The 113,319-nt window shown below is 48.9% G+C and overlaps 1 protein-coding gene across 1 annotated transcript; it reads left to right on the forward strand.

Moving 5' to 3' along the window:
- Positions 1-21,415: 21,415 nt before the first annotated feature.
- Positions 21,416-105,725, forward strand: FAT2 (FAT atypical cadherin 2). The gene is made up of 24 exons (XM_043599381.1): positions 21,416-21,586; positions 43,263-46,545; positions 48,837-49,151; positions 54,152-54,210; positions 55,584-55,895; positions 56,903-57,113; positions 58,912-59,051; positions 59,650-59,931; positions 61,256-61,466; positions 65,500-69,558; positions 70,783-70,979; positions 73,339-73,492; positions 75,770-76,003; positions 78,468-78,851; positions 80,678-80,892; positions 81,887-82,024; positions 82,629-82,772; positions 84,943-85,140; positions 88,655-89,465; positions 93,803-93,948; positions 97,909-98,350; positions 100,233-100,386; positions 102,051-102,508; positions 103,835-105,725. Exons 2-24 carry the CDS (start codon positions 43,284-43,286, stop codon positions 104,365-104,367), a joined length of 13,059 nt encoding a protein of 4,352 aa, XP_043455316.1. The 5' UTR covers positions 21,416-21,586; positions 43,263-43,283; the 3' UTR covers positions 104,368-105,725.
- Positions 105,726-113,319: the final 7,594 nt, after the last annotated feature.

A 113,319-nucleotide genomic window follows, 5' to 3' on the forward strand; every position in this document is an offset into this window, starting at 1 on the left:
ATTTCCTGTGCCCAGAGCTCTGCCCTTGTGTGTGGTGCAGCCGGCTGTCACCATGTTCATGGCGTCACCTGCCCCTTGCCAGCCTTTCATCCTCTGGGCTCCCGGAGCATCCCTAGAGCTTGGCCGGGACAAAGGCGGCACAGCAGGTTGGGGAGGGTGGGTGGATGACAGGGGGTCTATGGCAGGTTGGCAGGGCACTAAGGACACCCTGATGATCCTTGGCTCAATGGCCTAGGCTTCCGCTTTCCTTTCCTATGTCCGCATATGTTTCTTGCGGCCAATAGATTTTGGAATGAGTCAGACCTGGCTGTGAATTCCCTCCTTGCCACTTACTTGTGGCAGGGCATTTGGCCTAGTTTGCTTGGTTTTTACTCGTTATTTCATTTGCTCACTAGCTCAATTTGCTTACTGATCCATCTGCTTATGTATTATTTGATAAATGTTTAAGAATGCCTACTGTGTGCCCACACAATGCAAGGGACCCGGTGTTCCACAAGCTGACTTTGTCACTGCCTTCATGATCCACAACACTGCTAGCCTGTGGGTTCAATGGCAGAGCCACCAACACTCGGCTATGGAGCATTTGAAATCTGGCTGGTGTGACCAAGGAAAAATTTCAATTTTATTTACTTTTTATTAATTTAAATTTAAAAACAGATACTTGAGAGCACCAGGGTGGCTCAGTCGGTTGAGCATCCGACTTTGGCTCAGGTCATGATCTCGGCAGCTTGTGAGTTCAAGCCCCACATCGGGTTCTGTGCCGACAGCTCAGAGCCCGGAGCCTGCTTCGGATTCCATGTCTCCCTCTCTCTCTGCCCCTCCCCTGCTCACGCTCTGTCTCTCCTTCAAAAATAAATAAACATTAAAAAAATTAAAAATAAATAAATAAAAGCAGATACCCGGTTCTCTTGTAAGTATGCTTGAAATAACGGGAATGTGAAGCCGCTTTTCAACTGTAAATTTTGTGAAAACTAAATACAGATCAAATATTTCGCATCTAAGTCATGATGCGCTGGACATGTATAAAAACACATTGGATTTCAGAGTGTTAGTAAGAAGTAGGAATGAAAAAGATTCCTCTAATAAATGTTTCAATATTGATGACCTGTTGGAAATAACCATTTTGGATATACATAGAGTTCAATAAAAATAATGACCAAAATGAATTTCATCTATTTATTTTTCCTTTTTTTTTAAATTTTTTTTTATTAACGTTTATTTATTTTTGAGACAGAGAGAGACAGAGCATGAATGGGGGAGGGTCAGAGAGAGGGAGACACAGAATCCGAAACAGGCTCCGGCCTCTGAGCTGTCAGCACAGAGCCCAACGCGGGGCTCGAACTCACAGACTGTGGGATCATGACCTGAGCCAAAGTCGGACACCCAACCGACTGAGCCACCCAGGCGCCCCTCTTTCTCCTTTCTAAATGTGGCCCCTGGAAACTTAAAATCACATATGTGCTTCACATGGTCTCTCTGTTCGACAGGGCTGTGTCAGGCAATTAAATGAGCAACTACGATGTAAACTCACAGGATTGTGGCCAGCGTTAAATGAGATGCTGCGTATAAAGTGTGTAGTTCAGAGGCAGCACGCAGTCTGTGTTAGCCATGCCTGAACTTCGGACATCAGGCGGTACGCCATATCACTGCGTTCCCTCACCTGGACAAGCGGTGCCGGTCTTAGGGCCAACTTCGGGTTCCCTTTGCTGACAGTGACTTTTTCCCCAGGAGTCTCGTGGGACTTTTATTTATTTTTTTTTAATTTTTTTTTTTTCAACATTTATTTATTTATTTTGGGACAGAGAGAGACAGAGCATGAACGGGGGAGGGGCAGAGAGAGAGGGAGACACAGAATCGGAAACAGGCTCCAGGCTCTGAGCCATCAGCCCAGAGCCCGATGCGGGGCTCGAACTCACGGACCGCGAGATCATGACCTGGCTGAAGTCGGACGCTTAACCGACTGCGCCACCCAGGCGCCCCTCGTGGGACTTTTATGCAAACAGGGCCTTCCATGTCCCATCTCTTGTCCTTAGGACACTGCCAGATCTATGTTACAACAGGGGCCCAGGGACCCCTCTGGGCCCCGCTGGGTGTCATCTCTGTTTTCCTTCTTCTTCCTCCTCCTCCTCATCAGTACACACTCTGCCCTACTTCAAACTCTGACCCGTACTCTAGGACTTTCTAAGTCACTTTTGGATTCCACAGATTGGTAAAATTCCCCCGCAATTTTGAGGACCCAACACAGGATTGTTTTCTCTATTTGTTTGCTTGTTTTTGCAAATAATAGGGTCACTAAATTTTTTTAAACATTTTTTTAAGTTTATTTATTTTATTTTGAGAGAAAGAGCACAAGCAGGGGAGGAGAAGAGTGCGGGGTGGGGGTGGGGCAGAGATAATCGTAAACAGGCTCCACACCACCAGCACAGAGCCCGATGCGGGGCTTGAACTCACAAACTGTTGAGATCATGACCTGAGCCAGAACCAAGATTCAGATGCCCAACCAACTGAGCCACCCAGGGGTCCCTAAAATTGAAAAAAAAAAAATTACTATCTCCTATTACCGTATTTCATAAGAGAAAGAACACTTTTTATTTATTTATTTATTTTTATTTATTTATTTATTTTTTTAACGTTTATTTATTTTTGAGACAGAGAGAGACAGAGCATGAACGGGGGAGAGGCGGAGAGAGAGGGAGACACAGAATCGGAAGCAGGCTCCAGGCTCTGAGCCATCAGCCCAGAGCCCGACGCGGGGTTCGAAATCACGGACTGTGAGATCGTGACCTGAGCTGAAGTCGGACACTTAACCAACTGAGCCACCCAGGCACCCCGAGAAAGAACACTTTTCTTTTTTTTTTTTTGGACTATTTTTTTGGACTATTTTTTTTTTTTTTTGGCAGGGTTTGATAAGCTAATTCTAAAATTCATATAGAAATGCAAGGAGCCCAGAAAACAATCTTAAAAAAGGAGAGCAAAGGTAAAGGACTCACACTTTCCGATTTTAAAACTTACTACAAAGCTATAGTAATCAAGGCAGTGTGGTATTGGCTAAGAACAGGCATCTGGGTCAATGGAAGAAAATCGAGGGTTGAGAAATAAACCCTTATGTCTATCATCAATTGATTCAGACAAGGATATCAAGACAATTCCATGTGGAAAGAATAGACTTTTCAACACATGGTGCCGGGGAAATTGGATTTGCAAATATAAAAGAATGAATTTGGATGCCTATATCTTATAAACACAAACCGTAGTTCAATATGAACAGTTGACCTAAATTAAGGAGCCAAAAGCTCTTAGAAAATATAGTGGTAAATCTTTGCAATTGTAATGAATTCCTAGATATGACCCCTAAAGCATAAGCAATAAAAGGAAAAAAATGGATAAAATGAGCATCATCAAAATGAAAACTTTTGTGTTGTAAACGACACAGTTGAGAAGAGAGAAAGACAAGCCACAGGATGGGGAAAATATTCGCAAATTGTATATCTGATGAGGGACTTGCATCCAGAATAAAGAACTCTTACAGCTCAACGACATCATGATAAAAAAAACCTAACTAAAAAATGGGCAAAGGATTTGAATAGACATATCTCCAGGGAAGATACACCAAAGGTCAATGAGCGTATGAAAAGATGCTCAATGTCTTTAGTCGCTGGGGAAATGCAGATCCAAACCGCAGTGAGATCCCATTTGACATGTACTAGCATGGCAATGACCAAGAAGGCTGGTATTAACAAGTGTTGACATGGACGTAGAGGAATTGGACCCTTATATCCTGCTGGCCGGAGTGAAAATGGCTGCTTTGAGAAACAGTGTGGCAGTTCTTAAAAATGCTAAGGATAGCATTACCATATGACCTAGCCATTCTATTCTTACATATCTACCCAAGAGAAATGAAAACACCTGTCCACGAAAAAAAACCATTAACAACCCCTCCACCCCCGCAAAAACAAACAAAAAAAAACACACAAAAAAACACCTCATACACAAATGTTCATGGCAGCATGGCTTCTAACAGCTAAAAAGCAGAAAAAGTCCCGCTGTCCATCAACTGATGAGTGGATGAACAAAGTGGGCTATACCCACGCAAAGGAGTTTTATTATGCCATAGAAGGAAATGAGGTAATGATACATGGTACCACGTGGATGAGCCACAGGGGTGCATCAAAAACGTGCTCAGTGAAATAAGCCAGGAACAAAAGAACACCTACAGTATGATTCCATTTATTCGCAACGTCCATCTGTAGGCAAATCTACAGAGACAGAAAGTAGATTAGTGGTTGGCAGGGGCTGGAGATGAGATTTCCTTTTGGGGTGATGAAAATGTGCAAACATTAGATGGTGGTGATCGTTGCATAACTCGATAAATAATTGAGAGCCTTTGACTTGCACCCTCCTAACCAGGTGAATCTGATGGCATATAAATTGTATCTCAGGACAGCTGTTCAACATGAAAGCAGGCCCCAGGGTGGACAGCATATTAGGGAAGAGAACAGAGCTGTGCTGTTCCAAGGGCTTCAGTGTGAGTCTCCACTCTGCTGCTTTTCGGCTGTGGGACCTCGGGCAAATTAGTGACTTTGCTAAACCTCCATTTCCTCAACAACGTGGGGGATCTTGGGAGTATCAAGCAAGAGCCTCTGTGGAAGGCGACACAGTGAGTGCTCAAAAAGCACCAGACATGGGCACCCAAGTGGCTCAGCGGGTTAAGTGTCCAACTTCAGCTCAGGTCATGATCTCACGGTTCGTGAGTTCGAGCCTCACATTGGGGCTCTGCACTGACAGCATGGAACCTGCTTGGGATTCTCTGTCTCCCTCTCACCCTGTGCCTCCCCCAGTCTCTCTCTCTCTCAAAATAAATATGTAAACTTAAAAAGAATTCCTTAAAAAAAAATCACCAGATATTTTTGTTGTTAGATGGGCCTTCGCCTCTGATTCAAAGATAGTCCTTTCCATAAAACAAAGTGAACTTTATGAAAATCTCACTGGCTCGTCCTTTGTTTTTCTCATTTTGTAAAAACCAGTGAAAGCTTCTTTACTGGCCAGCACCTTCCCCCCCCCCCGCCACCCCTCAGGGCAGTGGGGCACTGCCCACCCACGGCATCATCCCCCCCTCTGAGAAGGAGACTGCCAGGACTGGAAGAGCTTTAGGGATCATTTACTCCAGGCCTTTCCAAGCACACTTTAGGAATGGAATCAGTCTTCACATGAAATTAAAATACTAATAATCATAATAACAGCTAATGATTCCTGAGCCTTCCCCATAAGCCAAGTGTGATGTTAAGCATCTCACACGTATCATCTCCTTCAGGAACCTTCCAGGTACTCAAGGCCACAGCGTTAGTAACTGGCAGAACCCTCAAGAGCTTATCAGTCTTATACAAAACATCTGTACTCTTGATCAAGGGGCAGTTGAAAGGGGCCTGATTCCAAGTGTTTGCATCCTAGCTGAGCTCCTGGACAGTAGGATATTGAATGGCCTCAGTTTCCTGGAAATGTGCATCCTCGTGATACAAATGCTGTGCAGGATTACTGCGCTAAGCACTTTGCACACATTATTGCATGACATGCAGCCGACAAGGTGTGAGGGCTCAATGTTTGCTTTCTTTTTAAACATTTTTTAATTTCTTAGTATTTTTTTTAGAGAGAGAGAGAGCGTGATGGTGGGTGGGGGGAGGGAGGGACAGAGGGAGAGAGAAAGAGAGGAAGAGTGTTAAGGAGGCTCCACACTCAGCATGGAGCCTGATGAGGGGCTTGATCCCATGGCCCTGGGATCATGACCTGAGCCAAAATCAAGAGTCAGACACTCACCCAACGGGGCCACCCAGGAACCCCAATGTTTGCTTTCATTACCACTGCATATATCACCTCCTTATGAAGAAACCCAGAATGAGAAACAGATTACAGTAGGGTTGTTCCGGTTGAAAAGAGTGGGGTGGGGGGGTCCCACTTCTATGTGTCCTATCTTCTGCTTCTCCCTGCAAGGCAACCCCTAGGAGCCCTTCTTTGGGACTCTAGGACTTCTTGAAGCATAGTTTGAAGCCACTCTTCTCACCCCAACCTTATTCATTGCGTAGATGAGAGAACTGAGGCCCAGAAAGGGGAGGATACCCGCCCAAGGTCACACAGTCACTCAGGGGCAGAGCTAGGATTAGACCCAGGGCTCCCTGATCCCAACCCAGTTGTTTGCTGCCCCCGTTGGGGGCCCCCAGGCCTTAGAGAGGTTGTGCTGCTGCCAGAACTCCCAGGTTGCCCCCCCCCCCACCCAGTCTCAGGGATAATCCTTTAATGAACTAAGTGGGGCAATTATGGGAGGGGAGAAGGAGGCTTTGTTACTTTTTGGTAACCAACTGGCACCCTACAGAGCCTCACTTACCATCAGTGGAGGAGCATTTAGACATATACCTGCTGACTTTCCACCTCAACACCCCCCATTGGGCCCTGGGGACAAAGTGGTGATCGAGCAGCTCCTTCTGTGTGGCTTCCATCTAGTACGAGCAGTCAGACCCCAAACAAGCAAAAAACTGGAGCCAAACCCCAAAAAGATCAATCACCTCAAGACATCTTCCAGTGTTCGGTTCTTTGTTCAAAGCAGAGTAAGGGGTTGGATCCTGCAGGTCGCACACGACAGGGCCTGGCTGGTGCTGCTCCTTCTGCCGGGACTGGCACCTGTCTTGTCTGTGCGGCTGGCTCCTGGTGGCCCCGGGGCCCCTCCCAGGTCATCTGGCCAGAGCGGCCTTCCCTGGCCATGGTACCGGAGCAGCCCTGAGCTGCTCTAGCCCTGCCTCTGCTTATTCTCTTCAGAGTGCACAGTTCGAGACAATCTTCCGACTGATCTATTTGCTGATGTGCTTGTTTTCTGTCTCCAGCTCCCTATGGAAGCGCTGGCAGGCAGGAAGTGTGTCTGTCTTGCTCACTACTGCATGCCCAGCACCCAGCATGGCGCTTGGCATTTGGGAGGGACTGTGCAATATTTGTTGCCTGAGTGAGCGAAAGAAGAAGTGAAGAAGTCAGGTGCCAACAAGCGGACGTGGGGAAAGGACTCTCATCCCAGGTCTGTCACTAACTTGCAGTGAGACATTGGTCAAGCTTCTTGTCTTCTCTGGTTAAGCTCACGTTCTTCAATTGCAGAGGTAAAGAGTTAGAGTTAGCATCTCTTTTGGCTGTGTGCTCACATCTCCCTTGAAGGATTTTCACGCAGAAATATGACTGACTTGGCCTTGAGACATCCGTCTCACTCACGAAGCTCTATGTTCCTTGGAGGCAGAAACCAAGTTTTAGCCTACAGTCTAAGCCACCACAATACCGGACATACAGGAGTAACTAATAGTGTTGGGTGAGTGAATGAATGAATGAACAACTGGATGGATGGATGGATGGATGGGTGGATGGATACATGGAAGGCACTCTGAAGTTCCTTCCAGGGCTAGCAACTTGGAGTTGCAGGGTTCCTGTAAGCAGTGACAATGAAAGAGGAAGTACGTATTCAAGTGTGTGTCTCCTTTGGCATTTTAGGTTGGACATCGTCCTCAGACTCATTCCAAATCCACTTCAGGGGTTCAGGCTGTTCCGGCTCTCCCAAGCCCTAAGGCAGAGAACAATCTGCTCCACCACAGTTAAGACCATGGAGGGAGTGGTACAAAGGAGGCATGTGACACAACCTCATTAAAGAATATAAGACAGAAAATTATCTCATCATCCGCACAGCAAAGTGTGTTAAGGTGATAGAGCAACAATCCCGTGGAAGGCTAGAGCCGCAGCAGAGGTCGGCACACCTTTTCTGTAAAAAGCCAGATGGCAAGTATTTTACGCTTTTTGGGCCACACTGTCTCTGTTGCAGCTACTTACCTCTGCCAGTGTGCCATGAAAGCAGTCACAGGCAACACGTAATGAACAATCGTGCTTGGTTTCCAATAAAACTATGGACCCAGAGAGTTCAACTTCACGCGTTACAAAATATTACACTGGATTTGATGTTTTCAATCGTTTAAAAATGTGGCACCATTCTCAGGTCATAGGCGGTGCAAAAGCAGGTGGTGGGGGACTGGCCCTCTGGCTGTAGTTTACGGGCCCCTCAACTAGAAGGGAGAGCACGGCGTTGGGTGGCCTATCTGGGAAGCTTCCTGAAGGAGGGACATGGAACCCGGGGAAGGACTTGGATGGGGGAGCAGTGGAGGTTTGAGACAGAGGTGAGAAACGCTAGCAGAGGCCAGGGAAACCACGAGAATGAGCGAGGCAGGCCTGGTGGGGCCGGGGTCAATGCACTCGTGTCCCATCCATAACCCGCAGCATCTGAGCTCCAGCACTTTGCGGCCAACAAGCCCCCCTTTTTAAATCATCCGGAATTTCAAGACAAGCCTGCCTTTTTCTGTAAAAATTCCCAATTTTTAGAAGTTGGCAAGGAAGTAAAGCTGGGGTTTTTTGTTTTGTTTTGTTTTGTTTTGTTTTTGAAATTAAGAATTAAAAAAACAAAGTGTGAGTCAAATAGAACGTGAGGAGGGGTGACTGTGGCTCACAGCCGCTACTTTGTGACTCTTGGCTCTGGAGGTTTATGGAGATGATGCAAATTGGAGTGGGGGTGGGGCGGGGGGGTGGAGGGGAGCTTCTTAACTTGGGAGTGTGCCTGCAAGGGCAGGTGGGCCCTGGGAAGGGGCGACTGAAATACACCCAAAACACAAGGCCTATGTTCCAGGAGACGTTTCAGGGGAAATCGCTGTTAAAGTAAGTACAAACATATTTGGGTAGATTGCAAAAATCACATAGTTTTCCTTTTTTTAAATTAAAAAAATTGTTTTAAATGTTTATTTATTTTGAGGGAAAGAGAGACAGAGTGAGAGCAGGGGAGGGGCAGAGAGAGAAGGAGCCACAGAATCCAAAGCAGGCTCCAGGCTCCAACAGGTCAGCACAGAGCCGGACGCGGGGCTCGAACCCAAGGACCATGAGATCATGACCTGAGCCAAAGTCCGGATGCTCAACCGACTGAGCCACCCAGGTGCCCCTAAATTTAAAAAAAAATTTTTTTTTAGTCGGCATTACATACAACGAAGCTCACTGATTTTTGTAGTATAGCTCAGAGAATTAGTTTTGCCTGTTCCTGAGCTCCGCATGTTATAGAGCCTGTGCTGTTTGGGCTCTGGCTTCCTTCCCTTCACATGCGGTCTGAGATTCATCTATGTCATTTGCGCACACCGGTTCCCTGTTTTCCACGGTCGTGCGTACTGCTCTGTTTACCTATTTTGCGACCAACATTTGGCTTGTATCCAGTTTTTGGATCTTCTGAGTGACATCGCCATGACCGTTCCTGCATGCGTCTCTTTTGTGGACACAGACCCTGGCTTCCTGGGGTACAGGCCCCCAGTGGACCTGCCGGTGGCGTGGCTGATGTGTGTCTCAGAGAAGGTAGTACTTGCTGTGAGTGGTTTCAGACTCTATCCCCAGGCCACCAGGGACCCAAGACCACTCTCCCTTGCAGTTAGGTGACCTCACTGGAAAATTTGAGAACATTGTTGGTACAGGGGTAAGGACATGAAGAGGCAGAAGACGGAGGTCACCCAATGGTACCATTGCTAGCATCATTGTGCAGATAACCACATCGAAACTCTGAGAGCAAGCCGATTTGACTGATACGGGTAAATATTAAGGGGAGGCTCTGGATTTAAATCCAGCATCCGCCAACTCCAGAGTCATGTTTTTGACTGCTCTACTCCAAAGCCTGGGCACGAGCACAGGTATTTTCACCTGCCCAGCATCTATTTCCCTCCTCTCACTAACAGTATCCACATGTCCTTTGGGGAGGCATCCAGTACGCATTTGATGTGGTCTCAGTGGGCACTCCGAGTGCCCTCTAAGTACAGGCCTGGCCTAGAGCTAGGGTGACGGGCACCAAAGGTCTAAGGCACCTAGGGGGCAAAATTTAAGGATGCACTCACTCTCAGGGTCAGACAAGCACAGGGTCAGCCTCCCCTCATCCCAGCCCTGCAAGGGACCCAAGTTCAGCCAACCCCACCCCCGTAAGCAATCTGGATCTTGAGAGGAGGGGCGTCCTTCCGGGGGGAGGGGGAGACAGCCTGAGTGGACTGTCCCCTCATTCCTGGTTCTTCTCTCTGGGGGCGGTCTGACAGTCACCCCTGCCTTCTGGGTCTCTGGGCTCGTACCCGCGCATTAAATTCCCCTTCTGCACCAGGTAGGCGGGGTTGGTTTCCCCACCTTTTAAGGAGCCCACTATGTGCTCTGGGACATGTTGCCCAAGGTTCCTGAGTCTCCTTTTCCCCATCTGGAAAATGCGGATTCAATGCTTAGCACTCCAGCTGGAAAGCACAGCAAATCCCTGGAGAGGGGATGCCTCTGAGCCCTGCTTCCTAATCCTGGCTCCACACTGGCACCACCTAGGGAGTCTGAAGAGTCCGATGCCCAGGCTTGCACCTCATCCCAATGAATTCAGAATCTCTGGGGTGGGCCCAGGGAGCAATATTTTGTAAAGCTGCACCCCCCCCCCCCCCCGGGTGATTGCAATGAACAGCTAGGGCCAAGAACAACTGTGGGAAACAACCTTGGTGTTTCTACAAGTACTTCTCCTGCAAGGCCCCATGGCTCCATGCCTGGGACTTTACTAGAAGCATCAGAGTGGCCTTCATCTGGGTGGCAGCCAAATGGGAGGAGGAACAAGAACCACTTATCTCCCTTAGGCCTCCCTTATCCCTGGGTTTTCAAGGATCCCAGCAGCAGCCTGGAGAAAGCCAGTGGGCTTAGCTTGAAATCCGCAGCCTGGGTCAGGCAGTTGTTGAGGGGTCTGAAATCTTAGAGCCGAGGGCCATCGAGAGGCCATTTGGGCCATTTCCTTGCCTCGGGTGGTGGGGGCGGGGGGGGGGGAGGGAGGCACTGGCAGGGGCCCCGGAATAGGCAGCGGGAGAGCTGTGTTCAAGCCTCAACCCCACCACACTCGAACCAATGAATCTGGACGAGCAAAGCAGCTGCAAAATGAAGAGGTTATTTATCGACCAGTCGCTGTGTGCAAGGCGCCCAGCCGGCTCTCCTTAACCTGGGCACATCAAAGTCCTCTGATTCAGGGGACAGGGGAGGGGACCCACAAGCCACGCTTGTCAGTAGGCCCCCAGGTGATTCTGCTCTTGCTGGGCTCTGGACGCTGCCCTGGAGGCTGGATTATCAGGGTGATTCTGAAGAGGGAAGCAGAGCTGAGCATCACAGTAGAGGGGCTGTGTCAGGGAGGATGGCATGCTTTGGATGGTGCAGCAGAAGCGTGTGGCCCAGACACAGGCCTCAGGCTGCCCCGACACACCAGGCCCTCGGTTTACTCAACTCACTCGGAGGAGTAGGATCTACAGTATGTCATATAAATTCCGGGTCCTACATCGATTCCTCTATCAGTCACTCTTTTTTTTTTTTTTTTTTTAATTTTTAAAATCTGAGTATGGCTGACACACAATCTTACATTAGTTCCAAGGGGTACAACATAGTGATTCAACTTCTCTACGCATTATTCCATGCTTACCGCTGGTATAGCCACCATCTGCCACTGTCAGACAATGTTACGGTATCGTTGGCTCTATTCCCTATGCTGAAGGCAGTCCTTGCCTGCACAGGGAGGAACAGAGAGAGAGGGAGACACAGGACCCGAAGCAGGCTCCAGGCTGCGAGCTGGTAGCACAGAGCCCGACTCGGGGCTCAAACTCCCGGACAGCAAGATTATGACCTAAGCCGAAGTCGGACGCTTAACCGGCTGAGCCACCCAGGCGCCCCTGCATGCGGTTTTAGGCAAGGCTTTGTCTCAGCTAGTCTTTCAGGCAGTTCTCATAATTTCCTGGGGAAGGTGGCACACTGGACTGATGATCTCTGTTTTTAGTACAACCCCCTCATTGGTTACATGGCCAGTAGGAGTCAATAAACAGAGGGGCCCAAATCTAAACATAGACATGTGATTCAAAATCCAATAATCCTGGACCAAGATTATCTACCTCTCTTCTTGCCCATCCATTCATCCATCATCCAACCACTCATCCATCCATCCATCTACCCATCCATCTCTGTGTCCGTCCATCCATGCTTCGCTAACTTACTTTCATCTGCTTATTTCCCTTATCTATTTAATAAACTCATCTATTTCTATGTATCCATTTATCATGAGTTGGTCTCTGTAACAATCTCTCTATTCAGTTTAGCAAACATTTATTCAGAGTCTGTTACACTCTCCATATTGTACGTATTGTATCTGTTGCTTCCACTCTCAGTAGACTTCATCTTCCCACTGAATGCTTTTCTCCTCTGACCTTTCTGCAGGATCCATACTCTGTGTGAACGCAATCTCCACTTGCCTCTCTCCTGACCCCCATGCTTGTGAGTGGACCCCTTGTCCTTTCTTCTTTTTTTTTTTAAGTTTATTTATTTATTTTGAGAGAGAGAGAGAGAGAGAGAGAGAGAGCACGAGCAGGGGAGAGGCAGAGAGAGAGGGAGAGAGAGGATCCCAAGCAGGCTCTGCGCGGCAAGCATGGAACCCGACATGGGGCTCAAACTCATGAACCGTGAGATCATGAGCCGAAACCAAGAGTTGGATGCTTAACCAGCTGAGCCACCCAGGTACCCCCCTTCTTGACCTTTCTTGACTGCTTTCACCTGGTTCTTCCATTCCTGTCCTATGCTAGACTCTAGGCAAATATTGATTGACTGGATGACTGGACTCCTAGCTGAGATGTTTGCATCAATTCTTTTCCAGGGTTCCATATCCATTCCCAGTCTAGAGCTATGCACGCGGTAAGAATTTTATTCATAATGGTGGCCCTAAATTCATAGTCCTTGGGAGTTGGAAAGGACTTTTCAACTTGTATTCATTCAACAAAACTCGCATAGCTTTGCTTGAAAGATGTGCTTGTCAGGCATAGAGATTACTGATTATTTTACAGTTGGGGAGGGGGAAGCTTTGAGGACAGGGGCTTGCTCAAGGTCCCACAGCTATGGCAGAGCCTTGAGGACAGTGAAGAGATTGCCACTACTCTAGACCTAGACAGCTCCTGAATTCCCCACAGAGCCACATGGTGTGTGCTTGAAGTTCCCCAGAGCGGAGGTACTGGGAAAGCACGATCTACCTTACCGGGTCAAACCAGTCTGGCTTCATCACGAGCCACAGGGAGCTGCCTTCTGGGGGGTAGAAGAGCCTGAGTCAGTCCCTGCCTGCACAGATGACATCAGGGTGACCGGGGGCTGGCAAGGGAAGGGGGGGCGTGGCCTGAAAGTACAGGCCCTGGAAGGGAAGTGGAGGGGACCTAGGAGGAAGGGAAGGGAAAGTGGGGGGCCCTACCTGAGCAGTGGACTCTCCAGTCCCCTGACTCTCCAGTCAGGCTACACTTCCCCTCATCCCTGGGAAATATCCTGCTAACTCTGCCCCTTCTCTACGTCACAATCAGACTCATAAGGTATGATGTCAGTGTTTATCTAGCTCAGTGGTTCTCAAACTCGAGTGAGCCCCAGAATGACCTGGAGAGCTCCAAGCGTGGGTGGATCTGTGTGAACTCCACGAAAAGACCCCACGACAAACTGCTGAGTAAGTCGTGGAATGACACACAAGATGCGATTTTCACAACCACTCTCCTTCCCCAGACAAATAAAAGGCCCCAAATGCTATATATTTCCTTCTGGAATATCTATGTATGGATATAAATATCTACAAAGGTCACACACCTAGATGATTATACTGGTCGCCTTTGCAGTAGGTATTTGTGGTAGTGACAAAGAGGGCTTTAACCTTCCATGTAATGTTTTATTATTTCACAAGGAAAATTACCATGTATTACTTATGTAAATGCAAAATTTAAATAAGATGTCTCCAAATTCGTTTGCCCATTTTATCTGGTTGGAAGTGCGAGGATCTGCATTTCAGCAAAGTTTCTGGGGGCTTCTGTGGAGCTGATCCATGAATTACATTTTGAGGAAAGCTAGTCTAGCCCACCATTGTACAAATGAGTCACATGGGAGTCAGAGAGGGTAAGGAACTTGCCTAACTCCACACAGCACGGCAGCGACTGAGTTGATATCTGACCCTGGGATGTTTTACTCCAAGGCAGTGCTCTCTCTTATACACAGTGACCAGAAAAGGAAACCACTGGGGAACTGGATATGGAGGCAGCGTGAATGTATTTCCAGAGCAAAGTGGAAGGGGCTGGGGATCTGTGCACCTCTGAGTTAGGCCAGTTGGCAGCCTCTGTGGGGGAGGGGACACAAAGGACAGTGGTGGGGCCAGAAGGGCAAACATTGCCCATCTTTCTAACTTTTCTTTGAGATTCACTGTTCCAGCCTTTCACCCCTCTGCATTCCCTTGTCCCCGTGTGGTTTGGATTTGCATCTGAGCCCTGCCTATTTCCAGAAGGAGCAGTGGCTCCTGTGAGGACAGCCTTGGTGCTGGTAAGTGTAGGCAATCCCTTCTGTCTCCTGACCTCAGCTTCTTCATCTATCACCTATGTAGTGGACTGAATCAGTGGCTCTTAAACCTGGCTGTGCACCCTCCTGGAGGCTCATTTAAGAAGCAGAATCCTGGGCCCCTCCGTAATGGGGGGTGGGGCCTGGGATGTGCTTTTTTTTTTTTTTTTTTTTTAAGTTTACTTATTTATTTTTGAGAGAGAGAGAAAGAGAGAGAGAGGCTGAGAGAGAGGGAGAGAGAATACAAGCAGGCTCTGCACCATCAGCACAGAGCCCAATGTGGGGCTTGAACTCACAAACTGTGGGATCATGACCTGAGCTCAAGTTGGCTTAACCACTTAACTGATTAACCAACTGAGCCACCCAGGTGCCCCCTGGAATGTGCATTTTTAACACCCCACCCCCACTCAGGCCAGATGATTCCGACAAATCTGAAGTTAGAAAACCACTGTGTTACTAGTCTCTTTTCCCTGAGCAAACTTCTCTGCATCTTGAGCCTCAGGCGGGCCTAAGGCCTGGCCTGTGAGAAGGGCCTGGGGTGCTGAGGAACCCAGAGTGGCCAGCAATCCCCACTCCCAGGAGACCCTGGCCTCTCTCCCTGCCGCCTGTCTAGGCCCCTCGGCCTCTGGGCCTCTGTTCCGGGGTTCCCTCCCTTGGGCCGGCCTCTTCCTTACCTGGGTGGAATGTCTGGAATGTGGCTGGCGGGGGAGGGGGGAGACAGGGCTGGTCGGCTGCCAGCCCTGCCTCTGGAATTCAGGAGGGCCTCTGCCCTGCTGGCCTTGAAGTGACCTGGCAGGACGCATACACTGTGAGGGAGGGCTGTGAGGCCCAGAGCCGGCCAGCAAGTCTCATCAGGCCTCAGTTTCTTCATCTGTAAAACCACACCCTACTTCTCTACGTGCAGGGCTTCGCGGCCCTTCCAAAGGAGTTGGCATCTATTCATCCTCCGCACCTATCACGTTTCATTAGCGCGGTGCGAAGAGCTATGGGAAACTCACAGATGAATTAGACACCAAACCGATCTAGAAAACTACCATTTTTTTGCCTCCGGCACGCTGCATAGTGTTTTACCGATTCATCCCTAATTGAGTCCCGACAACCCTTACAAGATAAGAACCATTACCACCTCCAGATGACAGATGAGGAGATTGCTACCCAGAGAGGTGAAGTAACTTGTCCAGGGCCACACAGCTGCACACATGCGATGGCAGAGCTGGGTTGGAATCTATCTGTCTAATTTCAAATCCAAACCTCACCGTGTGCTCCACTCCCCCCGACAAATACAGCAGAGGTGGGGGCGGGGTGGGGTGAGGACCACACGATATCCTGCCCTGACCTCATGGTGAGACCAGAACAGGACAGCCTGCTCCACAAGGGCCCGGAAACCCTTTAGCAGTTTGTGGGGAGGCCCGCTGGGGGAGATTAAGAGATGTCCCTGAGCAGGCAGCCTTGTGATGGACCAGTAGATGCGTGATGGATGGCAGTCTGGACAGAGGCCAGGCAAGAGCAAACAGAGGGTGCGGGGCTGGGGCTGAGGAAGAGTGGGCTGGCTGACGCATTCCCTACAGGGCCTAGGGCAAAAGGATGCTGAGCAGAACCTCATTCCAAGCTATTGAGGTTTCCAAGACAGAGACAGCCGGAGCACTGAATCGAGTCCTTCCTAAATGCGGGTGGCAAGCCCAGGGATGCAAATCCCGTGATTTGGTTGGAGCATAACCTCAGGGTGGAGGCTAGAAGCACTAGATTAACTTAGTTCAAATCCCCCCTCTGCCCTTTAAGGGCAGGACGACCGTGGACAAGTCACTTTAAACTCTCTGAGTCTCAGTTCCTTCCTCTGCAAAATGAGAATGGAAATAATAGTATCGCATCAGGAAGATTTATTTGAGGAGCAAAGGAGATGATGCTTGGCCGAGCACTTAATAAATTATAACACACGCCAGTTATTATTATTGCAGTTATGATTATTGCTGTTGTCACTACACAAGAGGGAGAAATGGGGGATGAGGCTGGAAATGTGGTTCATGGTTGTGGAAAGGGGGACATGGGAGCTGTACTGGTACCCTGGTCAGGGCCACATCCGGGCCCCAAGTCTGGGGGCAGGTGAGGTTGGGGATAACATCAGAGGTTGTGTTTCAAGACCTCAGAGTGACTACCCCCGCCCCATCCCAGCTTCCTGTTGGGGTGACCTAAACAAGGCCACAGAACCAGCCAGCCTGGCTCCAGTAGCTCTCAGCGTCAGAGACCCACCTGCCCGCGCCAGCCTGGGGCGGGCCGACCGCGGGCTGGATGAGCAGCAGGTGAGCTGCTCATGCTCACCGGCCTGGCCAACAAGGCCGGACGCTTCTCCTGGCAGGAGCCTGTCAGAACTGCCAGCTGGGGGTCAGGATGAGCTGGAGAACCCGGTGGTGCCCAGATGCCCGTGGCCAGCAGGTCTGCTGAGTGTTTGATTACATTCCCGAGCACCCCAGGCAACGCCAGGGCTGGCTGTTCCAACTCCTGCTGGGTCCCGTCTGTCCGCTACAGAGCTGACATCCCAGGCTCAGCCCCCACGGCCCACCTGCCTTCCACCTTCTGCTTCTCCCTCTCGGCGGCAGGCTGCAGCCCTCACAGAGCCAGGTGGCCTGGGCCCCCGATGACTTCATCCTCCTTAAAGGCATCGTGTCCCTTTGATAGCCAGGCCTCTGGAGCCTTTCCTGTCCACAGGTCCATAGGCCAGACTTCACGATCTCCATTCTGTACTTGTCTCCCTGCCTCATTCCCATCCTGCTGTGCGACCCTCTCCAGAGAGAAGGCAGTGTGATGGAAGGGCCCCCAGCCGTGGAAATGCCAGTTTGCATTTCAAGTTCATCGACGTGTTGTCTTAAAGGAGCCAGTCCGTCAGCCAACTGTCCCCCGTGAGCTGAATCTTCTCTCAAGAAGACTGGTCTTCCAAGGTGGACCCCACTCACTAGGGACCTGCTCTGGGTATGCGACACCTGTGGGTGACGTGGTGACGCCACGGTTCCCTCCACTGGGTGACCGCCATTCCTGTTTCCCCAGGACTGTCCTGGTCATAGCACCGAAAGTCCTAGTCCCTGGGAACCCCTCAGCCCTGGGCCAACCCACATGTTGGTCAGCTGACCCTGCACACACATCTGTGATGTGCTGTCTGTCTCAGATGATTTGCGTCTATGGTTTGTGCTGAAGAAACCTGAGACTTTAGGACACCCCAAAAGGAACCAAAAGGGTTCGTTCCATCTGTTAAACATGAAGATAATATGATCTGTGCTCTCAGACTTTATAGGTGCCCTGGAGTTTGCCACCTAGTCAGAGATTTTATTACTGCTCAGGTACCCCACTTATACTCTCTGCCCCACAGCGAATGTGGATGGATTGTTCCAGAAAGGAAAACCTAGGAGGGAGGAGAAAGAGCTCACCCAGTCCACAAAGGCAATACAGCTTTCCTCGGGCAGGTAAAGGCAGTGGACAGAGACTATTTGCTAGGTGTCTCTTTGGAAGCCTACAGTATCCTTGTAAAGAATATTAGAAATTTAGGGGCGCCTGAGTGGCTCAGTCGGTTAAGCGTCAGACTTCAGCTCAGGTCATGATCTTGCAGTTCGTGAGTTCAAGCCCCGCATCGGGCTCTGTGCTGACAGCTCAGAGCCTGGAGCCTGCTTCAGATTCTGTGTTTCCCTCTCTCTCTGCCCCTCCTCCACTCACACTCTGTTTGTCAAAAACGAACAAAAACGTTTAAAAACATTAAAAAAAAAAAGAACATTAGAATTTTAGAACGTCAGAGGTAGAAGTTAAAGATCAGAGTTCAACACCTGCTTTGTTGAGGTAGAGAAACTGAGGTCCCTAAAGAGGGTTCAGAATCAGATGTGATTCCTTTCGTTTATTTTTTTAAGGATTTTTTTAAAAGCTTTTTTATTTTATTTATTTTGAGAGAGACAAAGACAGCGCAAGTGGGGAAGGGGCAGAGAGAGAGAGAGGAAGAGAGAGAATCCCAAGCAGGCTCCCGGTTGCCAGAGCAGAGCCGGATGTGGAACTCAAACTCACGAAACCGTGAGATCATGACTTGAACCGAAACCAAGAGTCGGGTGCATAACCGACTGAGCCACCCAAGTGCCCCAGACATAATTCCTTTTAATTCTACAACATGCCTGGTACCGTGTAGGAAACATGGGTGCCCTGGGTCCAGCCCCAGAGAGTAGAATGTGCTTGCTCTGGGATGGGGCCTGGGCATCAGGATTGGCAAAAGCTTCCCAGGTGATGCCAATGTGCAGCCTTGGCTGAGAACCATCGAGTCAGACAGAGATCTGTCCCCGAGGAGATTTAAAATGGAGTAGGCCAGGGGCTGAAGTGAAGAGAGGTACACACGGAGGCAGGACACAAAGCAGAGGGTCACACGGGAGTTTCAGCCAGAGGACTACAGGGAGGAGGGACAGACGCGGGGCAGTGCAGCCCAGTGGTTAAGGAGTTCAGACAGATGGGAGCTTGAAACTTAGCTTAGTCTAGGCCTGTGACCTTGGGCAAGTAATTAAGGCTTTTCTGAGCTTCAGTTTCTTCATCTGAAAAATAGAGTATGATAAAAGTGCCTAATCCACCAGGGTGGTGTACAGAGAAATGAGATAATCCCTGCTGAGCTGAGTGCTGACATAAAGATTAGCCATTGTTGTTATTATTATTACTTCTTGCTCAGGTCAGGGGCATGGTCGGGGAGTTCACGGAGGGAAGGTGCCATATGGGCTGTACCAAGATGGATGGGAACAGTCTTTGATGTCCAGGAAGCTGTAAGCAGGAGCTCAGGAACGAGAAGTTTCCAAGCATGCTTGGGGGGGACACTGAGGAGTCCGGTTTCCATGGTGCATGGGGCAGTGGAGGCCAGCAGGTCCCCTGGTCGGGTCCTGGGGCCAGAAGGAAGAAGGACCCGAGCCCGGGTCGGGAGTGGCGGGGGAAGTGCGGAGGGGAAGAACGGCAGCGATCATGATGCGGTTCAGCAGTCCATCCCAATCCCCGTCCCTTCCTCCCTTCCCCCCACCCCGGGGCTGCAGGCTGTCGCTGCGGTGGACACGCTGGAGGCCAGCCTTGGCCCAGAGAGGGGCCCGAGGGAAGACAGCCGCCTGCCGCTCCACACATGACTAGTCAAAGGGCTCAGGGGCCACCCCACCACCCTCCTTCTGGTTAATGCCTCATCAGCCCAGACTCCGAGACCTGGGCAGCAATCAGTCAAGTGGATAACCGCCCAGGTTAGTCTGCCCACTGGAGCTTCCCTCACGCTGCACACCCCCAGGCGTCTCCTCCAGGGCTGAGGCAGCTGGTAGGAGAGAGAGGCCTGGGAGACTCCCCTCCCCGGCCGGGGAGCTCCTCTGGAGGTCTTGGGCAACATACCACAGCAGCCTGCTTGGCACTGTGGTCATCCATAATGCTGGTGACAGGTCCCCAAGGGTGTGGCTCACAGTGGCTGCAGCAGCTCCATGAATGAATACCTTCCGAGAGCTGGGAAAGGAGCCAAGAGCCTCATTACTCCCTCATAAGCACCAAGACCAGAACCTTAATGATTCCACTTATCCTTAGGGTCCAGCCAGAACTTCTAAGAAAAGCACGTCCTAGCCACAGAACTAGGCCTCGGTTGTGGTCACATGGCAGAGAAAATAGCTCTGTTCTGAGCAGCCCCAGGAGTTGAGGAAACAGACTTAGCGCATTTAAGTCGTCTGCCTTGGGTCACAGAGCTTAGAACAATAGCAGTAACAATACGTAGCATTCTTGCTTATTAACCAGGTTCAAGGGTCGAGGCTCAGCGGAGCATCAGGCAGAGACACTAAGGGTCAGAACTGACTGTGGAGGGAGGTAATGAGCTCCCTGTAATTAGAGGTGTGCAAGCAAAGACTCACTTCTTCGCCAGGGAAGCTGCAGAGGGGATGCACATCCCTGGGTGGGGAGGGTTGGGTTAGACGGTTGCAGAGCCGTTTTGAGCTCTGGGGGCGGGGGCAGGAACTATTTCATTTACCCCTCTGTCCTCGGCACCAGGTGCAGCCCCCGGAAACGTGTTAAGTATGGGGCCTCACACAAAACAAGCAAATGATTACATTCTGTAACTAAAAAGCACAGCGGCGAGAGAGGGTGGAGGGAGAGCTGATTCCTGTCTGGCTTTTCTTCCCTTCCCTTAAAACACTGGTTCTCAACCCAGGGAGCACATTCGAGACACCTGGGGAGCCAGGGCAGAGACACCTGGGGAGCCAGGGCAGAGAGGCGCCCCATAAATCGTACAGAGGCTAAGCTGTCTTGCCTCCTAGCGAGAGGCAGACACTGGGCTTGGCACTTTCCATGCATGATCCGTCCCGTGAATCTGCACGACCTTATGAAGCCGGTGTTTATTCTTACCCCCATTTCACAGATGGAGCAACCGGAGCTTGGGGAGGTTAAGTCGCTTCTGGAAAAACTCACAGCTAATCACAGTGAGAAGAAGAATTACCTTTTATGGGAGACTTTCCTGCTAAGTGACATCCATTTAACCTTTATCTTTTTTTTTGATCCTCATAACAAGCCCGTGAGGTAGGAGTTATTATTATCCCCATCTTTTCAAAAAAGGAAACTGAGGCTCAGACTCAGTAACTCACCCAAGGTTACTGAGCTCGTGGGTGGCAGTGCTAGCGTTTTGAACCAGGCCTGGGAGGCTGGGGGGATCTCAGGGCTGCGTGTCAGGGAGGACTGTGGGGAACACTGGCTGAGAGCTTCCCCAGGCCCCTCATGGTCTCTGTGTTTCCTTGCGTGACTACTACCTGCCTAGGGCCTCAGTTTATCCTTCTGGAAGCCGGAGGAGGGAGGTGGAAATGGGCCTGATTTCTCAGCAACTTTCCAGCCCTCATTTTCCATGACTCGATTCCCCACTGTGAGTTCTGGGCCACAAACCAGTTGGCTTCCTCCCTCCCTCTCCGTGAGACAGGGAGCTGGCAGGAGGGGATGATCCGCCTCAATTCTCCCACCTCCTTTTTCCTCCTCCTCCTCCTGGGCTGGGACACACCTACTCCAACTTTCTCAGCAGCCTCTTTGGGAGTGCGTGCGGGCTTTCCTGCTCGGAGTCTCTGCACCTCCCTCCGAAGCCTGTCAGCTTGGTGCTTGGGGAAAGGGCTCCAGCCCAGCAGCCCAGCCCGGGGCACCCTCCCCTGCCTGAAGGGTATAGGTAAGGCCTGCTGGAGGGTGGGAGGCTGGGGGAGGGGGTTGCAAAGTGAATCCATTCTTGTGCCCTGTCCCAGAGCAGGGGGCGGGGGGGGGCACGGTTGGGGGCTCTTTGAAGGTGAGACGGGACCAGGAGATGGCTGGGGCAGGCACGGTGGGGGTAGGACAGGGGCACCTAGGTACACTGAATGAATCCAAGCCAGAGATGTAGCCAGCCCGAGCCTTGGGGCTGGGGATTGGGGCCGGGGAACGGGCAAGGCTAGGACTTTGATCTCATGGAGGAGCAAGGTCACATTTGCAGGCTTAGGAAGTTGGACTCATGTCCTTGGAAGAATGGGAAGTCTGTGCTTGGGCTTTCAGGGGATGAGCCTTCAGGGGGCATGTGGGGACATTTTCCTCTGTGGTTTTAGGGGGAAGTGCTGGGGTCAGGGGGCCAAGAGGTGCTGGCTTCTTGTGTGTGTCCAGGGAGGCAGAGGGGTCCCATTATGGACAAAGCCACCTGGTGTGGAGGAGGGAGGGAGGATCTAAGGGACGGTCAGATAACCTGGCCAGCCGTGGCCTTTGTGTGACTCTTGAGGCACTCTGACGAGACCTCAGCTCTCCTGGCTGTAAAATGAGGGCGCTCCCCATCTCCAGGGGCTGCGAAAGGCTGTGGGTCTAAGAGGCACCAGAGGCAGCACGGGGGTGGGGTGGGGTGAGTGGGGGCAGCTCTGTTCCCCTGTCTGGGGGGAAGCAGGAATCCGACGCCTATCTTTGGAGGCAGGACAGCTCGAGTGGAACGCTGAACAGAGATGCCAGGCCAGGGTTCAGCCCTCCACTGGAGAGAGGGTGTGCTGTGCCCGGATGCAGGGAACAGCAGAGTATTCTGGGGTTTGCCGAGGGCTCAGGAGGGCTGCCTCTGTCGCCAGCCACGCTCTGGAGCTGGTCGCCTGGGCTCAGGAGACAGGCGGGGGGTCGAGAAGCAGGCACAGGGCTCCTTTTACAGATGGGGAGCTGAGCCTGGGCAGAATAGCAGTGCCCTGCACGCGGAACACTACTCTCAGTCATTGTTACTGTTGATGTTTGCTGGGTGCTTCCTGTGTTCAGGGACTGGGCTGAGTGTGCAGGGTCATTTGAAAATTGTGGGTGTTTGAAGCAGGGAAGATGGAAAGAGAATTTCACTATTCGAATTTCTGTAACTCAGCAGGCTGTGTGGCCTGAGGCAGTTCCACACCTCTCTGGGCCCATTTCCCTCCACATAAAATAAAGGTGGCTAGATTAGTGTATGACCCATTCTTAACTGATTCACCCCAGGAAGCGTGTTGGTCATGCAGAGCAGGAAGGACTGGCTATTTTGCAGGTGGGGAAGCGGGGGCAAGCTCAGGTTTCCCCCAGGGCTCTCCACGGAGCACGGGTTACACTGTGGCAGGGACATGCTATGTGCATGACGCTGGCTAGCCTGATAGAGTGCAACAGTGACACCCCCCCCTCTGCCAGGGGCTCCCCAGGCTTCAGTTTTCTCATCTGTAAAATAGAAGAGGAGCTAGAGAGAGTCAAGTTCTCCCTGGAACCCCCCTCTGATTCTATGACGCTTGGTGGTCTCCTTAAGGACTCAGGGGACCAGACCCAGAAGGACACGGACATTCTCCAACCCCTACATGTCAGCTGTGGCTGTACTTTCTCTGGGGAGGGGTTGGCGGGCTCCCTCTACACCGGTCTCTGGGAGTTGGGCCGCTGTACTCTGCTCCCTGCACCTTCTTCCCTGGGTACAAATGAACTCACCCGGGTCTACAAGTTCTCCTTCCAGCTGCCCCATGATAGGCTGTGGTGCTGGCATTGCTGGTGGCCAGGTGAGGCCAGGTAGGTAGGAGAGAATGCGGGGCAAGGGCCTCATCTTAAAGGAAACTGGGCAGGGGCACCTGGGTGGCTCGGTCGGATGCGCGGCCGACTTCGGCTCAGTTCACGATCTCGCGGTCTGTGAGTTCGAGCCCCACATGGGGGTCTGTGCTGACAGCTTAGAGCCTGGAGCCTGCTTCACATTCTGTGTCTCCCTCTCTCTGTCTCTGCTCCTCTCCCACTCATGCTCTGTCTCTGTCTCAGAAATAAATAAACATTAAAAAATTTTTAAAAAGAAAGAAAGAAAGAAAACCAGGCAATGGTGTTGGCACAATTAGGGACCTTTGTACCCCCTGGATGGGCCCTGCCCTTTGGGCTTCTTCCAAATTGGATGGGACAGAGCCTCTGGAAGTTTCCCATGCTTCCTGGGTCCCCAGCACCTGCTGAGCTGGCCCACAATCTCAATGCTACTGTTTCTATGGCTAATGGTCCTAATGCTTGTGTTTATAATGGGGGTCTCTAGACAGGCTTACAAAGAAAAGCCTGGGTCCAAATCCTGGGTATTTTTAGTTGTGTGACCTGGGGCCTCAACTCCTCTAAACCTCAGTCTCCTTATTTGAAAAATAGGGCAAATGATAGTCCTTTCCTCAGCGATTGAGGTGACATTTGAATGAGGTCACGCGTGTAGTGCACAGGGCCTTATTGGTTACGTTCGTGGTCATCAATTACTCAGCTCCCTGTGCTTCCCTTGGGCGGAAGCCATCTCACAGGACCCTGAAGTATTCCTTCGTAAGACAAGTCACTGTTGCGGTTATTAGTTATTTGTGTTTTTGTCTCCTGCTCCTGGCTCCTACTAAGGGTTGCTCACTGCTCTGGCATCCGCGTCTAGCACGGTGCCTGGCCAATCTGAGAAGCTCATCACATATCTGCTGAGAGAGCTAATGAATCTTCATTTCTAATTCATAGAGGAGAACGGTCAGTTAGAGGGACAGAGGATTAGCCGGACCCAGCCACAGATAACTAAGAGTAAGGAGCGGAAAGATCCCTAGAGAGGATCGAATCAGACAGATGGAGCCCCTGCAGCCTCACCAGAGAAGGCTGAGAACTTGGCTGACGTCACACAGCAAGCGAGCAGGGAAGGCAGGACTACGACACAGGCCTTTTCACTCTCCTCTGCCTCTCTGCCGAGTCCGGTTCAGAAGGTATTGCTTCCCATGCGGGTCATCAGTCTAGGAGGCCGGTGAAACATCCCCACGTCCCCAGAAGGCAATTTGGGGTCAACAACCAGGTTGGCCGCTAGACTGCGAGTTGCCTTTCAGGGGACAGGGGACATAAACCTCATCAGTCAGACCCCTTTCCCATCACCCACCAGCACACACACCCCCACACGCACATGCGCACGTTCCTGCCCGCACACCGCTCTGTCACTATCGCCAACGAGCTGGCAGGTGCCTGTGACTGTACAACTAGAAGGGTCCTGAGGAGTTCCCTGAAGTCTCCAAGAATCGGTGGTCCCATTTTACAGAGGGAACCATTGATTCTGAATATTCACCTAAAGTCACCAGTCTGTAATGGTGTCCTGGGTCATTGGGCAGCTGAAACGGATCCCTTTCTTTCTTTCTTTCTTTCTTTCTTTCTTTCTTTCTTTCTTTCTTTCTTTCTTTCTTATGTTTTATTTTTGAGGCGGGGAGGGGCAGAGAGAGAGGGGAGACAGAGGATACAAAGTGGGCTCCACGCTGACAGCAGAGAACCTGATGAGGGGCTCGAACTCATGACCTGAACCGAAGTCGGAGGCTCAACTGACTGAGCCGCCCAGGCGCCCCAACGGGGAGTCATTTCTGAGCATGGGATTTAAGCACGGAGAAGAGAGCTCTCATTGACCGACCCCTCCACGCGCCTGTCTCCAGGTTGTCACGTGCACCCTCTAGTCTGCTGTGCTTCCCTTGTTGCTAGTGTTGTGTTCTGGGTGTGGAGACAAGAGACACTCAGGAAAGCTAAGCCACTTCCTTTCAGTCACACGGCTCCTTTTCCCTCCCCACCTAGTTCAGTACACTTAATGGGCACTTACGATGTGCTAGGTCCCCAGAGATTCACCATTGGTGGCAGCAGGCCCATAAATGGACAGTTTAATAGTTTGAGGTGGGTAGCAAAATAGAGGCAAACTCAGACTGGAATGAGGGCTCAGAGGAGCGGTAGTCAGCCTAGTTACAGAGCCAATGAAGGAAGCCTTCTTGGAGGAGGTGGCACTGCACATCAGTCTGAATAAGGCTTAAATAAGGAACCAAAAGTAGGAAAGGCAATACAGAAAGAGAAAGCAGCATGTGTCAAGGTGTGGCCGGGGTGTGCAGCTGGGTGGAGAACATTTGGAGACCTGCAGTGAGAGGTAGGATGGGGCCAGGTCATCAAAGGCCTTATGTGACAGGCCAAGGAGTATGGCTTTTTTTTTCTTTTTCTTTTTCTTTTTTTTTTTTTTTTAATTTTTTTTTTAACATTTATTTATTTTTGAGACAGAGAGAGACAGAGCATGAACAGGGGAGGGGCAGAGAGAGAGGGAGACACAGAATCTGAAACAGGCTCTAGGCTCTGAGCTGTCAGCACAGAGCCTGACGCGGGGCTCGAACTCACGGACCGTGAGATCATGACCTAAGCCGAAGTCGGACGCCCAACCGACCGAGCCACCCAGGCGCCCCTGGCTTTTTTTTTCAATGTAGTTTATACATGATTTTTAAAACATTTTTTTCAACGTTTATATTTGAGACAGAGAGTGAGTGGGGGAGGGGCAGAGAGAGAGGGAGACAGAAGCCGAAGCAGGCTCCAGGCTCTGAGCTGTCAGCACAGAGCCCAATGTGGGACTCAAACCCACGGACTGTGAGATCATGACCTGAGCCGAAATCAGCCGCTTAACTGACTGAGCCACCCAGGTGCCCCTATACATGATTTTTTTTTTAATGAGGAACTAGAAACATACAAAAGAAGATTAAAAAAAAAAACTGGGATGACTGGGTGGCTCAGGCGGTTGGGCGTCTGACTCCGGCTCAGGTCATGATCTCATAGTCCGTGAGTTCGAGCCCCACATCAGGCTCTGTGCTGACAGCCTGCTTTGGATTCTGTGTCTCCCTCTGTCTCTGCCCCTCCCCCACTTGTTCTCTCTCTCTCTCTCTCTCTCTCTCTCTCTCAATCTCTCTCTCTCTCAAAAATAAACATTTTAAAAAATTAAAAAAAAAAACCATCACCCAGCTTCAAGAATTGTGTTTCCTCCAACTCTTCCCCCATCAGATTATTTACAGGCAGATCCCAGATATATAATTGCATCTGAAAATATTTTCGTATGTTTGTTTAAAACAGAAGGACTTCAGAAAATCATCAGAGCAGCATGGCTTTTATTTTGTAAATATTGGAGGACTGTGTTGAGGGAGGTTAAGTTGAAGGGTGCCTTGGCTGTGGGGAAAAGCAGGAATTTGAGGAAGGGGATTGGAGTATTTTGTTGTCTCCCCCTCGGGCAAGCACATGCCCGATATTCCCGCTGATTAACAAAGCATCTCCTAAAACTCATCTCCTTCTGGAAGAGGTGATGCCTTAAACCTGTTCCAGTTTAGAGCCTGGGGAAGAGAGAAATCCCTCCCCTTCTCCCACTCCTGAGTCTTGTTCCATCCCAGAGACTGGAGTGGCCCCTGTGAGGCACCTGCCCGTCCCCTGGCTGGGAAAATTGGGAGCCCACAATGGAGAACTCTCCATTTGCCAGATCCGGCGCCCACAGCAGTTGGTCTGGGTGCAAGCTGAGCAGGACTGTGCATGCCAGCAATGGGGCAACGTTCGTGTGCGTGTGCTCACGTGTCCCAGGTCAGAGCTGCTGTCTGTACCTGCGGCACCCTTCTCTCTCTGGGTCCTCTCAGCAAACGCAAGACTACATGGCACAAAATGCATCGTTTTAGATGCCCAGGAGCTTAGCCTGGGGAAGAGGCAGAGCTTGGTATCAGCACTGCACCATGGTTGGGTGCATGAGCTCTGGAGCCAGGGTGCTCTCGCTCCAGTTCAGCCTGTACCGCTGTCTATGCCTCTGATCTTGGGCACGTAACGTCACCTCTCTGAGGGTGCAGGGGTGTATAATGCCATCTACCTCGTAGGGCTGCTGCCTCTTCTTAGCATAGTAGCCAGGACATATGAAAAGCTCACTAAACATTAGCTACTATTACAGATTTGGAGTCTCCTGAAGTCTGGAGAATCGATTCAGCAGCATCATAGCATTTTGGAAAATTCAAATCCTAGAATCTCAAACTCTTGGAAGCATATAATTAGAAGAGCCCTATTAGATCCCTAGCATAAGTCTCTACTCTGTGAAGATTCTCTACACAGTGTCTCTGTACTCTTTTTTTTTTCTTTTCGTAAACATTCAAGAGCAAGGTGCATCAACCATTGTAAGTTACAACTTGACGAATTTTACAAAGTGCTCACACCAGTGATAACCAGCAACCAGAGCAAAAGCAGACACGACCCGTGCACCCCTCCCCCGCCGTCCCCCAGAGCCCTCCTGATGCTCCTCACCAGTCCCTACACCCACCCTCTCACACACACAAACATAGTGATTATCCAGCCAGCTGGGCTATTGTCAAATACCTTCTTGTGGAGTGTGTATCATCATTAGGAGAGCCCTAATTATTAGAGAGGCTCGGTGAGTTAATTTGGAAGTTGTCGATTAAACTTTACCTTTAAGTTGTTCTGTTTCTACTGTCATACTTCAGTGGCAGCCTCGTTTAGGGCTGAGCTCCCAAAATGCCTAGGCCTGCTTTTAAAAACACAGATTCTGCAGCCCCATCCTGAGTCTAGCACCAGAATGTGGGATCTGGTGTGGGACCAGGGAATCTGTGTTTTTACAAGCTCTCGGTGAGGTCCAGCTGGCTTTGGGAACCACTCAACTAGTGTTTCAGAGCTCGGACTCAACTTGGAGAGGCTATTTTTCCAATCCATGTTCCATCTTATTGGACATTGACCTTGGACAAGGCTCTCAGACTTTCTGACCCTCAGGTTTTTCACTTATCAGATGGAGACGCAATGATAGGACTTATACTGTTGGGTTGTTGACGGGCTCTGACAGGCGCATGTTCACTAAGTGAAGACATAGTCAGCAGGGCTATTACTGGGAAGAGCCCCTCTGTGGTGTAGCCAAAGGAATATTGGATTTGGCATCTGAAGCCGTGTGTTTGCGTCCTGACTGGGCCACTTGCTGGCAGTATGACCTTGGCCAAATCTTTTGACCCCCCCTCTCTGGGTCTCAACTTCCCTCATAGGGTCTTTGAGGGGATCAAACAAGAGAAGGGATCGGAAAACTGCGTTGAGGACAGAAAAATGCTGAGTGAAGTAAACTCCAATGAATGGGGACTCAGCTGAGCCTGGGAACCCAGTGGAAAGCGGTCTTGCCTTGCCCTTGCGGTTAGCGGAGGGCGGGCCAGGTGGGGGTGGGAGAGGGAGCTGCTGAGACCTTGGTGTTCCACAGTCCTGGTATGCCCTGGCACAGCTCCCGTGCTTCTTGGTTTCTGACAACTGTCTCCTTCCTGGCTTCTGGGGCAGGAAGAACCCAAGATCCCATAGCGATGAAATCCCGTGCAATGTGCCATAGCCAGAATGCTTTTATTATTTCAATGTCTTCCCTTTTATTAAAAGCTCTTTGAAGCCCTTTACTGGCATTTTTAGAACACTGTTTAATGAAGTGTCATAGGCATACGAGAAATGCACAAATCCTAAGCGTATGGCCCAATGAATTTTCCAGAAACTAACCGGTTCCCAGATGAAGAAACAGAACATTACCACCATTCCAGAAACCTCTTTTGTTCCCCTTCCAGTCACTAACCCCCTCACAGGGGAAACTTTATCTTACTCTAATCCACAGATAAGTTTGCCTGTTTTTAAACGTTATATAGTTGGAAGAGTACAGTATGGACTCTTTTGCATATGGCTGCTTTCGGTCCACAGTATGTGAGTGGGATTCATCTGTATTGTTGCCCAGAACAATACTTCATTTCCCCTGATACATAGTATTCCCTTATATGACTGTTCTACAGTTTACTTATCCATTCTGCTCTTGATGGACATTCAGGTTATTTCTAATGTAGGGCTATTATAATGGTGCTTCTCGGAGCCATCTGCCTGAGCCTTTTGGTGAATATACTTCCGTTGTGTCCCCTAAGAAGATTGCTGGGTCATGAGGTATATGTATGTGGATCGAACCCTGTTATTTATTTTTTAGTTTTTTTTAATGTTTATTTATTTTTGAGAGAGAGAGACAGAGCACAAATGGGGGGGGGGACAGAGAGAGGGAGACACAGAATCCGAAGCAGGCTCTAGGCTCTGAGATGTCAGCACAGAGCCCGATATGGGACTCGAACCCACGAACCGTGAGATCATGACCTGAGCCGAAGTCAGTGGCTTAACCGACTGAGCCACCCAGGGGCCCCTCGAACCCTTTTATTTTGAAGCTTAGCTCAATTTACTGCAAGTAGAACATGGTTCATGGGGTTGAGGGATTGATTCTCTACTCAAGAGATGGATAGACCTGACCACAGGATGATAAACATTTGCCTCCAGGGTCTGAGGTGCTGGGGGCACAGACAGGTTTGCAGATTCAGAGGCTCTCAGGTGAAAGTCTGACACGGGAATCAGACCTGTTGCTTTCCCTCCCCGGTCTGCTCTTGTATTTGACTCTAGAGTTGGCTTTGTGTCTGCTTTGCCTGAGGGCCAGTCTTCCCCCCAGTGTGGTCAGCAGACCACCTACAGGGGAAAGCGTGTACCCCCAGCCCACCTCAGCCCTACTAAATCAGACTCCTTGAGATGTGGCTGTGATTTTTCACACACTGGCAGTTGCAAAGCACTTCTTATGAGCTTGCAGTCTTTTCCTCTCTTCCCCACCCCTCTCCACTGGGGCCTAGGAGAGGGCCACCTATGGGCTATCCACTTTGAAAGGAGGCGTGGTAAAACATAAGATCCTAAAAGAAGAGGTGACCTTGTTCAGCAGATCTCAAACACCAGTCTCACCAAAATCACCCCGGGAACTCGTTAAACATCTATTCCTGGGCCCCACCCCTAATGATTTTGTTTAGTAGATCTGGGGTGGGGCTGGGAATACGTAACCCCCACCTCCACCCCCTTAGGGAATTTCCAATGGTGGGAACCACTGGTTCAATTCAATAGCCAGTCCTGTCCTGTGAGAAGACAGTGGGCCCGGTGACTCTGTTCCGTGTCTGCCATGGCTGAGTGGAGCACGAGTCACAGGGAAGAGGGGAAAGTGGAATCGGTGTGGACGGAGCCCAGGGGGCTGGAGTGGGGAACTCCAACGCTTGGCCAGGAGCCTGCCAGCAGAGGCTGCTTAGCATCTCAGCACGCACCTTGATGCTCACACATATCCCTAACCCTTTGGTGCCCCTACCCCCCCACCGCCACAGTCAGGTTCAGCCAGCTCCACTGCACTGACAGGGGCGGGGGTGGGGGGGGCCTCGGACAGCGGAACTGCCTGTCGTGTCCCACTGCTAGAGTGCCGCTCCCTGCCTGCTGAGGCCTGCCTGCCTGCCGGCTTTGTTCTAGTGGGATTTGGACTGGGCTGAACAGACAGCATGGCTAGGCGAGGCCAGGCCCGAGGGAATGGGATGGAGAGAGAAGGCTGGAGACAGAGCCTTTGCCGAGAATCTGTGTTGGCTAGGCTGAGAGGATCCGTGGTTATATGATCCCTCCCTTCTCGCAAGTGCTATTTCCAACCCCCCCCCCCAACCCCGGGGAATGGGGAGGCAGGCCAGGGAACTGTTAGACACACAGGTGATCTGAGTTTTAATCCTGCCTCGGCCACAGTCTCGCTGTGTGAATTGAGTAACCTCTCTGAGTCTCATTTACCTCGTGTACAAAATGAGGATAATTCTAGGGCTACTGTGAGCGAGTTTAAAAGTGATAACGCATGCCAAGTGCTTAGGGCGGGGCCTCACCACAGAGTAAATGTTCAGTAAACATCAGCTGGGACCGGTGTCTTTGCCTCTGTAAACATTTCCTACTCCCCACACGTCACCACCCAAGGGGGATTGTTTGACAGTGGCTCAGTGGAGGGTTAGCTGCTAAGGCAGGAGAGCAGGGACCAGTCCCCATTCCCAGATGGATGAGTGGAGGTCCCATAAATGAGGGCATTTTCTCAGGGGCTCCACTGGGACCCATGCTTGGGCCTCTGACAGGTTACCAAAGACTTCTGACACCAAGGCGTGGGGACTCATCTTCCCCACAGGGTCTGCAGGTGGGGGCCCATGAGCGGGGTGCCCTGTGGGTTGTCTCAGGCACCAAAGGCACTTCTTCTTAACTGAGCCTCCTCTACAGCCTGCTGATCACCTTCTCCAATTTCTAAGTGAAGACACTGAAACTCAGTCAGGTTCAGTAGTTTACTCTAGGTCACACAGCCAGCAATGGGCCCAGGCAGGACTCAAAAGCGGGCTGCCTCAGGCCAGAGCCTGAGCCCGTGACCGCCAGGTTATGTGGCCCTGACAACAGCCTCCCCACCCCTGGGGTCCTGAGTTAGAGGTAGACCTGGCTGGGAGCGGCCACAGGTGGCTGAGAGTAACACGCACAAGGCACCACAAGAAGCTTCTATCCCAGCAGCATCTCAGAACCAGCTAAGGGGAACGGGACTCACGTCGCCGGTGGCTACAGGGCCTGCTATTTCCTGGGAAGGTAGCTCATTGTGTCCTGGACAGAGAGGGGGGCAATGTCGCATGGCCTCCCTACCCAGATCACATAGGATGGGGCCCAGAGAGGCCACCCCCGCATGTCAGCGGCAGAACGAAAAAGGTCGAAGTTCACGTTGTTGTGGTGTGTCCACCGCATTCTCTACCTCCTGTCTTCACTGCCACCTCACACCCACCCTACTGCCCCCCTCCGCCTCTGAATGACATCGCATCTATTAGCTCTCTGCACCTGTTACGGGGAAAAAGGGTGACAGGAATAGAAGTTATTCTTACTATTTTGAGGCTGTTTAAGCTGCTGTTGGAGCTTTGCGACGAACCATTGTGAGGAGAGAAGGGATGTCACAAAAACCCACAGGTGTGTGTGTGTGTGTGTGTGTGTGTGTGTGTGTGTGTTTCCGTGTGAAGTGTGCTTTGGCAAGGAGCTCCCAAGACACAGGTAGGGATCAGTACACATACAGAGAATAACTGCTTCGTTCCGCACGTGCTTTTTGAACACCTAATGTAATGGTAAAAGCATTAGTGTACTTTTACAATGGTAATAATTAGTAATAGTAATAACATTAGCTATTTTCCGGGTGCCTGGCACTGTGCTATATGTTTTCCATGCGGAAGCCCATTAAATCCTCCATGAGGTTAGCACTGCTATATCTCCATGTCACAAGTGGGGAAACTGAGGCTCAGACGGACAAAGCCACGCCCCTCGATGCAAGCCAAGGCAGGATTGAGGCCAGGTCTGACCCCAAGGCCTGGCTCCTTCCCCCTGTGGCCTCCTCCTGGCTGGTGAGTAGGAGGACGGTGACTTTGTGGGTTCCCAAGGAGCCTCCAAGCTGGGAGGAAAGCTGGGTTGAGGGGAGCAACTTGGGCAGGGACGCTGGGTTCTAGTTCCAGGTGCACCACCACCGTCACACATGGTTTAATACAATGCGTTCCCCGCTCTGGTCATAGTTGTCCCATCTTTATAAATAGATGAGACTCCTCATAGGTTTCAGGCGGTGCCCTGAGGCGGCTTGGGAATTTCACAGACATGCCTGAGAAGGTAGAGGCGGCAACAAATGGGAGACGGGGCCCTATACCCCCAACTCACAGATATCACAGCGCCAGCTCTGTTTAATCCATTTCACATAATAATAATGATGGTTTTAAAATAACAACAGCTAGGGGCCCCTGGGTGGCTCAGTCGGTTAAGTGTCTGACTTTGGCTCAGGTCATGATCTCACAGTTCGTGGGTTCAAGCCCCGTGTCAGGCTGGGTGCCGACAGCTCGGAGCCCGGAGCCTGCTTCAGATTCTGTGTCTCCCTCTCTCTCTGCCCCTCCCCTGCTCGTGCCCTGTCTCTCAAAAATGAATAAACATTAAAGAAAATGTTTTTTAAATAAAAAACATAAAATAACGACAGCTAAGCATTTATTTAGTGATTGCCGGGTGCCATGCACTGTGTTAAATGTTTAATAGGAACGATGTAGTTAGTCAAACCTTCAGAACAACCATCTGCGGTAGGTTCACTTAGTATCTGTCTTTTGAAGATGAGGAAAAACAGAGTCTCACAGAGGTTAAGTTAGTTCTCCAAAGGTCACCCAATTTGGAACTTGGTGTCTCTACGTCTGAAAACTCACCCTTTTGCAAAGGATCCCTTTGGATCAGAGTTGCAGGAAGCACCCGCTAGACAAGGCTACGTAGCAGGGATGTTCTGGTCTCTGCAATTTGTTCTACTCTCTGAAAGAAGTTTTTCAGTCCTCTAGGAGAGTATCTCCTGACTTCAGAATACAACCTTCCTCGCTCCCAGAGAGCCACCCTGAACCCAGACCTTCAGGACAGCCCTTCTCCCCTGCTTCTCCCATACAGGGACCTCCTAGTACCTTCCCGCCCAGGAGGAAGAATCAAAGGTTCCCAGTGGCCTTCCCACAAGGCTGAGTTCACACTTGTGTCCTGATCTGTCCCAAGGCACAGATGTAGAACCCAGAGGGGATGCTCTGTTCCCCTGCTTGTCTCCCAAGCTTCTAATTGATAAATATCATTCCATGCCCTACTGAACTGGAGCGGGTTTTCACCTTACAAACCACTCTGGCCAGAGGGCCCCGCAAGAAGTGGGGCAGGGCGCCTTCCCTCCTTTCTCTACCCCCGAGCCCACTGATCCTGGGGACGCTTCTGGCTTAAGGAGATTTCAGCCTCACATGGAAAGCCTACAGATCCATGTAAGACGAAGAGGCCTCTCGCGCCCTCTGGGCCTCACCGAGTGTCGGGGTCTGCAAGCTAGAATGCCTGCAGCCAGCAGGGAACAGCACCGAGGGGTGAAGCAGGGCCCTCCTGGACTCCCTTGTCCTCACAGTTTGGATGGAGATGTGGGCATGAATGGGTTTCTCTTCCATTAGGAAGCTGACCTTGGTGATGAACTGTGGCTGAAACAGCCTCCGTGTCTGGGAGGCTGGGGGTGGTGGGGGTGGGGCGATGACTCTGGAGAAGGCTTGTGCCCTCTAGTCAGCCTGCATGACTGCCTTGCTCCTGCCTTGGGGCCTTTGCACTGCCTGTGTTTTCTGCCTGAAGCTCCTTCTCAAGAAGGCTTTGTGGCCCTCCCCCTGCTCAAATGTCACCTTGTCATGGACAGCTCCCCTGACCACCCGAACCTGTCATCTCTTTCTCTCTGCTACTAGAATAGAACCCCCACAAGAGCAAGGACCTCCTCTGTCTTGTCTTGAATGCCGTCATAGGGCAGGACCTCTGTAAATAAGCACTGAATGAGTGGCTTGGGCAGAAGAGACCCAATAACAAAACACTTTCTCATCCTTCCCCACTCTGTCCCTTTTCCTCCTTAGAACCCAGGTGCCTGGAAGCCCTTTGTTTCCTTCAAATATCCATCTCCCCTGGGTCACCTTATGACTTTCAAGGGTCTTAGGCATTAAATTAGAAATTGTATCTTATGGCAATATTTGTATAAAGATAAATATGTTTTTAGAAATGGTAACATTTTCTTCAGCCTAAAAGTTTGCTTGCTTTCTTCTGGATTTAATAGAAATTAAAACATTTTCATGGGTCCCTAAAAGTACCGCGGGCCCTGGGTGTGCCCACTGTGCCTACCAGATAGGGGGGCCCTGCCTCCTCCTCTGAGCCCCACGCACCCTTGGTTCCTGGCTCCCGCACCATGCTCTCTGGAGCCAAGCTGGCCAATACGGGAGCCCCTGGGCAAATGTGGCTATTTAAATTTAAACTAAATAAAATTACAAACTCAGTTCCTCAGTTGTACCAGCCACATGTCAAAGGCTTGATAGCCACATGGGCCTAGTGGCTCCCATACTGGACATCTCAGATACAGAACATTCCCATCCTTGTAGAAAGTTCCGCTGGAGAGTGTTGCTCTAGAGAATTAGCTGCAGCTACATCAGCCCTCTCCGAGTCTCTCTTTTTAGAATGTGGATTCCAATCCTTGGCTGACACTAAAGTCCACCACCTATTAGGTGGATGAACTTGGGCGGAGCTTTCCCATTATCTAGCCCTCAGTTTCTCATTTAGAAAAAAAGGGTCATAATAACTGTCAGAAGAGTGGTGATCTCCGTACAATGATTAACTCGTACTGAGTGGATTCCAGAGCTGGGCATCTGCCATATGTTGAGTCATTCAGCCTTCTCAACAACTCCACAAGATAGGTACTTATCCCATATCCCTTGTACTGGGACCAGAGAGGTGATGTAACTGCCCAAGGCCACACAGCTGGTGAGTAGTAGAGCTGGGATTTGAAACCTGGTCTATCTGACTCCAGAGCCCACTTTCTTAACGATTAATTCTATCCAGTACTGCACCCCTTCCCTCAAAACCATGTGAGATAACGCATGCAGGTTTTTTTTTAAACTTATGGATTACACATAGACATGAGTATTTGTCATCAATAATAATATCAGAATAGTAAGAAGGGGCACCCCCGTCCCAGCTCCCTTCCATCCATGTCGTAGGTGAGGACTTCCTTTTTCCGTCCTCTTTGCCTTCTAATTTCAGGCTTGGGCAGGCCTGGCCTTTTACAGCTCTCCTAAAAGCCGCTTGGTCCACTGGTGGTGTGGGCTGCCCTTTACCAAGCCATTATGGGTCCTAATAAGGTGTTACTCTGCATCCTTCCTCCCTGTGCTTTCACCTCTCATATTATCTGTCTCCCCTGCAGCCCTGGGAAGTAGGTAGGAGTAGCTATTATTATCTGCATTTTACAGACAGATAAATTGAGGCTCAGAAGAGGTTCTGTGGCCTTCCCAAGGTCACACAACCCGTCAAGGGCCCAAGACACCGGCTCCTTTCCTGCTGGCGTCCAGTTCTTTGACTTGTTCTGTTACACGAGAACCCGGCAGTGGCTGACTACAAACTAGCAAATGACTCAAGGGTTCATCCAAGTTTCTGAGAAATAAATCAAGCTTCTCTACCCACAGGGAGTTCCAGTTGGCTCACCGGAACGGAGCCAGTGTTCAAGCCCAGTCCACACCAGAGTGGGAGTCTTGAACGGAAAAATCTCCCTTTTGATCTGATATGAGATTACTCTTCTCAGCATGTAGTTCTCTTCTGGTCCTGCCTCTTCTCAAAAGCCTTCGATGGCTCCCTCCTACTAAGAGAAAAAATAACTTCAGCAGCTAAAGACTTCATGACTAGCAGGCATCTGTAATATCCATATTCTTTCACTTATGATTTTAATTCTGATTCAAAGGCACAATCCCTCTGTCCCTCCCCACATTTAAGCTATTGTCACAAATAGAACGTACTTGGAGAGTTCTTTCTTAAGAGCCACAAGGGCCAGTCCTAACACTGATGCCTGAGGCAGACACAGTGGAGGGGAGGGGAATGGGGTCAGAAAATACTTCCCAAGGGCACCCAAATCCACGGTAATTTTATATTTGGATTCTGGAGGGAGTGTGGACATTCTCCAATCCAGAGGAATGAATCCAGTGACTCTTTCTTTCAAGAAAGGCTCTCCGGGGCGCCTGGGTGGCTCAGTCGGTTGAGCGACCGACTTCGGCTCAGGGCATGATCTCACAGTCTGTGAGTTCGAGCCCCGCGTCAGGCTCTGGGCTGATGGCTCAGAGCCTGGAGCCTGTTTCGGATTCTGTGTCTCCCTCTCTCTCTGCCCCTCCCCTGCTCATGTTCTGTCTCTCTCTGTCTCAGAAATAAATAAACATTTAAAATATATATATGTATATTAAAAAAAATATATATATGTGTGTGTGTATATATATATATATATGAAAGGCTCTCCAAACTTTAAACATCTTATCTCCTTGCTTCTTCCTGGAGCCTAGGAAATTCTGAGTAGTCAGGTTTGGGAAGTCTGGCTGTCTATTTTCAGTTCAGCCACCACCTTTCTGGGTGGCCTTGGGTGTGCTGTGCAAATCTGTTTCCTGTATCTGAGAAGCGGGAGTGAAAGGGTAGATGTGTTTCTTAGGAGTGTTATGTGGGCCACTGGTGAACATCTGGATCATGTCTAAGAGAAGAGAAGGTGTTGGGCCATGAGGGAGGATGTCATCACTGGTCCATTGTCAGAAACAAAGCCTGACAGTTTGAAGAAATTTGGTAAAAGCTTCTTTAGTGAGTGGTTTGGCTATGAATTCCTCCGAGTACATCTGCTTCCCCAAAGAGGGGACAGAATTAGTCACAGTCATAGGCTTCTAGAACTAAAGACTAGAGTCACTGCACATCGACCATTACAAATATTGATCATAGTGCATCAGAGTCAGCACAACCAGGGGTGCCTGGGTGGCTCAGTCGGTGAAGCATCTGACTTCAGCTCGGGTCATCATCTCACGGTTCGCGGGTTCGAGCCCCGCATCGGGCTCTGTGTTGACAGCTCAGATCCTGGAGCCTGCTTCAGATTCTGTGTCTCCCTCTCTCTCTGCCCCTTCCCCCATTTGCACTTCTGTCTCTCTCTCAAAAATAAGTGAACATTAAAAAAACTTTTAAAAAAACAATTAAAAAAAGAATCATAGCACCTCCAGCTATGTGTCTTAGGACATTTTATGACAGGACAATAGCAGAGTCCAGCTTGTCAGATCTGGAGGGGCTCCTAGAGGCCATCTATCCAGTTTTTCAAGCCTGTGCTCCCCAGGGGGGTGAGGGACAAACCTGTGGGCAGCTTCTAGCCCTCCATCCCCACTCTTAACAGTGAAGCTCTGCTTTTCTCTGTTTACAGGTAGGTTTCCAGGTACAATTTCATTAGGAAAAAGGAGATTCCACCCCTGAAAGCCATAGAGGGGGTTGAAATCATGGATCCATTCCAGCCCTTCACCCAACACACAGCACATCATTTACAGAGGAAGAAAGAGGTCCACAGGGCTCAGGTGACTGACTTGACCAAGGACACACAGGGAAGAAATGACTTTAGATCCAGGTCTCCCAAGAACCAGGTTGACTTGCTACACGGACCACTGAGCAAGCATCGGCGAGGGTGCAAGCCTCAGCCACAGCCAGAGGAAATCCCTTCACTGCCTTCGCGGGCTCATTTAGGGTCTAATAGAGACCACAGGCCTGTCCAGGCCAAAGAATCATACCTGTAAGAGTTGGAAGGGACTTTCGAGCTTTTCTCGTCTCCCCTGAGGGCACATATTCCTCTAGCATAGCACATCTTTCACACGTGGCCACCCAGACTCTGCCTGGACTCCCCAGTGACAGGGAGCTCTGTATTCTGAGACGACTCCTTCCGGAATTGCACTCGAGGTCACTAACCAAAAAATTGAGGAAAGATCTCAGAGCACCGTTCCTCCCATTTGTGCTTAGACTTTCACCAGTGATTTGGATAAAGACGCGGATGTCACAACCACCAAGTTTCTGAATGTTAGAATCCAGATTCTCAGAAGCCGGAGCAGTGAGCTAAAGCACAGGGTGAAATGCACCGTAGTCTCATTAAAGCCCTACAGCATTTAGTTGGAGAAAGTCAGCCTGTGCAAGAACAGATTGGGGATGGTGTGATAATGCATCTGAGAGTTTTCATTACCTATAAACTCAGCCGTCAATAGTATGAGCTGGCTGCTAAAAGTCATAGTACTGGGTAATATTTGTTGAAACTGCCACATACTGTATTCAGTATTTATGCACATTAACTAAGTCCATTCTCAACATGATATTACGAAGTAGAGAAATGAAAATCAGAGAAGGTAAGCCACTTGCCCAAGGTCACACAGCCAGAAACTGTGTGTTGGAAACCACTTTCTGCCGCTTTCCCCACCTATGAAATGGGGCTGGGAGTTACAAGGAGGAAGATTTGATTCAGACACATATCCTAAAAGGGTCCATTCGTGAACCTCACACCTGCACTTGTTCACACCTGTGCACACACAAGCCCCTAGCTACCAATTTATTTGCTCCTATCATATTCATTCTGTCAAGCAGGCACATACAATCAATGCACCCATACAGCTATTCAAAAAGTGCCTCCTAAGTATGTATGCGTGTTCTCTTGCAAATGTGCACATTCACCCACATGCAGATTTTTTTCTGAGTCTGGGGAGCCAAGAACAAGAGGCCCCACCCCAGACAAGCGCCTGCTCGCAGCTTACCAGAATAGCCTGTGGCTGGGCCAGCAAGCTTAGACTCGACCAGAGACCCGTGGCTTCCTGCTCCGTTGGGGCACAGGCTGGACCTTCTCCAGAGGATTCAGTGGACCCCACCCTCACCCCAACCTCAGGCTTTGATTCTGCCTTGGCTTTGAAAACTAGTAATAACTAATATTTATTGAGTGCTTTTCTATGGGCCAGGCACTGTGCTAAGTACAACAACGTGCATGGTCTTATTTCTTTAGTCTTTATAAAAACCCCAGGAAAGCAGTTCTCTTAACAGCCCCATCTTCTAGATGAGAAAACAGAGGTTTGGGGGAGGTTAGCTTAGCCAGGGTTATATAGTTAGCATGCAGTGGAGCTTGAACTTGAACCCAAACCGTCAGATTCACAGGTAGCCATTGTTCCTCTTTCTGGCAAGGTGGTTGAGAGGAAAGAACCTGACTCTAGTCCTTATCCAGTGACTTTGGGCAAGTCCCTTTCTTTTGGGGGGACTTCATTTTACAGCTTCAGAAAGGAAGAGATCATCACTAAAGGTGCTTTCAGCTGTCATTCTGTCATTGCTTTTCCTAAGTCCGGATCCTACCATTTTTTCAACTATTGAGTAGGGTTACGTACCTGGCAGTTATGTACCAGGCACTGAGAATTCATGCATGAATAAGATACACAAAGCCCCTGTCTTCGTGGAGCCCGGTGGCTAGTGTAGGAGACAGTCATTAAACAAATTAGCAAGAACATATTGCATAGTGATAAGTGCCATGAAGAAAATGGGGGGGGGGGTGTGATAAAGAAGGGTGCTAAGAAGGAGGCTACATCAAACTGGGACTTAGGATGAGGGATGGGTTGGGCTGAACCAAGAAGAAAGATAACAAGAAGAAACCAGCCATGTGAGAATCTTCAGTAAAGGGGAATAGCAAGTGCAAAGGCCCTGAGGCAGACTCTAGTTTGGTATGTTTGTGGAGGAGAAAGGAGGCCCATGTGGTTGCAGCTTGGTGAAAAATGAGTGCTGGGAGGTATCACTGGAAAAGCAGGCAGGGTCCACACGGTGTGGGGCCTTGTAGGTCATAGCAAGGAGTTTAGATTTTAATCTGAATGCTATGGGAAGCCACTGGAAAATTTTAAGAAGGGAAGTGATATGAATTGACTTGTGTTTTCACAAGATATTTCGAAATAGTGGTCCTAGGTGCTGTGGGCTGGGAGGGCAGCCCAGGGAGCCCAACGTGCCTGTGCACCCCGCAAGCCCGTTCACTTGCCCAGGAATAGTGCCAGGAAGCAAATGTCCAGACACATTTGCTGAGGTCCTTCCTCAGCAAACCGCACACCAGGTCTGTGGGTCCTATAACTTGAACACAGCCCTGGGCCCCCCCACCCCCCACCCAAGGGTGCATGTTCTTTGTGCCTTATCTCTTCCAGGGAGACCCTGCCCCTGCTCCCTTCCCTAAGCTCATCTCTGCAAGACGCCTGCAGAGCTGCTGAGCAGCGTGTCTTGTTGGGGCCTGCCCTCCACGGGTGCTGACCTGGTGAACAGGAAGCGTTCCGCAAAACAGGGCAGGCCGAGCCGGGAGGCTGGGTGCACCCTGGGCTCGCTGGGCTGCAGAGGGAGCGGACCTGGGACTGGGGTAAGGACTCCCTTTCCCTTGGGGCTCCAAAGCAACGCCACCCTGGGGGCTTGGGGCCCACATGACTCAGGGGTCCCTCTCCTCTTGCTGTGTCAGGGATGCGTGAGTGGAATGGGGTGAATATGGCTTTTGCCCGGGGCCAGCTCTACTGTGGGTGCAGGGGATGCCAAGGGGAAGAGTAGAGGGGCAGGAAGGATGGGAATAGACACCCCAAGTGTAGAAATCTGCCTCCATTCCCGCCCCTCTCCTCTGAGGAGCTGGGCCTGGGGTGCCACCAACAGGATTTCAGGGGAAGGATGGTGGGTGGTAGGGAGGCTGCAAGGACGGGGCATATTCAAATTCTTTTCTGTCACAGGCTTGCGGATCCCAAGTTAGGCAGACTTTTCCACCCTCCCTCCCATGTTGGGATGCTACCTGCCAGGTCTTAAAGAAGCTCCATTCAGCTCCCTCAGGACTCTGGAAAGGCATGGATGCAAGCCTCTCCTTTCCCCTCTTGCCCCCCGGAGTTTAACTCTTCCTTGTCTTTGAAGAGCAAGGCAACTGGAAAAACGAGTCTTGCCTGTTTCCTCCAGGAATGCTCTGCACATCTGGCTGGCAGCCAAGAAGCTCCTGGGAGTCAAGACTCTCACGGGCAGGCAGGCCCGGCACCAGCCTGCTGTGTCCAGCCTCGCACTTTGCTTCTGGAAGGCACTTTGGCAACGAACCTCTGCCTTCCCTTACTCCCCTTCCCCCTTCTCCCTCTCCTTAATCCTGATGAGCCTCCACTTTGAGCTCAGGCTGGAGTTCAGGGACAAGCCGTGTGGGAAACGGCACAGGACACAATGGGAAACGTGGCAGGTCTTAGAGGGGCGAAGCACTCGTTCGTGGCCAGTTCAACAATTATTAGGGACTAGTTCTTTCCAGGCCCCCCACTATGTGAAAGGGGGCAAGACACGTCCCCCCTCTGGGACTCTGCTTCCCCATCTATGCACGAGGAGTGGGGTCAGAACTCTGTGTCTCAAAGCCCCATTATAGCTCTGACATTCCAGGGGGTTGGGAGTTACAAGATGAGTCAGAATCGGGCTCTGTCCAAAGGGACTAGCAGTGGGACAGGGGCAGGTGAGTCTGGGGTGGAAGAAGCAGTCCTGGCCTTTAATGCAAGGAGCCCCAGGTCAAATTCTTGCTTTGCCTCTATCTACTCATAAGGCCCTGGGTGGCTCCCTTCCCTTGATGAAACTGAGTTGCCTATTACCGATAATAGCCAATATTATGTTACAATTTCTATGTCCCAGGCACCCCCACTGGGTCATTTACCTTTGTTGTTTCACTTAATTTTCACACCAATACAATGAGGTAGATAATATCCTTACCCCCATTCTACAGAAGAGGAAACCGAGGCTCACAGAGGTCAAATAACCTGAGCAGAAAATCACCCAGCTGGGAAGCAGTGGAACCAGGGCTGATGGCCAACCAACCGGAGGCCAGGCTTGTGATCTCGGTCACTTTGTTTTTTTCTGCAGCCCCTGCACATGCAGACACAACTCACTTTGGCTGGAGCTCCACCTTGATGGACGGGGTCTTGTAGGACGTACTTAGAGACAGATTGCTAAAACTTGGGTACCTGGTTGAAATTATCCCACCATCACTGGGGAGCCATTGAAGGTTCTTTGGGAAAAGGAGTCAAGGGGTCAGGACTACGTTGTATCTTCTAGTTACCCCTGAGAAAGCATTTAAATTAGTCTGTTAGTGTTTAGATACACTAACAGGTATCTCAAATTGAGCACTATTGACATTTGGGGCTGGATCATTAGTTGTTGTTGGGGGGCTGTCCTGTGTGTTGCAGAGTGTTTAGAAGCACCCCAGCCTCGATCCACAGATGCCAGTAGCATCCTCCCCAACAAGCAGGGATGGCTGACGGTGTCTTCAGACATTGCCAAGTGTCCCCTGTGGGGCAAAATCATCCCAGCTAAGAACCATCGCAGTAGGAACCATTTCTTTACTAACTCATACTTTTTTTTTTTTTTTTTTTTTTTTTTTTTTTTGTGCGTAGGGCTTCAGGAGTTTTTCCATCATGATTATTGCCTTCTTGGGCTTTGTCATTTTCTTGCTCCGCTGTACAACCTGTGAGAAGCCCCGAGAAGGGATCCCCTCCTCCTCCGCCTGGCGCTTCACACACTCTCTTTATAATGCGACCATCTACGAAAACTCTGCCCCCAAGACCTACGTGGAGAGCTCCGTGAAAATGGGCATTTACCTCGCCGAGCCCCAGTGGGCAGTGCGGTACCGGATCATCTCCGGGGACATGGCCAATGTGTTTAAAACAGAGGAGTACGTGGTGGGTGACTTCTGCTTTCTGAGAATAAGAACAAAGAGCAGTAACACGGCCCTTCTGAACAGGGAGGTGCGAGACAGCTACACCCTCATCATCCAAGCCACGGAGAAGACCTTGGAGTTAGAAGCGTTGACCCGGGTGGTGGTCCACATCCTGGACCAGAATGACCTAAAGCCCCTCTTCTCCCCGCCTTCATACCGAGTCACCATCTCTGAGGACATGCCCCTCAAGAGCCCCATCTGCAAGGTGACCGCCACAGATGCGGATCTGGGCCAGAATGCCAAGTTCTACTATGCCTTCAACACAAGGTCGGAGACGTTCGCCATCCATCCCACCAGCGGCGTGGTCACCTTGGCTGGGAAGCTCAACGTCACCTGGCGAGGGAGGTACGAGCTCCAGGTGCTGGCTGTGGACCGCATGCGGAAAATCTCAGAGGGCAACGGGTTTGGCAATCTGGCTGCCCTGGTCATCCATGTGGAGCCTGCCCTCAGGAAGCCCCCGGCCATCACCTCGGTGGTGGTGGCTCCGCCGGACAGCAAGGAGGGTGCCACCTACGCCACCGTCATGGTAGACGCAAATAGCTCCGGCGCCGAAGTGGACTCGCTAGAGATAGTTGGGGGTGACCCTGGAAAGTACTTCAAAGCCATCAAGTCTTACGCCCGCAGCAGTGAGTTCAGTTTGGTGTCTGTCAAAGACATCAACTGGCTGGAGCACCTTCATGGATTCAACCTCAGCCTGCAGGCCAGGAGTGGGAGCGGGCCTTCTTCTCATTCCCAGATCAGGGGCTTCCACCTACCCCCTTCCAAACTGGCCTCCCTCAAATTTGAGAGGGCTGTTTACAGAGTGCGGCTCAGTGAGTTTTCCCCGCCTGGCAGCCGCGTGGTGATGGTGAAAGTAACCCGAGCCTTCCCCAACCTGCAGTATGTTCTAAAGCCGTCCTCAGAGAGTGCAGGGTTCAAACTTAATGCTCGCACTGGGCTCATCACCACCACGAAGCTCAGGGACTTCCATGACCGAGCCCACTACCAGCTACACATCAGAACCTCACCGGGGCTGGCCTCCACCACCGTGGTCATTGATATAGTGGACTGTAACAACCATGCCCCCATCTTCAACAGGTCCTCCTATGATGGCACCTTTGATGAGAACATCCCTCCAGGCACCAGCATTCTGACAGTTACTGCCACAGACCGGGATCATGGGGAGAACGGATATATCACCTATTCCATCACTCGTCCGAAAGCTGTGCCCTTCTCTATTGACCCTTACCTGGGGATTATCTCCACCTCCAAACCCATGGACTATGAGCTCATGAAAAGAATTTATACCTTCCGGGTGCGGGCATCAGACTGGGGGTCCCCATTTCGCCAGGAAAAGGAAGTGTCTATTTCTCTGAGGCTCAAGAACTTGAATGACAACAAGCCTATGTTTGAGCAAGTCAACTGCACTGGGTCTATCCACGAAGACTGGCCGGTAGGAAAATCACTAATGACTGTGTCCGCTATAGATGTGGACGAGCTGCAGAACCTAAAATACGAGTTTGTGTCAGGCAATGAACTAGGGTATTTTGATCTAAACCATTTCTCTGGAGTGATATCCCTCAAGCGCTCTTTTATGAATCATACTACTACTGGTCAACCCATCAACTACTCCCTGAAAATTACAGCCTCAGATGGGAAACACTATGCCTCACCCACAACTTTGAATGTTACTGTAGTGAAAGATCCTCGTTTTGAGGTCCCTGTAACATGTGATAAAACAGGAGTATTGACACATTTCACAAAGGCCATCCTCCATTCTGTTGGGTTTCAGAACCAGGACTCCAGTGATGAGGACTTCATTTCCTTAAGTGCATATCAGATCAATCATCACACGCCCCAGTTTGAGGACCACTTCCCACAGTCCATTGACATCCTTGAACGTGTTCCTGTCAACACCTCCCTGGCCCGCCTGGCAGCCACTGACCCTGATACTGGATTTAATGGCAAACTGGTCTATGTGATTGCAGACGGCAACGACGAGGGCTGCTTTGACATTGAGCTGGAGACAGGGCTGCTCACGGTAGCTGCCCCTTTGGACTATGAAGCCACCCGTTTCTACATCCTCAATGTAACAGTGTATGACTTGGGCACTCCCCAGAAGTCATCCTGGAAGCTGCTGACAGTGAATGTGAAAGACTGGAATGACAATGCCCCCAGATTTCCTCCTGGTGGGTACCAGATAACCGTCTCGGAGAACACAGAAGTTGGAACCACAATTGCCGAGTTGAAAGCAAAAGACGCCGATTCCGATGACAATGGGAGGGTTCGCTACACTCTGCTAAGCCCCACAGAGAAGTTCTCCCTCCATCCCCTCACTGGGGAGCTGGCTGTCACAGGACACCTGGACCGGGAATCAGAGCCACAATATATACTCAAGGTGGAAGCCAGGGATCAGCCCAGGAAGGGCCACCAGCTCTTCTCTGTCACTGACCTGAAAATCACATTGGAAGATGCCAATGACAACTCTCCTCAGTGTATCACGGAACTCAGCAGCCTGAAAGTCCCAGAGGATCTGCCCCCCGGGACTGTTCTAACGTTTCTGGATGCCTCCGATCCTGACGTGGGCCCTGCGGGAGAAGTGCGTTATGTCCTGTTGGATGATGCCCATGGGACCTTCCAGGTGGACCCGATGACTGGCGCGCTCAGTCTGGAGAGAGAGCTGGACTTTGAGAGGCGGGCTGGATACAATCTGAGCCTGTGGGCCAGTGACAGTGGGCGGCCCCTGGCCCGCAGGACCCTCTGCCACGTGGAAGTGATAGTCTTGGATGTGAATGAGAATCTCCACCCTCCCCGCTTTGCCTCCTTTGTGCACCAGGGCCAGGTGCAGGAGAACAGTCCCTCGGGAACGCAGGTGATGGTAGTGGCCGCCCACGATGATGATGGTGGCTTGGATGGGGAACTCCAGTACTTCCTGAGGGCTGGCACCAGTCTTGCAGCCTTTAGCATCAACAAAGACACAGGTACTGGGAGTGGGGTGGACGGGAGTGCCAGGTGCTTGGAGAGGATGGGCCTAAGGGGATCAGGGGCTGTCCTGAAAGAAGACAGGCTCCAGGCTAAAGAGAAAAGGCAATAAATAGGGACTCTCCTTCTTGTCCCTTTTATTTTATTTTAAATTAATCTTTATCATATTGGAGATATATATATATATATATATATATATATATATATGTGTGTGTGTATATATGTGCGCACGCACGCATGTGTCTGTGTGTGTGTGTGTGTGTATCCATTGAAGTCAAATCAACCATCTCACTAGCATTTGTGTGTATACTTATACACACACATAAACATACAGTATATGCATATGCTTATAAAAGTAATGCATCATGGCTATAAATTTTTATATATAATTTAAAAATGAATGTTTAAAAAATTTTTTTGAGAGAGAGAGAGAGAGAGAGAGAGAGTGGGGGAGAGGGGCAAAGGGGGAGGGAGAGAAAATCTCAATCTGTCTCCAGGCTCAGTGCAGAGCCCAATGCAGGGCTCGATTCCACAAGCCTGGGATCATGACCTGAGCTGAAATCAAGAGCTGGGCGTTCAACTGAGTGAACCATCCAGATGCCCCTAAATATGAATGTTTTTTTGTGTGTGTGTCCCATCTCCCTAGATATAATCCTTATTAACAATTTGGTCTATAATCTTGTAAATTTTTCTTCTTTGTGTCTGACATTTTATCACTGTTCATTTTATTATATGAGAAAATCATACAAAAGACACTAATTCTGCAACACTTTGTTTTTCACATAACATAACACCAGGATCTCTTATGTATCAGTACCTATATTTTTCCTTCTTTTTTAATGGCTGCATTTTATTCTATCATCTAGCTGTAACATCCTTGATCATATACTTTTACTCATATGCATGAGTCTCTACAGGGAAAACTCTTAAAAATGCAGTTGCTGGGTCAAAGGATAATGCATATTTTCAATGTTAATACATAATTTCCATATTACCCTCCAAAAAGTTGGCACCAGCTTATTTACTCCCTTTTTTAAAGTTTATTTATTTATTTAGAAAAAATTTTTTAATGTTTATTTCTTTTTGAGAGACAGAGACAGAACAAGCAGGGGAAGAGCAAAGAGTGAGGGAGACACAGAATCCGAAGTAGACTTCAGGCTCTCAGCTGTCAGCACAGAGCCCGACTCGGGGCTCAAACTCATGAACCATGAGATCATGACCTGAGCTGAAGTCAGACACTTTACCAAATGAGCCAACCAGGCACCCCAAGTTTATTTATTTATTTTGGGAGAGAGAGAGAGAGAGAGAATGAATCCCAAGCAGGCTCCGCACTGTAAGTACAGAGCCTGACCCAGGGCTCAAACTCACGAACCGAGAGATCATGACCCAAGCTGAAATCAAGAACTGGATGCTTAACTGACTGAACTTCCCTATTTATTCCTTTTAAAGCTTCATAGAAAATAAGTGCAATTCACCAAACACTCACAAGCACCTTCTGCTTGTGAGATTCTGAGAGTGACACCTTGGGGGAGGTCCCAGGTGAATAAAGGTAGGTCACTGTCCTCAAAGAGCTTACAATCTGATGGGTGATTTATTTCCAGGGTGAAGGGCAGGGTGATGTGGTAGAAAGAGCATTAGACTTAGAGTCAGTTAAAAGAGACTCTGCTCTTCAGGCCCACTTGCTACACGATGTTGATCAAATCATGTTCTCTCTCTGGACCTTCGTCCCTCCAGCTGACAAAACAGTGAGATTCCTTCCGCTCTGCCCCACGACAGCTGTGAGCATGGGTCTTGTCCTCTGGCACAAGTCCTTCCGGCTGAGTGTGACCCATGAGAACTTAGGGTGCACCCCTCTTGTGCTCACTGTCGGACTCTCGACTTCTAGAACAGTGCTGGCCCATAGTAAGCAATCTGTGGAGCGAGCAAACTGAGGCATGAAGTGAGGTCTCTAGAATCATAAGGATGCTGGAAAGGGGAACAGCAATTTAGTCATCAGATCCCTAACCTTTAAATGGGTATCTATACTATTTGAAACTTGAAGGAACCGGTTTAAGGACAACTGTCACGGGCTTATCTTATCAGAGAACGGTTCTGAGAGGCTCTACAGCAAGGCTACGACTTGCATGCATGCGTTTAACTCAGCAGCTCCCACACCATATCGACAGCAGGTCCCTTTTCCTGTGGAACACTCCTGTTTCCACAGTATCGCCCGGGGACCGTTAGGTAAAGTGATTCTGAAAGCTACTGTGAGCTCTAAAAGATTTGGGGTTTGGTGCTCGACTGTCCCTAGGTATGATCCAGACTCTGGCACCCCTGGACCGAGAATCTGTGTCCTGCTACTGGCTGACGGTACTGGCAGTGGACAGAGGTTCCATACCTCTCTCTTCCGTAACCGAAGTCTACATTGAGGTTACGGATGTCAACGACAACCCACCCCGGATGTCCAGGCCGGTGTTCTACCCCTCCGTCCGGGAGGATGCCCCCCTGCACACCTCTGTGCTTCAGCTGGATGCCTGGGACCCGGACTCCAGCTCCAAAGGGAAGCTGACCTTCAACATCACCGGTGGGAACAATATGGGATTCTTTGTTCTTCACCCGCTCACAGGTAAGGACCTCAGGAATCTGGCTGAATAGGAGTCTCTACCGCAGTGCTTTCCACAGTTTGGTCTTGGACCAGCATCCTCAGCATCACCTGCCCACGTGTTAGCAATTCAAATTCTCAGGCCCCACCTTACCACAGGCCGGGGCCTAGAAACCCATCTTTTATTTAACAAAATATCCGGGGGATTCTCAGGGGTGCTAAGTTTGAGAACCACTGCTGTGCAGTCTATCTCTCTGGGAAAACAAGAATATATTGGCTTTCTTTCCTTGGGGCCTAGGAAAGCTAAGCAGGATGCCTGGGTGGCCACGCTGGGACTATTTCAGATCTCTGAGTGCTCCCAAACTGACCCCTCCCCCGAGTCACAGCCACAGATCCAATCTCTTAACCCTAGTTCTAAACCGATCTCAAGCCTGCCCACAGAGCGGTGGCAGTGGAGATCCACTCCAGTAGAGTCAACCATCTCACAAACATCTATCCTTGGCCCAAGGCCATCTGGGGCAAGACGGTGGGTGGTTCATAGACCACAAAGGTGTTTTGTTTGGCTTGTGCAAGTCTTAAACAATGATTTTTCAAGTTGTTGCCAGCGTTTAAAAATTAGAAAACTCCACAAAACACTCCAGATTTCCAGTGGATCGTAAAGAACTAGGAGATCTGGCCACACTGAGCTCACATTTGCACAGGGCCTCAACTACCTGAAGCCAACAGCAGCTCTCCATGCAGAGCAGGTGCCTGTCCTCTGGTCCCCATGGGCCCCTCCTCCCTCTTGTGCTACCCTCAGCCTGCTTCTCGAACTGAGGCTACCTGCCTGGCTCCTGTCGCTGTTGGAATTTGAGAGCCAGCTCCCGCTGCTGTGGATATGTCTCCAAAGCCACATCTTTCTCTTAGAGGATGGACAGCGATATGATAGCAGAGAGGGCAGACGCTATCTCCTCCGAACCCAAGATCCTATTCCCTGGCTCCAATAATTCATTCTTGGAAGGACAGAACCCTGGCGAGATTGGAGGAGGTGGAAAGGGAGAAACTAGCTCCCCATCCTTAAGACAGAAGGAAATGAGGAGGAGCAAGAGGCTGGAAGTCCTGGGACAGACGGTGGGTGGAGGACGCAAGTATCTATTTGCACAGGGACATTTGTTTGGAGCCTTTCCTGTTAACCTTTGATCTCAAGGAATGGATTAGTCCTTTAAGAAGGATCCTTTCACCCTGGAAAACAGGTCTAAGCTGGCTCTCACTGGGCCCATCCTGTCCCCCACCCCCACCCCCCCGACCTTGCAGAAGAGAGAAGAGGTCTCTCACCGAAGGCATTGGCTTCTCAATGTCTTCCAAATCCCCATCCTGTTTACTGTCAACAGTTCCCTGACACAGGGTCTGGCAAAATGCCCCAGAGAACAGAGATGTCCTTAGTCTTCCTGCAGTTGAGGAGAAGACATTTTAACCAGCACGAACATTTAAAAATAAAATAATAAGTCAGGAGTGGAGGCCCCAGCCCCCCTTTCTTATCACCACCATTACATCATCCCATTTCCCTGCCTGGATACTTTGAATGGTTCCCCCACATCCTTAAGATAAAGCCAGATCCTGCCATGTCTCCCACACTGCGTCTGACATCGTCTCTGTGGACCTTTCGGGCTCATCCTGCCTTTCTTCTCCTACCACTCTGGTTCCGACGACATGGCCTGTTTCAGTCCGTGCCCTCTCCTGACACATGGCCTTTGCATACACTGTTCTTTCTTCCAGAAGTTCCTTTTCCTTTCCTTTAGTCTGGCTAACTCCCACTCCTCTTTCAGATCCCAGCCCAGCCATTCTTTCTTTACAGTTTTTCCTGACACTATAATACATCTCCCAGCTCAGTCTACTTTTTTAAAAAACATTTTTTTTAATGTTCATTTGTATTAGAGAGAGAGAGACAGTGCGTGAGCAGAGGAGGGGCAGAGAAAGACAGAGACAGAATCTGAGGCAGGCTCCAGGCTCTGAGTTGTCAGCACAGGGCCTGACACGGGGCTCGAACTCATCAGCCATGAGATCATGACCTGAGCCGAAGTTGGACGCTCAACTGACTGAGCCACCCAGGGGCCCTTACTCCTTTCTTTTTTAAACACTTATCATAGAACATTATATTCACGTGTGTGATTATTCCATTAATTATCTATGTCCTCCACTAAACTTCAAAGGCTTTCTAGAAAAGGAACCTTGATTGTTTTTTCCTTCTTTAATATCTTCAGTGCCTAGCACACAGTAGGACCTCAAGAAATAAGAGAGTCATTAATGAATGAATCTCTGCCAGCATCGACCATCTCTAGTGAAGCCCAAGCTTCATTCCTTTGTTCAACAAATGTTTAAAGGTGTCTGCCCTCATGAAGCATTTAAACTGTGTGCTGTGTTGAGATGTGAAGATAATTAAACACAGTTTGGGGCCTTGAGGAATTCAACCCATCAAGAGCATGAAGATCTGGGTATAAAAAACTAGAGAGCCAGTGCGAACGAGCCCATCGTAAGATATGTGTAGATGCGGTGCCACAGCCACCCAGAGGAGAGGGAGAGTTGCTCAGTGTGGTGCAGTAGCCACAGCTTCATGGAGCAGGGGTGGCCATGCTGAGCTGAAGGGTGAGAAGGACTGACAGCAGTCTGCAAGGACACCTGGGCAAGGAGAGCGACTGGAGCAATAGCCAGCAGGGAGGAAGGGACAGCAAGTAGGGCAATTGTCTAAATGCAGATCCCATTCCTCCTACTTATTTTTTTAATTTAAAAAATGTTTATTTATTTATTTTTGAGAGAGAGAGAGAGAGAGAGAGAGAATCCCAAGCAGGCTCCACACTGTCAGCACAGAGCCTGATGCAGGGCTTGATCTCATGAACCATGAGATCATGACCTGAGCCAAAAATCAAGGGTCAGGCAGATGTTTAACCCTCTGGGCCACCAATATGCCCCAATTTCCCTCACGTAGTAACTGCAAGAGGTAGGTAAAGTTACTCAGCTGCTTTATGCCTGACTTTTCCCACCAGTAAAATGGACATGATGATAGCTACCTCCTGTGTAATCGTAAAGATTAAGTGAGTTAATCAATATAGATCTATACAGAGCTGGACACGGAGGAGTGTTGGCTGTTGGGACCCTGAAGGAGAGGGAGCTGCAAAGGTGGTTGGAGTAAGATCTAGACTGTGGTAGGGCAGGGTAAATGGAGTAGAAGGATCTGGAATCCATTAGAGGTGGAATCAACAGGTGTTGGAGAATCACTGGATGAGGGAGAGGAAAGTCAAAGATGGGCCTGAGATGGGTGATGGGAAACATTTGTTTGGGGAGGAGAAATGACGAGGGTCCACCTCATGCCAGGAAGGATCCTCACACAGGACCCATGGGGGCGGCTTTGCCATGTCCCCATTCTACAAGGCACTCCCTGGGAATCCTGACGCTGACCTCAGAGAGAAGGATGAGGCTGACGGCAGAGGCAATGATCCAGGAAGCCATAGGCAGCAATTCCAGGGACACTGGCCCTTAGAAGGTCTGGGGATGCGGTGGTGAGACAAGGGAGAGAGAGAGAGAGAAGAAAAACCAGAGACAGACAATGTCGGATATTCAGAGAGGTAAATAAGGGGAGGGAAGAGAGGAAGAGAGGGGTAAGGAAGAGAGAAGGAGGACGGTGAGGGATAAATGAGAGAGAGAGAGAGAGAGAGAGAGAGGAGAGGAGAGAAAGGGACAAGAGGGGATGGAGAGAGAGAAGCAGGAGGAAAGCCAGGACTGAGCCAGAAGGAAGGTTTACTAGCTGAGGCCCTTTCGTCCCTGCACTCTTCCTGGGGGGCCCGGGATCCTGGGCCCTTCCCCGTCAGGCCCCTCAGCTTGGGGATGAGCTGAGTGCGGTGACCTGGGACAATATTCACACTGGCCCAGAGAAGTGTGTCTTTCTTCCCTGACTGGAAGGGCCTTTAGCTGTGGGGCTTTCCAGGAACCTTCTCTGCTCCACACCCCCCCCACCCCCATGCCTGCCCTCAGCCAGGGAAGAAAAAGTCAGGGTGACTTGGTTCTACCTCACAAGGCAGTAACACTTCTCTAACAGAGGCCACTCCTCACACATGCTCCCATTTCCAGCACCGGGAGTCTCCACCCAGTACCAGATCCCCTCTCCCCTCACTGAGCCCCCTTCCTCACACTCCATTCCATGACTCCATCATTTAATTGCCTAAACAAGATTAAAAAAAAAACTTGCTGAAAGTTTCAGATGACCCACTGACCCCTGCCTGCTCTGCTTTCATTCAAGAGACCTTTCCTACCCAGTGCTGATGCATCACCTGTAGCATCACCTCCATCTTGACTTTCCTGATGGCCGTAGACAGCTGGCACGTTCTCTCCTCTCTGGCCTCAGATGCCTGCAGTTTGTAGCCATAGTGCCACAGGAAATCAAAACTAGATTCACAGATACCCAAATCCACCTTCCTCAACTTACAGGCAAGCTGAGAGGAGCCAGGGGACACAAGCTGCCTCCCCGCCCCCAAGCCCCCAATAATACATCACGCACAGATCCCTCCCCCCCTTTTTTTTTTACTATTTCTTTTTTTTAAGTTTATTTATTTATTTTGAGAGAGAGACACAGAGAGCGAGTGGGGCAGGGGCAGAGACAGAGACAGAGAGACAGAATCCCAAGCAGGCTCTGCACTGTCAGCGAAGAGCCCAATGTGGGGTTCGAACTCACAAGCCATGAGATCATGACCTGAGCCAAAATCAAGAGTCAGATGCTTAACCAATTGAGCCACCCAGGTGCCCCCACAGCATCCTTTCTAATGGTGAAAGCTGGACGTAGGTGGGAACACCTGCGGATCCCATGGTCTCTGCTGTACTCTCCTTCCTCACTTCCCCTTCTCCTCCTTCAGGGCCCCATTTCCCCTTAATGCCTTTGCTCTCCAAAGACCAGAAAAATTCTGCCCTAGGATTTAAATGTATCCATGAACACACTCTCAATAAAGTGGCCCTGAGAGCCCTTTGCTCAGGTGTCCCTCCTTCCACCTCTCCCCCAGGTCTCCTATCCACAGCCCGGCAGCTGGACAGAGAGAACAAGGATGAACACATCCTGGAGGTGAGTAATGGTGGTGAACTCATTCACTGGATTCAAAAACCTCCTGAAGGAGGCCAAGCAGAAGCTGAGCCAGGCCTTGGGGCCACACGCGCATCTCCAAGTAATGTGACTGAGGCTCAGGGCGGAGGAGTTTCTTAAGCTGAGTCTTGCTGTGGTTGGTGGTGAAGACTCTCAGGGTCTTTCCTGGCTCTCCAGCACTGGGAAGGGAAGGAATCTGAAACCGTGTCTGGGCTGGGCAGGAAGCGCTGATTGATTAGTAATGTCTGTGGTGAGTGCAGGAATAGGGAGTGGTACACACATGCTGTGTACTTGTTGAGTCTGGTTTCCAGCCCATCCCTATGCCCAAGGTCAAGCACTAGGTCAGTACAGACCCAGATGAAAGCCCAGACCTTTGTTCTCTAGATCTGTGGGCTCTAGGATGTTTGTAAAATCACGTAAACATCCCTGGTGCCCGTTCCAACAAGAGGAATCAGTCTTGACCCAGAATGGAGTAAATCAGAAGGAATCTACTTATGCCCCCTCTGGAGCTATCCATAACTGATGAACGGGCATCTCTTCCAGTCTTAAAGACATCAGGTGGGAGGGACACACATTCCTTCAGCAGAATTGAAATAAACTGGCCTTCTATGCTCTCAGGCTCTGCACCTCCCCTTTGAAAGAGACAGGTATTATTAGTAAGCAGTTGCTAAACGGCCTTCTAGGGACCAAGCATTCTCCCTAGGTCAGCAGAGGTATTTCTCTTCAAACACCAAAATATTTTAAAAATTCAGAACCACTTAGAGTGGAAATGTCCTATCTTGTATGATGCCCTCGGGGCCCTTGATGCGTGGGACGATTTGCCCCTACATGAAATAGCCCTTGATTCTGAAGTTGTTTTAGTAGTTAGTGCCTTTTCTCTTGCCCTGGATTTTATTTCATGCATCGGTCGGCATGTCTGACTCAAAAGGTACCACCCACTCCTTCCTAAACATCTTCCCATTTGTTTTTTTTCTAACCTCCAGTAGCTTAAGGAAACCAGAGAACAAAGCTTATGAGAATTACAAGCAAATAAAAAGTAAATGGTCTCCGAGAAATGGCCCATGGGCCTCCTGAGTAAAGAACATGAGCTTTTCTCTAGAGCCTCTGTGGCTTTGTTTTCTTCCAATTCTTTCCGGCTTCTCTGTTCTTGCTGGCTTTCCCATGGGCGAGGTCACCAGAGAGCTGGGTTCCAAGTAGGTGAAGTTATGATAATGAAAATCACAAGTATATACCAAAACACAGCCTGGCTCATGTTTCCAGGCTGTGCAAGGCAGGGATAGCAGAAGGGTTGCAGTGGGTGGTGATGCATATTCACTGCTTTGCACTTGGCAATTCATACTCCATTCTGTACCCAGGTGACTGTGCTGGACAACGGGGAGCCCTCCTTAAAGTCCACCTCCAGGGTGGTGGTCCGCATCTTAGATGTCAACGACAACCCCCCCGTGTTCTCCCACAAACTCTTCAATGTCCGCCTTCCAGAGAGGCTGAGCCCAGCAACCCCTGGGCCTGTGTACAGGCTGGTGGCTTCAGACCCTGATGAGGGTCTCAATGGCAGGGTCACCTACAGTATTGAGGAGAGTGATGAGGGGAGCTTCAGCATCGACCCAGCCACAGGCATGGTGTCATCCAGCAACACCTTCACAGCCGGAGAGTACAACATCCTAACAGTGAGTGGTGTGTGTGTGTGGGGGGGGGTGGGGGGTGGAGGCCGCAGTGGGGAGAGTGTCATAACCGGTTAGGGATTTTCTCTGAGGATACAAGAGAAGGGAGACAGCCCTCAGGCATGGTGGAGGTGCTAGTCCCTTCCCTGGCTTTCTCCCAGAGAAATGGGAGCCCCAGCGTCAGCCAAAGGATCAGAATTCTGGGCCTTTCTTTTTGAAGGCAATAGGGTCCTTACCTGGGAAAACTGATCTGTTCTTAGAGATAAGGATTTTGGTGACAGTAGCACAGGCTTTGGAATCAAAGTAAGCCTAGGTTCTAATTCTAGCCCTGCCATTTTACACCTGCCCAAAGCCAAGCCACTTAACCTCTCTGAGCCTTTGTTTTAGCATCTATAAAATGCGGATAAGAACAGTTTCCTTGTAGGGAGCCAATATAGCAAGCGGTTGGGATATGGCCTCTCCTGTCCGACAGCCTGACTCCAAACCCCAGCAACCTCATTGCTGGTGAGGCAGAAGATCCCGGGCAGCCGAGTTCCCCATGCTGAGCCCATTTGCTCCTGCAAAGGGAGATGTAACAGGACCTCTCTCAGGGCTGTCATGAGGATTAAATCAGATATTGCACTCAGAGCAGGGCCTGATCCTAGTGAGAGCTCCGTAAAGTCTCGTCTAATTTATGGGTTTGGTTGTTAAGAAGGGCCCGTGTGTGCCAAGCCCAGCTCTAGAACTAGCACACAGTAAGCCTTCCGTTAAGAGTGGCTTTGATTATTTTTTCACTACGCGTGAAGTTCTCGAGCAGGTCACCTGTTTCATGCCCACTGCACCTGCAGCAACCAGCATGGTGCCTGTTGACATCAGGGCTTCCTGCTGTGTGTGTGGAATGAATGGATGAGTGGACGGGAGGCCGGCTCCAGCAGTCACAGGATGCTCTGCCTCTCGCCTGGCCACCTGGGTCTTCTTATTTCTTGCCCAGCCCTGCAGACAAGGCCTCAATTTCAGTTTTGGCTTCTTTTCAGATCAAAGCAACAGACAGTGGACAGCCACCACTCTCAGCCAGTGTCCGGCTGCACATCGAGTGGATCCCCCAGCCCCGGCCCTCCTCCATACCACTGGCCTTTGACGAGGCCCACTACAGCTTTACAGTCATGGAGACGGACCCCGTGAACCACATGGTGGGGGTCATCAGTGTGGAGGGCCGACCCGGTCTCTTCTGGTTCAACATCTCCGGTGAGGACCCTAGGAGGGTCAGCCCCTTCCATCCTTACAGCCCAGGCCCGGTCTTCACAGCACGGTCCTTCTGAGCGCGCTCACTCAGGTCACGCTCCCTGGAAGCCCCTCCTTTGGCTGTGAGTGGTGACTGTCTCTGCCCTTGTTCTCTGGGGCAGGTGGTGAGGAGAAGCACCACTCTTGCCAATCTTTCCTTCCGCACCAGCTGTGATCTCAGGTCGAGCCTCCATGGCCTCACTGGTACCCCAGCCAGAGTGGGACAGTCCCCCAGTTACTCCAAGTGCCTAGGAGATTCAGAGGAGAAAGCACAAATTTTGTGTTTCCTCTTGTGCCTCAGTGTGAGATCCCTGCAGAGCTGATATCGTTGACCATGGCTTGAGGACCGCTGTCCCTGGGGCCATGCTTCATGTTCTAATCCCAGGTTCTGTCCTCATGATCAGGGGAAAGGGTCCATTCTCTTTGTAGGAGACACTTGGGTCCAAGCTCTCATGGTCTTCTCTGAAATTTCTTTTGTCTCTAAACCAAGATTTTGTTAAAATATCTGGGGGGAGGGGAGCATAGACCCCTCTGAGAATCTGATGAATCCTTTGGGAATCTAATGAATGCTTAGGCTCTCTTCCCAGAAAGGTGTGCACATGTGCACGTGCGTGCACACACACACACACACGAGAATACAAATATAGCGACTTATAGATCCCTTGAAATGCAGCCAGGGATTCCAGGTTAAGAATATCTAAGAGTTTCAGTACCACATGAACTTTGGGGTCCAATTAGAGAGATTCTCAGCCTAGTTCAGAGATTGGATGCACACCTGTTCCAAGATTTTTGACTTCCTGGATTGGCTTTCAATTCTGACTAACTGTTCCTCTTGTTTGGCTTTTCTTTTTCTTTGGCACAAATTAACACATGTACTCTGTAGAACATTTAGAGGACACAAATAAATGCAGAGAGGATGATACAATCACCAAAGCCCCCACCAATCAGAAGATAATCCACTGTTAAAATGTTGCTGTCTTTCCTTTTAGTGGTTTTTCTTTACACACACACACACACACACACTTAGGGTTATATTAAAATGTTGTTTTATAACCTTTTAAAATATAACGTGAACATATTTCCATGCCACTAAACAGATTTCTGTTGAGTAAACAATTAAATAGCTGCATGCTAATTCTACATTTTAGATTTTTACAGTTTATTGCATCAATTTCCTCTTGAACAGAGTTATTTTCTTTTTTTTTTAATTTGTTTAATGTTTATTTATTTTTGAGAGAGAGAGAGAGAGAGAGACAGAGTGTGAGCAGGGGAGGGGCAGAGAGAGAGGGAGACACAGAATCTGAAGCAGGCTCCCGGCTCTGAGCTGTCAGCACAGAGCCCGACCCAGGGCTCTAACCTATGAACCGTGAGATCATGACCTGAGCCAAAGTCGGGTGCTTAAACGACGGAGCCATCCAGGCACCCTGAACAGAGTTATTTTCATTTTTCTCCTGCACATAGGCACCTTTAGGCTATGCAAACTGTCCTGTAGGCCACGGGGTAGAGCTCCATTACTCCTGTGTTTACCATCCTGGTAGCAGAACACGTTCTATGGCAAACGTTGGTCTTCCTCCACCACTCTTCAGGCCTTATAAGTTTACCTTTTTCTGTATCACCGCTCAGATCTTGATAATAATTTGACAAGAACTTGACAGGATCTACGGCCCCTTCCTCTAAACGTGCCAGACAGATCCCGTTGCTCTCCTACTGTCTCCATCACTGAGGCTGTGTGTGCTCCTCCCCCTCCCCACCCCCACTCCAGGTGGTGACCAGGACATGGACTTTGACATTGAGAAGACCACAGGAAGCATTGTCATCGCTAAGCCTCTCGACACAAGGAGGAGGTCGAGCTATAACCTGACCGTGGAGGTGACCGATGGGTCCCACACCATTGCCACTCAGGTTAGAGGCTTGACTGGGGACCCCCTGAGCTGAGAGGGGACGGGAGGCTTCCTTCATTGGGAAGAAGCTACACAAGGCTTTCAGTGGATGTGGTGTATACTTCAGAAGACGCCGAATTTGGAATTAAGGTTCTGCCTTCCAGTCTTATCTGATAGATTTTCTACTTCTGTGCTCTTGGGAGAATTCTTGTTCCCGCTGTGTAATGAAGGGCTTTGTCTCAATGAACAGTTTTCCGTTAAGGATAGAGTTCCATAGAGGCTGCCAGGGGTATGAGGCATGCTGGTCAGTGGGGGCTCTCGATTTCTACGGTGGTTTCAGCCAGAGTTTTACCTGCCTCATATATTGGAATTTCATTAAAAAATTCACTTGAAGAAAAGGTCCTTTTAACTGAAATTTTGTTTTTGAAAACCACTGGACTGCACGTTATTTCAAAGCCTTGTGATTTTGAAATCGTATCGTTCATTCAACAAATATTTATTGAGTGGCTGCTGTGTGCCAGACACTGTTCTAGGCACCGATGGTATGGCGAAGAACCAGACAGACAAGGTCACGGACCCCCTAGAGCTTACAGGCTACCTTTCCCTCTCATTCTCCCTAGGTCTACATCTTCATGATTGCCAATGTCAACCACCATCGGCCCCAGTTCCTGGAGGCTCATTATGAGGTCAGAGTTCCCCAGGACACACTGCCTGGGGTGGAGCTCCTCCGAGTTCAGGCCACGGATCCAGACAAGGGCAAAGGCCTCATCTACACCATACATGGCAGCCAAGACCCAGCAAGTGCCAGCCTCTTCCAGCTGGACCCAAGCAGTGGTGTCCTGGTAACCGTGGGGAAGTTGGACCTTGGCTTGGGCCCCTCCCAGCACACGCTGACAGTTATGGTGAGTAAGCCAAAAAACCAGGGGAAGATGCACTTGCATGTGGATATGTGGGGGTGGGCACCCTTGGAGGCACGCTGAAGGTCCCCTCTTCCCTGATTAGACAGGTACGCCGATGCTCATGACGATGCATGACATGAGATGTGACACTTCCCAGCCTGCCAGAGGCACCTTCCATAAGGGGTGCCTGAGAGTAAAGAAAGAGATTACAGAGCTGCCAAGGAAACTCCTACAACCTGGGCTTTCTCTGGGCTCAGTCCACACACCCCCCCAACAGCTCTCTCCCCGCTCCATGACCGCATGGCCACAATGCAGACTGACACAGTGTCAGAGCTGGGGAGGACCCAGAGACCCTCCCGCCTAGAGCAAGCACTAGGGTGAGCAAGAGAGGCGTCGGCAGGGCACAAAAAAGTAAGAAGGACTCACTTTCAGGGTTCTGTGCCCGCACCTTATGACCCTGAGAGTGAGCCTCCTTAAATCTACACCCTACGTGCCTCAAGTGCCACACTCTAGTCCCAGCCCGGATCCTACCCATTTCTCTCCTCTTACACCACAGGCCCACAGGGGCTTACTCACCATCATACAGTTCTTTATGATGGAACCAGAATCAAATCCAGCCTTCCTGACTCAAGGAGCAGGATTTTATATGTTAGGTTATCATCCTCCGGGCACATTAATATATATTAAAGGCTCTGCAAAGTCCTGCAGCAAAGAAAACCTTAACATCATTTAATTCAGCGCCCCCTAAATTTAGTTGACCATAGAATTTTTCCCCCTGCGTAACATGTTAACATCTTGAGGAAATATCCTCTGAGACCTCAGTTGGAAAATACGGTTTCTGTACTTCTTTCTGTCTTTCTCCTAAAATGGGATAGTCCATGAATACAGCTAAGCCTAATAATCACTAATTTATAAGTTAATTTAAAAAGAAAAAAGAGCAGGGGCACCTGGGTGGCTCAGTCAGTTAAGCGTCCGACTTCAGCTCAGGTCATGATTTCATAGTTGGTGGGTTCAAGCCCCGTGTCAGGCTCTGTGCTGACAGCTCCGAGCCTGGAGCCTGCTTCCGATTCTGTGTCTCCCTCTCTCTCTGCCCCTCCCCCACTCACACTCTGTCTCTCTGTGTCTGTCTCTCTCTCTCAAAAATAAAAATAAGCATTAAAACAATTTTTTTGAAGAAAAAAGAGCATAAAAGAGAGCAAAATTTAAAGCAACACAGAGTTACAGTTGGGTGTATCTTTCACTGGCATTGTATTTCATTGACCTTCATGTAACCCTGCCGCCTCCCATTCCGTTTGCTGCTCACGGCATTCTCCCCTTGGGCCCGTAGGTCCGAGACCAGGAGATGCCCATCAAGAGGAACTTTGTGTGGGTGTCTATTCACGTGGAGGCTGGAAACCTCCACCCACCCCACTTCACCCAGCTCTACTATGAGGCGAGTGTTCCTGACACCACGGCCCCTGGCACAGAGCTGCTCCAGGTCCGAGCCATGGATGGTGACCGGGGAGCCAATGCCGAGGTCCGCTACTCCTTCCTGAAAGGTGAGAGGCTGGCCATGAGTCCAGAGCATGAGGGAAGAGTCTTTGGCAATAAGAAAAACCACCGGAGGCATGAATTTGCAAGTGAATCAGACGCCAGGCTCTCTAAGCTTTGGCAAATACCATTTCTAGAGCATTCTCTGGGATTATAATAACCTAAATTAATCCACTTTCAGAGATGGTAAGAATAGTAACAAAGGGCCTACTTAAGTTACGGGAGAATTTATAGACATATTATATAAATTCAGCAACAATGTATATATAAAGGATGCTTATGGAGTCCGTGTAACATCTTTGTAATATCTTTGTGCCTTTACAATAGAAGTGACCTATAAATACTTTGTAATATGTATGGCACAGTTTTAGGAGTTACATTTAGGAGTAACATTTTCTGTTAAGGCCGTATCATTGTTTCATATCTATTATATGGTTTTCTTCCTCTCAACATTGGGAATGATGTCCCCTGTACCAGAAAGTCTTTGTAAAGAGAAAAAGAGAAAATGTGCATTAATACATATTGTAAACTGTCACATATTATACAAATGCCAGGGGTTATTGCTATCATTGATACATGTTAATTATAAATAATTAAAGAAAGAAAAATGATAATATCTAGTATCCAAATATGATCATTAATGATAATTTTTAATGTTTGATAATTCTTAATGATCTTTAATAAAAGTAAAACTCAGCGAGCTAGATGTTGCAAAGGGACTCATAGAGCATAATGTTCATTTACTGCCTATATACTTTCTAGAAATCAGAGCTTTTACATTTTTTTTTTAAGAAACAGAAACTCTTTTACCTTGCCAGGTGGCAGAAGTCTATATATACATCACTGAAGAATGATAATACAAATTCTAACCATTAATTGCTTACTTTTTGTGATTTATGAAGCATAATCACATCTTTAGCTCATTTTATCTCTTTCACAACCCCATTGATGGAGGTACTAATTTTATTTTATAGATAAATTAAGACTTGTTCTAAAATATCCTTCTGATGATGGAAGTCACACATGCTCATTTTTTAAAACATGGGAGAAGCAGGAAGAAAGAAGAAAATAGCACTCTGCCATAGTTTTCACCAGACAAAATAATTTTGTGTATTTCCCTCTTATCTTTTCCTATGCATATTTTTGCAGTAGTAAGATTGGGTGGGTGGGGGGTACCTTGGATGGCTCAGTCAGATAAGTGTCTACTTTTGATTTTGGCTCAGGTCATGATCTCATGGTTTGTGAGTTCGAGCCCCATCTCTGCCTCTGCGCTGACAGTGCAGAGCCTGCTTGGGATTCTCTGTCTTCCTCTCTCTCCCCCTTCCCTGGTGTGTGCATGCATGTGGACTCTCTCTCTCTTTCTCAAAAATAAACATTTAAAAGCAAAGATTGAAGTGAATATACAATTTTGTGCCCCAGTTTTTTCTTTCAGCAGCATAACATAAAAAAGTATAATTATGCCCAGGTAGTTTACTTGGCTACTTTTTTTTTTTTAATTTTTTTTCAACGTTTTTTATTTATTTTGGGACAGAGAGAGACAGAGCATGAACGGGGGAGGGGCAGAGAGAGAGGGAGACACAGAATCGGAAACAGGCTCCAGGCTCTGAGCCAGCAGCCCAGAGCCTGACGCGGGGCTCAAACTCACGGGCCGCGAGATCGTGACCTGGCTGAAGTCGGACGCTTAACCAACTGCGCCACCCAGGCGCCCCTTACTTGGCTACTTTTAATAGAACTACTTTTCAACTGCAGTCTACTTATCAAAACTGTTTTTGATGAAACAGGGTCTGTATCAGAGGGCAAATTGGGAAATCACCTCACTATTCAGCTGGAGAATAGCTTCCGTGAGTGGGAGAATCAGATGGAATGTTTTGTGATGAAGCCTGGCTATTTGGTTACTATTGAAATAATAAAATATGCACCTGTGTGATAAACAGAACAAGAATAGTAAAGTATAGGTCTTCCCTGAGTGAAGACCTATACCCCCGGAGGTGAGCAAAATTATTCAGGTGTTACTCAGTGATGGCATTAAATAGGCAATCTTCTCATCACAAGAAAAAAATTGTGACTGTGTGAGATGATAGATGTTAGCTAAACTTATTCTGGCAATCCTTTTGCAATATAAAGGTACATCAAATCATTATGTTGTATACCTTAAATCAGTACAACATTATATGTCGATTACATCTCAATAAAACTAGGGAGAGGGAAGTATCCATTATGCAAGTTGAAATTCTGGAGATCTGCTATGTGACATTGTGCTTTTAGTTAACAATACTGTGCTATATACCCTTAAACATTTACTAAGAGGTAGATCTCATGTTATCTGTTCTTACCATAAACGAAAGAAAGAAAGAAAGAAAGAAAGAAAGAAAGAAAGAAAGAAAGAGCAGGAGGGAGGGAGGAAGGGGTTGTTGTCTAAATAAAGTCAGATTTTAAAAACTGCAATAACTTTGAGACACTATTTTGGGGGGAAATATAATTAATTATATTTTCAACATTATTTTTTGGGAATCATAATGTTGTATAATCAGAACTTTCCTCAAAACTTAAATTTGAAATGTTATTATGCCTTTATCAAAATAAATGTTAAATTTTATTGTTTTTTTTACAATTTTTTAATGTTTATTTTTGAGAGAGAGGAAGAGAGACAGAGCACAAGTGGGGGAGGGGCAGAGAGAGAGGGAGACACAGAATCCGAAACAGGCTCCAGGCTCTGAGCTGTCAGCACAGAGCCCGATGGGGGGCTCGAACTCACGGACCGCGAGATCATGACCTGAGCTGAAGTCAGATGCTTAATTGAGCCACCCAGAAGCCCCTACATATCAAATTTTAAAAGGCCTATAAAAGATAGGCAATCAGATATGGAGAAAATACTTCCCCTTGATTTTCGCGGGGGCTTCCTGGTTAGTCAAAGACGAAGGCTTCACTGGGTACTCGAATCCCTCATTCTTCTCTAACACTTGCTACTCTTGGTTTTACAAAAGAAAGAGGATAGATCTCAGGCTCACATCCTTTAGCAAGCAATAGGTTTTATCCAGATTTTACCCAGGTATTTTATCCAAATGTTTTTTTCCACTGACTTGTTTTTGTGGTAGCCTCTGATGGATGGCAAGCAATAAGGATTTTCTTTTTTAAAGTAGTGATACAAAAGTTGCCTATTAAGTTATTTTAAATTTAGGGGCACCTGGGCGGCTTAGTCAGTTAAGCATCTGACTTTGGCTCAGGTCAGGATCTCATGGTTCATGAGTTCGGGGCTCACATCAGGCTCTGTTCTGACAGCTCAGAGCCTGGAGCTTGCTTCAGATTCTGTGTGTGTGTCTCTCTCTCTCTTTCTGCCCTTCCCCTGCGTGTACTCTGTCTCTCTCTGTCTCTCCCCAAAATGAATGAGCGTTAAAAAAATTATTTTTAAGCTATTTTAAGTTAAAAAAACAAATCCGTTTAAAGGAAAATATGCACTCAATAATGGTATAAAATTGCGAAGGTGGTGGCTGGGTATTGAAAAAACTATAAAGGCAATGTGAGAATGCTTGACATTTAGAAAATCCAGGTGTGGTGGAAAGGGTATTTGATCAGGAGCCTCAAGGTCTGGGTTCAGTCTCTCCCCACCCAACCTCCAAGCCCAACAAGGACCTTCCCACCATAGACTATGTGGGGAGCAGATAGGGTGGTTTTTAAAAGTCTCTCCTATAAAAGTCGCCGCCGAAATACAGAGTGGAGTGTTCTTTTCCTACAAAGCGTAAGTTTCTTTCTTCGCTTTCAAGACCTTCTACAGCTTTGGTTTGTAGCTGAAGTTGTGACCCAAAGACTGAGTGATCATTGAAGCTGCCATTTATGGAGTAGCTACTATGTGCCTTGTGTAAGGTATTTTATAAAATAGGTGTCTTCCCTATATACCATTTCATAACTAAATTCAGGATAGCACAGGATGTGGATTTTGTCCTGTCCACGTTTTGTGCGATAGCCTCTTTACTGATCTAGAAAGCCTACTTGGTATCTCTTGAACATGCGGTAAATTTCAGTTTGTCTTGTTTTTTGTTTCAGGGAACAGCGAGGGTTTCTTCAACCTAAATGCCCTGCTAGGCATCATCACTCTGGCCCAGAAACTCGATCAGGCAAATCATGCCCGGTATAGCCTGACAGTCAAGGCAGAAGATCAAGGCTCCCCACAGTGGCATGACCTGGCTACAGTGATCATTAATGTTTACCCATCAGATAGCAGCGCCCCTATCTTTTCCAAAGCCGAGTACTTTGTCGAGATCCCTGAATCAATCCCTATTGGTTCCCCAGTCCTCCTAGTGTCAGCTACAAGCTCCTCGGAAGTTACCTATGAGTTAAGAGAGGGAAACAAGGATGGTGTGTTCTCCATGAATTCATATTCTGGCCTCATTTCCACCCAGAAGAACCTGGACCATGAGAAAATTTCATCTTACCAGCTGAAAATCCGAGGCATCAATATGGCAGGAGCATTTACTGATGTCATGGCTCTTGTGTACATCATTGACGAAAATGACAATGCTCCCATGTTCTTCAAGTCCGTGTTTGTGGGCCAAATTAGTGAAGCAGCTCCATTGTACAGCATGATCGTGGACGAAAACAACAACCCCCTTGTGATTCGTGCCTCTGACCGTGATGAAGAAGCTAATTCCTTATTGGTCTATGAAATTCTGGAGCCAGAGGCTTTGAAGTTTTTCAAAATTGATCCCAGCATGGGAACGCTGATCATCATATCAGAGATGGATTATGAGAGCATGCCCTCTTTCCAATTCAGCGTCTACGTCCATGACCAAGGAAACCCCATCTTATTTGCACCCAGGCCTGTCCAGGTCACCATCAATGTCAAAGATGTAAATGACTCCCCTCCCAGGTTCTCAGATCAGGTATATGAAGTAGCGGTAGTGAAGCCTATCCATCGAGGTATGGAGCTCCTAATCGTGCAGGCCAACGATGATGACTCAGAAGTCACATACGGCATCAAAACTGGCAATGCTGACGAAGCTGTTGCCATCCATCCCATCACAGGCCGTATATCTGTGTTGAACCCTGCTTTCCTGGGAGTCTCTCGGGAGCTCACCATCAGGGCTTCTGATGGCCTATATCAAGATACTGCACTGGTAAAAATTTCTTTGGCACAGGCTCTTAACACAAGCTTGCAGTTTGATCAGGTCGTCTATAAGGCAACAGTGAAGGAGAATTTACAGGATAGAAAGGCACTGGTGATTCTTGGTGCCCAGGGCAATCATTTGAATGACACGCTTTCCTACTTCCTACTGAATGGCACAGATATGTTTCGGATGGTCAGGTCAGCAGGTGTGTTGCAGACAAGGGGTGTGGCATTTGACCGAGAACAGCAGGACACTTATGCGGTAGCGGTGGAATTGAGGGACAACAGGACGCCTCAGCGGGTGGCTCAGGCTCTGGTCAGGGTCTCTATTGAGGATGTCAATGACAATCACCCTGAATTTAAGCATGCACCTTATTACACAGTTATCCAAGATGGCACAGAACCAGGGGACGTTCTCTGTCAGGTATCTGCCACTGATCAGGACTTGGGGGTAAATGGTGCTGTCACATATGCATTTGCAGAAGATTATGCATATTTTCGAATTGACCCCTATCTTGGGGACATATCACTGAAGAAACCCTTTGATTATCAAGCTTTAAATAAGTATCACCTCAAAGTCATTGCTCGGGATGGAGGCACCCCAACCCTCCAGACTGAGGAAGAGGTACTTGTCACCGTGAGAAATAAATCCAACCCACTGTTTCAGACTCCTTACTACAAAGTGAGAGTGCCTGAAAATATCACACTCTATACCCCAATTCTCCACACCCAGGCCCGAAGTCCAGAGGGACTCCGACTCATCTACAACATCGTGGAGGAAGAGCCCTTGATGCTGTTCACCACTGACTTCAAGACTGGTGTTCTAACAGTAACAGGCCCTTTGGACTATGAGTCTAAGACCAAACACGTGTTCACAGTTAGAGCCACAGACACAGCTCTGGGGTCATTTTCTGAAGCCACAGTGGAAGTCCTGGTGGAGGATGTCAATGATAACCCTCCCACTTTCTCTCAATTGGTCTACACGACTTCAGTATCGGAAGGCTTGCCTGCCCAGACCCCTGTGATCCAACTGTTGGCTTCTGACCAGGATTCAGGGCAGAACCGTGATGTCTCCTATCAGATTGTAGAGGATGGCTCAGATATTTCCAAATTCTTCCAGATCAATGGGAGCACAGGGGAGATGTCCACCGTTCAAGAGTTGGATTATGAAACTCAACAACACTTTCATGTGAAGGTCAGGGCCATGGATAGAGGAGATCCCCCACTCACTGGTGAAACCCTTGTGGTGGTTAATGTATCGGACATCAATGATAACCCCCCAGAGTTCAGGCAACCTCAGTACGAAGCCAATGTCAGTGAGCTGGCAACATGTGGACACCTGGTTCTTAAAGTGCAAGCTCTCGACCCTGACAGCAGGGATACCTCCCGCCTGGAGTACCTGATTCTTTCTGGCAACCAGGACAGGCACTTCTCCATCAACAGCTCATCAGGAATAATTTCTATGTTCAACCTTTGCAAAAAGCACCTGGACTCTTCTTACAATTTGAGGGTAGGTGCTTCTGATGGGGTCTTCCGAGCAACTGTGCCTGTGTATATCAACACTACAAATGCCAACAAGTACAGCCCAGAGTTCCAGCAGCATGTTTATGAGGCAGAATTGGCAGAAAATGCAAAGGTGGGAACCAAGGTGATTGAGTTGCTAGCCATAGACAAAGATAGTGGTCCCTACGGCACTGTAGATTATACCATCATCAATAAACTAGCAGGTGAGAAGTTCTCCATAAACCCCAATGGCCAGATCACCACTCTGCAGAAACTGGATCGGGAAAATTCAACAGAAAGAGTTATTGCCATTAAAGTCATGGCTCAGGATGGAGGAGGAAGAGTGGCCTTCTGCACCGTGAAGATCATCCTCACGGATGAAAATGACAACCCTCCACAATTTAAAGCATCTGAGTACACAGTGTCCATTCAATCCAATGTCAGTAAAGACTCCCCAGTTATCCAGGTGTTGGCCTATGATGCAGATGAAGGTCGGAATGCAGATGTCACCTACTCAGTGGACTCAGTGGAGGACTTGGATGAAGAGGTCATTGAAGTCAACCCAACTACTGGTGTTGTCAAGGTGAAAGAGAGCCTGGTGGGATTGGAAAACCGAGCCTTTGACTTAAAAATCAAAGCCCAGGACGGGGGGCCTCCTCACTGGAACTCTCTGGTGCTGTTACGACTTCAGGTGGTTCCTAATGAAGTATCCTTGCCCAAGTTTTCTGAACCTTTGTATACTTTCTCTGCATCTGAAGATCTTCCAGAAGGGTCTGAAATTGGTTCTGTTAAAGCAGTGGCAGCTCAAGATCCAGTCATCTATAGTCTAGTGCAGGGCACCACACCAGAGAGCAACAAGGATGGTGTCTTCTCCTTGGACCGAAACACAGGAGTTCTAAAGGTGAGAAAGGCCATGGACTATGAGTCCACCAAATGGTACCAGATTGATTTGATGGCACATTGTCCCCATAATGACACTCCCTTGGTCTCCTTGGTCTCTGTCAATATCCAAGTGAAGGATGTCAATGACAATAGGCCTATCTTTGAGGCCGATCCCTATAAGGCTGTCCTCACTGAGAATATGCCAGTGGGGACCTCAGTCATTCAGGTGACTGCCAATGACCAGGACACTGGGAATGATGGCCAGGTGAGCTACAGGCTGCCAGTGGATCCTGGTAGCAATATCCATGAGCTCTTTGCCATTGACAGTGAGACTGGCTGGATCACCACACTCCAGGAGCTTGACTGTGAGACACGCCAGACCTACCGCTTTTATGTGGTGGCCCATGACCATGGAAGGACCATCCAGCTCTCCTCTCAGGTCCTGGTTGAAGTCTCCATTACAGATGAGAATGACAATGCTCCCCGATTTGCTTCTGAAGACTATAGAGGATCTGTGGTTGAGAACAGTGAACCTGGTGAACTCGTGGCCACTCTTAAAACCTTGGATGCTGATGTCTCTGAGCAGAACAGACAGGTCACCTGTTACATTACAGGTAAGAATACTTGTCTTGGAATGGCGGCACTGGGGTACATTGAAAAAAGTCTAGTAAGAGGTGCCCTAAGACACGGGTTTAAGTCCTGGCTCTGTGGCTTATTAGATTCCATTTATAGACTTGGCATGCCTATTCTCATTCACTTCACAAGGATGCTGGTAAGATCTAATTTGAGAACGCTCAGACAGCCCCCTGTAAATTGGAAAGTGTTTTGCAGAGAAGATCTCTTATTACTTTAGGTGAAGTAGAAAGAATAGAAGGGAGATACTTGTAACTGTTCTCAGCTTCTAGAGGATGGAGAAGGCATCAGTAGTCTTATGATCCCTGAAAACTCTGTCAGATGACTGTCCTTGTGCAGTGTATTCTGCCTAGAGCAAGTTGTGGATACCAGAAAGATCCTTAAGTCAATCATAGGACCTAAGTGTTGGAGTGAAAACACTCATAGATAAGATTCCAGCTCAGTCCCCTCATTTCACACACAGGAAAACCAAAGCCCAGATAGGGGCAGAAACTCAACCAAGGTCGCACTCCAAGCCTGAGTCAGATCTGGCATTAAAACCACACTCTACGAGCTGCTTTCCCTAGCAATAGATACCTATTGCAGACTTAAATTACCCCAATCCCTGTCCAGTGACTGAACCAGCTAGCCAGTGGCCATAAAGGAGCTTTTGTTTTTAATTTTTTAATGTTTATTTATTTTTTAGAGAAAGAGAGAGACAGAGCTGAGTGGGGGAGGGGAAGAGAGAGAGGAGACACAGAATCCGAAGCAGGCTCCAGGCTCTGAGCTGTCAGCACAGAGCTGACACGGGGTTCAAACTCACGGATTGTGAGATCATGACCTGAGCTGAAGTCAGATGCTTAACCGACTAGACCACCCAGGTGGCCCAAAATGGTGTTTCTTTATTTCTTGTATAGAATTGAAATTTACTTCCCTTTAACTTCCCCACAATGCCTTCCAAAGCACAAAAAATAGGAAATTTGCCCCTCAGCCACATATTTTAGAGTGGTGCTTCTCACGGTGATAATTCCATTTCATAGGAGGCCTTTGAAGCCAGAACCAAATAACTGACTCAATAGAAATATGGGTCCCTTATCCAGGGAGGGAGGAAAATTTTGTCTTTCCTAGAAATCCTGGAAAAAGTGTCACATGGGCAGCCACCTATGGCACAAAGCCTGGTTTATTCCTTTTCCTCAGCTCCTGGAAGCTCTGTTCCATCTTTTTAGAGGGAGACCCCCTGGGCCAGTTTGGCATCAGCCAAGTTGGAGATGAGTGGAGGATTTTCTCGAGGAAGACCCTGGACCGTGAGCACACGGCCAAGTACTTGCTCAGAATCACAGCTTCCGACGGCAAGTTCCAGGCTTCGGTCCTCGTGGAGATCTTTGTTCTGGACATCAATGATAACAGCCCGCAGTGCTCACAGGTAAGGGCCGGGTAAGGGTGAGGTGGCAGTGGAGGCAGAAGAGGAAGGAGAAGGACTCGGGGGACTATCTCTGAGGCTGGCATCACTGACCAGCTCTTGCTTCTCCCCAGCTGGCCTCAGACTAGTGCCCTAGGCAGGGTTCATTCTAGGCAATTCCTTCCCTCGACTGCTGCCATAGGGATGTCACCAAGTTCTCTAGAACCCCTGGTCCATACTTTTCCCCCTATACTCCCTACAAAGGTTTACTTCCCTGCAAAATACATCCAGAAGTAAAGTAACTTCTTTATTCTCCAAGCACAATCTGCTGTGCCCAGGGGGGAAACCCCTCTTCCACTCAGCTTGTTAGCTTGGCTCATTACATCCAAAGAGACCTGCCCCCAGAGACACCCCACACTACTTTCATGCCCATATATACATATCCCCACACCTACATGGATAATACAGACCTTAGATGCCCTCCTCGAGGTTGTAAGTATACACAAACATGCAGGCAGGGCAGTTGCATTTTTGCTGAGGACTTCACTTAATTCAACGCTAAATTACTCTTGAAAACAAACGTTGAATCGTGGTGGTGGTGGTGGTGTGTGTGTGTGTGCATGTGTGTGTATGTTCGGAAGAGAACTGTGTTCTTAGAGGACCTAAGCGAGTAATCATTGCCATGTAGCTTTGTGTTGAAACATATTTTTTACATTTCTTTATTTTTGGGAGACAGAAAGAGACAAAGCACAAGAGGGGGAGGGGCAGAGAGAGAGAGGGAGGCACAGAATCCAAAGCAGGCTCCAGGCTCCGGGCTGTCAGCACAGAGCCCGACGTGGGGCTCAAACCCACGGACTGGGAGATCATGACCTGAGCCGGAGTCGGACGCTCAACCGACTGAGCCACCCAAGTGCCCCTAAACATGTCTTTTAAAATGCAGTAAATAATTCTTAACTTTGGTGATTTGCATTGCCTCAAAGTTTTCAGATAGAACATTTTACTGTTATAACATTTCAAGTTACAGTAATTCAAATTTACATAAAATCCAGCCATTCAGTATATACACATAAATACAAACTTACACATACTCACTCATGTACACACACACAAAGGATCGTCTACAACTCTACATATACATGCAAATACCCATACATATATGCACACAGATACATAAGCATATACCTGCATACACACAACATTCATCCATCTGTATACCCATCCAGACGTGGAAATACACATATATAACTCACACATACTTACATGTGCATTGCATATATATACGCACTTCACTTATTTGCACACATTGATGCAACACATACCTTATAACACAAAAAATACATATATCCCATCACCTTTTCTTCCTCTGTCTTCTACACACCAACTCCAGAAAATCATAGTAGAAAAAGAAAACCTATATTATCAGGTGCATGGAAAATGCCTTTGTGGGATCCAAGATGACCACCTTTTGGGTCTCAGAAGGGCAGCCTTTCTTGGGGAGGATGGTGGCCATACTTTCTTCCTCTTTCCCCTTAACTATCCTTGCAACCAGCCTGCATCCTCCCCATGCTGGGAGAGGCCAGGACCAAGCTCGCCCTGGCCTTCCCAGAGGTGGTCAACTGCATCACTAGAGTCAGAGAAAAGAGGTCTGGGTGGCCATCTCTGTACAGCCCACCCAGACCCAAAGCCTCCACCCAGAGCAGGATGTCACGCTCACCCACACCCTGCAGTGGGGGAAACCAGTTTGCTTGGAACCTGTGCCCAGAGCCAGCAGGTAGAGGAACATTGCGCTCCTGGGGAGCTCCAGCCTCTCCCCTGTGCCATATCCCCTGCTATGAAGGTACCTGTAGTGAAGGGAGGATGGGGGCAGACCCTGGGGGCTCTCAGGGTCCAGACCTGACTCAAACAGCCAAGGGTCTGTCTTGGGGTATAGGCAGGTGAGCCTGACAGCATGGCCTCACCACAGAGACCAGGATGCCTGGCCTGGAGGGAGTGGCTTGACCTGACACCTTCCAGAACGCCTCACATCAGGCTCATCTCACCAACCTCCTCCAGAAGCCTCAAAGGACCCGTGTGGAGTAGGTGGAAGCAGGTCCTTCTAGCTCTGAGTGTGGGCTTTTGATGGTGGATCTTCTCTCTCGTTCCCCATTCATTCTCTTTCTTTTCCGACTAGTCCTCTTGCCATCGTGCTCCTTGTTTGCAATCTCCGTTTTCCTTGCAGTTTCTTCTTATTCTCTTTTAATCACGCCCTGCTTCCCTCTCTTCCCCTCTCCCCATCTTGCTCTCTGACCTCTCTCTCTCTGCTTCTCTCTCCCTCTCTGTCATTCTGCCTCTCTCTCAGTCAGGCGTATCTCCCACAATCTTCCTCTTTGTGTTCCATCTCCAGCTTCTCTATACTGGCAAAGTCAGTGAAGATATATCTCCAGGACACTTCATTTTGAAAGTCTCTGCAACAGACTTGGACTCCGAAACCAACGCTCAGATCACATATTCTCTGCATGGGCCTGGAGCAGATGAATTTAAGCTGGATCCTCATACAGGTGGGTTTCCTGAGCTGCGGGATCCAGCCAAGAACTTACTTAGTGAATACCAGTGACAAGTGCCATGCTAGGCTCCTTGGAGAAGAAGCGAGAATTCACTTGTCCATCCATCCATTCACTCAGCAAACATATTGGTACTATGTGCCAAGTATTGCACTAGATGGCGGGACATAATCAATAGACGGACGGGCTCTGGGTCTTATGGGAAAAGCAGTCATCAGATCAGTGGTTTGAACGTGCTGAGTTAAGAAAAGACGCAAGATGCTAAGGGAAGGTTTGACAGGAGCAGGGAGAGAGCCCTGGGGGCAGAGTTAAGGGAGTCGGAGGGATGGACACTCAAGGAGAATTTATACAAGGGCCTTGTTTTAGGAGAGAGCACATTCATCTGAGGTCCTGATACAAGGCCAGAAACTAGTGCACAGAGGGGAGGAGATAGGCCAAGGGTAGGGGTGGGGGGGCACAAACTCCACCTTTAGAGCCATCAGAGGATTTAGGCAGGTGAGCTTCATGGTCAAGGACATGATCTCAAGACGTGTATGTTGCAGACCTCAAAACATTATTGTAGAAAATCCCAAGAGAGAAAGTCTATAGAAGTCTAGCCCAGGTCAGGCACGTAGTACGAGTTCAGTGGATGCAGTTGACATTGTCATTATTATTAGAGGACAAAGCCCAGAGCTGGAAGCAGAGAGCCCTGCAGGGTAGACCACCAATGCCTGGGAGAGGATGGGCTGTGAGAGTCTGATGGAGAAGACAGGATGGGGTCTGCTTTCTTTGGAAAAACAGCCGCACAGTGGGATCCCCATCCAGCTGCGATGGGGGAAGGTGTGGGCATGGGCAGCACAGAAGGCCCAGGCCACAGACAGCCAGCTGCTGACACTTGGCTTGGAACCAAGAGCTCAAAGGATGGCTTGGAGATTCCTGAGCAGGGAGGTGGCAGGTGAGAGTGGTGTCCCAGGAAGCTGTCTGGATAAATAGGAGACAACCTTGTCCTTTCTCATTCCAGCATGGGCGTGCTGAGTCACCCCAGGCAGGTTACCTAATCTCTCTCTGGGGCTGTTTGTTCAGCTGCAGGATGATTGGTGGGGTCTTAAAAAAACGGGGTGGTTTTTCTAAATATGGAAATAATACATGCTCATTGTACAAAAATCCAAACACCGTGGGCGTGTATTATGCAGAAACTGGAAAGTCTGTATAATAATCAGCCCCTCCCCAAAGAGAAGCACTCTAGAATACTATTTTGTGACTTGCTTTTTTTCACATAGCAACATCTTGGAGGTATTAACAAGGCATTACATAAAACTCTATCATAATTCCTTTTGGGTTGCACAGTATTTTACTGTATGGCTAATTCGTAATATATATAACCAGTCCCTTTTTGAAAGACATACAGGGGGGCGCCTGGGTGGCGCAGTCGGTTAAGCGTCCGACTTCAGCCAGGTCACGATCTCGCGGTCCGTGAGTTCGAGCCCCGCGTCGGGCTCTGGGCTGATGGCTCAGAGCCTGGAGCCTGTTTCCGATTCTGTGTCTCCCTCTCTCTCTGCCCCTCCCCCGTTCATGCTCTGTCTCTCTCTGTCCCAAAAATAAATAAACGTTAAAAAAAAAAAAAAAAAATTTAAAAAAAGAAAGACATACAGGATATTTTCAGTATGTTGCTATTATAAACAGTGCTACAGAGAACATCTTTATACATACATTTTTATCCTTGGGTTGATTATTCCATAGGATATACTCTTAGATGTGAAATCGTGGGCCAAAGGATACATTTTTTTTAATGTTTATTTTATTTTTGAGAGACAGAAACAGCATGAGCAGGGAAAGGGGCAGAGAGAGGGGGAGACACAGAATCTGAAGCAGGCTCCAGGCTCTGAGCTGTCAGCACCAAGGGGGCTTGAACTCACCATCTGTCAGATCTGTGAGATCATGACCTGAGCCGAAGTCGGACGCTTTACTGGCTGAGCCACCCAGGCGCACCAAAGGATAAACACATTTTATGTGTTGTTAGAAATTGTCTAGTCGCCTTTTAAAAATGTTGTGCCTCTTTGTAGCTCATTGGTGAGAATCTGAAATTGGTGATGTGTTTGGGAGAATTAGGGAAGCAGGCAGGTGTGGGGCTGAGCTTCTTTCCTAACTGTATATACTCCCTTTTCTCTGACCCCTTTTTGTCACAGAGTGACAAAACTCTATGTCCCTGTGGTTGCCTTGCGTAGATACCTAGAAGGCATGTGCTGGAGGCATGTCCCCCAGAGAAAGCTCACTGGCTGTCGTTTCTCTGGCCAGGGGAGCTGACCACCCTTACAGCCCTAGACCGAGAGAAGAAGGACACGTACAGCCTTGTTGCCAAGGCGACGGATGGAGGCGGCCAGTCGTGCCAGGCAGATGTGACCCTCTACGTGGAGGATGTGAATGACAATGCCCCCCGTTTCTTCCCCAGCCACTGTGCTGTGGCTGTCTTCGACAACACCACGGTGAAGACCCCCGTGGCTGTGGTATTGGCCCGGGATCCCGACCAAGGTGAGGAGGAAAATGATTGGAGGCCCTTTGCTCATGGGGTCACCTGGGATGGGATGAGGGTTTGGCTCTCTGTGTGCTGCTCTGGGGCTCAGCAAGGACTCTGCCTCCTTGCTGAGTCTGCAAACACTTACAAGAGGAAAATGTCCACAACACCGCAAACCTAAGTGCTATGTGACAAAAGATTTGGGCAATGTGTTGAGGCCAGTACAGGGCATTTCGGCTTCATTGTTTGTCACTGGCACTTAGACCTGAGCCCTTTCAATGCTGCCATTTAACCTCAAGGACACTTTAAATACAAACATCTAATCTGAAATACACAAATCGGAATTATTCAACTCCAATGAATTTGCCACAAGAAAGGAATTTGGGGCATAAACTCTATTAAGCCTATTAAATTCTTTGATCAATTTTCTATATGATAAAGTGAAATCATTTTCAATATTTTACATCTTAACTTTAATGACATTATTTGCATTAGGGTTAATTCTTTTTTTTTTTTTAATTTACAAGGCAAGTTTGATTCATGCATGAGTATTTGTTCCATATTGTACCAATTATAACTTCTGCCATCATGAAGTAGTGTGTGTGCATGTGTGTGTATGTATATATGTATACACACACACACACACACACACACACATATATATGTATATATATATGTATACACACAGTGCATATGCCCAATTTTCTTAAGTTTTAGACAGGCATTGAAGGAGATGGAAGATTTTAAGGGGATCTAGGAGTTCAAGAGAGGGCAAATAGAGCAAAGTCATCTAATGGCTACCAGGCCCTACATAGTGCTCAATTACCTAGTACTTGGACACTTCCTGGGACAGGAAGCTCCCTACTTCCTAGGCAACTACTCGCCTGCCTTTCAAGGTACCTCCCTACTTCCTAGCAGCTACCTACTGACCTTCCATGGTACCTCAGATAATTATCAAGTGCTACCTATTTTGAGTTGACACCTGCCCTCTGTAGCCACACAGATCTCCTAGACCCTCGCCCACGACAGCCTTTCTGAGGCCGGGAGGTGGTGATTACCTGCTCCAGCCCCAAGCTTTCCTTCCTGGGTGAAGGAGACCTAGTTCCTTCAATTACATGCTTCCGATCACGCCTTCTTTCTAGGACACATCCTGTGGCGTTATACTAGTTTACCATTAACCCTTCAAAACTGTTATTATTCTAATCCAAATATTCCACCCAGATATTCCAAATGTAGCCTGACCAGAAGCTCGCTCTCTCGAGAAAAATGTATATATGGGGGAGTTCCACGGCACGCACATTTAATTTATGTAAATCCAACTATTCTAATAGGCAGTTTCTGCCGTCATTCAACCGAAAGGGTGGGTGTCCCCATATGTGTGTGAGATGTGAGACCCTCAGGCTCAGGGATGCACTCCTCCCATTGAGTGAGGATCTTGTAGCTGAGTCTTCACTCTTCTTCCTGCACGTCAGCCCCTACACAAGCCAACTGCTTCAGCTCGTACACAACCAAAGAAAATAACAGAATCTGAGCCAAAGCTGGAGAAACATTGTGTGTTTTGATTTACTAAGAACTTTCCATACCCATGGAGATGTGTGTCTCCTTAGTGTTTTATTTTGACATAATTATAGACACCTAGGAAGCTGCAAAAATAGTACTGGGAGGTCCCTGCACGGTTCCCCCAACTTCCCCCAGTGGTGGCATTTTAGCTGTAGCAGGAAATTGGGGCTGGGACATTACTGGTAACTGGACTTTACTCCTTATTCAGATTTTCCCAGTTTCTATATGCACTCATTTGAATGTGTGCATGTGAGCACAAGTTTTTGTGTGTATGGTTCTATTCCATATTATTCCACATATAGTTTCATGTAACCACCACCATAACCAGGATACTGAATTGTTCTATCACAACCGAGCAACTCAACATAGATGGCTTTGACCTTGTACAATTTTCACTTTATGAGCTGATGTTAGACTCTAACCCCACATAAACATTTTCAGATAATTTCACGGGTTTGCAGATGTCCTACCCTCCAGAACCTTTCTATGAGGAGTTGAAGCCCCTGGTGAAGAATCCCCTACAGAGAGGGTCTCACTCTTTTTTTTTTTTTTTTTAAATGTTTCTATTCATTTTTGAGAGAGAGACAGAGACAGAGACAGAGAGACAGAGCATGAGTGGGGGAGGGACAGAGAGAATGAGGGAGACACAGAATCGAAAGCAGGCCCCAGGCTCTGAGCTGTCAGCACACAGCCCCGATGCAGGGCTCGAATTCGTGAACCACGAGATCATGACCCGAGCTGAAGTCAGACGTCTGCTTAACCAACTGAGCCACCCAGGTGCCCCAATAGAGAGGTTCTCACTGTTAACACAGCCTGAGCATGTTAGCCCTTATGGGGACCCTCTTCCCCAGGCCCTCCTGTGGCTAGAAATTTCACTGCAAGCAGGGCCAGAAGGAACCATGCCCTTGGTCTCCCCAACAGGTGCCAACGCCCAAGTGGTTTACTCTCTGACGGACTCTGCCGAAGGCCATTTTTCCATCGAGGCCACCACGGGTGTGATTCGGCTGGAGAAGCCGCTACGGGTCAAGCCACAGGAAGCACTGGAGCTCACCGTCCGTGCCTCTGACCTGGGCTCCCCGATACCGCTGTCCACACTGGGCACGGTCACCGTGTCAGTGGTAGGCCTCGATGATTACCTGCCTGTGTTCCTGAGCACTGAGCACAGCGTGCAGGTGCCCGAGGATGCTCAGCTTGGCACGGAGGTGCTGCAGCTGGCCACCCTCACTCGCCCCGGCGCCGAGAAGACCGGCTACCGTGTGGTCAGTGGGAACGAGCAGGGGAGGTTCCGCCTGGATGCCGGCACAGGTGAGCCAGCACCTGAGGCAGCCTCATCCCCTACATGCACTTACACACACAGGGTCTTGGGGAGCACTAGCTTCACATATGGGGGGTGTCCCCTGCAGACCCTCCCAGGGCAGAACTCCTTTGGCTCTGTGCATCTCTCCAGGTCCCATGTTCCTTCCTTTAACCTGGGGCCAGCCTATCTGGGGACCCCCTTTATTCCTCCGCATCCCCACCCAGGACCCTTGGCGACCCAGTCTTCTCTCACAGTTTGTAGCTTCATGGTCCCAGCTCCGGGCCACCTTCTGGAGGCTGAGGCCACTCTCTGTCCTCGGCTGCAGAGGCATGAAGCACTTGCTGGAATCTGGGGCATAAGCAGCCCAGGGCAGGGCCACCTGCTTCCCACCTCTAGCCCTCCCCAAATATCCCAGCACTACCCCCTCTCCCCTTATTCTTATGAAGAGAGAACTGGGGAATAGTCTCTTCTTTCCTCCTGGCCACAGAAAAGTCTAAGTCAGACGCACAGAACCTCGTGGAGGGGCCTCAGAGGCTGCCCAGGTCAGATCCCTTTCCACAGCACCCCTGCAATGATACTCTCTACCTCCAAAATCAGCTGCCTTGTCGTTGAGCAGTATTTTTTAATGGCTGTACTATATGAAAAAATAGAACAGCGTAATGAACCCCATGTTCCCATCACCTAGCTTCAGTAATTGTCAACATAGGCCAGTCTGATTTCATCTTTACCCTTCACCACCACCCCCATGCACACATATTGCATTCGGTTAGTTATTTTAATCTCTAACATTTTCCTCTCCTTCTTTATTTGCCGTGTGGTCTAACTAATGAAACGTGGGTCAGTGTCAGGCAGAACTTTTCAATTTGGATTGACTAGTAGCTGTATCTTTATGATGTCATATATCTCTCTAGCCCTCATATTCTTTATAAATCACATTTGAATGAAAGACCTTGATCAGGTTCAAGCTCAATTTTGTGGCAACAGTGCTTCAGAGATGAGGCTGTGCTGTCCTTTGCATTATGGTGGGAGGCATATGATAACTGATGGGTTTTTTCTGAGGTTAAGACTGACAATGAGCTTGCATGTTGTGAACCTGACCCAACCATTATAGATGGATCCTTCTAATGGTTTTAGCAAACGTTGGTGATTATTTCCTAGATACATGATTTCATTAGGGGCAGAAAAGGGGCAGCCTTCTAATCTTATCATTCCTCATTCATTTACTAACTAGAATTCTTTATAAAGAAGATTTTTCTACCATTAAATATTTGGTTATCCAGGAACAGCCGGATACATCCTTCTTCTTTTCCAACTGTCAGAGAAATAAATCTACATCCTAGCAGTTCGTTGAGCACCTTGGAGTATTATAAAAGTCTTTGAAAACTAAGTTCTGTCATTTATTAGCCGGGCGAACTTGGGCAGCTCATTTACCTCGAGGGCATCAGTTGGCTCACCTAGAAAATGGGAACGACAAGTTCTTCCTGCTCTACAGAGTGATTACAGATCTACATGAGAGAGATTCAGTATTACAGATTTAAGTGAAATTTCAGTGAAGTATTACAAAGATAAGTGAGGGAAACAGTGCTGTTGAAAATGACAGTAAGGGAAGTGAGAGGAGATGAAAGGGAAGAGGAAAGCAGGGTAATGGGGAAATAGAAAACAAAGATGGTGATGTAAGAGAGGAAGGAAGAGATGATGGAGGGCAGGAAGGAGGAGATCTGTTTCTCCCAACCCTGTTGAGCTGCCTCTCGTGGGGTTCAGCTCAAGACCCCTCAGCCCTCTGCCTTTGTGGTCCCAAATGCTTCATTGCTCCCATTATCTCTTGTTTCTTCAGGGATCCTGTATGTCAACAGGAATCTGGACTTTGAGACAAGCCCCAAGTTCTTCCTATCCGTAGAGTGCAGCCGGAAAGGCTCTTCCTCCCTCAGTGACATGACTACAATCGTGGTCAACATCACTGATGTCAACGAACACCGGCCCAGATTCCCCCAGGATCTGTACACCACAAGGGTCTTGGAGAACGCTGCCGTGGGTGATGTCGTGCTCACAGTAAGGATCTGCAACTTTGCCCTTTGGGAGGCATGGACTTGGGTGGGTTCTTATCTCCTCCTCCCCCAGATGTCTATGAGCATGGCTTAGTTAATCAGTTTGTATACTATAGACTTGATTCTGACTTGCAGCCACTTGGCCAAACTGTTTCTCGTGACAGAGGGTCTCAGGGCCATGTTTGATAAGGTCTAGATCATGTATTGATAGAGCGGGGTATGGGAGAGGCCTTAGAGGGGGTCTCTGTCCAGAGGTGCCAAGGCCTGGGAAGGACCTGGTCACAGTGTGTGATGTGGAGACTCAGTGTGGGGGGAGGGGCACCAAATAACACTTCTTTGCATTCAAACATGTAATTGCTCCCTACTATATAGAGTGAAAACAAACTGTATGTCCATATTCAAAGTTGACCATGACCTCTCCTTATTCTGCCTTCTGGTCTTATCTCCGTCTACTCTCTGACATGTATCCTATGCTCCAACCACCGAAGAAGATGTGCCTTTCCCCAAACAGCCTCTGCACTTTCATACATTCTGGGCTCATGTCTGGAATGCTGGCTCCACTCCCAGAAGCCCTTCTTATCCTTCTGGGACTCATGAATGCTTTGCTAATCTCCCCAGGTAGAATTTACCACTGGGTTCTCTGTGCTCTCATAAAGCTGATCACACTTTTCCTCAAATCAGAATGACCCATAACATCAGACATTAAACTTCCCGGTGGGCATATTCATTTTGGCATGCCCCTCACCTCCTAGTTCCGGACCTAGCATCCTGTCGGTATGAGTGAATGAGTACATGAATGAACCATGGCATGCTGAAATCTATACTACGATATAAAATGAAGAGATTCCTTTGGTAGGGATGACTGTGGCCCATGGGACTGCCACTCCGATGGCAATCATTGGAGGGGACACTCATCTGTTCCCTTTACACTCCCAGGGGCCAATATTCCCTCAGGTCCCTCTTGACCTCCATTCACAACTACCCTCCCACTGCTGCAGGTGTCAGCAACTGATGAAGACGGACCTGTAAATAGTGCCATCACGTACAGCCTGGTAGGAGGGAACCAGCTCGGGCACTTCACCATCCACCCCAAGAAGGGGGAGCTGCAGGTGGCCAAGGCCCTGGATTGGGAACAGGTGAGTCATGTGGGAGGGGCCTGACCCGAGCTCATCAGAGCAGAGGTATGGTCCCAGTGCAGGTCCAGAGAACTGTGGTCAGCACCCCATGCTGACTTCTCCAGACCTGCCCTCACTTGTTTTCTCTGTGTGGTCTCTGTGGCCTATGAGGCCAGAGGCAGGAGAGGGACTAAGTGACCCTTAACCTCCTTTAGAGGAGCTCAGGCTAGCTTCTTACTATTGACAAGGAGCCATTAGATAATAAATCAATAGTAATAAATCAATAATAAATTCTTGTTTACTGAGCACCTGCTCTGTGCCAGGAACTTTGCTAAGTGCTTTACATACATTTGGTCCTTAAAATAATCCTAGGGCGTGGGTCCCAATAATCTCACAGATGTTTAGTCACCTTCTCCATGTCTCTCAGCTAGGAAATGGTTCAATTGGAGATCAAACCTATTTCTTCCTGACTCCAAAACCTGGACCCTAAAATAGTATGTACGGGCAATGGAGGCAGGCATAGCGGAGCGTCTCCATCTCATTTTGGGGAAAACATTAGTGATGAGTCATGGGGCAGAACTGAGGGGTCTTGTTGCTAACTCTCTACTGGCATCTTGCTATACAGACTTCTAGCTATTCCCTGAGGCTCCGAGCCACAGACAGCGGGCGGCCCCCACTGCATGGGGACACAGACATCGCTATCCAAGTGGTTGATGTCAATGATAACCCGCCGAGGTTCTTCCAGCTCAACTACAGCACCTCCGTCCAGGTACGCTTGAGCTTCCAAAGACATCTTGAAGCCTTCCTGCCTTCATCTCCCTCCTAGTGGAGGGTGCTCACCACTGATATCAGTTCACCCAAACATGGGCTGTGACCTTGCCAACTGATATCCCTAATGGCAACACAGCCTGCAAAAGGGGACTATGAATTACAGCATTGACAAATAATCGGGCAATGTGCTAGGCACTTGCACATCCATTACCTCATTTGGGACCTGCATAGCTGCATGAAACAGGTAATACGGTAACCACTGCCCCCCGCCCCCTTATTCGTGGTTTTGCTCTCTGTGGTTTCAGCCAGGCTGACCCCTAGTCAGTCACGGTCCAGAAGCTGGTGATCCCCTTCTGACATATCATCAGAAGGTCAGTAGTAGGTTAATGTACATCACACAGGCTGTGTGCTTATGTCGTTCATCTTACGTCACTTCATCATATAGGCACCTTACTATCCTCACACGGTCACAAGAAGAAGGGTGAATACCAATACTTAGAGAGAGAGAGACCACACTCACATAACTTTTATTAGAGTATATTGTTATAATTTTCTATTTTATCATTAGTTATTGTTGTTAATCTCTTACTGTGCCTCATTTATAACTGAAACTTTATCATAGGTATGTATGTATAGAAAAAAATCCCAGTATATACAAGGTGTGGTTACTATCCATGGTTTTTGGCATCCACTGGGGATGTTAGAACATATCACCAAGGAAAAGGAGGCCTACTCTGTCCACTTTACAGGTTTTTAAAATGGAGGTGCAGAAATGTGCCATTGTTAGAATGTGGCAAATCTGGGATTTAAACGCAGGAGATTTTCCAGATCTCATGCTATTTTCATCATACTGATGGTTTACAAATGGGATTTGAAGAGGGAGGTAAAGAGGGATTCACCAGGGAATTGTGACCATAAGAAGTGAGGGAGGTGAGGACGAGGATAAGACGGCAGAATCATGGGTCCTGCTATGTATCAGCCAGAGTCATTCACTTGTTTGTGTATTATGAGTATTAGGTAGGATGCTTTGACTGCCAATAACAGATTATCTGACTAAAACCTTGTTAAATAATAAAGATTTATTTCATGTAACAAAAGGTATGATGGTGGGAAGTTCTATTCCAGAATTGGTTATTTCACCAGAAAAACAGTATCACAGCTTTGAGCTAGCTTCTTCGAAATTCCCTCACCTTCTTTCTCATGGTTACAAAATGGCTGCTGCAGCTCCAGCTTCACATCCTTGTCCAACCATCTTCAAAGGCAAACAGAAGGGGACTTCCCCCCACTCTGTTTTTAGCAAAGAAGAAAACTTCTTAAAACCCTCATCCGGTTGACTTCTCCAATGATCAGAATCAGATTACATGATCAACATTAAACCAAAAACTGGCACTTGAAATCAGATTTTATAACTGACTTAGACCAATCATAGTCCATCTCTTCTTAATAAGGACACAACTTTTCTGAGATACGGCCACCCCACACCTGAACAAAAGTCAGGTTTTGTAAGAAAGGAAGGAAGGAATGTCTATTGGATAGGCAACCATTAGTTTCTGTCCATCGGATTTCTGTTCATAGATAGGATTTTGTTGCAAAAAGACAGTGAACCACCACTGTGTTATAGATACTGAATTCCCATGTTATGGAGCAATTCCCATGTTATGGAACAGTACCCAGGAAATCTATTTTTTAGCTGAATTCCTACTCGTTTTTAACTGTTCTCATTGAGTGGCTGTTCCATTGGTCTTCTAAACAGGAAACCATTTATAAGTGTTCAATTGACCCTACGAATCCCAAAATTTCCACGTGGATCCCAGGTGCTTACGAATTTATATACATGAATCGCCAGCTGTGTGAACTTGCACAAGTCACCTCCTGTAGGATAAGGGGACTCTAGGGACCCTTCTGGCCTCAAAGGGCTTTGTTTCTAAGACCCAGCACCGCCCTCAGGAAGCTCTTGGTCAAGATTGGCGGAGCCAACAACTAATTCAGAGGCTGGCAGAATGAATGAATGAATGAATGAATGAATGAATGACAGCTCGAGGTCCAGGCATGGCCTGAGAGCAGCCAGAGTGCTGAGGACTCAGCCCAGAGGAGGGGACCCAGAAAGATGCAAAAGGAAGGACTGTAATTCATTTTGCTCTTTGATTTCCTGTCACTCTCTGTCTCAGGAGAACTCACCCATTGGCAGCAAAGTCCTGCAGTTGATCCTGAGTGACCCAGACTCCCCCGAGAACGGCCCCCCCTACTCATTCCGAATCACCAAGGGGAATGATGGCTCTGCCTTCCGAGTGACCCCTGATGGATGGCTGGTGACCACCATGGGCCTGAGAAAGAGAGTCCAGGAGTGGTATCAGCTTCAGATCAAGGTGAGAGCTGTGTTGGGCCACTGGTGGTGACCATGGGGACAGTAATGTGCTGGCAAAAGCACTGTCAGTGCTCCTATTATTAGGGGGAAGTGTACAGAGCTCTCACTAGGTGCTGGGCCCTGGGTTAATTGCTCCACGGGTCTCATTGCATTAAATCCTCGCAATGGGCTTTAGGGCAGGTACAATTACCACCCCCGCTTTACAGATGTAGCAACTGAGGCACAGGGAGCTTGAGCGCCTGGCTTAAAGCAATACTGCTAATAAGCGGCAGAGGTGGGTTGCTCCAGACCAAACACTCTGACCCTAGAGCCTAAGCTCTTAATTCCTACACTGCCTCCAGGCAGAACCATACCCTCACTCTGGCTCTAACTCCCTGAGCCAGAACAGCTCTCTGAACCTCACAGAAATTGGTGTGGGGTCCAAACTGGAGAACATATATACGTGTGAAGGGGATTACGGTGATGTTGCAAAGGGCAGCCCGAGAACAGCCAAAGTAAAGTTGTCAAGATGGTGGCTAAACGTTTCTTCTTCATTTAATTCCCTCAAAATCCCTTTCTTAAATCTCAAGTCACAGTGGATCCTATTGTGCTGTGAACTTCTTCCCTGGGATCAGGATGATGGATCCATCCATTCATCCAGCCAGCCGGTCAGTCATTCACTGAGTCTTTGAACAACTATTGAGCACCCATCACGTGTCAGCCCCTATGCTTGCGCTAATAATGTAGCAGGGGGAAAGAAGGGGATGGTCCTCATGGGCTTTTGATTCCAATCATGGAGATAAACAATAAACAGATGAAGAAAGAAAGTGATGAGAGGCTCATAGGGCACAGGGGAGACATATTCAGAGGATGGCTGCCCTCATGAGGAGGGGACCTTTGAGCTGGGACCTGAGAAGTGAGCTGTGTGAAAATGGGCCGGAAAGTGTCACAGGCAGGAACAAGATGAGCCAATGTCTCAAGCCAAGAGTTCAAGCTCTGGAACAAGCGCTTGAAGTGGCCTCAGATGGAGCTAATGTGGTCGGCGTGGTGATCTATAATGGGAATAAGCTGAAGACATGGGGTGGCTGGGTCATGGAGGTCTCATAGCTTGGGTGACCATATACGTGAGGTCCAAACTGCGACGCTCTTGAGAGGGAGAGAGGCGCTAAAAGCATTCATTGGCGATCATTGAGCCACAACAGGATCAATTAGTGAAAATCAAGACTGACCCGGGCAAACCAGAAAGTACAGCCAATCCTAACTATAAGCCTTGGTATTACTTTTATTACTACTTCCAATCCCAGCTGGAGCCAATGGTGCTGAAACCTTGAGCTGATAATGAAGACGCAGGGAGTGGATAGATTAGGGACAAGCTCTGCATGGAAATAAACAGCAGTTGGTGATAGATTGGAAACGGGGGGGGGGGGGGGGGCGGGGGAGAGAAGAATCAGGGGTGACTCCCAGGTTCCTGGCTCCAGTGAAGACTGGGTGGTGGGGCCACTTATGAGGCTGGAAAGATGGTGGGGTGGGGGAAGAACAGGTTTATGGGGTAAAGTGAGGATCCTGTTTTGCACCGGTCACCTTTCAGGTGCCCACGAGACATCTAAGTGTCCAGCAGGTCGTTGGGAATGAGAAGCTGCAGCTCAGCACACAGGTGTGGGCTAATGTAGAGGGTTCTCAAAGCTCAGGGCATGGACATGACTGCCTAGGGAGAGATGAAAGAGAACAGCTTCCTGAACTCTGTTTCTTGACCCAGACAATCAGCTTCCTGAACTCTGTTTCTTGACCCAGACAATCGCTTGGTAACTATCAACATCACCATCTCCTGCATTTGTCCTGTATTTCCACTTTCCTTCACTGGGAGGTACTAGAGGCCAGCAAAAAAACGGGCTATGGATCCAGGTAGGAGTTCAGATTCTGCTCGGGACTTAACCTGCTGTGTGACTTTGGGCGAGTTACTTGACCTCTCTGAGCCTCAGTTATACCTGCTGTAAAATGGGAGATTTCGTGGCATCTATCTCGTAAGAAAGGCGAGGGTTTGGGTTAGTGCTGATATGCTATCTCATATATGCATCGGAAGCATTTAAAAGCAGCACACAGTTTTGCTCACAGTGATGCCAGGTGTATGTTATACTTAGCAGTGGTCTTAACTACTCTCGTTGCTATTGATGACCTCATCTGTGTTATGCACAAATCCCAGTAGTGGGTGTCATTTCACAACCTTCTCCCCCCATTCAAAGCACGGGAATAAGATACGACTCTAGAGAAAGTTGTGGAGGCCCTGGGCTGACAGCTGTGAAAATGATAACGTCCCTGAGGAGAGGAAGGATACTTCGTTCTTGCTAATCTGGACACAAAGTTGCAGGGATGCTTGGCAAAACGTGAAAGGAAAAAGGCATTTTTTATTTACATTCTCTTCCTTGCTTGACTGAGGTCACGGCATGGCCTTGTTAAAACCTTCGTGGCTTTTCATGACTCTGACATAAAACCTGACCTTGTGCTCCTCAGCCCGTAAGTGACCGGGCGGCCTCCCTCGAGCCCTCCTCTGCCCTCAGCCCTGCCCACTCGCCCCAGCAGCCGGGGCCCCTTTCTGCTTGGTCGAGCTCATCACGCTCTTTCCACCCGAGGGCTTGACGCTTGCTGTTCCCTGTGTCACCTGCTCTTCTCACCTCTCCTCACCCCTCAGGACTCAGCTCCTCAGAGATGCCTCCCCTCCCACCTGATCTGGGTTAGGTCCCTTTCACTCTTCACATCTCTGCCCCATGCTCCGGTGATTTCCTTCACGGTACTTCCTCCGAGTCTGACATTCCCTTGTGTATTTAGTGATGTATCTATTGTCTCTGGCCTGTGGAAAGGACTCAGCGAGTATCTGTTAGCTGAGGGACAAAGGCCCACTCCAACCCCAATCACATAGTAAAGGGGTGTCCAAGGAGAACCTCCTTAGGCTGATAGGGACCACGAAGGATGCACATAGGAATCACGAAGAGACATGTGATGCGTCGCTTAAGGAAGGAGACAGGGGGCACCTGGGTGGCTCAGTCGGTTAAGCATCCGACTTCGGCTCAGGTCATGATCTCGCGGTTCGTGAGTTCGAGCCCCGCATTGGGCTCTGTGCTGACAGCTTGGAGCCTGGAGCCTGCTTCCGATTCTGTCTCCCTCTTCCTCTGCCCTTCCCTGCTGGCGCTCTGTCTCTCAATAATAAATAAACGTTAAAAATTTTTTAAAAAGGAAGGAGACAGAACGAGGGACGTTGGAGAGGAAGGAGGCTCGCGTTCGAGTGGCCAGAGAGATTTAGGAAGAGGCTCGGAGAGATGTCAAATGAGGAAAGGGAGCTCAGCTTTACCATGTGGTAGGGGATGGAACTCCCTCCACAAAACCTCCGGTGCGTTTGGAGCCCTTGTTTTCTTTTTCACCTCTGACAGCGCGTTGAGCCTGCCCCCTGAGCGGAGAGACCAGGCTGCCCAAGGAGGCCCGGCCTGGTCTGGGCCACCGACAGCTGCAGCCCATGGTGACGGCAGTGCCTGTTCTGTCCACAGGTGTCAGACAGCGGCATCCCTCCCCTCTCGTCCTCGACGTCCGTCAGAGTCCACATCACGGAGCAGAGCCACTACCCACCCTCGGCCCTGCCACTGGAGATCTTCATCACCGTCGGGGAGGAGGAGTTCCAGGGGGGCATGGTGGGCAAAATCCACGCCACGGACCGAGACCCTCAGGACACGCTGACCTACAGCCTGGCAGGAGAGGAGACCCTGGGCAGGCACTTCTCAGTGGGCGCAACTGATGGCAAGATTATCGCCACCCAGGGCCTGTCTCGCGGCCGCTATGCTTTCAACGTCACCGTCGATGACGGGACCTTCGCCACCACTGCCGGGGTCCACGTCCACGTGTGGCACGTGGGGCGGGAGGCTCTGCAGCAGGCCCTGTGGATGGGCTTCCACCAGCTCACCCCGGAGGAGCTGGTAAGTGACCACTGGAGGAACCTGCAGAGGTTCCTCAGCAACAAACTGGACATCAGACGAGCTAACATCCACCTGGCCAGCCTTCAGCCTGCAGACACCACGGCTGGGGTGGACGTGCTCTTGGTCTTTGAGGGGCATTCCGGAACCTTCTACAAGCTCCAGGAGCTGGCATCCATCATCACTCGCTCGGCCGAGGAGATGGAGCAGTCGGTGGGAATTCAGATGAGGTCAGCCATGCCCGTGGTGCCCTGCCAGGGCCCGCGCTGCCAGGGTCAAAGGTGCCAAGAGACGGTGCACCTGGACCCCAGGGTGGGACCCACCTACAGCACAGCCAGGCTCAGCATCCTGACCCCGCGGCACCGCCTGGAAAGGAGCTGCTCTTGCAATGGTGAGTGACGGGCTTCTCCAAGACACCCAGCACTGCGGGGCTCAGCCAGACTGGCTCTGGGGGTGGAGATCCCAGGGAGGCCCCGGGGGGTAGTGAGAGGGGGGTTTTAACAGGGCTAAAGTCCACAGTCCACAGGCCACCGCGAGACAGGTGGCAGCCTCCCCAAATCTAGTCATGGAACAGCACCCCATTCCCGGCCACTTTTTGGAGTTTTGAAAATAACAGTCAGGAATCAAGAGGCAAGTAAGTAGCATGATGGCTAAGAGCAGACTCTGACATCAGACTGCCTGGGTTTGAATCCCAGCTCTGCCCCTTGCTCGCCACCTAACCTTAGGAAAATGATCTAGCCTCTCCGTGCCTTTGGGCGGTTAGAGGAATTAAATGAGTGTTAAATGTCAAGGGCTTGATAAAAAAAAAAAAAAAGAACCAAATAGAAATGAAAAAATAAAATAAAATAAAAATAACAAATAAGGGGCACCTGGGTGGCTTGGTCGGTTAAGCGCCCGACTTCGGCTCGGGTCATGATCTCATGGTCCGTGAGTTCGAGCCCCGCATCGGGCTCTGTGCTGACAGCTCAGAGCCTGGAGCCTGTTTCAGATTCTGTGTCTCCCTCTCTCTCTGCCCCTCCCCTGTTCATGCTCTGTCTCTCTCTGTCTCAAAAATAAATAAATGTTAAAAAATAAAATAAAATAAAAATAACAAATAAGTATCAAGGGCTTGCTTAGAAAAGTGCCTGATAGGGGCGCCTGGGTGGCTCAGTTGGTTAAGCCTCCGACTTTGGCTCAGGTCGTGACCTCACGGTTTGTGGGTTCGAGCCCCGCATCGGGCTCTGTGCTGACAGCCCAGAGCCTGGAGCCTGTTTCAGATTCTGTGTCTCCCTCTCTCTCTGCCCCTCCCCTGCTCATGCTCTGTCTCTCTCTCTCTCTCTCTCTCTCTCTCTCAAAAATAAACATTAAAAAAAAAAGTGCCTGACATACAGACAGTGGTCAGTAAACACAAGTTACTGCTACTTCTTCTACTGTTATTACTACTACAGCGTGGTGCTTATAATCTCAAGATTTAGACTAGACAGCTCAGGTTCAAACCCCAACTCCACCTCTTGCTAGCTGTGTGACCTTAGGTGGGTTGCCAAATCCTCTGAACTGTAGTTTCTCAACTATAAGGTAATGAAAATATTGCCATCTGCCTTCTGGAGTAGGTTTGGGGAGTAAATTATTTAATGGATATAAAAGCACTTAGCCTTTGCCGGGCCCATCATAAGCACCCCGTCAGTGATGGTTGCCATTCACACGGTGGCGGTGGTTGCTAGAAGGACTCTGCTGTGCGCCAGGCACTGTGTCTACGTTACCTGAACTGACTGTCACCAACACCCTGAGAAGCAGGGTCACCAGATCCAACTACAGTGGAAACTGAGGGATGGGGATTGTGTTGGTTTGCTGGACACTGCACAGCCTCCAACGAAGGGCTGGTTAATTAAATAGCCATGTGTCCTCATCTAAAGCTTGAGCTCTTTACCGCAACCCACAGGAAGTTAGTTTTCTGATTAGACTCAACTCCAGCACCCCTGGCGTCAAGAATCAGTGTTCTGGACCCGCTTAGGGATGTTGGCAAAGGGAAAACGGCATCGCCTCCCCTTCACCATCGCCCCCTGCCTGGCCTGGCCTACCTTTATGGGTCTCCCCAGTTTGCATTAGGGAAATTCTTTCTCCAAAGATTTGTGGGCTTTTTCTAGGTCCCACTGTGTTCAGGCTGGGTGAGCTACTCTGGGTGGGTGGGGGAGGGAAGGGTTTCCCTTCTGTGTCTCTTGCCCCAGGGTTGCCTGCAGGGAACGCTGTGCTGGCCGAAGGTTCTCATGTGGTCACCTGGCACCAGACAGAGGAGGTTCTAAAATTCATGCTTATTCAGAATCATCTGAGGAGTGTGTTTTTTAAAGAGAACTGCTCCTGCGTATCACCTCCAGAGTCTGTTATTCAGAAAGTCTTGGGTGAGGCCTAGAATTGGCATTTTTTAAATAAAGTTTTTAGGGGCGCCTGGGTGGCTCAGTCGGTTGAGCGGCCGACTTCGGCTCAGGTCACAATCTCGCGGTCCGTGGGTTCGAGCCCCGCGTCGGGCTCTGTGCTGACAGCTCAGAGCCTGGAGCCTGTTTCAGATTCTGTGTCTCCCTCTTTCTCTGACCCTCCCCCATTCATGCTCTGTCTCTCTCTGTCTCAAAAATAAATAAATGTTAAGCTGAGGGTTGATGGGGGGTGGGAGGGAGGGGAGGGTGGGTGATGGGTATTGAGGAGGGCACCTTTTGGGATGAGCACTGGGTGTTGTATGGAAACCAATTGGACAACAAATTTCATATATTGAAAAATAATAAATAAATAAATGTTAAAATAAATAAATAAATAAAGTTTTTATTTTAATTCCAGTACAGTTGACATACTTTATGTGTTACATTAGTTTCGGGTGTACAATAGAGTGATTCAGTAATTCTATACATTACTCAGTGCTCGTCATGATAAATGTATTCTTAATGCCATCCCCCTATTTCTCCCATCCCTCCCCCCACTTCCCCCCTGGTAAACTTCAGTTTGTTCACTACAGTTTAAAGTCTGTTTCTTGGTTTGTCTGTCGGTCTCTCTCATCCTCTCTCTCTTTTTCCTTGGAATTGGCATTTTTAAACAGCATCTCAGGTAGTTCTGAAGCAGGTGGTCCAAGGTCTACACTTGGAGAAATATTAGAGAGGCTGGCTCACCAATCACCAGAATCAATTAGGGTTGTGTTGTTACTTCTTAAAACATTTTGGTGAAATGCGGCACACAGAAGGATCCATGGACCCCTTGTACAGCCCAAGTAATTTTCACAAACCAAACACATCCGTGTAACTAGCACGTGTATCAAGGATCACTTCTCGGGAACCTCCCTTGTCTCCCTGCCAGTCGCTACACCCATCGTGGGGAGGTTTTTTTAAATGCAGACTCTCGGGGCGCCTGGGTGGCTCAGTCCGTTAAACGTCCAACTGTTGGTTTCGGCTCAGGTCACGATCTTGCGGTTTTGTGAGATCGAGCCCTGCTTCGCCCCTTTCTGTGCTGACAGCGCGGAGCCTGCTTGTTATTCTCTCTTTCCCTCTCTTTCTGCCCCTCTCCCCCCTCACTCTGCCTCTGTCTCAATCAAAATTAAAAAATACACTTTATAAATAAATAAACAAAATGCAGATTCTCTTGTTCCTCCAGAACTACTGAGTCATACTCTCTGAGGGTAGAGCGTGGCATTCTGTATTTTAAAACTCTCTCCAGCTGGTCCTGATATTCAGCCAGGTCTGAGAATTCCTGATCTCCATCATCTTCAATATCCCATCGAGTAATGACCTACTACAACGGAATTGCCAGCATCAGAGAGTCTTAGACTTAGAGTATAACAGACTCTTAGGATCTTGAAATGCCATGTGCCTCAGGCTTTCTGGTTCTTCCTTCTCCTCTTGGCTTTTATTCTCTCTCTTCAACAATCTGGGAGATCTGGGGCCTATACAGCTGCTCCCCTTGCTGGACAACTGATAAGCTTATCCACACTGAGGTTTTAGGGATTCAACAACTGAACTCACTTCTGGGGAGAGTAGTAATCTGTATAATGTAGCATTTCCCAAGGCAGGCCCACAAACGCTATTTCCAAGGGCTTTGAGTAGGTGGTCCACATAAGAGGGTCCCCTGGTCAAACAAGCAGGAGAAACTCAAGTTTAAGTGAAGACTCCTTATTCTGCAACTGTGTGTTACCAATTGCTACAGGGCAACGTGCGTGCAGGACTTTACAGAAGTTTGGGCCCCTTCCTTTATCGAAGGGTCTTCTCCACCTGTCACAGTGCTTCAAATGGTTAAGAGCTTACTCAAATGGTTACCTTCCTAATGGTGAAGGAGACATCCTGAGGCAAATGACCTTTGTGGTATTCCTGAAATCACATATATATGCAGAATCGTCTCCAATTCTACCTCCTTCTTCCCCCAGTGATGTCAAAAATAACACAGAAACTACGTAGGGTAGAAATTTTCATGTCCACACATTTCATTGGTTACATTTCCAGCTTGATTCTTGCTTTCTTACTGGTTTGGGCTCACAGTTCCTCCCTCAAGCTGGGACCCAAGGCAAGAGTTTCTGGGGCCAAAAGAAAGCGTGCAAGGTGATGGCCCGTGTCTAGCTGCATGGCCCTGGACAAGTAACCCCCCACCCCCAAGAAGCCTCATTCTTTCATCTATAAAATGTGAGCAATGTCACCCAAGGGTTGAATGAGACAAAAGTCAGCTCGGGGACTCCAAGGGGACCTCTTCATAAGGAGTTGACATCTCTGGTTGCTTCTCCAGGTACCGCCACAAGGTTCAGCGGTCAAAGCTTTGGACGGTACCGTCTTCCAGAGGCTCAGAACTGGCACATCCGGTTCCGTCTGAAAACACTCCAATCACAGGCTGTTCTCCTGTTCAGCAATGAGACAGTGTGTATCTCCCTGAAGGTAAGGCACTACAGCCTGAGGGATTTCACGTGGGTGTGCCAGGCTGTTGGGGGGCAGCAGGGGGAAGAGCCAAGAAGCCCAATTTCTGGCAAAGAAAATCCTGCATGGTTTTCAGGGATGATAGTGTGACTACTGAGTTAAGATGCAAGGCCTTCCACTTGTGAAGGCCAAAGCCCCCAACCTGGAGATCTACATCCAAGGACAACCAGAGGTCAGACTGCTCTCTGGGAGGAGAGGGAGCCTCTGAAGATAGAGGGAGAAATGGATGAGGCCACCTAGCCAGGGTGGTTTTTTGTCTGTTTGTTTTTGTCACTTTTGCTGCGTAACAGACAAGTGTTTCCCAAGATGGGTGGGAGGCTGGCTACACCCAGGTGCTCAAGGCTACAAACCCAGCATTAAGTTACATGGACTCACATGGAAGAAAAGTGAATTCTTTCAGTCCCTCTGATTACATCTCATAGGACATCTCAGTTTGCCTGCCTCCAACACTCAAGCCAATCTCCCAGGTTGACAAAGAAAAAGACGTTGGCAGCTAGTAAGAAATTATTATGCCATAAATATTTAGTGACCATCTACCTAGTGACAGGCACTGTTCTAGATGCTTGGGTCTCATTGGTGAATAAGACAAAAATATCTCTCAGAGTTTTCACCCTACAAGGGGAAGACGGACAATAAATATAAATATAATGGCTCAGAAAAGTATAGTTTGTCCAAATGTGATAAGTGCATTGACTTAAAAAAAAAAAAGGATAAGGGGGATCAGGAGGGTGGGGGGGGGGTTGCAGTTTTAAGTAAGGTGATCAGGGAAGGCTTCGCTGAGTTGATAAGTGAACCATAATGTGAAGGGGGTGAGGGTAGACATCTGGAGGAACAGCGTTCTAGGGAGAGGGAATAGCAATGCAAAAACCTTTTGGTAGGAGAATGCTTAGCATGTTTAAGGAACATCCCAGACATTAGTAGTAGGAGTCGAAGTCAGATATATAATGGGATGAGGGAATACCTATAAAGTTCTCATAGGCCACTTAAGGGCTTCAGATTTTATTCCAAGCAAAATGGAGGGCATAAGAAGGTTTGAGCAGAGAATTGACATGATGTGACATATTCAAAAGGGTCGCCATGGCTCCGGTTGATAAGCAACTTTAGAGAAACAAGGATAAAAGCAGAGGGAACCAGCCAAGAGCCTATTGCAATAATTCAGGTGAGAGATGGTGGTGGTCTAGATCAGGGTAATGACAGTGCAGTGGGAGGAAGGGTTCAGAATCGGGTAGATTTTTGAAGGTAAAGCCAACAGGATTTCCTGACGAATTGAATGAGGGCTGGGAGAGAAAGCAAGGAGTAAGTTTCAGCCTGAGTAACTAGAAGGAATGGAGTGGCTGCCAACAGACCCTGGGAAGGCTATGGGTAGAACAGGTTTGGGGAAGATTGATAGCTCAGATTTGGAGGTGTAAGTCTGAGATGCCTATTGAACTTCTAAGTGGAGCTGGATAAACAAGTATAGTGTCTGTGAGAAAGGTCTGGGGTAGAGATGAAGATCTGGGAGCATTCGGCATATACTTAGTATCGAAAGCCATGAAACTGAGTGAGATCACCAAGGAGTGTAGATTGGAAAAAAGATTAGACCAAGGATTCATCCTTGTGACACTTCAACATCGAGAGGCCTGGGGGAAGAGGAGGATCCAACAAAGGAGACTGAAAAGGTGCAGCCAGTGATGTGGGGGGGAAACCAAGAGTATCGTATCCAGGAAGTTGAATGAAGAACACGTATCATGAAGGAAGGAGGGACCAGCTGGTAATGTGCTGCTCTGAGAGGTTAAATGAGATGGGAAGTGATATTAATCATTGGATTTGACAACACAGAGGTCACTGAATACCCTGAAACCAGTGGTTTCTGTATCATGGTGGATGGTGGGTGGAATTTTGCTACAAAGAGGGAGCAAAGAAAGTGATATCTCATGGGAGAAGTGGGTTCAAGACATTTTTTTTTTTAAGATCAGAGCAATAACAGCATTTTTGTGATGACTGGAATGGTACAGTAGGGAATGAACAATTTGTGATGTAGAAAAAAAGAAAGTTGATGGAAACTCACCCTTGAGGAGGTAAGGGGGTTGTGATCTAGTGCATGAATGGAGAGACTGGCCTCCACCAAGGTGGGGAGATGTGATGGTAAGAGTGCCGATAAGTCCCGACCTGGTTGCTAAGAGCAAGGATGGGGAGGGGAGAATCAGAAGTCTCAGGAGGGAGAAGTCGTGAGAATAGTCATCTGGGAGAGTAAACCGACTATGGAAGATAGCACCATAATTAGGCACCATGAAGGGCTCATTTGAGACTCACGGTCATGAAATTAAAGAGAGGTCAATAAGCAAGCCTGAATGTTTTTCTCCAGCCATGTTTACCTCCATGATGCTCACATACAGTTGGGGGACGGTTGGACTTTACCAGATTTGTGGGTTTGACAAGTGACTTCTACCAAGAAAGAGAGGACAGGAACTTGGCTATGGAATTTAAACTGGATAAGGAGCCAAGTGAGGCCCTTACAGAGGTTGAGAGACAATGGAAAGATGATGGGACCAGTAGATTTGTGGTCCTAACCAAGTGAAAGGAGTGATTTAAGGACAATGTTTTGAGTCTACATTCTGTAGTAAGTTTCCTTTTTAAGTATATAACGGTATAGGTAGTATTCAAGCAGGGCAAAAATTGGGAAAGTGGGGTACAAACAAGTAGCTACTTTTATAAAACACTGGATTGGATTTTCAAATTTCACCCAGAAAAAGCTCTACACAGCCGAGTAAGCAGAAGTTCTATCTCTTGGCCACAGTAGTCCTATTTCTTGGGCTGAGGTAAACTAAAATGATTTAACCTAGTGTTTTCTCAGATTTCTTGATTTCAGGACTTTTCACACTCTTAAAAATAATTGAAGATCCTAGGGAAGTTTTGTTTATGTGGGTTACAGCTATCACTATTTTCAGTATTAGAAATTAAAACTGAGAAATGTTAAAATCTTTATTTATTAATTCATTTAAAAAGAGGGGCGCCTGGGTGGCTTAGTCAGTTAAGCGTCTGACTCTCAGTTTCAGCTCAGGTCATGATCTCACTGTTCGTGAGTTCAAGCCTCACATCAGGCTCTGTGCTAACACTGTGGAGCCTGCTTGGGATTCTCTGTCTCCCTCTCTCTGCCCCTCCCCTGCCCTCTCTCTGAAAAATAAATAAACTTAAAAAAAATAAAAATAACAAGAAACTTATTACATGTTAACACAAATACCATATTTTTGTGAATAATAATTACATTTCCAAAATTAAGAAAAAAGAAGAGAGTGGTATTGTTTTACATTTTGCATATCTCTCTTACACATGTATGGCTCAACAGTAGGCAGCTGGATTTTTAGATGTACCTCTGTGTTCATCAGTTGTGGTAGCACATGTCTGGAAGTCTCCACCGTACATTCGTGAGAGAATGAGAGGAGAAAAGGCAAATAATGTCTTAGGATTATTATAAAAATGGTCTCTCTCTGTGGATCCTCTTGAAAGGTCTTAGAGACCTACTTTGATTACAGTGGAACTGTTGAAGAAGGGGGGGGGGGCGGTGAGGGAGGTTTTTGGTGTCCCTGAAGGCCAATGTTGAGGAATGTACTACAAAGGCCTGCAAAGAAGAATCCAAAAGACACGGTCTCAGCCAGCAAGGTATCTCTGGGCCTCAGTTTCCTCATCTGTGAAAGGAGATGCCATCCCTACCCAGATCATCCATGGAGTGTGGTAAGGGCCAAATGAGACCATAGACAGAAGAGTACTTTGAGGGCTTTTATACTCCACAAAGACAATGTCTAAAACAGCCTTAAAAGTCACCAAACGCTACCTCCCTGACCCATGAAGACACAACCGACATTCTTTGCCCGGGCAGCTTGTTAGCAGTGCTCTTCCAAGGACTTCTTGGCTTTGCTGATGGCATCTGGGCTTTCTTTGCAGCTGGTGGATGGAGTGCTCCAGCTGGAATACCGTTGCCCAGGTGGTTTCTATGGCAATCTTTCCTCCTGGCTCCATGTGAATGACCAAGAGTGGCACTCCGTTGTGGTGGAGGAGACAGACACTTCCCTTCGCCTCTTGGTTGACAGATCCAGCGACACCTCCCTCATGCTCCCAAAGAACTGCCGGGGTCTCAGGCCTGAAGGGGACCTCTTTCTGGGTGGCCTTGTTCTCTTGAGTTCTTCCCCAAATGTGTCCCAGGGCTTCGAAGGCTGCCTGGATGCAGTTGTGGTCAACGGAGAGGCACTGGAGCTGCTGGTCCATGGCAAGAAGGCATCAGGCTTGCTGGAAAGGCAGGCCCTCACCCAGTGCTGCGTGCACAGTGATGACTGCAGCCAAAACCCATGTCTCAATGGCGGAAGGTGCTCACAGACCCGTGGGGCAGGTAAGGGCTGGAAATGACTCCAAGGCTTATCCCAGGAGGCTCTTCAGAAGACCCTAGCCTGTTGACCTAGCAATCATATATCACTGAAGAGTTTACAAAGTATGTTCCTTCAGCACAGCGCCATGAGGGAGAGAGGGCGTTGGAACAAAGTCACCAATGGCTCCACTTTACAGCACAGGAAACTGCTGGGTTGTGTAAGGGATACCCAGATTGGTGAAAGGCACATGGCTGTCAGGGGAGAGAGGCATGTTTGGGGTGTAGATCCCAGTAGAGCACTCCTGCCCTCTGATTCCAAACGTCTCTCTCCTCCCCTTACTATCTCTTGAGTAACGGGTTGGGATCTGCTAGGTTTACACCACGGGGAGGCAGGAGTCTTTGTTCTTCCTCAACAAGGACTGACTTGTTTGGATGAGACAGGCACGAACAGGGACCTCTGGTGCCACAGGTTGAGTTCATCATACACCGAAGGGTTAACATTGGTCGGTACCAAGTTTCTCTTTTTTATTGCCTTTTAATCTACACTCAGCTGCCTTTCCCCTTCCCCAAGCCCATAGGCAAGGATTTAAAGTTTTTAAATGAGTTCTTGCAAACTGTACATTATTGGTTTTGCACATGCTTGAATTTCTGATTATGTAAGTGATACGTAACCTTTTACACTGGTCCATCCACGCTGCCACAGTTCGTGTCCATTGCCACAGTACCCCAGCATGCCCACGCGCCCTCATTCTCTCTCCACTCAGCTAGCGGCGAGCACCCTGGTGCCTTCAACATCCCATCTCCATCAACAATGCTGCATGAATATCCTCACACGTATCTTCTTGGGAACCTGCAGGAGAACTTCCTCCAACACGCGCACACACATCACGCCCAGGGATGGGATTCGCATGCCCAGAGAATGCAGATCATCATTTTGACTCAATAGGGCCAAATCGCTCTTCAGCGTGGCCACACAGCCCGCACTTTCGCCAGCAGGGCATGAGGCTCCTATATCTCTGTCAACACTCGACATCCTCCCGTTTTCTCATGTTTGCTCGGGTGATAGGACTGTCGTTTCCATCTGCGAAATATCGAAGGAGGCCAGCCCTCCTGTCTAGCCGCACTACCAGGCAGCCGTTATCTTTCACCCTTGTGCCAGCTGCCTCCTGCTCTCTCATTTCTCTGCCCCCACCTGCGTTTTCCAGCAGAGCTCCAGAGGGATCTTTATACAAAGCAGGTCTGAGTGCATCCGTTTCCTGCTTGGAACCTTGCAGTGGCTTCCCCTTGCTGTTAAGATGGAGTCCTAACTCCTAATTCCTGCATCAGGCTCTTGGCGGTGCTCTGGCCCCTCCCACCTCCCTGGCCCTGCAGCTCCCACTGTCCCTTGGCTCCCTAAGCTCTGTTGTTCAATGGTGATGACTAATATACCAATATTCTACACAACTGGTTCAATAGGTCGGAGTCCCAAATTTGCCATTTACCTCCTGTGTGAGCGCGAACAAGCGTCATATGTTCTCTGTGCCTCATTTCCTCACCCGCCATCAACCTGTACCTGTTGAGGATGACATAACCAGCTTCAGAGTTGTTATGAGGCTCAAATGGGCTAACACTTGAAGATTCTTAGAACGGTGACCAGCACTGAATAAGCGTTGTCGGGGACGATGAGAAGGATATCCACCCCTATTCTTCAGATGCCGGTCCTCCGAAGACTATAAGTTGTGTGAGGGCAGGGAATCATGTCTTCTTGCCCAGCAGGGCAGCACACGGTGCTCGTCACAGAAAGAGGCATTCAATAACTAAACGTGAACACGTGGGTCTGCAAACATGCCGAGGCCTCCCCTCTGTCCCGGAGGGCCTCTCAGCCTGCAGCTGCCTGACTGTCCCCCCTCTCCTCCCTCCCTCCCAGGGTATGTCTGCAGGTGTCCCCCACAGTTCTCTGGGAGGCACTGTGAACAAAGAAGGGAAAACTGCACTGTGACACCGTGCCTGGAAGGTAGCACTTGCATCCCCTCCCCTGAAGGAGCCTCCTGTAACTGCCCTCACCCTTACATGGGAGACAGGTAAGCATAGCGGAGGCCACCTGCCATTGGCTCCTCACCCTGGGTTTGGCCCCATGAGGGAATGAATGACGTCTGCACTCTGACCTCCGGAGAAGCCAATGGGAGACCAGGAGTGGAGTGCTCCAGCGACCTGGCTTCTTGGTCTTTTCCATGGGTGAGGCTTCTCCCTCCAACCACCTGCATCAGAGCACTCAGAGGAGAGTTCTTATTAAGATTTCTCAAGCCTTATTCTGAACCCACTGCATCAGACTCACTAGGTGGGGGTTCACGAATCTATACTTCTAATCAGCTCCTCAGGCTTTTCTAATCTTTGCCGAAGTCTGAACATGGCTAAAGTTCTTACTCTCTTGCTCTGGACTGCGACTTCTCAGAAAGTGGCCCGGGGACAATGACTCCTCTAGACAAATGACTCCCCATTGTCCACTAGGACAATGATGCACTGTTGTGGGTCTCGAACCCCACTGTAAGCTACCTGTGCCTTGTATTATGTTGGCCTGGGGGAGTCCAAGAATCCTCAGATCCCTAGAATCCTAGAGGTAAAGAGGCCTGGCAATTATCTAGGTTTATGGCTCCCCAGCTTGGGAGCCTTTAAAAAATCATCAGGGATACTTGTGGAAAATACAGATTTCTGGGCCTACTATATCAGAATATCCAAGGAGTGAGGCCTGGGATTCTAATTAGAACAAGCTTCCAAGGGATCCCCTTGCTGTCAGTGTGTGCCTAAGATAGCCACTGATGTAGTTCACCCACTCACTTTACAGATGGGAAACTGAGGCCCAGAGAAGGAAAGGGCTGGTCCAAATCCCTCCACGTGTTTATGACCCAAGTCCTTTCTCTCAGCACCTGGCATTTCTGGCCTCACAGCGCACCTCTCTGCAGTACATGTGCCACAGGGTACTTGGGTACTTCCTGCCTGAAAGTGGGGTCTGCATTTTACAAGAGGAACTGGGGAGGACAATGTCTAACCCCAAAGGACAAACTGTTGGTGGTGAAGTTTTAGACACTGGGACTCAAGCAGGTTGGAGGAAGCCTTTCCCAATATCCCTCAAAAGTGGACAAAACTGACCACAGAAGCCTCCCTCCTATGAGCCTTGCTCCATGAAATGCCAAGCTGACGGTGATCAGAGACGTCATACAATTCCAAGTACTCTCTCTGAACAAGTTGTCCAATGTAAGGTCTGTGCAGGGTCACGTTGGGTTTCTGTGACCTCCTGAAGAACAGTGGGTAACACTGGCACCCTGTTGCCATGGCTGGGTGACTGCTGACTTGTAGCTGGGACTCTGACATTATTGCTGAGGACAGCTGGGTATGTTGGTTGCCTCGACCACAGTATACGATTGGAAGTCTCACCTTAATGATGGAGAGTATATCCAAAACCTAGATCTCATGAGTGGGAAATAATGGATGGGCCTAGAGCCTAGATTCCAAATCTAGGTCATGAATGAACATGTAACTGACTCCCACACCCTACTGGTGGAGGGTGGAAAGTTCTAAACTTGATACGTGTGACCATTACCAACCCTTTTCTTTTTTTTTTTTTTTTTTTTGGTTGAAAATCGGAGAAGGTGGGCTTGAGTGTAGGAGTCCATAAATCTTTGTGAGAGGGGACACGGAAAGGGAAGTGTAGTGACTCAACCCCCCGACTACTTCTCTGTCTCTGCAGGTGTGAAATGGAAGCAAGGGGCTGCTCCGAAGGTCACTGCCTAGTCACCCCTGAGATCACAAGGGGGGACTGGGGACAGCAGGAGATTCTAATCATCATAGCGGCCCTACTGTTTATCGTTTTAAGCACAGTTGGGCTCCTCTTCTACTGCCGCCGTTGCAAGTCCCACAAGCCCGTGGCCATGGAGGACCCAGACCTCCTGGCCAGGAGTGTTGGTGTAGACACCCAAACTATGCCTGCCATCGAGCTCAACCCCCTGAGCGCCAGCTCCTGCAACAACCTGAACCAACTGGAGCCCAGCAAGACCTCAGGTCCAAATGAACTTGTCACTTTTGGACCCAGCTCTAAGCAACGGCCAGTGGTCTGCAGTGTGCCTCCCAGACTCCCACCAGCTGCAGTCCCTTCCCACTCTGACAATGAGTCCATCATAAAGAGGACATGGTCAGGCGAGGAGATGGGTCAGTATAGCCAGAGGCCCTTAGCCTCTGGTATTGATGGAATACAGTCGTAGACTTGAACGCTCCATTACGTGACGCCACCATCCAGTCTATCCCTTTGGGATGGGATATGAAGGGATGTGTTCAAGGTCACAGTGGGCTGGACCAGATGCCAGGTCTCTGGCCTCAGACTCTGTGGCTCATTCCATTGCACCATGATCCCCTCATCCACATTTCAATTCATTCCAGAGGATTGATATCTATGGCAGAAGCCTGTAGACCCTGGATAGGGGTGAATGGGATCCTGGGGGTGAAGGGGGGGCGGGGCTTCTGTACCTTTAGGCTTTTCTTTTTTTTTTTTTTTTTTTTTAAATTTTTTTTTTCAACGTTTATTTATTTTTGGGACAGAGAGAGACAGAGCATGAATGGGGGAGGGGCAGAGAGAGAGGGAGACACAGAGTCGGAAACAGGCTCCAGGCTCTAAGCCATCAGCCCAGAGCCCGACGCGGGGCTCGAACTCCCAGACCGCGAGATCGTGACCTGGCTGAAGTCGGACGCTTAACCGACTGCGCCACCCAGGCGCCCCTAGGCTTTTCTTGAAAAAGGAAAGAGCAGTAGTCCCAACTTCTGGCCATCCAGTCTGGAGGTACAGCAGCCTTGGGCCAGACCTGGCTGACTTACAGGAGGGACCTCTCACTTTTGGCTCACTAGGAGGTGAATTCGTAAAGTGCTGTATATTTTCTGGTTTATTCACCAATAGTCGAAACAGGTATTTTCATAAACTTTTTGCTGATAGGGTAATTTGGGGCTCAGAAAAACACAGTAACTTGTTCTAACTCACCCAACTATTTAGTAGCAAGGACAGAGCAAGGACCAAGGATGCCTGGTCTCCAATCTTCCAAGCCATATCTTATTTAATCATGCTCTGTGATAGATGCCATCACACCCCCCAAACCGTGTGTCTGTTTCCTTCAGTCAAGGAGATGTAAGTTACCGGTAGGAGCTGGGATGGAGTCTCTGGCCCCAGCAGCGGGGTGTGGGCCGTGTGGAGTTGTCCATATTCTTCCCTTATTCACTGACTCTTGGATCATCGGCACATATTTGCAAGAGGAGCTGGCTTTGGGTTAAACCTTTGGCCGTGAAGTCGGCCGTATTGAATTCTAGATATCAACCTAAGCTGCCAGAGACAACACGACGTAGAAAGCCACATTACCCGCCCCGCGCCCCCCCCCCCCACTCTTTTGCCCATTTCTACCACATGCTGAATCATGTATAGTACCTTTAAGGCCTGCGGAAACCTTTACCAGGGAAACTCAGAGCTCACCCTAACTTTCCATTTTCTTTCAGTGTGCCCAGCTGGAGCTACGGTCTGGCCCCCTACTTTCTCCAGGAAGGAACGCTGGGACTACCCCCACTCTGAAGTGACCCCTGGCCCTCTGCCACCATCGCCTCACCGCCACCAGACCCCACCCGTGATGCCAGACCCCACTGGCCTCTATGGGGGCTTCCCCTTCCCACTGGAGCTGGAAAACAAGCGGGCACCTCTCCCACCCCGTTACAGCAACCAGAACCTGGAAGATCTGATGCCCCCACGGCCCCCCAGTCCCCGGGAACACCTGCTGGCCCCCTGTCTCAATGAGTACACGGCCATCAGCTACTACCACTCACAGTTCCGGCAGGGAGGGGGAGGGCCCTGCCTGGCAGAGGGGGGCTACAAAGGGGTAAGTATGCGCCTCAGCCGGGCTGGGCCCTCTTATGCCGACTGTGAGGTTGGGGGTGGGCATCCCACAGGGCGGGGCCAGCCCCAGGCTCCCCCCCACTATGAGGGCTCTGACATGGTGGAGAGTGATTATGGGAGCTGTGAGGAGGTCATGTTCTAGCTGTCCTCAGAGGGAGGCAGGTGAGAGGCCATGGACTTGGCATCTTCCTTCCGTCTTGTACGAGTGAGATGAGCGTGGCTGGAAAAGGGGAGGGAAGCCCCCAGTCCAGGCCGCCATGCCTTGAAACGTGCTCTCCCAGACCCCCGGCTAGCCCCTGAGGATGGAGGGAAGCTGAGGGAAGAGCTCCAGAAATAGCACCAGGGCCCCCCCGCAGCAAGGGGCTGCGCAGAGCAGTTGACCCTGGAGAAACAGGACACACTGATTCCTGGGATGGACAAGAGGCAGTCTGTCTGGCTGCCTGCCACCTCTCAGTCCCCAGGGAGGCAGGGCCTGAACTACTGAGTCCGCTCTGCCAGGGTGCACCCTTACACCTACTCACAGCCCCATTCTGGAGGCAGAGGCAGGTCCGTGCCTGACACGCCACAAAGACGGGGCCCAGGCCCCTCTCTAGGGGCTGAGAGGTAAGCAGTACGCAAGCAGGGACCAAGCCGGCCATGCACCCTGCCTCATTCATACATTACTCCAGCATCTGCTCCGTGTCGGGTACTGTGCTAGGCCTGGGGCACGATGTGAATGAGGGCGACAAGGGTTCCCGAGGAGCGTCGCTTGGCTCAGTCTCCTGGGGTCCCACTCGAATCCAGATTGCAAGGAACTTGCTCTGCCTCTGTCAAGTCCCATGACCTTCCTCCAGCCAGGGCCGGTCAGGATTCGTGCAGCCCTGCGCCTTCTTTGTTAAGGAATTCAGACCTCATGGAACTCTGGGTTCTTCACCCCAAGTTTCTCAAGCACTTTGGGCCAAAGGCAAGAAGGACATAATTCTTCGTTTTTAAAATTCTTAGGCACTTTTCAACCTTGCTGTCTGGATGAGTTGCCAAAGGGATTTTCCTTCCCTAGACACAAGGAACTCAGAACTCCCACTCAGGGCATCAGGGCAGTGGGGAGGCACGGAGCCGGATGCTCTGCCTTTCCCTGCCTCTCCCTGCCAGCTCAGATGCCTGCCAATTGAAGTGTTACCTGCAGTGACTCAACCCTATGCATGGAGGGTCAGTGTGGGCACGTGTAGAGTGTATGTAGCCAGGAGCGGCAGTGACCGGGGTGGCCGTGCCACTCTCTCCCCTGCCAATCCCTTTCTCCGGTCCACTGCCTTTTCATGCGTGTTGTTTCTGGAGACAAAAGTCAAAAGGAAGAGCAACAGAGACTCTCACCCACCGGGTTGCTGCTGATAGTGAGAGGGAACTGTGTGGGGGTGTATTTGCGTGACTGGTTCATAGCTGTGCGTGATGGTGTGTGTGACGGGATGACTGGTTTACATTGGTCATTTGTTGTTTTTTAACAATAAAGTATCTTTTTTACTGTTATTTTTCTGTGTCACTTATCCTGTTTGGGGCTGGGTCAGGGGAAGGGTCAAGGGTCTACGGGCCCTTCTGAGCTGAGGTTCATGGAATTTGGGGGCTAGGAGGGACCCCAGAGGTCATCGAGCACCGTGATTCCCAAACCTAGCGAAATGGCTAAAATGTAAATTTGTGAGCCCCCAACCCAAACAAAATCAAAACCTCTGGCAGCAGGGCCCCGAACACTTGGGAAAAACGCCTCCAATTCCAACACAACTGCCTTCAGTGAGGGAACAAGTCCACCAGTCAGCAGGTCGGGGAAAGGCCCAGGACGAGACTGGAGGGCTGCTGACCCCCGGCCAACACTCTCTGCACCTCACAGAACTGGTCGGCGAGAGGAGACTTTCTAGCACAGGCCTGGGGGAGCCAGCCCTCCCGGTGCCCAGAGCCAGTCTATGGCTGGGCTGCTTCTCCACGGCCTGCCCGGAGGCCCAGCTGGTCCCGGGCTACTGTGGTCCACGTAGGCCCTGCAGTGACACTGAGACTGGAAAGCCCAGTCCCTGCCGCCGCGGTCCCAGTGGGGTGGGCAGAGAAGACACATCGTGGGAGGCACCACCGCACATTGTGGCTCTGAGGCCAGATAGGCTGGGCTCCAAACCCCTCTGCCACAGAGCAACGTGGCCCCGGGCAGGTATGAATTGGCGTTCCTACTTTTAGAAGCATAAACAATAAATGGTAACCTATGCTAGGAAGTAATACTAGATAGTATATAGATCAGATTAATTTATCAGAGCTGTGCAGGAAATCACAAACAGGCTAGTCCGGTGTTGCCCAGACTTCTGTTGTTTTGCTGACCACTTTTATGATTTTTGCCCTAATAGAATACCACCTGTGCCACTGTTTACTCAATAATTTTCTTTCAGTGCGTTCTGATTTGAAAAAACATTTGTATTCACCCCAAAATGATATATGGATAAACTAAAGGATTTGAAAGTCGGTATTTGTTTTCTAGAATACATGAAAACACATAAACATTCAGATTTTTTAAATGACTGTCCAGGGTCCACTTTGGGAAGCGCAGATCCACTGTATCTTCATTCCTGATGTGCCTTATCCCCAGGCCCACAGAGGAGAAGGGTTTGAGCTCCCGCAGGTAGAACTTCATAGGCGTGAGGCCCACAGTCAAGTCTGCACCCAGCCTGGGAATCTCCCTTCAACACAACTTGCTCTCCCCCTGGATGGGGGAGCCTCTCTCCAGACAGCCCCGTTTTCCAGAACAGGCCCCCTCTTTCCCAGTCTTCCTGAGCCTGCACCTTCATGTACCAACCAGCAGAGGGCTCTCTGAGATCAAGATCAGCCTACTGAGCTGTGGAAGACCCGAAGGTTTTTAGGGCAATTTTCCCATCTCAAGTCACTGGGGCTCTGGTTCCAACCATCCGAGTCTTACACAGCACAACAGTGGCAGAGAAAGGCAGACAGGCAGGTTTCCTGACTACCGGGCTGGGTGTTTTTACAGTTCACCATAATCATCTTCATTCCCACCTCTTACTGGCACTTGCTATAGGACAGGTGCTGTGAAAGCACTTGGCATATCTTGTCCCATTGAATCCTCACAAAAACCTCATGAGGTAAGTACTGTCACCTCCAGTCACAGACGGAGGAACGGAGACACACGTAAATTAAGTGGCTTGTAACTTACATTAGTGACTTAAGGTCACCCAGTTCACAAGTGACAGGGCCGGGATTCAATATGGGGCTGCCTGACTCCCGATCTTGGCTTTACATTTGGGTTCATGAAACAAACTGCAGGGGGACATCAGGGGATTGAGGGACAGCAGCAAGGAGGACTGAGAGGCTTCAGTCTAATGAGTTCAAGGCCTAGAGTGTCACATTATTCTAAGTGGTATTAACAGGCGAGTGTCCAGATCCTGGGAGGTGGGGTCTGCTCGACTCTGGGGTTCAACCCCAAGCCACTCCTGTGATCCTGCATCCAGTTCTGAGGCCGGATCTTAAGAGTGCCACAGCAACCTTGAGTGGGGGCTAGAGGGCAGCCAGGAGGGGTGGGAGTGAGGACTCACAATCATGTCCACGGTAGAAGGGTCGCTGGAATTCACCAGACAACAGCAAAGGAGTTGTGAGCCTGCTCATTCAGAGGGCCGTGATGGGAGGCCGGGCTTGCACCACTGTACCATCACATGAGGTTGATGAAGGCCAATGTATCTTCCAGAAATTGGAGCACTGCTGGGGGGTGGGGGGGCACATGACATCCTGTGGGGAGGACTTATCTGGGGTGGAAGAAGGGTAGAGCCAAAGGCCTTGGGAGGAAAACCATTCTCATTTGGAAGGATGATTACAGATATTTGAAAAGATAGAAGGGGGAGAAAACAGGATATAAAGGTTTGAGATACGGAGTGCTTTGCCCAAGGCCCACGGCTAGTTCAGTGTGGAACATCAGGCCCATCTTCCTGGTACCCCACGGTGAAGTGGTGAATGCCAGCCTGTGGGGGCACCTGGCCCCAAGTGCTGGACAGCCACCCATGCTGCAGTGTCTAAGGACAGACTTTCAAAGACCTCAGGCAGCCTCTGCCAGCTCTGTCTTGAGGAGAGGCGCCAGAGGTCTCACTGAGTAAAAAGCAGGGACTTTCTCAAGGACCCCGCTGGGAAAAGACAGACATTTAGAATTTTCTCAAGATTCCTCAACAAATCTCCAGGGTCGGACCAAGGAAAGGGCTTGCTTAGATTGATGCAAAACTAAAAGTAAATATAGTGACATCAGCTCTTTGGAGGCCAGGCACTATTCCCTACTCAAGGAAACCACACAAACCAATTAGTCACCAGCTAATTCCAGATACATAATTAGCCCCGCACAGACAAGCACGGGGAGATCTAGCCTGATCTGATCCTTGCTCAGGAAGCTCATGATCTAGGGAGTCGCCAAGCAGTCACAACTGTCCAGCATAAGTGGACATGAAGCTACCCAGATAAGGGATGTTACCGCTCTGCTGAGGAGGGAACCATAAATTCTGACTGACGCGGCCAGGGAAACTTCTAAAGAGGAGCAGCCATCCGAACTGGGCCTTAAAATTGAGCTTCAGATTTAGCACAGAGAGAAGGGCCAGCCAGGCCTAGAGGTTTTAAGTATTTGGGCAATGGCGGGTAGTCCTGGTGGGTTGAAGTCGGAATGTGGGAGACTAGGGCCTGGAAACATCCTGTGTCCGCTGAGGGGTGTTGAGAGACAGAGTGAGTGGCAGGGAAGATCTCACGGGAAGTATAAGGTTTGGAGCCACACAGACCCGGCTCCACAACTTAGAAAGTGTGATCTTGGTTAAGTCGTTTAACCTCTCATGCCTCAGTCTCAAAAATGGGGACATTACCAGCACCTCCCTTCACTGGATGGGAGTACTGGAAGTGATAATAATGATGCTTAGCGTAAGCATAGTAAAGGTTCAAAAGACGTTAGCTATTTTATCACTAATATTAAAAAGTCAGATCTTTTCGTAGTATCCATAACCACACACTTACCTTTGTTCCATGGCCAGATTAAAAAAAAAAATCCATTACCCCAGCTAGGGGTAAGACAGGGCTAAATGTATTAAGGTAGTAGTTCTCAATAGGAGAGGGGGATGATTTGAACCCCCCAGTCCCCACGCCCGCCCCCTCCCCACCCCCCCCACCCCACCCCCACCCCCTTCCAAGAGTACCTCTGGCAATGTCCGGAGACACTTTGGATCACCACAACTGGCATTTAGTGGCTAGAGACCAGGGATATTGCTAAACATCCTATAATGAACAGGATATTCTCCACAACAAAGAATTATTCACCACCAAACATACATAATACCGAAGTTGAGAAACTGTCCTAAGGAAACATATGCGGGCTTTATGTAGCATTACAGCAGCTGGGAACCTGGCCTGAGGCAAAAAAAAAAAAAAAATACTCTCATGCCAAGAACAGCAGTTATGGCAAAATGGTTTTGTTCATTTACAAAAAGGCACTATTCTAGAGTCTACATTTGTCAGACTAAATATCAGGGTGAGTCCAAAATAACAGATAATCCGACAGTATCTAGAAAGAATGATATACCATGACTAAGTAGGATTTACTCTAGGTAACCAAGGCTGGTTCAATATTGAAAAATCAATAAATTTAATCCACCATATCAATAGGTGAGAAAAGAAAAATTGTAAGATCATATCAAGTGATGGAGAAAAAAATTAACAAAATTCACCCATTCATGATTTTTAAAAAAATATATATCTCAGTACAGAAACAGAGGAGAACTTCTATAAAAATCTGAAAGCTTAAATCATACTTCACGGTGAAAGACTGAATGAATGTTCTCTCTGTACAATCAGAGACAAGCCTAGAATGTTTACTCTCACCACTCTTTTCTTTTAACATAGTGCAAGAAGTTCTAGCCATTGCAGTAATAAGGGGGGGAAAAAGTACACAGAACAGGAAAAAAGGAAATATACCTATCTCTACATGCAAAGAGCCTGACTGTCTACACAGAAAATCCCAAGAAATCTAGACAAAAACTCAAAGAACTATTAAGTGAGTCAAGACAGGTCATAGGACACAAAATTAACAAATATCAATTGCATTTCTATAGAGTACCCATGAACACATGGAAATTGAAATTAAAAACATATTACCATTTCCATTGCTCCAAGAAAATTAAATACTTAGGTGTACATCTAACAAAACATTTATAAGATCTGATGAATGGTTAAAATAAAAAATAATGATAACATCAAACGCTGACAAGGATGCAGAGAAAGTGGGACACTCACACATGGCTGATAGAAATGTAAAATGGTACAGCCTCTCTGGAAAGTGGTTTGGGAGTTCCTTTTAAAACTAAAAATGGGCTTACATACAACTCAGCAATTGTACTCTTGGATTTCTATCCCATGGAAATGAAAACTTGTTTTCATGCAGAAACGTGTACATGAATGTTCACAGCAGCATTATCTGTAATAGACCTGGAAACAATGCAGATTTCCTTCCCTGGGTGAGTGGTTAAACAAAGTGTGGTACGTCCATACCGTGGAGTACAACGTAGCAGTAAAAAAAAAGCAAACTATTAAAATAGGTAACAACTTGAATGATCGTCAAAGAAATTTTACTGAGTGAAAGAAGCCAGTCTCAGAAGGGTGCATACTGTGTAATTCAATTTATGTAACATTTGTGAAATCACATAGTGATAGAGACGAAGAACAGATTAGCAGTTGCCCAGGGTGAGGGATGTGGGGGAGCGCAGGAGGCGAGTGTGGGTACATAGGGGCAGTGTGTTGGGAGTCTTGTCGTAATGGCATAGACAAGAATCTTCCACCCCCCCCCCCCCCACACACACACACAAATGAGTGTGTATGTGACTGGAGAAATCTGAATGAGCTGTATGCTTTGTGCCAATGTCAATTTCCTGGTTTTGATCATGTACTACAGTGATACAAGATGTCAACACTGGGGGAGACTGGAAGAAGGGATCCCCCTGCACTGGATCCCCACCCCCATACATTTCTTCGCACCCGTGAATCCATAGTTAATTCAAAACAAAAAAACTTTAAAATTTTTAAGAAGACTAAATCCTTAAATACGTCACTAAAGAAGACAGATCAATGGCAACTAAGCAAGGAAAAGTGCAGGACGTCACTAGTCATTAGGCAAAGGCATACCAAAACCACAAAGAGGGTCTGCTACATCCCCATCAAGATGGCCAAAATTTAAAAGACCACAATATGAAGTATTGGAGCAACTGGAGCTTTTATAAATTGTTGGGAGGAATCCAAAATAGCAGAGTCACTCTGGAAAAACAATTTTCCAATTTCTTATACAGTTAATGTACACTTACCATCCAAACCCACAATTCCACTCCTAGGCATTTACCCAAGAGAAATGAAAACATGTATCTACACAAAGGTTTGTACACGAATATTTGTAGCAGCTTTATTCGTAATGGCCCAAAACTGGAAGCAACCCAAACATCCAACAATTGGCAATAAACAAATTATGGTTCGTCCATACAATGAAATATTATTCAGCAATAAAGAGAAACAAACTCCTGATACGTGGAATGATGTAGATGAATATAGAAAGCATTTTGCTAAGTGAAGGAAGCCAGACATAAAGGACTACATACTTAATGATTCCATTTAGACGACATTCTAGAAAAGGCAAAACTAGAGACCGAGAAGGTCAGTTGTTGCCAAGGAGTCCAGTGGCATGGGGATGGGGCTGACTGCAAGGGAACTTCTCAGGGTAAAGCAAACATTCCACATCTTGATTGAAATGGTAGTCAAATGATGGCGTGCATTTGTCAAAACTCATCAAACTGTACACTTAAGAAACAGGTGAATTTTATTACATGTAGACTATACTCCAATTTTTTCCCCCAAAATGGGGGGAGACCAATGACCAAGGGTCTAGTAAAGTGCACCAGTTAAGGATAGTTTCTTGCGTATGTCTGCAACAGGCAGAGTCTGAGGAAGCAAGCCTACTTAGCCAAGAGTCCCAAGTTTAGGGCCCAAAGTCAGTCCACTGTCACTCAATTTACGCCTCTAGCAGTACAGCGGGCTTCCCTCGAGGGTCCTTGTTATCTGGAAGGAGGGATTACAACCATTAAGTGTGAACGTGAGCAGGACCAAAAATGTGAAGAGGTGGGAAACCTAAAAAGTTTTGAATGCTCTCCACAACGTGAGCAACACGTTGCTTTGCTTCCATTCGACTGATATTTCAGAAAATGCTTCATAAGCTTCCATGCCAGGCAGTTTAGAACATTCCCTCTAACTCTCGCCATAATCCCTAAAGGTGGGCCTCCCTCCTGAGGCTGTAACAAAGAGGGGGAGGTAGCCAGTGCCTTGGGGAAGCGCTTGGGTTCTGGAATCTCCGTGCTTGCGTATGTGTCCTAATTCTGCCACTGGCTGATGGCTTGGAACAGTCACTGAATCCCTTTGACCCCCCAGTTCCAGAAATAATATTGAAAACGGAAAGGAGTCAGAATCCATTCCCTGCCTTCCTCTCTCTGTAAAGTGCTATATACTTCAATACTGTGCCTCGGGGGCTCCGCTTTTGAATGAGTCTAATTCAGTAGCTGCCCAAGATTGGTTTTCTGATCCCCTAAAGAGGCAGCTCAGACGGTCTTGTCTGCCCTCCTAATGTCACAAAAGGGGAAAGGAAGTCCTCTCTTCCACTGTCCTGAAATCTGTCTCCCTGCTTTAAACATATACACCTACATGGAGGGGGTGGGATCTCAAGGAATTGGTTTATGTGACTGTGAGGGCTGGCAAGTCCAAAATTCACAGGGCAAGCTGGCAGCTGGCCGTCCTGACAGGAGCTGACGCTGCAGTCTTGCAGCAGAACTTCCTCCTCACTGAAACCTCGACTTTCCTCTTAAGGCCCTTCAACTGATTGGAGGAGGCCCGCCCACACTTTAAGGATAAACTTTTATTCAAAGGCAACTGATTATCAACATCAACCACGTCTACAAAATAGCTTCAGAGCAACAGTGAGGTTAGTGTTTGGATAACTGGGTTACTCAACGTCATAGCCCAGCCACGTTAACACGTGAAACTACCCATCATACGTGTCAAGTACGGTCGTCTGATATACACAGAGAGG

Source organism: Prionailurus bengalensis, chromosome A1, assembly GCF_016509475.1.
Source record: "Prionailurus bengalensis isolate Pbe53 chromosome A1, Fcat_Pben_1.1_paternal_pri, whole genome shotgun sequence".
Taxonomy (NCBI): domain Eukaryota; kingdom Metazoa; phylum Chordata; class Mammalia; order Carnivora; family Felidae; genus Prionailurus; species Prionailurus bengalensis.

Bases quoted from the DNA above. Each gene is read 5' to 3' on its own strand.
- FAT2 (XM_043599381.1), top strand. From the start codon at position 43,284: ATGATTATTGCCTTCTTGGGCTTTGTCATTTTCTTGCTCCGCTGTACA. The intron at 98,351-100,232 runs GTAAGGGCTGGA...CCTCCCTCCCAG, and splicing joins CTCACAGACCCGTGGGGCAG to GGTATGTCTGCAGGTGTCCC. The intron at 102,509-103,834 runs GTCAGTATAGCC...ATTTTCTTTCAG, and splicing joins ATGGTCAGGCGAGGAGATGG to TGTGCCCAGCTGGAGCTACG.